Source organism: Alligator mississippiensis, chromosome 3 (genome assembly GCF_030867095.1).
Source record: "Alligator mississippiensis isolate rAllMis1 chromosome 3, rAllMis1, whole genome shotgun sequence".
In the NCBI taxonomy this organism is placed as follows: Eukaryota; Metazoa; Chordata; order Crocodylia; family Alligatoridae; genus Alligator; species Alligator mississippiensis.
In genome coordinates, this window is record NC_081826.1 from 38,850,787 (window position 1) to 38,956,746 (window position 105,960).

The 105,960-nt window shown below is 42.3% G+C and overlaps 1 protein-coding gene across 5 annotated transcripts; it reads left to right on the forward strand.

The window, feature by feature from the left end:
• Positions 1 to 5,846: 5,846 nt before the first annotated feature.
• Positions 5,847 to 102,979, forward strand: RGS22 (regulator of G protein signaling 22). 5 transcript variants are annotated; one of them, XM_019495803.2, is made up of 28 exons: positions 5,848 to 6,250; positions 6,845 to 6,873; positions 10,561 to 10,623; positions 24,950 to 25,171; positions 30,473 to 30,558; positions 36,750 to 36,915; positions 42,472 to 42,643; positions 45,013 to 45,096; positions 45,615 to 46,296; positions 46,840 to 47,001; positions 49,174 to 49,354; positions 55,650 to 55,810; positions 56,411 to 56,516; positions 59,336 to 59,461; positions 60,872 to 60,973; positions 70,904 to 71,098; positions 72,964 to 73,056; positions 76,771 to 76,937; positions 78,939 to 79,101; positions 79,868 to 80,026; positions 80,949 to 81,011; positions 83,915 to 84,076; positions 87,341 to 87,520; positions 89,283 to 89,444; positions 92,910 to 93,014; positions 94,860 to 94,962; positions 95,584 to 95,703; positions 97,654 to 102,979. In XM_019495803.2, the coding sequence occupies exons 1-28, from the start codon at positions 6,226 to 6,228 to the stop codon at positions 97,695 to 97,697; spliced, it is 4,083 nt and encodes a 1,360-aa protein (XP_019351348.1). In that variant the 5' UTR covers positions 5,848 to 6,225; the 3' UTR covers positions 97,698 to 102,979. The 5 variants fall into 5 exon arrangements, with proteins under 5 accessions (XP_019351352.1, XP_019351348.1, XP_019351350.1 ...); XM_019495805.2 differs by lacking the exon at positions 95,584 to 95,703 and having other exon boundaries at positions 5,849 to 6,250; XM_019495806.2 differs by lacking the exon at positions 46,840 to 47,001 and having other exon boundaries at positions 5,849 to 6,250.
• The last annotated feature ends 2,981 nt before the right edge of the window (positions 102,980 to 105,960 follow it).

Consider the following 105,960-nt stretch of genomic DNA (forward strand, 5'->3'; position numbering starts at 1 on the left):
GTCTGGCGAGCTGAGTCTGCCTGCCTTCGAGTTTGGGGCTTCTCTGTAGCCCCTTTATTCCCCAGCTCAGCTAGGGACTCCCTGCCCCTTATTCGCCCCAGCTCTTCTTCCCAGGGCCCTCTCTTAAGGGTAAGTACAGGCCTACCAGTGTTCTCTATCTCTTGCTCACTCCTCCCTGCTGGCTCTGTCCCCTCTTTATATTTCCTGGCTCATCATAGCTGTTTGACATCATCTGTGGGGTGCCTGCCTAGCTGGATGATGCAAGAGCTAATAAAATGCCATGGTGGTGGAGTTTGTTGCTCCCCATCAGTCTGCTGTGTCTCTGCAGGTAAGTGTATTTGGAGCCTGGTCTCAGCCAGGCTCCACTGTGCCAGAGCTTGGCCCCTGGCTTCTGACTTCACACAGCAGCACTGAGCAGACCCTTCTATCAGGACTGCTCTGTCATAGTAAGGCACTTTAAAAAGCAGGATCATGGGGAGCTCTGGGGTTTCCCACAACCAGGCAGGTTGAATATGCAAGGAGTTGCAGAACAAGACACTTTAGAATGCTTTTCACTTTAAAAGCAAGGCACTTTAGGCATCCTTGCACATGGAGACCGTGAGTTTGGGGAGCCTCTGCGCACAGTTTTTAAAGGTCCTGGTGCACCAGAACCCTAGAACTGAGGAGAAGACTCCTGATCTGGGGGTCCCAGTACCCCAGGACCTTTAAAAAGCAGGGCTGTAGCTCAGCTGTACACATAGATGCCAAGTACATGGGAGTATGGGCCCTCCCGGAAAGAGGGCTGTCACCTGAAATGTGTAAAACTTTCCACATGTCCATCATCTGAGCCCCCACCCCCCCAGCAAAGATAAAAGTCTGTGCCTATGGCTACACACATGTTTTTAGACATCCACTGAGACCTTAGGATTGGGAAAAGGATCTCTGATCCTGGGCCCCAGCAGGGAGCCCATAGATTCGTAGGTGCCAGGTAAAGGGGGTTATCGACTCTCCTCATCCAGCTCTTACAAACCAATGCCCCGGACTCCCTGCTGCAGAAGTATGACTGGGTCCTGGTCCTGCCATGCACATGTGATATGGCAGGAGGTGTGACTGTTGTGATCAGGAATTAGATCCCATTGCACCATTAAGTGAACCTTTGCCAGGAACCTTAGTTTTGTATGTAACAAAACTGCTGAACAACCCCTTATCACCACTCCGAAAGTCCACCTTAAAACCTAATTTTCTCCTCCTAAATATCTCCTTCTCAATAACCTCTCCATCACCTTCCAGGTTCTGAACTTGTTTTATATGATGCCTTGTGTTTATCCTGTCTAAGAGACTATATACTATTCAGGGCTAGAACCTATTTTTAATGTATGGCTTGACAGGGCTGTATCAATATTTAACAGCAACAACCACAACCATCAAAATGACAATAATCAAGGTGGAAATATGGAAAGAGAAAAGAGGAGGGAACAAGGGAAGGAACTACTTTTTATAGCTGTCACCTGATGTGTTTTCCCCAGGGAAAAGAAAGGATGGCACGTTATTGTTATATTAGCTGAAACCCGCAAAACACTTGCAATTAACTTTTTATTGCAATACAGGATTTTTAGTTATCCTTTGACCAAATACTTTTAACAGAATCAAAACTTCTCACCCTCGAAAAGGCTACATAAAGCTGTCTATATGTAAACACAGGCTTAGGAATATAAATACATATTCTCTCAAAAATCTGACCTTGAGACTTTATAGTCATAGAATAAGAGGGCCCCTGTACACATGAAGAAATTGCCCCTTTTAGTGGTTTAATTGCCCTTTTTAATGATTTAATTATACAGGCAGGCCTCAGACTTAAGACACAATTGGTTCCTGAAAACTGTGTCTTAAGTCAAAACGTTGTAACTTGGAACCAATTTTCTCATAAGAAACAATGTTATAAATGCAGGATTGTTCCTGAACCAAGGCCCAACACCCTATTTTTACTAAAAATACCTCAGAATTTTGTACTCGATCAATTATAGATGAGTAATATAGATACATCAATATATTTATATTGTAAATAGCAATCACATTGATTTGGAAGAACTTCATTGAGGTGACTTTGCTGGACTTTTTGAAAGGCTCTTGGTTGGACTTTTTGAAGGGTTCTTGGCTGGAGTCTTCTCAGAAGTCTTGGCTACAGGTTCTTCTGGAGACTTGTCTGCTTTCTTAAAGAAAGTGTCCAAGGAAGTTTGGACAGATGTTCTCCAGGGAGATGAGTGACGCAGCAAACTTGTTCGCTGGCGTGGCGTTGCGTTGGAGCAAGTGTAGTAAAGTCGAAACTGATGTCATAAAGTTGAAACGGTGTCAATTTATAAACACTGTAAGTGCAAAATGTTGTAACTTGAAATGTAAGTCGAGGACTGCCTGTATAACAATGTACATGTTCGGTGGCATGTTATGATCAAATTTTGTAAGTGTACATGTTTGGTGGCATATTTCGATTTAAATGCCTTTTTTACATAGCAAACTAAAACACATCCCATGTATTTTAGTTTGCTATGTAACAAATTACAGTGATATTCCTCACATGTACAAGGGCCCTATCAGGAGAAGGCAGTAGTGATGGTACACGGTCACTGGAAGCTCAGGTGTGCTCAGGGAAGCTCGGGTTTGGTGGGCTTCAGTCCCCTGTGCACCATCTCTGCCGCCTTCTCTGGCTGCCAGCCCATCCCAGGCAGTCCCAGGTGGTGGGAAGGTAGCAGGGATGGTTTATGTGGCGTTGGAAGCCTGCCATTACAATAAGAGAATGATCACATTATTTTCCATAAGGTAATAAACACCAATATCAGTGCAATAAAGTAATAAATACCAACTGACTAGCAGAGACCTTTTAAAGAGCGTTCCTGAATAAAAAGCAATTTATTTAAGACTTGACTGTTAAGGGTTGGAGGAGTAATTGGAAATTAAGCCACAGATACTGAAGATGAGATGAGTAATGAACAAACCAGGCAATTGATGCTAAGTTCCAGAATGAAAAATCTTCAGGAAAAGGATTAGGTTGCCTCATAGACATTTTTGACTAACACAACAAGGCATTGAAAGATTAGTAAAATTTAAAAATGTGTATTATTTCTAATAATCCACCCAAACTTCACTGAGTCCAACCCCATTTCCTAGTCCCATTGTGGGACTTGTGTGTTGGGAACTTTGAGAAACCTTTCTATAGCGGGGTAAATTTCATCCACGGAGCATTCTCTCCCCTTGACTGATTTCAACAGGCAGATCTGATCTGAATGGAATGATGAAAATGTAATCAGTACAGCTGCAGGTGTTAGAAGTACTTCACTCTCATCTGGTTACAGATTTGTAACCTTCAGTGTTGATTTTTAAAAGAGTGGATTAGTTCTCTGCTTGTCATTATTTATTAAAACTTACAAATAATTAGCTGTGGTTAAGGAGATATTAGAAATAAACTCGGATATCTATACTTACACTTGATAAAGGAAAGCCATGAGAACTCCAAAGACTGGGAAAGAGGGTTTGGAACACAATTCTAATTATTAGTTTACAATTCATTAAAAAAAATGCAGCAGCTTGCATTTATTCATTTTAGTAATGTATAAAAGGTAATTCTGCTGCCTGTTAAAAAAATTGCATTTAAATTTTACTAATTGTTGCACTTGTTTCTCTTTTTCCAATTAACTATATTTTTAGATACTGAGAACATTTAAAGAGTTCATTTTATAATTACAGTAAAGCATACGAAATTGCATAGTACTAGTAAATAATACATCTAGACATAAATTAGTAGTTTTAGCCCATTCTCGTTATACAGAAACTACTTACAGAAAACTTAATTTAGGAGTAATTAATTTTCCACTGTCTAAAACACTGAGAATATTTATATAATTATTAATAAAGCACTGTATTTGGGAGGATAAGTATGGTTGTATTGCATAATACACTTTTCAAATGTATCAGAAATACCTGGCTTTAACTGTCTGCACCCCCCCCCCCCGCACTTCTCAGCTGTGTATGATCCTCTAATGCAGGGGTTTTCAACCTTTTTTAGCAAGTGTACCCTTTCTGGTGGTGGCAGCCGGGGGTGTTGCTCACACATGGCAGCCACTGCCACCACCCATGGCCCCGCGCTGCCACGCCCTGCTTTCCCACGGCTAGTTGCAGGTATGGCTCTATGGGCTGCTGATGAGCCTCATGACTGGCCAATTGTGCACTGCTCAGCAGCAGCCTGCTGAGCCGCATGTGCAACCAGCTGTGGGAAGGCAGGGTGGTGGTGGCCGCTGCGTGCGACTCCTCCCCAGTTGGGCTGGGCAGCACCTGTATGGCCTGCAGAGTGGCGCTGCTTCCCCCCCCCCCAGCCCTGCTCCTGGGTGTGGGCAGAGAAACACACTTGCCCTCCCTGCTATTGACACCCTTGCGGCAGCCTGGTGGCCAATCTGGAAAGCAAGCTGGGGTGGGGGGCAGGGAGGCGCTGGGTGGGGCCAGCTGTGCCCGGTATGCCCCTCCCCCGGGTAAGAGGCAAAAGCGCCTAGGGAGATGCCGCTGCCATGCCCCAAGGTGTGCTCCGTCCCTGTCTGCCCACCCATAAGTACCCCTGAAGACCTCTCTAAGTGGCCCTAGGGGTATGCGTACCCCCAGTTGATAACCCCTGCTCTAATATGCTAAGCAGGATGTCTTGGGGTCCTTTCAAGGGTGCCATAGGGTACCACTGTTAAGTGTGCAAATGTGATTCACAAGATAAACCAAGAAATTTAAAAAAAGAATCCATAGGGTTGAAAAGCTTTTGCCCTGTTGTTGTCTTTCTATGTTCTTTACAACGAAATAATTGTTCTATTATTCTTCTGTAGTCAAAAAATGGTTGAGGGGTATTGCTCCAAGGTCTAGGCTTTAAGGAAAAGATAGTGCTTTCATATCAACCCCACTTACAGCTAACAATTTCTCATTTAGACAATTAGATGCATTAGACTGTTGATTCCTGGCTCTAATTTCCTGCTTAACTTGGAAAGTTGTAACATTTTCCTTCCAGTGCTAAGCACGTCTAATTTATAATCCCTTATCGCAGTTCAGATTCCAGCAATATCCTCACTTCGGAGTAAAGACAAGTCCCTCTGCTCTAATCTGGCTAGTTCTCAGCACATTACTTACTCTGGGAAGGAACTTCATTTTAACAAATAGGGATATTTGATTAAGCACAATTTATACTTGGGGAGAAAAACCATTCTGACGAACAAATCTCAGAAAATGAACGTTACACAAAAGTCAAGACTGATTTATTACCACAAACGGAATAAAATGTATCTATGAAAAGGTACATTTTATGAATTGAAGAAGCGTTAAGACTGGGATTATCCAAGTAGCCTAGTACAGCGGTTCTCACTCAGCCTTTCACACCTTACATCCTGTCCCACCAACCATTTTGTCAAAAAAACCTGGTCCCACCGTGATAAAAACAAAACCCCACAAAACTGCACTGTTCCACATTTATCTCTTTGAAGTGCAAACTTTGATTTTTTTTCAATCGGGCAAGGAGTTGAAGTCCCACCTACAGGACCTTCACTCCCACCGCATGGGACGCCTGGGTTGACGCCTTCGTGTCCCGCCAGGCCCGTCCCACTGGTTGAGAAACACTGGCCTAGCGGAGCGAGGTGCCCAAACCCCGCTGAGTTACTGCGGGAGGTGGCTGGCTAACATTTGAACATCCCAGTCGAAGAAGATACTCCTTCGCAAACATCGTTTTAAATATAAGGATGGATGAAAAGTCGCTTTGGTGAATACAAGGCGCAGCCCGGCCCAGGCCACTGCGGGCAGGGGGGTCCGGCACGAGGACAAGGCCTTTCGCACCGCCCTGGCTCGCGTTCCCGAGGCCCCCGGGCCGGCGGAGCAGCAGCGGGAGGGAGCCACAAGGCCAGCGGTGCAAAACGCATCACAATGGAGGCGCTGCACCAGGCCGCGGAAAGCCCCTGGCGCCACCAGCCTGCTCCTGCCCCTGCCCTTCGCCGCCGGGCTTTGCTGGGCAAGGGGCTGCCCCTGTGCTGCCACATGGCAGCCCGGCAGCGCCGCGAGGCCCCGCTCCCTCCGCCCGGCCGCTGTGGGGAGGGAGGAAACGTGTTTGCTCGTGGCTCGGAGAAACGCAGCCAGCCCCGCGCATTGTCTGCGGCTCCATAGCAACCCCAGCCCGGCCCGGCCCCGCACCTGTCCCCGGGCTGCCGGGAAGGCCTCCGCCGGGCCGCGCTCCGAGCCATGCGCCAGAAGCGGCTGACCACCGGTACGTGCGCCCCGCCGGCGGGCTCCCCTCGGGCTGTGCCCGGGGGAGGGACCCGGGAAACTCGCCCGGCGCCGCCTTCGGCCCGAAAAGCGCGGGACTTCCCGCGGGCCAGGCCTGGGGCAAGGCGGCTTCGCTTCCACTTCTCATCATTTTATCATCGGCCCCTCAGGCGTTGATGTTCATTCTTAAAACCTAATACCCGGCAGCCCTGGGATCATGCTACAATCTGGGATTTCATTTAAAAAGCACATTCCTAATCCTCAGGATTGCAAGGGAAAGTGGGGAACGTGAGCCAAGAGTAGCCTAAACACCAGCCGCTCAGAAATCAGTCTCATGATTTTGGTGGGGTGGAGCAGGGGAACCTCACCATCTTTACCTGCCTGGGATTAGCCGCCCCGTGTTTCTTTAGACTTTATTCGCTTTCCTCAGATCAGGTTAATTTGGAAACCTCTGGAAGCGTATAGAGGCTCATTGCTCGCTGCTCTTCTGCGCGACACTTGTCGATCTTGTGTGTCCCGTCGAAGAGATTCCAGCAAACTTGCACTGAAAATGTATCAGATGAATAACGTTCAGTATTTTGTATTTATGTTGCAGAACCTCCAGATATAACGGAAGATGTTTTTGTAAGTATCTTTAATGAGCAAGTCATTTTTATTGTCGTGATACTATAGAAAAAATAACGAGTGGTGCTAAACTAGTGTGTGTTTTTTTTTATTATTATTATTATTTCTCCAGTGCAAAAGTGGGCTTTGGCGTGTTACTCCCAGTAGGAGCATTGCTCCTTCTGATATTATTTCTTTAAAAAAAGAAAGAAACATGTATTTTTTGGTTTATTGGTGGTAGGTTTTTTGTTTTTGCTTGCATGTTTTGCTTGGACAAGAAGAAAATGCTGTGGAATTAGAAAAGGTGAAACCGTCAGTGACTGGTGCCTCCTGAATCTCGGGGGGGACATCTGCAGAAGCCGCTGACCCTGTCAGGGGAATACCAGCCCTACTGACAGCATCAGTATCAGTCATCAGGAGGGACACGTGCACCCCTGTGCACCCCCTACCAGCCACCTATGGGTGAAACAAAACATTGATGAGAGTAAGAAAGCAAGTTAAAGGTGCACAATGGCCTGGAGGAAGAAAGGAAATATGTCATAGATTTCATTGACATTAGGGCTGGAAGGGACCTTGGAAGATCATCGAGTCCAGCCCCCTGCCCCTGGGGCAGAAGTCATCTGGGGTCAAAGGATCCCAGAAAGATAACGTCCAAACATTTCTTAAAAGAATCCAGAGTAGGTGCCTGCACCACCTCTGGAGGGAGTCTATTCCAGGCCTCGGGGGCTCGGACAGTAAGGAAATTTTTCCTTATGTCCAACCTAAAACAGTCTTGGAGGAGTTTGTGACTGTTGGACCTTGTCATCCCTTGGGGTGCTCTGGTGAACTTAACTGGAAGCTATGATTTGTTGGGGATGGGTTCTGCAGAGCTTACTTCTGCTTCACCTTTACTGTCCTCTGCTACCAACTCCAGTATAATAGGAAGATTGGGCTGGAAAGGGCAGTCAGGTGTACAGGACTACGTTCACAAGTGCCTGTGAATATAGAGGACTGTTCGCAGGCAGTCGTGAACCCAAGGAATCTCCAAAATCACCATTTCAAACTCTCAACCCCTGCTATGGGACATGATCTCTGAAACACCAGGAACACTCATGCCAAAGGAAAAGAGAGAGGAGAGGAATGTATTGCCAATGCCCTGTCATTGCAAGGGCAGAAAAGTAATTAGTTAATAAGATTTCCTCCACATTTCTCCCCCCAGTTTATGGGCTTGTGTGTCTGCTTTTTTGTCTCTTACCATGTTATAATTTAAACATTTCAACATAGGTTTTGTTTTCCCTTTATGGCCCCCCATGCAACATGTATATTTTTAAACATATTTACCTCTATCTCTTATTGGGACCTTTAGGTATTAATCTAGTATCAATAAATGATGAGTTGAAGTCAATCTCTCTTAAAAGTAAACTAAAAGTATCTTAATCAGGACATATTTATAACATCTTAACCTAAACCACTCCATGTGGATAGTTCCTTTTGATAACAGGGGAGCTTCATTTGGGTGCATGGGTGGTTCACAGGGCTAGGGTTTATTTATCCACTTTAAGGCTTCCACATTTAAACTGAGCACTTGACTTTTTTTTTGTTTGTGAGTGTCTTTCATTTTCAATAGAAGCTGCATTTGATCTGCTGTTCCCTAAAGCCTTACCAATTCTATCTGTGTTCAGACCCTTCTTGGGTATCTTATAACATCTCTGTATATCTGTACTAGCACTCTGACTGCAGTGACATGGAAAGGCTATTATATATAATAGATAGAGTGTCATCAGATATGTTTCCATACAAAATCTAAACAGGGATTTTACAGTGTACCACTGACAAAATGATTTCAATATCTTCTTCACTGCTCTAAGAATGACAGAAATAGGACCCTTGATACCTGTACTATATGCAGGCCAACCTCCCCATTACTTCAGTGAGAGTTTTGGTTGCATAAATATTGTATATTAAGGCCCACTGGTATTGTATCCCGACTACCTATTGAAATCATGAGACTCCTTTCAATAGTAATAACATGGAATGCTCACCAGAGAGCATACCAGGAGAAGGATTCAAAATTGCTATTGCCACAAAAAAATCTAAACTGTTATGTAAATACAACTTCATAAATTATAATGGGTAAGTATTAAATGTGGAAATTTAAAAAAAAATGCAAGTAAGATTGATGGCTAAACTTTCATGGAAAATTTGTATTGTGTTTTCATATTATTTAAAAATCACCCAAATACATTCAGTAAGTGGCAAAAGCCAGTGTTAATAGTGTAGTAAAATTTTTATTAATGAATGAGTTTGTTTGTATTTCTTGCTGTTATATGGGACTATAGAGAACATGTACTTGGCAAACAAAAAACACATGTACCTGCATATTTATAGGGTTTCTAATTTAGCTAGTAATTAATAATTTGTTTCAAATAGTTCACTTGGAGTAGTGAAGTGTTAATATTACTGTTAATAGTGTCATATTTATCCAGCCACCATCAAATCTATTCAACTGCACACATTTGAAATGTGGCACCAGCCTGTTTCTAACAAAAGTTTTCACATCAAGCATGTGTACTAATGCATTGCTGAACTGGGAGCCTCAGGGCCTGATAACAAGTGAAGTCAACTACTAATTTCACTCTAAAGTGCTTGGGCTTAAGATTTCTGATCCCAATTCTTCCATTTGGGATTACCCTAAATTTTTTGGGTTGCACCCACTCATGCTCTTTCTAGCCTTGATTGAGAGTGCACAAGAAGCCAGTGTGGAGCTGAGTGTGACCTGGTGCCTTAGTTCAGGGGATGTTCTTATTCTGTATACCTTGCACCAAATGCCACTCCCCACTTGCACAGATTTCATTGTCATGGAATAGCAGGCAGAATTTTCCCTTGTAAGAACCATAGCAATGCCAAGTAGTCCATTTTTTACTTCAGCCCATGTTAACAGGCAGCTTTTAAGGGCAGAAATAACAATATGTTTAAGAAACTGATCTTCTTATAAATTGGATGGGATTCTTTCTGATAAAGTTCATAGTACTGAAAAAGCCAACGGAATATAGCAAGACTGGGCTCTGTACTTAGTGATCTGGCAAGCATGAGAAGAAAATAACTAAATCTGAAATGTATTTCACTGGTGCCCTTTGTATTAGAAATAATAAAGTAAACATACTAACCGCAAACACAGGGCTCAGTGCTACTCCCAATGAAGTCAGTGGAAAAACTCCTAATCTGGGCAGTCACAAAATCTTGCAGACTATTATTTGATATTGTGGGACAAATTGTGAATTGGCCAACTCCCTTTTATTCCTCCGTGTCAGCTACCCCACCATTGATCATGGTGTGGGAGTGAAGCAGGCTCCACAGAGCTGGAACATTCCTTCTCTCCCTGGTACAGATGGTGGGGACCATGTAGACCAAGTTGAAAAATATGGAGAATACTTGCAGATGTTTTTTCCCCAGGAAAAATATGAATATTTTAAGCATTTATAGATCTTTAGTTTTTCTAGTTTTTTATCTGCAAGTTCCTTGACAGAGGACTTATTTTGATATGCATTTTGTGCAGTGCTGAGCACATCACTGATGTACAATGAATTAAAAAAATGTAGATAAAATGCTATTTTTTCCCCAAAAGTTTTCATTACATAGTCTGACACAATTTATTGTCTAGGACAATAACAAATAGATGTTAACATAGGTTACTGTTAACATTGCCTTGTGTTTTTTATGTTCCTGCAGGAAGATTATTTAACAACAGATGATATGCTTGTGGACTACTTTAATGAATTCTTGAGTCTTCCAGTAAGTACATTGTAACAATCTCTTATGAAACTCAAGAAAAATCCTTATTGTGACTACTAAGAAGTCAGACTATCTAACAAAACCTTATATTCTGTTATGTTTTTGGTATTAGATTTTTTTTGTTTTTACGTTTTTTAAAAGCTTCTCAGTTTTAATGGTATTCTCTCATTTCTTTCTATGTTATTCTCAGCAAAGCTCTGCTCATGTCTAGATTTATATCTTGACTTCTTGGGATGCATTTCTCTTGTCTGAAGTAGATTTATACATGTAACTTGGAGGGCATCAAAATAATAAAAATTAGATTTGAAAAAGACACATCAATAATAATGCAAAACACCTAAAGTTAGACCACTCCTATTTAGTGGATGAGGTTGACTTATTTTAGTCATTCATACTTGCAGATATTGGTCTGAATACATCTCTCTTTTTGTGATTATGGAGTACATTCCACCATGAATCAGCTCCACTGGTTTAATTTAGAGTTAGTTTTGCCGTTGTTCTCACACACCAGTGAATTTGTCCACAAGTAAATTGCTATGAGAGTAGCTGTTTTTATGAGGCTAATTATCCCTGCCTCTCAGGCCCCTGAAACACATTATGGTTATGATGTGACTAACAGGTTAATCTCTCCATAAATAGTAACCTGGCCACATGTTCAAGTCAGTTGAAGATATGATAATACAGTAAATGAGCCACAAAGTTATTCCACATGTAACAACTTTGTGGCTTGCTTGTATTGTGCCCTAAATTAAACGTGTGGCTGGTTAGGGCAGACCCATGACAGATCCCAAAACTTAGCTGATGGTTGGGATCTGGCATGGGACGGCCCCAAGGTCCAAGACACAGCTGTTCTGGTACTTTCCAAACCCAGTGTGTTGCCCAGTTGAGCAGCACATGGTATTTTAATTTAATCCCCGTGTACTGGGACCTGTAAAAACTGTGCTATCCAACTGGGTAGCACACACGTCTTTATGTCTCTGTGCATGAAAACTCTGGGATTAGGCTGTGGCAGGCTGATCCTAGGATCCCCATGTGCTGGGACCTTTAAAACCCCGTATGGGGTCCAATTTAGCAGTCAGTGCTCTTAGCCCCGTGTGTCAGGACCTGTAAAAACCCCAGCTTGGGTTTTGACAACCAGCTGATTGTTGGCTGGGGCTGGGGACCTGACTGTTACTAGCTTCAGATCCTTGTTGATCAGCTAATTGTTGGCCCCTGGATTTCAACTTGCTGGTGCACGGGGAGCCTGGGATCATGATAGTATTCCAGGCTCCCCCTGCACCAGTAAGTACGGTACAACAGAGATCTAAATCCTGGTCTCAAAATTGTGTGTCCTGCCATGCACTTGTGGCATGACAGAAGGCACAATTGTTGGGACTGTGGCTTAGATCCCATTGTTCCTTAAACTGAATGTCTGTCAGAGGACTTGGCAATGGTTCCTCTGCTTTTGATTAGAGGAGTTGTACACACAGAGCAGAACAGTCCAAGAAAGATCTGGTGCAGACATGCCCTCTGAGGAGCAGAGCCAATTAGTCTGGGTGCAATACCACATGAACACAACTCTACTGCAGTTTGGGTACTAGTGGGTGTGTCTGCAGTGTACTTTAATGTGCATTAGCCTATTTTATTGCACATTAAAGCATCCCTAAAACCGTGCTTTTTAGTTAATGTATCTTAAAATAGGCTAATAGGCATTACGCATCACTTAAAAACCATGGGCATATACACGTGCTCCGGGGGTGTTTATGTGTGCCGGGGGAGGGGGGCGCTTTAATAGAGTGGCTCTGAGAGCGTCTCTTGTACCAGTGTCCCCGTGCTTCAAAATGGCAGCAGGGGTGCTTTATCTAAAGCTCATTTGACAAGCTTTAGATAAAGTGCTCCTCCACCATTTTGAAGTGTAGGAATGCTAATACATGAGTTGTGGAGTCTGGCTGGAGTATGGTAATTACCATGTTCCAGCAGATTTGATTAATTGAGTCTACTCCGATGTGCTGTAATTACAGCACATCGGAGCAGCCTCCATGTTTGTGTATAGGCACCGAATGCTCTTTAGTTAATGTACATTAAGTACGGGTGCACCAATAGAGATTTTTGGGGCCGATACCAATAGCCAATATTTAAGGAGGCATATTGGCCAATACCCATCCGATTTCCAATACAGCTGCCTCCAGCTGGTAAGTTCAGTGTGGTGGAAGGGGGAGCGAAGGGGCATGGGGGTGCAGATCAGTGCCCCCCAGTGGTGAAGGAAGGGCAGGGGCAGGTGCTGCACAGGCAGGGTTGCGGGGGTGGAGACGTGGCTTATGGAGGGGGAGGTGGCTGCTTGCACTCCAGGAGGGCATGGGGGGGAAGGCGTGCCCCCTGGATCTGCGTGGGGCAGGGTGGGCAGGCTGGGGCTGCACGGGGCTCTTCTCGGCAGGGGCTGGGCTCAGAGCAGGTGCCAACGGTGCTGGGAGGATGCTGCATCCACCCCAAATTTCGCTTCCACTCCGTTCCCAGCGCCGCTGCCATGAGCCACCCGGCACAGCCCTGTTTCAACACCCCACCCACCAGGAAGAGCCAGGGCTGTGCCAAGCAGCTGGTGGCACAGCGCTGGGAGTGCAGCGGTGGTGAAATTTGGGGTGGATACAGCATCCTCCCAGCACCGCTAGCTCCCGCTTTGAGCCCAGCCCTGGCTGCAGCCTGCCCCACCCTGCACAGATCCGGGGGCACATGCCCTCCCGGGGTGTGAGCAACAGCAAGAGCCGCCTCCCCCTCCCCCCTACGAGCAGCGGCTCCGCCTCCCCGCCCCACCTGGCCAGTGCTTGCCCCCTCCCTCACCATGGGGGTCATCAATCTGCTTCCCCCCCATGCCCCTTCCCTCCCCCTTCTCCTTCCACTACACTGGACTTACCAGCTGGAGGCAGCTCTCCATGTTGCTGGCTTTGCTCCTTGCTGCCTGAGTGCTGCACTGCAGTTGCGTGCAGCACAGGCATTTATCAACCAAATTATTGGCCCCTTTGGGCTGATATCCAAGAGAGCCAGTTTTCTTTATATCTGTACTGATCCAATATCAGACGGATGTAACAGTACACATCTAGCATTAAGACAGGCTAATGTGCATTTTCCTGGTACCTCACAATATAGGGTGCCTGTACACAAGTGCAGAGCCTACTCCAATGAGCTGTAATTACAGTGTGTTGGAGTAGACTTGATTAATTAAGTCTGTTGGAGTGTGGTAATTACTGCACTCCAGCAGCCTCCTGCGTTTTGTGTATCAGCGTCTGTGTGCTTCAAAATGGTGGTGGGAGTGTGCTTTAAGTAAAGCTTGTCAAACAAGCTTTAGTTCAAGCACCCCTACCACCAGTTTGAAGTGCAGAGATGCTGATACACTAGATGCTGTGGTGCTTTAATTAGAGCAGCTCTTGGTCAACCCTGGAGCACATGTAAAAGCTCCCAGAGGTACTAGATTTAATGCTCATTAACAAAAGCACATTAATGCACATGTAGTGTGTGCAGAGCCAGCTTCAGTACCTTTATAGAATCATAGAGAAGTAGGGCTGGAAGGGACCTCCAGAGTTCACTTAGTCCAACCCCCTGTCAGAGGCAGGATCATCCCTATCTAAACCATCTTATACAAATCTGCTGTCTAACCTCCTAGTAAAACTACACAGTCAACCCAAGCACAACACAAGACATAACACCTTAATCTGTCACAGATAAAGCAGAGAGGCCCCAACAGCTAACATCCTGCTGCTGCAAAGTTTGTTAAAATACCCTTGAGAGATCTCTGAAAGAGGGCCTGTAGAAGAAAGCAAAACCCCCCACAGTCTGTACCAATCTGACCATGGACTAAAAATCCTTCCTGACCTCAAAATACGGTGATCAGTCTGACCTTGAGCAAATCTTTGCCATTATGAGCTGTGCCATGTTTGCACACCTCTGTCTTGCCTTGTGTAGATATACCCTAAGTTTCCATTGAGTTTCCTCCAGATTGTTCTGTCATAAGGAAAGGAGTCTGTCCCCCTAAACTTTGTATGACCTTGGCTGTTCATGAATGTAAGAAACCCAGTGGAGGCCAGGCCTATCTATGAGAAGATGCTGTGGTCTCACTAGGCTTCCCACCTCCTGTCTTGTCACAGTGTCTGCACCAATGCTGAGTCATTATGGGACTGACAGTGCCATAGAGTCTATGTTCCACATTTATTCTAAGTAGATTTTAATGGAAACAGAGTATTTATTAAATGTTTTTATTAATAATGGTCTCATTGCTTTTATTTTCTCTCTTGATTTTCTGCAAAGGATTTTCGTTTTTCAAAATTAAGTTCCATTAATACCTGGAATACTGTGGCCTGAATGGTTTATATTCCCAACTTTCCTCTTCCTCTCAGAACACTTTCATTAAAACTTTGCACTGAAAATTCCATCTTTTTATCCTTGTTGTGATTATATAGCCGTTGCCTAGAAACATTATTACCCAGGTGTGTTAGTTGTTAGGCAACAAGTTAAACTGAAGAATATTGTGTGACTTAATGCAACAAATCAGAGGTAGCATATGCTTAGTTTAGGAGGCTGCCTCTTTTGATTTATAATCCACCACCAGTGTATGCTAAAATTACAGCACTGGGGACTCTGTGTGGAAACTGAATTATATTCTGCTGTAATTTACAGTGCATCCTTTAAACAATCACGTTATTGTAATACTATTCAGATTTTTTTCTGACATGAAATGATATATACTTTAATGAAAGGTAGGTCATAAGGAAAAGCTCTCTGAAAGATAAAATCATAGAAGAAGCAAAAGGACACTTGTTTGACTGAAATGTGGTGACTTGAGAAGGCTAAAAAGTGGTTACATGGCATGCAAACAGTTTACATCTGCTTCAGTGACTAATTTAAGATCAGTGTTACTTTATGAAGATTTAAGATGTATATTGTTATAGGCTTATTTCCTTTTCCAGCTGGGCAGATGGCGATAACCTTTTCTAGACCTAACCACTGTGACCCATGTATTCATAAACTAGGGGAAAGTGGTTTATTGGGAGATGAAAGTTAAGGCCATTAGTTAGCTCCCTCTGGTTCAACATTTGGACTAGCAGTGTGGGAACAGGACCACACTTCTTTTGCAGTTTGTGAACTATGCTCTTTGTAAACTTCTCCATTGCAATCCAAGTTCATATTAGTTTCCAACATTCAGTTTCAAAACATCTAGGGAATGCTGGCTGTATAAAGGACTGTTCTCTCTTTGTGTCCTACCACAAGAACTACATCAGAGGTGTCAAACCCATCCCAGACCTCAGGCTAGATCCAAACTGGAGGGGCTCCTTGTTTGGTGGCAGCATGAGTCTGAGGGCATGTGGCTGCATGGAGCTGCATTTCTGCAGTACAGAGCTGAGGACATGCCTGTGAAGAGCCAGGGGCATGCAGCGGTATGAAGTTCTGGCTAGCCAGCAGCACAAAGCTGGGGGCATGCATCAGCATGCAGCCATGTTTGACCAGAGCTTTGCACAACTGCATGCTCCTGAAAGTGGTCAAATTTGCAAATGACGAAATTATACAAAACGGTAAAGATCAAGGTGAATTGTGAGAAATTACAGAAGAATCTTGCACTATTGAGTGAATGGGCAACTAAATGGCAGATGAAATTGAATGTATAAAGTGATTCATAGATTCATAGATTGTAAGGCCAGAAGGGATCTCGGAAGATCATCAGGTCCAACCCCCTGCACCAAGCAGGAAAGATAACTGGGGGTCAAGTGACCCCAGCAAAGTGACTGTCTAGTCTCCTCTTGATGATTTCAAGGGTAGGTGATTGTACCACCTCTAGAGGGAACTTATTCCACAGTCTGGACACCCTGACTGTGAAGAAGTTTTTCCTAATGTTGAGCCTGAATCGATCTGCCAGGAGTTTGTGGCCATTACTCGTGGTTTTCCCCTCGGGTGCCCTGGTGAACAGTTGCTCACTGAGCCCTTGATGTACTCCCCTAGTATAGCGGTAAGCTGCTACCATGTCCCCTCTCAGCCTTCTTGTCTTCAGGCTGAAGAATCCCAGATCCCTCAGCCTTTCCTCATATAGTTTGCCATGTAAGACTCTGATCAGCCTCTCCAAGAGAAGGTTGAGAGGGGACCTTGTGGCGGTGTACAAATTCATAAGGGGAGAGCAACACAAAATGGGCAATGATCTGTTTACCAGGGCACACCCTGGAACAAAGAACAATGGTTATAAGCTATTGGAGAGTAGGTTTAGACAGGACATTAGAAAAAAGTTCATCATGGTTAGGGTTGCCAGGATCTGGAATGGGCTTCCAAGGGAGGTGGTGTTTGGGTCTTCAAGAGGAGACTGGACAGGCATCTGGCTGGGATCACATGATCCCAGGTTCGGTGACCCTTTTCTTGCTTGCCAGAGGCAGAGGGTCGAACTAAATGGCCCACTGAGGTCCCTTCCGACCCTAGAATCTATGAATCATACAGGTGGCTCTTTGGACTCTTTCAAGCTTGTCCATGCCCTTGTTAAAGTGTGGTGCCCAGAACTAGATGCAGTACTCCAGCTGTGGTCTCACCAGTACTGAGTAGAGCGGAAGAATCACCTTCTTGGTTTTGCTGGAGATTCATTGATTGACACATGCCAGAGTATTATTTGCCCTACTGGTTACAGCATTGTGCTGCCAGCTCATATTCATACTGTGGTTTATTATTATTGACAGTTCCCTTTCATTCGTGGTGCTAGTCAGATGGTGCTGCCACTCCTATAGGTGTGTTGGGGTTTGCTTGTCCTGTGGTGGAGTACTTTACATTTCTTGACATTGAACTTAATCAGATTCTGATTTGCCCAACTTGCTAGCCTGTCTAGGTCTGCTTGTAACTGTAGCCTATCTTCAAGCGTGACCACACTCCCCCATAATTTGGTGTTGTCTACGAACTTGGCCAGTGAGCTCTTCACCCCCACATCCAAATCATTAATAAAGATGTTGAAAAGTACTGAATTGAGCACTGACCCCTGCGGGACACCGCTGCCCACTTCTTGCCAGGATGACACAGATCCATTCACTATGACTCTCTGGGTTCTATCCTGCAGCCAGTTTCTCACCCACCTGACTGTCCTGGAGTTAAGCCTACAGTCCTCCAATTTTCTCATGGCGACATTGTGGGATATCAGATCAAAGGCCTTTTGGAGGGCAAGGTATACAGTGTCAGCCTGCTCTCTTGTGTCCAGGTAGCCAGTTACCTGGTCATAGAAGGAGATGAGGTTGGTAAGGCAAGACCTGCCCACAACGAGGCCATGGTGGCTGTCATTCAGAATCACCTTCTGCAAGCTCATCGCAGATAGACTTCTTGATTAACTTTTCTAGGACTTTCCTTAGGATGGAAGTTAGGGTAATATGGCCTATAGTTACCTGGGTCCTCCCTCCTGCCCTTCTTGTGGATAGGCACAACTTTGGCCCTCTTCCAGTCCTCAGGCACTTCTAAGTGCCACAAGTTGTAGAAGAGTTTTGCCAGGGGTTCCGCTGTGACTTTGGCCAACTCCTTCAGCACTCTTGGATGAAGATCATCTGGTCCCTCTGACTTGTATATGTCTAATTTTTTTAATTGGTCATACACCAATTGTACGGCAATAGTAGGAAAGCGATTATTCGTACCATGCTCATCTTCTACTCTACCTGGCGTGGTTTTTGCCTTGGTCCAGTGAAAGACTGAGGCGAAGTAGTCATTCAGGAGTTCAGCTTTCTCCTGGGTACTGGTAACCAGGTCTCTTGAGTTGTTGAGCAATGGCCCCACATTTGTTTTCCTCCTGTTCCCTGTGTACCTAAAGAAGGACTTGTCCTTGATTCCCATTTCATAGATTGTTAGGGGCTGGAAGGGACCTTGCAGATCATCGGGTCCAGCCCCCACCCCCTCAACTCTAGGCAGGAAGACAACTGGGGTTAGGTGACCCCAGCAAGGTGACTGTCTAGTCTCATTTTGAAAACCTCCAGGGTAGGTGAATGCACCACTTCTGGATGCAGTTTATTTCACAGTCTGGACAACCCTGACTCTGAAGGATTTTTTCCTGGTATTAAGCCTGAAGTAGCCTTCCAGGAGTTTGTATCCATTGGTCCTGGTCTTCCCCGGGGTTCACCATTGCTAATCTAAGTTCAGTCACTACTTTACCCTGTCTTATCTGTTCCCTGCAAATGCAAGCCATCGTGGAATAGTCCTCCTTGGGGCCTGCCCTGAGCTTCCATTGTTTATAAGCCTCTGTCTTAAGAGGACTGTGATTTCCCTGTTTAGCCAAGAGGGCTTCTCAGCCCATCTGTTATCATTCTCTGCATGGGAATGGATTTCCTTTGTGCTTCAAGGATCGTGTCCTTAAGGAACAACCACTTTTCATGCATACCTTTTGCCTTCGGTCCCTGGTCCCATGTGCCATGATGCACATGGGCAAAAATAACTCAAACTATACCTACACTCTGGGCTCTGCATTAGCTGTTACCACACAGGAAGCATCTGAGAGTCATAGTGGACAGTTTCCTAAAAACATCAACTCAGTGCTCAGCAGCCATTAAAAAAGACAAACAAAATGTTAGGAATTATTAAAAAGGGAATTGAAAATGAAACAAAATAGCATTATGCCCCTTTAAAAATCAATGGTGTGCCCACTTCTTGAATACTGTGCCCAGTTTTGGCCTTGCACACCTCAGAAAGGATATAGAAGAACTAGAGAAGGTACAGAGAAGGGTAACAAGGATAATTAGTGGTATGGAGGGGCTTACGTATAAGAAGAAAATAAAGAGGCTAGGCCTATTCAGTTTAGAAAAGAGGCACTTGAAGGGGGATATGATAAAGAGTTTACAAAATACTAAATGGTGAAGAGAAAGTAAATTGTGTGTGTACGTGTGTATATGTGTGTGTGTATGTGTGTGTGTGCGCATACATGTGTACATATATGTGTGAACAACTTCTCCCAGGTCCCCCCTTATACTTACAGGCTGCCACCAATTCACCCCTGAGCCTTCTCCTCTCCAGGCTGAAGAGTCCTATGTCCCGTGCGTGCGTGTGTGTGTGTGTGTGTATTAGGGGTGCACCAATAGAGATTTTTGGGGTCAATATGGATAGCCACTATTTAAGGAAGCAAATTGGCTAATACCGATTCAATTTCCAACATCTGCCTTCAGCTGGTAAGTCCATGAGGGGGAGGGGGAGGGAAGGGGCATTGGGGGCAGGACAGATCAATGCCCACCACAGAGAGGGAGGGGACAGGGGCAGGTGCTGCCCAGACAGGGCAGGGGGGCCGTAGCCATAGCTCATGGGGCTGGGCAGCTCCTGCTGCTGCTTGCACCCTGGGAGGGTGTGGGGGGGAGCATGTGCCCCCCAGATCTGTGCGGGGCAGGGCAAGCTGCAGCCAGGGCTGCATGGGGCTCTTCTCTGTGGGGGCTGGACTCAGAGCAGGCACCGGTGGCACTGGGAGGATGCTGCATCCACCCCAAATTTCGCAGCTGCTCCACTCCCAGTGCCACCACCACCAGCCGCAGCCCCGGGACTTCCCAGCACATGGATGGAGGTGGGCCATGGCGCATACATATATATGTGTGTGTGTGTGTGTGTGTGTGTATTAGGCCTGTGCGAATAAGGAAGTATTCAATTCGGATTAGGCCAATTCGGAGGACAGTGATTTGATTTGTAGATTTGGATCATTGTCCTGAATCAATTTGGCCGAATTGGCTTAGGAAGATTCGGCGCTGATTCGGAGAGATTCGGTGATTCAGATTGGCTGGGAGGCAGGCACAGCCCATCAGCTGCAGGTTTTCCCACAGCTCCTCCAGCTGTGCCTGCCTCTTCCCAGGCGGGGTTAGCCACGGGAGAAGCCTCCGTGGCAGCTGTCGCATCGCATTGGTGCTGCATGGCTTGGCAGGGTGCTGCCTGCTGTTTGGGACCTGGGGCCACTGGGGCTGAGCGGTGCCTGTCTCCGGCTGACACATGGAGCCGCTCCAGCTCCTAGACAGCATGTGTCACCCTGTCGAGCTGCACTGCACTCGTGCCATGGGGCAGCTGCCGCGCGGGTGCCAGGTGGGGGGTGATCCCCACTGCCCCGTGCTGCGTGGGGGGGCTCTGCCATGAGCCCTCAGAGGCCCTGATCACCACTGCCAGAGCCAGTGAGTGCTTTTTTTTGTTTTAAGTGCTGGGAGGCTAGGCTGGGCGAGGGATGGGGCCAGGGAGGGCAACCATGCGGGCTTCTCTTACAGTTCCTTTGGCTGTGCCTACTTCTGCCCCGGTGGGGGGAGCCACGGGGGTTATGCCCTGCTGCCGCTTGCCCATCCAGCACAGTGGGGAGGTGCAATGCAGGTGCAACTTGCTCCGGGCAGCAGGAAAGCATAGTCCCTGCTCCCAGTGCTTCACGTTTGCGTCAGGACTGGGAGTGGGGGCTCTGCTCTGCTGCTGCTTGCCAGCTGGTATGGAAAGCACAGGATGTGCGTGCAACAGCGCTGGGAGTGGGGGCTATGACCTGCTGCCGCTTGTTCCCTTCCGCCTGGAGTGAGCCAAGCCTGCATCCCCCCTCCCCGTGTGTGTGTGTGTGTGTGTGTGTGTGTCCTACTCTCCCAGGAGCAACCAAAGTATACAGATATTCAGGCTATTCCTCCTAGGGTAAAAATGGCTGCTCCAGGAATAAAAAAAATTGGCAACAACCAGGGTTAAATCGCAGCCAGGAGAGTTTCTCCCGGGAAAATGAATGACTGTACATGCTGTGGTTTCTCTCAGAAGAGAACATAGCCCTCCAGCATTCCCTCCTTTTTCCACCCAGGGAGACAGCGTGTTGCTTGCTGGACTTTGATGCTTCAGCAGGGAGCGAAGTACACCCCTTCACAATCCGCATGTTGTGCTGTAGGGGAACACAGGCTGACCATGGGCAGTCTGGGTCAGCCAATCAGGGGTGCCTGCTGCCATCTGTTCCTGGGTTAAACTAAAGGAGCCTGATGAGCAAGCTGAGATGTGTGCACAGGGCAGTGCCTTTGACAGCACAGCATTAGCTCTGCAAACTCTCTGCTCATCAGGGCCTCAGCAATCAAATATCTGTACATATGGCTCTGGGTAATTTTCTCTACCAGGTGGACAAACCTGAAAGAATTTTCCCAGATTATTTGAATGTGTGTACAAATATACTGAGAGTAGACTGACTGACAGACAAAGAAGGAGCATTTCTTCTATGTTATTGAGATCTGAGATGTTTGCTTGTAACTTAGTCCTTATTTATGGTTGGGGTGAAATCTTGGCACTGTTGAAATCAAAGAGAGTTTTGCCATTGACTTACATATAGACAGAATTTCTCACTAGATTCTCAAAGCTGTTTAACTTCCTCTACTCCACTTATTTTCTGCCTGGTCAGGGCCTTCTGACAGTTGCAGTGTCCTCATTCAGTTTTTGGGGGCCAGGCTGAATGACTCTCCATGGGGTGTGGTGAATATAGGAGAATTCTTGAATGAATTTAAGTAAATTTGACAGCTATAAAGCCATGACCCATAGAGAGAAATGCGCAATATCCTAGGAACACGGAGAGAGATGCTGTTTTGTATTCTGTTTTGGGAGGAAATAGGAACATTGGCCACCACTACAATTAATTTGATCGCTCATAGGTTTCTGAACACTATATTTGATTTGTTCTTCGTCCAAAAACATATTCAGCTGTTTGCATTTAACATCTGAGAAGTTATTTTGCTGTCAGCCATTTATGTCTGAATGTTTACTTATTAAGATATCTCCCATACAGCAGTGTGAAAACAGCATTTGCTTGTCTGTACTTTGCTTAGTGACTTTTCTAAAGCTGAATGAAAGTCCTGCATACTGGAATATATTGGTCACATCTAGTGTATTTTAGTTCTCAGCAAAATTTATGGCTTGCCAAAGCAGGAGAGTGTTCTGCAAGAGTGGCTAAACCAGGCCAAAATTTACATTTCAAATTTTACCTTTTCTTTTTTCTTGGAAGGGTTTTGAGTAAAGAATAGGTCTGGATTTACTGCATATTTTGTCATATCTGTAAAATTATTATAGTACACACTTTCACAAAGGAATCTGTTGTAATTTTATTCAACTAAGGAGTAAAAGCTTCCTTCCCCTTTATTCTGAGATGTTTCTCTTTGAGGCTCTGATGAAATGATCTGTTTAGTAGAGTTTTCTGGCTGAGTGTGTGTGTGTGTGTGTGTGTGTGTGTGTGTGTACATGTTAAATCTGGTGTCAGAAAAATGCATCTTAGATTAATGTATCTGTTTTTGGTCTAATATGCATTATTTGAAGTCTTACTTCTTTCATTCCATTAGTAGATGTGTCTTGTAAATGATTTGTGGTGGGACATCCAAAATGACAGTACAATTCATATTTAAAAGTTGTCATTGGCATCTGTTTCACTACATTAAAGTTGCCAGATGTTTTTTGTTTGGTTAATTAGAAAGCATATTGAAAAATCTAGACCTAGAACTGAGTTACTAGAGATTGAGTAAAAGTAGATATGAGTGATAAATTAATGTTGTCTTTGGTTAGCTTTCAATTTAAATACCATAGAACTAAAATAATCTAGTAATGTCTAGTCAAATAGTTCCAGATTATGGAATTTACATGCCTTGTTTGCTTTTTTCTGCAAACAAGTCCTGCTTTTTATTTTTTTTCTCTCCCTTTCCCCTTTTCATAAAGCGTAGGAAATTAAATAATACATTTATTTAATGTAAGCATTATGAAGGCTTAATCACTCAAAGTCAGGAATTTATAAAAATTAAGCATGAAAGTAAAAGAAATTTGCAGTTATTAAGTTGGGAGGCATTCTGAACATAGGAGAGTAAATACATAATACTGAAAAAACCCAAACCAAACCCAGTCTTAAAATTGCACCTTAGTACTTCTAGAGAAAAAAGCATGAAGTCCACAAAAACCTGGAAAGTATTAATGCTAAAAAGACACAGGGGTGACAGCATACAGAAAATTAGATATGACTATGGTAAAATCAGGCAGCCAACCTGGCCAATAAAGTTCTGGGGTGTTTAGTTCTGATCAAATAAATCCTGAAAGGCATAGGAGCTATTTATGCTTAATTTAATCACATGCTAAAGTACTTTGGTGGTTCAGGGCCTCTACATAAAGATATTGCAGGATATGAAAGAACTATCATAGAGCCTTTCCATTAGTCTAGTGTAACCAGACTTGTATAGTGTGTTAAGTTTTGGGCATCTCATTATTGCTAAATTGTGGGCAGTTTGGAGAAGAGCAACAAAAGTGCTTGATTTCAGTGTAGTTACTTTGGATTTATACTGGTGTGAAATGAAACAGGATCTCACAAAAAGAGACTAAATTCAATTAATATTATTGTGTGGGAAAAAAGGCCACTTCAAGTTTTTATCTTCTCATTTTTATGATTTTTTTATGATTTTTTTTCTTAAAGCAGAATGCCTCCAACTTCATAGTGAACTGTTTGAATGTTTTATACAACCTTCATAATCATCATTTCTTGAAGTTTGAATGCAAAATTATTAGTTTTGGTTTACAGTAAAAAAAAAAAAAAGACAGAAAAAACTAATGATTGCTTTTGGGTATGCACATGCTTCTACTCTGCTTTTAGGTATGCACGTGTATGTGAAGTTGACAGAAGTTGCATGTACATAGCTGAAGATGGGATTGGAACTGTTGTACATAGGTCATACAGTCCCTAATTGAATTGGCAATATATGGTAATACTTGATATGGGAATATTGGTCTTGACTCTTGCTAAGTTTTTGATTTAATATGAGGCCATAGGCCTTTAAAATAAATAAATAAATAAATAAAATTCGTTATATGCGAGGTAAATTCACTCTTATGCGATCGGTGTGGTGGAAGTCCGCAGCCAGCTGCTTTGTGCTGTTCACTGTGGGAGTGACACACACCAAACTATAGTCTCCTGTGTGAATCTGTGCTCCTTGCTCGTTTTCTGCAACACGTGTTTTTGTGGTTGCCATCCCCATTATGATAGTGCCCTGTGCTTGTGTGTACTGTCTACTGTTGGTGAGTACCAAAATTGTCTTGTAAAAGTGATAGAAACGGGTCTGGGGGTCAGTACAGTGGAGGTCTTGGAAGGTAACCCTATTTGTTACATTGTAAAGTGGGTTCCCTTTATGCGAATTCGACTTATGCGCTGTTTTCTTTATGCCTGTACAGCATAAAGCGAGGGAAACCTGTATTGGAAAACCTTACAATGAAAAGAGAGGGGCAAGTATGCTGTGAGCAAAAGTCCTGAAATGAAGGAGAAGGAAACCTATTTATACCCGATTCTGTTCTGTAGGGTGCTTTTATACTGCAGAAACAGGACTTCTCAAATGAAAGTTTCCTTATTATAACTTTTCAAAAATTTCTTTTGCAGACCTTTGCACAGCCGGTTAAATTTAATCCTGATTTTGGGATTTTTGAAGTAATTAATGACACCCCTCTGCTCCTGGAAAGCCAGCTTAAAAAAATACTGCATGCTCAAAAACCTCCAAATCCCATTTACAATGTTACAAGGAAGGCAAAGAATGTTGGGCAGTTCTCCAAAAAGAGCAGTGCTTCTTCAGCCCCAAATATTAACCCAAATTACAGGATTATGGTAAGCATGTTCTGTCCACTGCCTTTTATTTAAATGTTTTTGTAGACATTTTGACAGCAGTTACTGTTGTGTTTGACTTGCTAGCTTGGGGAAAAATGTTCATTTGTACAGTATTAGGAAAATACTACAATGAGCCAAATTATGCCCTCAGATCACCATGTGTCTCATACAAGTTAATTTAACTGCATTTGTACATCTTTTAGACCAGAATTTAGTTGTGTGGCCTGAAGCTTTTTAATATTAAGGAAAAAATGTTGCTCACCAATATTACGACAACAATTAGTTTACTGGTGATACTTGGAATATACAAATTGATTGAAACTAATGCATCTCAGTCTTCTGCCTTAACTTGTGCCTAGCAGTTGTGTGGCTGTGAGCTCATTCATGGTCTGGCAATATGTATGGGTCTCTTCTATTAGTTCTCAGAAGACTTGCATATTTAACTCCCGTTAGCACTGATGGGTAAAACTAGCATAAGTCACTAATTCTGGCAAGCAAGAACTGACTTAGCTAAGTGGATGTTTTGGAAGATAGAATAGATTTCAGGGAAACCTTCTTCTCCTGATGTTGTGTAGCCACTACCAGCTGTAATATTTTACTCTGCTTGCTTTAGTGGCTCTGTCTTTTGTTTTAGAATAGAAATGAAGTCAATATTAACTGTAAACATCTTAGAGAATACAAGAGAGTACAGATGGCTTTATAAGGAGTCCTTGGAGTTTTCCTTTAAATTGTACTTTTGCAGAAGAAAAGTACATTTCAGCAGGCTGTGGTACTTGATTTATTCACTTATGCTAGTGTGATATAATCAAGGAAGTTATGTGACTCCAGTAGACACCATTCAAAACTGTTCTAATGTCTTAGGGCAGTGGAGGGCAACCTTTTTTTGGCAGGCATGCCACAACTTATCCCTCACCTTCCCTGAGTGTCATTCTGATCCTTTCCCCCTGCCTGATCTGGTGGGCATCAGGTGGGCATCTTCTTTATGTTCTATGAGCATCCTGGGCATCTCCATTCCTGGTGGGCATCTTCTTTATGTTCCGTGCCCTGTGCTCCCCACCGGATCTGATGCTCTGCTTTCTGGTCCCTCTACCACTGTGCTGCCTGGCCCCTCTCTGAGTTGCTGAGTGCCACATGCAGAAACTGCATGTGCTGTAGGTTGGTCATGCTTGTTTACTGTGTTTTGAAACTAATCAGCCATCAACCTATGCCATGGCCAGGGAGGAGGAAAATCAAGGAGCTGTAGTTGATTGCATCTCTGCTTTGTTAAACATAATCATTGTGAAGCAGGTATGCTTGCCCATGATGGAAGGTGAACTATAACAGGATACTGTAATACTTTGCTAGTAACTATACAGGAAAAATACTTTGGTTAAAGAGGAGAAAGAGTAAAACCACATCTAAGGGATTCCATAGAATCTAGAAAAATACAGATCTTAACTAGAGAGACCCACATAGTTGAGTCAATGCCAATACAAATCTCAAGTATCAGATTGTAAGAATATTAATGGGGCTATATTACTGGCTTCCAGATCAAAAAGAAAAGTGAATGTCCAATGCTGAGAGAGGGCAAAAAGGAAGCAAAATTTACCACAATGCTAAAAATAGGGGACTTTCACTGCTTACTGAAAAACTGGTCAAAGGGCACAATGGAAGAAAGTTTTTCAGCATTCTAAGTGATTGCTTCTTGGAATGGCTTATCTGAGATCACACAGAAAGGGAAGCTAGTTTTAGTCTAACTAAAATTAGATGTGCTAATTTCACAAGTGCCAATAGCTGAATCAGTAAGTAATGGTGGCCACAATGTAATGAGGTTTGACATAGAAAGGTCAGGTTGACTACCAAAAAGTGATTAAGAATCACTGCCTTGAAATAACTAGCTGCATTGATCTCAGTGGAATTGAAGAGCTGAATATATCTTTCTCTGTCACGTCTTAGGGTTTGTGGGGTTTTGGCTGAGCTTCCCTGTGCATTCTTGGGCTCCATATCCCTAACCTTCCCCACCTAGTATTTCCTGTCACGTGAGTTGGGAGGGGACAGTACTGCCCTATTTTGTGTTATGTAAGGGCCCAAGTTATTTAATGACAGACATGATGTTTATTATAGGCTATATGCAAGTTTACCAAGACAAACTGTAACATGCCAGATGTTAAAAAATTGCCACAAAAATAGCAGATTCATGACAAAGAAGGTGCTGCTTCAGACAACATCTTTATCTTGCCAGAACAAATTTAACATCTGATCAGGTCTCCGATCCTTCACTATTCCATCATACCCTGCTCCTCCTTCCCCACTCCAAGAGGGAGGCAGGAAGGAGAGAGAGCAGCTCATTCTCTGACAACCCGCCAAACAGCAAGTTGTCAGGGAGCTTGCAATTTGCCTCACCATTGTTGCAGTGGTGGCAAAGGCTGCCTTGGGGTGGAATGGAGGAGAATGCCAGCTCTCAGGAAGCTCAAACATCGAAAACTTTATAGGACTCCTGAACTGCCTGACCTCCATTAAATTGAAAGCGTTCTTGAGATTCCTGAGGGTGGGGAATGCCCGGGCAGTGGCACTCTCCACTCTCGGGCAGCAAGAGAGCCACGAACTTTAAAGGGCTCTTGGGCTGCCCATAGACTCTTTAAAATTCCAGACAGGTTGGGAGTCTAAGACCTAGAAATGCCTAGTTGGAAAGTACTCAGGTCTCAGGCTGCCCACCAGTTGCCCACTCCTCTTCTCCCACCTCCAAGAGAGAGGGAGAATGGCTGGCTTTGGGTGCCTCCCAGACCTGTAAATGTGTAGGTGGCAAGCAGTTGGAGGCTACAGGGCTCTGGCCATCTGCCAGCCAGATATTGTGGTCATGGTGGCAAGAGTTCATGGTGAAGCCCGTCAGCTGACAGACTTCACTGAAGGCTGGGTGAGCCAAAGACCAACTCCCAAGGCTGGACAGCATGCCTTTTGTGGCAATTTTGTTGTCTTTCGGCGAGTGGTCTTTGAATATATGGTAGCCCATACTGCTTTAGTTTTTGTGGTACTACAGCCTTTGTAAAACTACAAAAAAAACCCATCTCTCAGAGCCTTAGGAGTGTTTCTTCTTTCCATGAGGTTTTCCACAGAAGGGAAGCACCATGACCTTTGTGGTATGCATCATTGCATTTTTAGCACTTTTGGCATTTTATACCTTGTTTCAGCTTTCTAGTTTACTGGATGGGTGATTTGGATGCCCCATCAACTTCTGCTTAACATCTGTGGCACCAGACATTAAAGCCATGCCTATCATATTAGCATGCCAAAAGTCAGTACCATATCTGTACAAAGTACCAGAAGTCAGCCACATCGATTTTGTCATGCCAGCAGTCACGGTCACATCTCACTCATAGTGATCCCTTACCACTTGCATCCATTAGTTCAGTTCAGGTCAGAGTGGAATTTGATTTTTCACTCTTTGTTCCTTCTGGCTCAGCTGACTGCTTATAACCTTGTTCAAGAGGCAAGAAAGAGAATTGTTTGTTTGTAAAAAGCATCTTATATGACTTTGGCTTTACTGTGAGTCTTAACATCCATCCTGTTTGCAATGAGAACCAGTCTGAATTTAGGCAGATGTAATCTGAGGAATACCTCTTATGTTCTTTTTCTCTATCCTCACCATCCTCCCAGCCTGTGAAGATCGACAAGCAAGCAAGGGGGGAGGGAGGCATGCTTGCAAGTTGCAGATGTGGGAATATGTGTATGTTAAACTATGGTCAGTTAAGAATCAACCAGAGGGTGAATTATATAATGACAGGCATATGCTGAAGGGGAGAGAATCAGTCACAGGTGGAAAAGGAAATCAGATCAGGTTTTGAACCTCTTACTTTCCAGTCCAGCAAAGCACTTAACTTCAGTCACATGAGCAGACTGTGAGACTATCCACAAGCTTAAAGCTAAACACGTGCTAAAAGCTTTGCTGGATTGGGTCCCAGCAAGGCCCACGGCTAACCCTGGTAACAAAGGTAACAAAATCTATTGGATTACATTTAGATCTCTTTTTCTGGGTGTTCTTTTCCTCCAGATAATATATAATTAATTTTGCATAACATTTACTCAGACATAAACATATTATGAATAACTGATAAAAAAACTGGGACATGTTTCCATTGGTACATACAAATTGCAAATATTTTTCTTACCTCTAGAGAAATTGGCCAAAATAAAGAGACAACTTCTATATTTCCAAAAACTTATCAGTTACCAAAAGAGGCACATACTATAGCATGGAGAATAATTAGTCTTCATCTCCACAAATTACACTATCTGACCCACAGCCAACATAAGCTTTCCATATTTTGATATATTTTCTTCTACTTAAATGAAACCACCTACTTTGCAAAGTAGTTTAGATTTTTTAATCCTCTAGAGATGCATATGAAGCAGAAATAACCCTTGCCCTTTATGAAATACTAGATCATAGAAAGAAAATGTAAGTTCAAGCCCATATGTACTGATTGCCTGGGGTAGCAAAGAGCTACAATATCAATACTGCCTGTCCTTTACTCCTTTTTGTGGACAAGTAGAAGATTTTATTCTCTCAGGAATTCAATTTCCCTAGCAACCAGGTCACTAAAAGGAAAAATACACCTCAAATAAATGAAAGCTTAGTTCTTAAGAATGTATAAATTTGTTGGTGGTGCTCTGTCTCAGATTCATTTCTTACAGAGCCGGTAGTGAGTTTCTGTGGACCTCAGATTTCTCTCACTTAGGCTGGCATAAATCAGGAATAATTTCACTAAGTCAACAGAACTAACTCAGCCTACAACTGATTTAAGAGAAAGCTGTAGTTTGTTAATAGGTTTATTTTTATGCTTTTTAAATTTTTGTTGTTGTTCTTTTTAATAGCTACAGTTTTTCTGCTGTTGGGGAATAGATTAAGACCATTTAATTGCTTCTTCACTCCTCAAGAATATCAAGAAAAATGCTGACTATTGTTAATATTTTACTGCTGATAGTGTCTGCCACGTTCTCTATTTCACATTACAGATAACTTATGGGCAGCTGATATTCTAATTGGCACGTTAAATTGTACATTACAGGCCTAATTCATTCTTTCATTTGCTTTCTTGTCTTAAGTTGAAATGGTTCTATTTATGCAGGTTCAAGTGAGATCAAAACCAGGCTTTCTCAACTATTTATAAGAAGATAAACTAATTTACTCAGCTGGGTGACCTGTGTGTGTGGGGGGAAAGGGATTGTCTTACTACAAAGTATCCTATCAGTTAAGTATGTGACAAGTAAAACCAGAGGAAGTTAAGATTAACATGGATGCTTCGTCTTTCTTTCTTTTAATAGTGCCTTGATCGAGAGCAGGGAATTCAGTGGATTAAGAAAGAAAGACTTCCAGCATTTCTAGAAAGTGATTGTTACTTTGAATACAGGTATTGCAGTCTCTAATGTAAATTCAAATGTTAAATTTGTTTATTTTTCCCCTGTGTGTAATTCATCTTGACACTTCACTTAAGGCATTTTCTGGAGCATTTTGTTTTCATAGATTCATAGATTCATAGATGCTAGGGTCGGAAGGGACCTTAGATCATCGAGTCCAACCCCCTGCATAAGCAGGAAAGAGTGCTGGGTCTAGATGACCCCAGCTAGATACTCATCTAACCTCCTCTTGAAGACCCCCAGGGTAGGGGAGAGCACCACCTCCCTTGGGAGCCCGTTCCAGACCTTGGCCACTCGAACTGTGAAGAAGTTCTTCCTAATGTCCAATCTAAATCTGCTCTCTGCTAGCTTGTGGCCATTATTTCTTGTAACCCCTGGGGGCGCCTTGATGAATAAATACTCACCTATTCCCTTCTGTGCCCCTGTGTTGAACTTTTGTTTAACCCATTTCATTTTAATGACTTAGTTTGGTTAAAATGAAATAAATAGTATTTTTATTCTGTTCCTTTTTCACTCAGTAATTTTTCTTGTCCAGAAATGACATACCATATTAGCCTGCTAGAGAATACTACTGGTATTTATCTATGTGTAACTATCTATATTCCACAGAGGTTGCAAGTCTCTTGCTCTTGCACGCACACCAGTGTCTAGTTATTGTAAATGAATGATTTGAAGTAGAGGAACTTGTCTAGAAAGGACAGACTATTCTGTCTTTCCATTCTGTTCATAGCACTTGATGAAGTAGGCTATCTCCTACAAAAGCTCACAGCTCTCTGAACCAGTTAATGTCTAAGATGCCACCCTAACTTCCTCCTTACTGCAGAGTAAATGTACTATGAATTAGTATCTGTGGTAAAATAATATAAAATAATTATATTATTTTACATTTTATATTATTTTAATTATCTTTATATTCAGTTTGCATTTTTAAATGTTTGTAGGAACTGCAACCATATGCAAGATACTGAAGATGATTTGTACATCGGAGGGGAAAATTTACAAAGGATAGTAAATCAAAGGAAAGCTGTACCTTTCTTACAGTAATGTGCATGTATAAGCTTCCTAGAACGTTAGTAGATTTGGTCTTCTGATGTGGCAAGCGATTTTTGTGTTCAAACAAAATATAATTACAGCAAAAGCTTTGTTATCCAGCACCCATGGAGAATGGGGGGGGTGCCAGATAACCAAATATGCCAGTTACCTGAGAGGCCCAAACAGGCATCTTTGCCTGTTTGGGCCTCTGCCCCTCCTGCTGCGCCCGGTGCACCGCTGCCCCTCCTGCCACATCAAGGTGCCGGGGGACAGGCAGGGGGGCCCCAGGCACACTGGGGACAAGCTGCTTTGCCCTGGGTCATGGGGGCTCGGTGAAACTGGACGTACCACAGTGGGCAGTTGCGGTTTCACTTTTGCCACGTTGACTGGCATGCCAGTTAATGGAGCTTGCCAGTTTGTAAGGTACTGGATAACGCGGCTTTTGCTGTACATGGAATTAAATTTTAAGCACATGCTTAATTCCTATTGTAGTCAATGTTCAAAGCTGAGCTAAACAAAATGAACAGAGGTAAGAGAGGAGAGGAGAAAAGAGTTGAACCTGACACAGCACATCAGGTCTGAACTCTGCCATGATCAAAAATTGGGGAAGTTTAGATTTGGCGTTGGACTCAGAGACGGACTCCATGGCTCAAACCTAATATATACTGAGCCTCACTTTTGGGAGAATTCTTCCATCTATAGCTATAGTCCACATTAGAAATGTTTACTGGTAAAATTTATGCCAGCTTAGATCTGTTTCAGTAAGATGGTGATCACAATTGGGTGTCTTAGCTGGCAAAGTCCATTCTCACAGCAGGTTGTATTGGCAAAAAGTATACAGTCCTATGAAGAGGCTTCCTAGAGCTTACTATACTGCCATCTACCAGGCTCCATTGCATTGTGAGCTACTAGCTCTCTTCTCAGTCTTGCAGGACTGGAGAGTCAAATTCCAAGAAAACCTGTGCTTCCCTCCTATAATTTAGTCTATTTTTATGCTGTTTTTTAAAAGTTTCATGGTTCTTTTTGTCACATCCCATAATTTGATCTTCCTTACATAGTTTTCAGTCTCTCTGACATTTTGCTGTCAGAAGAATGAATGTTGGACATATCAGTAGAGTTCCCATGGCTGGTTTTAGATGCAGAGTGACTGATACTTCTGAGCTTGTGGAACTTCAACAATTATCTCAGTGGCTCGCAAACAGCTGCAGCAATAATTAAGTCCAGAAGAAGATAGTGCAGGCAATTAATGAAAGTCACTAGGTACCAAAAGCCCTTACTGATCAGGTGCATGTGGTGAACCAGCACTTCTCGGCTTGTGAAGCAAACACTGTGTGGCAGAACTTGATGGTGCTGCTAGCCTGGGACAGGCACCAGTGACTGCCAAATTTTTGATTATGGAAGATCTTCCTGTTGCTGTGTCCCAAGCCCATCCCAGCCTATCAGAGACATGTAAACGAGAGCTTCCAACCACTGTGTTATCAGTTCATTGTTGAAAAGTAAATGTTAGTTATCCAGGTGTAGAGAGCTGTTAAGCATGTCTTCCTGCTCAGAATTGTGACTGAGCAATGATAAGAAATAATAGATGGGTTTGACTCAATGGGCTTCCCTAACTATGGTGGGGCAATAGACAGGATGCATCCCAGTTCTGATTCCTTTCCTCCTGCATCTGAATACATGAACAAGAAGGACTTATGAAAGCACTAGTGGATCACTGGAGCAATTTCACTAACATTAGCATTCATGGGCAGGGAAAGCTCATGATGCATCTTTATGAATACACAACTTTATGAGAAGTTTCACACTTTTTTTCCTTGACCAGCAGATTCACTTTGGTAGGGTTTCACAGACAGCTGTGATTCTCCAAGGTCCTGCCTTGCTCATGAAGCCATGCGCTGGGCAGCTGGACAAGAGCAAGAAACATTTTAACTATTGTCTGAATAGGTGCTGGATACGTGCATTTGGCAGATTAAAGGGTTGCTAGGATGTCTTATGACTAGAGTGGATCTCAGTTAGCCAAATATTCCTATTGTTGTTGTTGCTGCACATGGTGTTTTATGTAATATTTGCAAACCAAATGGGATAATCATTACCAGCAGGGTGGAGAGAGGAAATGAAAAGACTGTCTGCTGAATTTGAACAGCCTGACACAAAGGCAGGTCCTCTAATAGAGCCCATCCAGGCAGTGTGCAGTTGGAGGCCTTAAGAGAAAAACTGACTGTGTGTCCTAGCCAAACTGGGTGCATGCTGCCTTACATTACTTCATAATTAAACTGTACATGGCCAAGTGATGATTTGTTATAAATTTCTATGAATCTGATGAGGGGTTATTGAGTGGGGGACTACATCTTGGTACTGTAAGGCAAAGAAAATAAATTATGGTTTGCACAGCATTATTATGAAGTATTAAATAACAGACTGTTCAAGCAGAAGGCCCACATGGTGGCTGGTCTACATGGATTACATATCAGTGTGTGTGGGCTCTTCTGAGTTCCCCTTTATTTCCTGTGGAGTTGAGTGCATGGGGTAGTGTTGCAGGGCATAATGGCACGTTGGCCTCAGGAAGGACTTTGTAATCCGTGTAATGCTGCTGGGATATAGGCCTCTTTCAAGCTTTTTGGGAGCAACTTAATGTCTTGGCCCATTTCCTGATGCAGCTCTTAGGAAGTCCTCCTGATTTTCTTTAAGCATACCCACCTTTCACTCTCTGATCTTCTTTGCTGTGGACTTGGAACTCTTGAGCAGGTTTGTCTTACCTTGTCCATTCTTTTTTCTTACTTTTGAAGGTCAGGCTTTCAGCACAGGTGGAGGCAGAATCTCAGTTGATGTCACTGATTTAAAAAAATCAGACAGACATTGCTAATGGGCTAGCAGACATCAGAAAGTAATTACCAACACCCAGAAAGTTTTACCACATAGGGCCCTGCTTCAGAGCAGTATGACAGCTAAGCCTGTGAGCATATTGTAGTACTGTTCAAGCTCATGAGGTGTGGAGGTCTGGATATAAAGGGTCCTAGATAAATGTAGTGAACATTGTTAAATAATAAAAGGCATCTGTCACTTCGAAGGGCACCAAAGACTCCACAAAGGCAAGTTGAGGTTCCCAGAGCCTCTGTGCTGCCTGCTTCTTCAGAATGATGGAACACCTTAGCTAATTGCTGTTGGCATTTGGGAGGTGGAGGCAGAAGATTCAGTGTACACAAGGGGTGATGATAGGCACAGGGACAAAAGTGTAAAGTAAGTAGGGGAACTGAGTAATAAGGAATGGGACAGAATTGAGGCAGCCACTGATAAGTGGAAGATAAAGTTAAAAATTCAGAAGTGAAAACAAATGATACAGTTACTTAGTAAATATGAATAAATTTGGGCATGTGTAAATATACTAATGAATTAATAATAAATATAACACACAAAATAGCATTGTAAATTTGATCCAGGAAACTGATTCCCTGGCATTTGGTGCTGATCGCACAGTGGGAATTAGTTGAGGCATTGATAAAGCTTACTCTTCTGCATGTCAAGATTTTGCTGTGGGTGATTCCTCCATGGAAGTGACTTTCAGTTAGAAGGAAATGAGAAATCTGATCTCTGTAGAACAAGGTTTGTTCAAAGGAAGCCATAATGCAGGAAGACCTAACAATTGAGTAGTGGCATGGGGAAGTATCTTACTGCAGTGGGAGAAAAAAGGCTGCTCTTTTGAGGAACATGCAGGGAAACCTCAACTAGTGCTTGCATGAAAATGTTACTGAAATTGTGCTAGAAAGCAAGAGAGGAGCTCTATAAGTGAAGAAGAGTTGTGCTCACTGACCAGCTTTGTGAGCCTGTTGAAAGAGTGAGCCAACAAGCCAGCAGCATTCAATTTCTACTTCTTTCATGAATCCAAGCCTTGTATTCTGCAAGTAATTTGTTTGGGACTTGGACTTTCCCCCTGAAAAACAAAAATAATTGTTTTTTTTTTCTACTGAAAAACCAAAATATTTACAGCTGAAAAACCTGCATCCAGTAAGTTTACTGAGTTGTTTCTACAGTCATGTAGTCCCCATTACTGTACTGATTTACTTGCAAACTTTCTTTTGTCTCTTTGAGGTATTTAAATTGAATGCCCAGGTGTTAGTTTGTACTTGTTTTTGTATTTGGAATGTGTGAAATTGTAGTTGCTTTGTTTTTACTTTACTAGATTTGTTTCTCTGCCTGCACAAAATATGTATTTTTTTCTTTAAAGTTTTCAGTTATTTTTTGTTTTGCATTGTCAATGTCTGTTCTTAAAATAAACAACTTCTTTAAGAGAACATCTGTTGTTCCATTGAGAGACAAGGACTCTGCTGATCGCAGAGTGGGAATGGGGGTGAAGTTTTAGGGGCTGTGAAGAAAGCTAAGAGAAAAGGAGCACATGAATGGGGGAGTAAATTGTACCTAACCAAGTTTCTTTTCTTCTTCCTCATGGTTTACATCCTTGGGTTGAGCTGGGTTGGTTCTGGGAAAGCTCCTGGTTTTCTGTGGGCTATGCATCTTCTGTGATTCCTTTACGGACCCATCTGCTGTTGTGCTGTTTCCACGTGCCTTTCTCTGGACACTGAAAGATGTCCATGGTCACTTGCAGGCTGAAGGTGAGATCTCTGCTCCCTGTTGCAATGACCTCTGTGTAGCAACAGCAGCTCTGAGCTTCATGTAAAAACAGCAGCTCTTGGGTCTTCCACTGTGTGGCTCAACCCCCTTTTGTCTTCTGGTATCATTTAATACATATTGCCTGGTGTTGTTTTGTATTGTAGCCCCCTAGCTTTTGCATTTCTTTCAAAATATTTTGATAAACATTTTTACTCCCGTAATAGTTCTGCAGATGAGCTTGTAGGGTTCCTTCTCCACATAAGCTGAGGAAAGCCAGAGTTTCTTTCAAAGACCAGGCAGGAGAGGAAAGGGTTTTCCTTAACAGCTGTTAGCTACAGCTTTACCTGGAGCCATACTTGTAGCTAGAAAAACTGAGTTAAAACTTCCAAACTTGAAGTAGGGGGGGAATAAAATATAAAGCAGAGCATGAAGTTACCTTTAAGAACTTGTTTTTAGAGTGTACTGTCAATTGTAAAGCTAAATCAAATGAATTTGTGAATGAATACTTAAAATGAACTACTTCTTTTGTCTCCTAACATCTTAACTGTAGGTTAGCTAAACTGATATCGCAAGTAGAATGGAGCAGTACTGGTATTAACTTCATTATAGATACAGCATATTATCCCTGGATTGTGAAAAGAGAACCAACTCCTCCTCTCCCTGAGGAAGATGAAGACGAATTAATTATGAGAAAGTTCTATGTCTCACTTGGCCAGGTAAAATAAACACAGCATCTAGGTAATGGGAACAGTGTTGTGCTAGACTGAGCATACAGAACTAAGGATTCACAAGTGTACTCCTGGTATGATTGGATAAATAGATCAGAAAAAGAATACAGATTACACAGGTAGCTTGCAGAGCCTCAAACACAGAAGATATTTTAGAACATTCTGCACTCTGCATACACATGTGATTATTTCCTGCTATGAAAAAATCATAGAATTAAATGGGAAAAGGGACTTCAAAGGTCATCTAGTCCAACCCCCTGTACGAAGGCAGGATGTGCTGTTTAGATAAGTGGAACTGGGTTTCCCATTTAATCTTTACCATTTTTATGACTCAGGAAAATTCAGATGAACTGTTTAGAACCACTCTTGTAAAAATGTATGGCTGTAATTTTCAAACATAGTTGCTGTTGTCATGTTCAACAGCTAATTGTATGTATAAATAGTTATTTAGTAGGTTATTTGCATATGTTTGCTCTGAAGAAATATTGTGCAAGCTATATTTGAAGATTTAGATGAACTGTTTGAAAGTCAGATGCATAAATCACTTTGGAAAGAGGAGTAAAATGAATTATAAGGCCTCTCTCCCAATATACTGAGCCTATTAGTGAGCAAAAAATAAATAAATAAATAAATAAATATATATTTATATATGTAATCTCTACCTTAAGAAGTGTACAATCTAAGTTTAAAGATGAGGTAGTAGAGAACACTGAAAGTCTGTGGGAAAAGCAATTGACCAGCAGTAAAAAAACCTGTTGATTTGTTCTGGTGTTCTTGCACATTGCATGTATGCACTCTGCTACCTCGTGGCATGGCACTGCTACCATACAACCAGAGTGGTCTCCTTGGCTCTCCCAGTAACTCAAGTAAAGAATAATTCAATAGTATCCTCCCCTTGAAGTACAGTTTACAAGTTTGATAAAACATGTGGTTGATTTGACCCTTTCAGGTTCAAGCCATTTCTGTCTGGGCCATTCCCAGTTTCTCTTCAAGCCCTGGCTCCAGGTTCTGTGCAAGTGCAGGAGAGCTCTGTCATTTTCATACTCGGCCCTTAATTCTGTAGGGAGTTATTTCTCCAAAGTCTCTTCCAAGCCCAGGTCATGTGCTTCAAGCTTCTTCAACTTGGAAACAAGGTATGCACCCCTTCCATGATGCCAGGCTTCACTTCTGGCAGGTGTTTCAGCTTCCAGGTTCTTATCACTGTGTATTTTGGGCCTCTCTAGAGAGACTTTACACCAGATAGAATCATGGAAAATTCAGGTTGGAAGGGACCTCAGGAGGTCATCTAGTCTAACCCCCTGCTCAAAGCAGAACCAGTGCCAACTAGATCATTCCAGCCAGGGCTTTGTCAAGCCAGGCCTTTAAACGTCATTCTCCCCTTGTACTCGGCCTTGGTGAGGCCGCAGCTGGAGTACTGTGTCCAGTTTTGGGCTCCACAATTCAAAAAGGATGTGGAGAAGCTTGAGAGAGCCCAGAGAAGAGCCACGCGCATGATCGGAGGTCAGGGAAGCAGATCCTACGATGACAGGCTGAGAGGCCTGGGGCTCTTTAGCCTGAAAAAGCGCAGGCTCAGGAGTGATCTGATGGCCACCTACAAGTTTATCAGGGGTGACCACCAGTATCTGGGGGGAACGTTTGTTCACCAGAGCGCCCCAAGGGATGACGAGGTCGAATGGTCACAAACTACTTCAAGATCGTTGCAGGCTGGACATAAGGAAGAATTTCTTTACTGTCCGAGCCCCCAAGGTCTGGAACAGCCTGCCACCGGAGGCGGTTCAAGCGCCTACATTGAACACCTTCAAGAGCAAACTGGATGCTTATCTTGCTGGGATCCTATGACCCCAGCTGACTTCCTGCCCTTTGGGCAGGGGGCTGGACTCGATGATCTTCCGAGGTCCCTTCCAGCCCTAATGTCTATGAAGTCTGTGAAATATATGAAAAGTCTCCAAGGATGAAGACTTCACCACTTGTTCCAGTGCTTTACCGCACTTCTAGGGAGGGAGTTTTTTCCTAATATCCAACCTAAACCTCCCTTGCTGCAACTTGGGACCGTTGCTTCGTGTTCTGTCATCTGTCAGCACTGAAACAGTCCCACTCCATCCTCCTTGGAACTACCCTTCAAGTAGTTGAAGACTGCTATCATATCCCCTCTCAGTTTTCTCTTCTACAAACTAAGTAAAACCAGTTCCCTCAGTTTTTCCTCAGAAGTCATGTGCCCCAGCCCCCTAACCATTTTCATTGCTTGCTACTGGACTCTATCCACCTTGTCCACATACTTTCTATAGTGGGGGGCCCAAAACTGGACACACTACTCCAGATGTGGCCTCACCAGTGCAGAACAGAGTGAATAATTACTTCCCTCAGTCTGCAGGCAACGCTCCTACTAATGCAGTCCAGTATGCTGTTTGCTTTCTTGGCAACAAAGGCACACTACTGATTCATATCCATCTTATTGTCCACTGTAACCCCCAGGTCTTTTTCTGCAGAGCTACTGCTTAGCCAGCCAGTCCCCAGGTTATAGTGGTACATGGGATTCTTCTGTCCTAAGTGCATGAGATTTCTTTTGGCCCAATCCTCTAATTCATCTAGGTCACTCTGAACCAAGGTTCCTTCTAAGCTGTGTGTATGCACAGCTGTGCACAATAAAAAGTCTTGATGCGCACAAACTTTTTAATGCTGCGCACCTGCCCGGAGAGGAGCTGGGCTGCAGCTTCCTGTAAACTTTGGGCACGGAGCGCAGCGGAGGCACCGGAGCCGGCACGAGACACCTTACCAGTGGTAAGTTATCCCTCAGCTGCACAGGGGCCGCTCCGCTCCTCACTGTGCTGGCATCCCCATGGGGAGGGAGAACAGTGCAGAGCAGGTGGTGGCTCCTCTCTGGGGCGAGGCAGAGCTGATTCAACCTGAGGTAGGCTGAAAGCAATTGCCTGCTTTGGCATTCATCCAGAGGTAGAGTTCATTTGCAAATGATGGGGGGTAAAATATATATATATCGGAATGGGATCTTTGACCCCCAAGCATTCAAGAGGCTTTGACCTGCGCAGCTCAGCCAAGAACACGCTCCCTTGACTTGTCCTCTGATGTGGGGGAATCGCTCTGAACCACTTGCGTGTTTTTGAGTTATGGCAAGAGTGACCTCAGCGTATATACACCTTCCAAAGGAGCTTTCCTCCCAGCCTGGGAGAAGGGTGGGGACCTGGCCCCTGCTGGGAAAGCTGGTGCCTGGGGGCAGGGTGCATTCCCAGGTTGGCCCCAACAGTCTGTACACCCTTTGGAAATCCAGGTCAGGGATTTTCCTGCTGCTTGGCCTTCCTGTTTAAATTTGGAGTCAGCCTTCAGAATAGCACTGGCCCTTTGTTCAAGGCCATCTCAGAGAAAAGCTAACTCTAAGTTAAGCCTATGTGGCAGGCTCCTTTTTCAGTTTGAACTTCACAACAAGCGGCGTGCTCACGGATCACTACACCTTAGAGGGAACATTGAACCCTAGCCCTAACTGCCAGTATATCTACTACACCCCTCAGCTTGCTGTCATCCACATGCAATCCATCTCATTTTCCAGATTGTTAATGAAGATATTGAACAAAACTAGCCAAAGGACCAACCCCTGGCTTGATACCAGCTGCCAGCTAGACATTGAGTCATTGATTACTACCTGTTGAACCTGCCACTCCAGACTTTCTATCCACCTTACAGTCTATTCATCCAGCCCGTACTTCCTGAGCTTGCTTACAAGAATGCTGTGGGAGATTGTATCAAAAGCCTTGCTAAAATCAAGGTATATCACATCCACTACTTTCCCTGCATCCACAGAGCCAGTTATCTCATCATAGAAGGTAATCATGTTGGTCAGGCATGACTTGCCCCTGGTGAATCCATGCTGCCTGTTCCTGATCACTTTCTCCTCAAGTGCTTAGAATTGGATCCCTTGAGGACCTCCTCCATGATTTTTCTGGGGACTGAGGTGAAGCTGACTGGTCTGTAGTTCCTTGGCTCTCCATCCCTTTCTTAAAGATGGGCACTATATTTGCCCTTTTCCAATCATCTGGGACCTCCCCCAATCACCATGAGTTTTCAAAGATAATGGCCAGTGGCTCTGCAATCTGCAGTCACATCAACCAACATCCTCAGCACTGATCTTCCTCTTGTTGCTAACATACTTGCAGAATCCCTTTTTGTTACCCTTTGTGTCCCTTGCTAGCTGCAACTCCAGTTGCACTTTGGCCTTCCTGACTTCATCCCTGCCTGCCCAAGGTCCCATCCACATGGCATAGCTGCTATGGGAGCTGAGCTGGAGCCATGACCAGTACCCCAGGCTAGAATGGGGACAGAGCCTGCCAGCATGGAGTGAGGATAAGGCAGGGTGGGAAGCAGAGACCAGAGGCTGGAAGGGAGGCAGGCACAATTGGAGGGTAAGCTTCTTGACCTTCCCACACTGCCTTCCTCCTCCCCCCACAGCACTGGGGGTGTAGGGGATGAATATTTGAATTTGTGTAAATATGTTACATTCATCAACTTCCAAGGATAAACAGATAATCTTTAAGTTTTAGATTAGTCATATCACTTCTAGCTAGTATGCAGATTCAACGATGACCCTGAATTTAAGATGACCTGCTAATAATTAGATTCTGTAGATGAACAATGAATAGGTTTGTTATAATTTTCCATGCATAGAATCTAATTATTGGAGGGTCATTTTTAATTCATCCCCCACTGCTGCTAGCGGGGAAGGTGATGTGGAAAGGTCAAGCAGTTTACTCTCTGTTTATGCCTGCCCCCCTGCCAGCCTCTGGTCCCTGCTTCCCACCCTGCCTTAGTCTTGATCTGGGCTCACAGGCTCCATCCCCATTCTAGCCTGGGACACTGAACCTGGATCTGGACCAGCCCCCATAGCAGCCATGCCATGTGGATACTTGTCTTTCGTTCAGACTGCTCTATGTGTAGTTTCTGATTAACCCTGCCAGGTTTCTCTCAGGGTTTGAGCTGCCTTGTGCAGGTCCCTCTTGACTTTAGGTTCCATCTTTCCAGAAGGAAGAACAGTCTTATATAATACTCAGGGGGTAGTCATGTAGCTCAGTGTTTCCCAACCAGTGCGCCGCAATGCAAGAGTGTGCTGTCAGAAATGAACAGGTGTGCTGCAGAATTTTGCCATGGCAATGAGCTACAATAGGTATGAGGATGGGGAATGCCTTAACAGATGTGCCATGGAAAATGTTTATTCATGTAAGTGTGCCTTGGGCTGGAAAAGGTTGGGAAACATTAACTTAACTCCAGCTCTCAACTTGACCAGCTGATTCTCCAGTATATCCAGCTCCAAAGAGGCCAAGCCTTAGCATCCCTGTACCCATTCACCCTGAAGGGCACAAACCCCAGCATGACAGGTACAATCAAATTTTGTAATGCAGTCTTGCTGCTTACATTGCAAAGCATTGTTAAAACAGTCAGCTTGGTGAGAGTGTACAGAATGAGTGCAGAAAATGAATCCTCTGCTTGAAGAAGTCTTGCAATAAATATAGTTGAATTCTTATGTGACATTTCTTTTCATAGGCTACAGTTACTCAGACGAAGGACTGGTTTGCACTAGCAAAACAAAGCCAGCATGTAACACCTACAGATTCAGTTACTTGCCCTTTAGTTTCTTCTCAAATTCAAGGTGCAGACCACTGGTCTACAAACGACCAGAGAACTGTTTCATTCACTGAGAACGTTGGCCACCAAGGTAAGCGACGGGGGCATAACTATTGTTATTTATAGCATATGCTTTCTGCAATTGAAATTGTGGCCATTCTTGAATTAGAGAAGTGCTATGCTGGCTTGTTTTTGTTTTTTTGGCTGATACTACCGTACCCAAAAGGGCTTGTAGGAGAAAAGAGCAAGCACATGTACTCCCCACTCCCACAGTGGTAAACAAAACCAGCGCTTAATAAAAACAGGCTACAATCTTCTCTGTAGAGGAAACAAACATGGCACAGAAAAGACGCAACACATGGGAAAATATTAGGACCATGTCTCTCCCTAGGCCCTTAAAGGACACAGAAGCCATTCTATTTGAGAACTGCATCATTGTGGTTTTGTATCCAAAGCATGGACATAGAGATGTAGCTTTACATGGCATTATTCCTCTGGAAACCAAAGGGGATTATCCACGTAAAATACTACTAACTTAATTATTAATGAATAAGTTATGTAAGTTTCACTAGTTTATGAGTCAGGACTCGATATTAAATTTTGCAAAGCTGCAACCAACCAGGTGGAGTTTACACAGTGCAATCTTGCATGTCCATATTATACTAGGCTGGACTAGGCATAGGACTGCACCCTAAGCCATGACGCCTCTTGAGTCTTTTTGTTCAGCATGTAGAGTCTTCAAATGTCAGGGAGCTTTGATGTGTTTTGACATAGCTAATTTTGGAAAAACTTTTCCAGAAGTTAGCGGATCTCTGGGCTGCTCAACTCTTTTCTGACGCATTCAGTTCATTGCTGGTAGCCAAGTAGAAAGTCTTGTGCTCCATCCCCACATTAATTTATTTTGGTAATGAGTGGATTTTTGCTCCAATCCATATGTTATCTCTTCTGCTTGACAGCTTTATCTTTCAGTGTGGAGCTCTGTTTTCCATTTATATATGCTTACTACAGTACTCCATCATGGGAAATCTGTAAGCTTTTCAAGCAGAAGGCATTATATATGCACAGTATTTCTTGGAATTAACCATCAGGGACTGTAGGCAGAGAAAAAGAGAGAGAGATGGAGACAGCATAAATGTATCATTGCAACATGTCCAAGTATAGGAGTTTAACACTGTGGGCACTAATGCATGGTGAGGTAGCACAACCTTGGCTGGAATTCATGCCACTGAAAGGTAGCCTCAGGACTTATCACTACATTTTTTTCCGCTGTTCATGACCTTGTTATGAAAAATGGGAAGGTTTGGGGATTGTTTTCATTTCAATGATGAGAGAAGGAAAAAGTGACAGAGAAATCCATTATTCCTAGCATAGCCAGTAGTCTGAGAGTGAGGGCACTGGCTTGGGAAACAGAATGTGAGACCCAGGTTTGAGTCCATGCACCAATTAGGATAATTCTTGGTATCTCAAATGAATGCCCTAGCCATAAGACAGCCTGTCTTTCTGGGTGCATTCACACTGTACAGTAGAGTATAACATAGACAACTGAGCTTGCTCTAAACCATCTGCCTCAGGCCCTGGAAACAGCCTAACTGTGGTATCATGGGTCTCCATGCAAGTTAATTTACCCTCCTGTATCTGAAAGTATCCCTCAAGAAAAATGCCTTCCTATCTTGGGCATCTCAACAGTGATGAATTAGAGAAGTGTGCTATCTAGTCATACCCTCAGTCTCTCCAGTTGGAGGTTTTAACTTTTTGTAAATCATTAAATATTCATTGGCCCACAAGCAAAAAGCTGACTCTATATCCTGGTAGTCAGAGCACTGACATGGGGCATGGGATATTCAGGTTCAGCTGTCTGCTGTGCCTGATTTTCTGAACTACAGTCATAACAGAATTTTTCATATGTTGTTTTTATGATGTAACAGATGAAAGATTGGATCTCCTTAAAAGTTTTACCAGCACAATCAACACATGCCAATCTTGATAGCATTTCCATTGGAAAGGCTTCTCAGGTCTAGAATGGAATTAGAGAAGGACCTTTCATCTCAAACAGTCACGTGCTGAGACTAGGTTCAGGTTCCTGCTCTGCCTGATTTGGATCAGGGGCTTGGACCTGGGTCTCCTAAACAAATGCCACAACCAGTGGGATCTTGACTCCTCTAGGAATGGTGGGGTCATCTCTAATTCTACTGTGGACCTAAGAAACATCCTCAGTGGAAAGTTTGTTAAAAACAGCATGTTTTGGTTTCATAGAAAAGGTTTATACCAGTATGATATTTGAAATATCCCATCATGATTATAGACCTTAAAAAGGGTAGTTTAAATTCTGTATTATTCTTTATTGTTCTGAAGCATGACAGTTTATAGCCTGTGTATTGTTGAATGGCAATGGGAATTAAATACAACAGATACTGTATAGCAGTGTTAAATTACAACTGTTTTTTCTTGCTTTTTGCTTAGATTCCGTTTCTGGTCATGGTGCACACAGCCTTTTTGCTCAGCTGAACAGAACCGACTTACACAGTGATAGTAGTAGCAGTCTAGGTAAGCAGTACTTACAGAGAAGTATGCCATTTGTGTCACCTCCCATTGGGGAAAAAACCTATTGCCCAGCTGTTTGGGAAAAGCAGAAAGAGGTATCTGAGCAAGTTAAAGACAAGACTCGGGTTTCCTGTTCACCAGACAAGAATTAACACAGGAAGGTGGAAGCCAGCTTAATAGTATCAGGTACAGATGCACTTAACTGCCAGTTATAGGGAGGTGGCCAAAGGGAATGAATGAAAATGGAGCAAAAAGAGCTACAACTGCATCACCCTCCCTCTGCTTGTTCTTGAATGTAAGACGAGGGCCTTTTCCTCCTATGCTGAAAAGTAAATATGGTAGTTTTAACATGAGCATCTATGCTGATTCCAACTGTGGCAGTATGGTGTTTTCCAACTGCTCTGCAATAATACAATTCAAGTACATTCCACATCTCTTAGCTTAAAGACTTTTTTATGTCAGCCTGGAGAAGAGTCCTGAATCTGAAGGAGTTTGCAGCATTTTTTTCTGATTTAATGCAGGAGCAGATTCCCTGGGTGATGAATATGTACAAAGGAGTCTCCCCCTCCCTCGGAGGATGACAGCTGTAAAAGTTAGCAATGTGAGAGGGAGATCCACAAATAAAAAGGAGGAATCTTCTGTGTCCATTGCTGAAACGCCTTCTTGTACTCAGTTAAGAGTGTATCTAGACCAGAAATGGGAGAGTGAAACAGAGAAAGAAAGTAGTCAGGAAACAGCAATTTTTCAAACACTGGAAGAGTTTACATCAGCTTATATTCAATATATAGTGAGGGAATCGGTCTCCAAGCTGACTGGACAACCAGCTGCTAAGAGCAAGAGCGATGTGAACTTCAGTAAATTGTCTAAAGTCTTTATAGATGAGATAGCAAATAAAAAACTTTCTGTTGCTGCCGGAAAACAACTGTCTTCCCAAATTATCACTCCATTCAAAGAGTTGGACCCCAGTGGAGATGAAATAGAACAGCGGAGTGAAGAAGTTAGTTTAAGTTCAAGTTCTGAAACTGATGGCACAGACATTAGGGCTGCCTGGTGTATTAGTCACCAAACTTACGATATTGGCAACAGAAATGAATTTGAAAGATTCAAGAAGTTCATTAAAGGAACTTTGGGGGAGAAGTACTGGTGGCTCTGGATGGACATTGAAAGACTGAAGGTCCTTAAGGACACCAGAAGGCAGCAAAGGTATTTTCCATTGTTCTTACTACTTATCTAAAAGGCTAGATAAATGTTGGTTTTGCTTATTTAGAATTAATCATCAATTATAGATACAAGTGGTTATCGCAAACAAAGGATCTAATTCCAATAATTCCACTTTAATTGGGAGAATTCAGGAGCTATCTTGGTGAAGCAGACAAAGTTATATGTATGGCAGACTTACTTGAAGTTAGAATTGCTCTCAATATTAAAATTTTGTTTAAGAAGTTGGTTTAAAGACATAAGATTCTAAAGTCACAAGCGGGGCATATAGTATGTGCTTCCTAAATAGATTTTATTAGGTTTGTATACTATCTTGTATTCTAAGATAGTATAAAGTTTAACTCTGTACAAAGCCAAGCTTTGTGCATAAGTGTGAGAATCTGAAAGAAATGTTTTGGCTTCTACTAGTTATATATTTTTAAAAATGTATTTCCAAAATGACAGCTGTTTGATCTATGGGATGACTGAGTTGTGCCTAACTGTGTACAGTATATAACATGTATATGCATTTGTTTTCTTTCACCCAAGACAGCTTGATAAAATGAAAAAAATCTATCTAGTAGGCAGTGGAGATTATTTCCTTAATTCACAAGTCTTATTCAGACTGGATCTACTCCATGGAGATCAGTGGAATATAAGGCATTTAAGAGGGATTCAGCCAGAAGTAGTGAAACCTTTACTTCTTTACTGGTAGGAATAATTGAAGATGAACTATAAAGTCACTTGATTTTTTTTGTGTGTATATCCTCTTTTTAATTTGACCCTAATTTGCTAGAGCTCAGGGGCAAATTCTCATCTCATTTATACCAGTTCAACCCTGAAGTTCATGGTAGTGATGTAGTGGTATTAGTCCCCTAAATTTTTGTTTCAGAGACCTGAGGGTATAGCTACACTGAAAACTTCCCAAATTGAGCTCCATGCTACCGTAGCTAGACTGTTTCTGTCACCTGAGCTGGCTTGTTTACAGCTACATTAGGCATCTCTACACTTTACTACACTTTAGTCGAGAGTTGCATGTGTTCTAAATTTATGCAAGGCTTAAACCTAACAGTTTACTTGTTGATCTCTGTTATACAGAGGGGTCATATCAGTCTTGTAAATATGCACCCTTTCTTGTGTGTCTCTGTGGTAAAACACTGAGATTTTAGGACTGAAAATGCTGTATAACAGTGCTTCTCAAACTATCTGATGCAGTGGACCGGCAGTTTTTTTTCCAGTGGGCCAGGGACCGGTGCCCTATTTTTCCAGTGGGCCAGGGACTGGTGCCCTATTTATGGCTATGACATATCAATGTTATGCTTCTGAAAATATATTTCTTTCTTTTCTGGCAACTTGCTGCGGACTGGTGACTCGTGGACCGGCACCGGTCCGTGGACCACCACTTTGAGAAGCACTGCTGTACAAGACCTTGTTGGTTTTTTGGGGTTTTTTTAGCTTCAACTAACAAAGACTGTTGGCTCAGGATTCAGGTGAAATTGAGCTTCATGTTAATTGTCATATGCCAGGGCTTGTCAACCAGGGGTACAAGTACCACTGGGGATAATTGGGAAGTCCTCAGGGGGTACATGCGAGTGGGCAGAGATGGAGTGCTGCCACCCACTGCCCTGCTCTGCTGCCTCCCAGAAGCAGGGCCAGGGTGGGTGAGGGCAGCAGCGCCCCTCTACGGGCTGCAGGCACCACTCAGCTGGCCAGACACTGGGAGGAGATGGAGCTCGTACATATTGGCCACCAGCATCACCAATCACCCCATGCTGCTGCTGCTCTGCATGCGGCCGCTGCCACCCCTACACCCCACTCTGCATCTGGCCCTGTGCCAACCCTTCCTCCCCTGCTCTGTGTCTGGCTGCCAGGGGTACACTTATTAAAAAGGTTGAAACCCCCTGTCATATGCTATAAGAGATAACACCTTTTCTAATTTACTACCAAAGCAAAAGCACCTAAGGTCTTTTCTAACACCCTCCTGGCTCCCAATAGATTCCTGAAAACATGAATTGAGCCCTCCAGATTAGTTCATGCTGCCAAAAATCCCTTAGGGGAGTTGCATTTTGGATACCTCATACATCCAGCCTTCTCTATCAGGCTTGAATGCTGAAACCCAAACTTTAATAATAAACTGTTTTTTTTTTAAATTGGAGGAGAGTGTAAGATTATCTTAATATTTCTCCTCTTAAGTCTGTGTCTGCCTTTGACTATTAACAGCATAAGATCATGATGTGGTAAACGTCACGAAAAGTCACCGTATATCAGTCAATTATTTTGTGTTTTAAGTGTGTGTGTGTGTGTGTGTGTGTGTACACGTGCGTGCATGCATACACACACATGGGCTGTCAAATGATAAATGTAATTAATCGCGAGATAAAAAAAACAGTTGTGATTAATTGCAATTTAATCGTGCAGTTAAACAATAATTGAAGCCCAATTTATTATAAATATTTTTGGATGTACACACACTTACACAAACCCTAGACAGTTCCAAAGACCTGGCTCTCCAACTCCTGTCCCCCCCATACAATTACCTGCATCCAGCTGCTGAGTCTGCTCCCAGGACCCTGTCTGGCGTGCATGTGTGTGTGCGCGTGCATGTGTGCGTGTGCCTGGCATGTGTTTGTGTCTGTGTGTGGCTGGGCAGCAGTGAGAGGGGTGGGGACGTTTTTCCCACAGCACACAGGCAAGCACGCAGCAGCAAGGGGAGAGGGGCTACTTTTCCCCCATTACCAACAACAATTAATGTGTGTTAAAAAAATTAACACAAAATCAAATTAACGTGTTAATCGCAGGCATTAATCGCGATTAATTGACAGACTTAACTTATACACATATACCTATATATAAATATTTATTGACATTATTTTTTTGTTTCAGGGGCCCTAGATTTTGTGTCACTCATTCATCTGAAATACAAAGTGCTAGTGCAAAGCTGAAGCTGTGGCACATGTGTCAAGAGAGACCAAGGATGGATATTGATCCTTTCCCACAAATGGTGACATTGTTGCCACTAAGAGCCAAATCTTGCATGCCAAGAATAGCATCTTCCCATCCTCAGGTAGGCATGGAAAGGGCCTGCTTCTAGAAGCAAATCCTGCCCTAGGAATAATACTTACCTTCTTACTTATCTCCTGGGAAATAATGTCAAGAGTTCAGTTGAATTCAATGAGAGAAGGATTTGGTCTTTAGTATTTGGGTTAGTTTACAGAGTCAGAACTGGTAAATCCAGCGTATCTCATTCAGACAGTTACATATATGTTGCAGTAGAAGCCAACTCTGCCTTGTGCCATAGCTCCATTTAAACAGCTATTAGTTTAAAATTCACAAGACAGTCACAGAATCCCATAAAGAAACTCGAAAGCTACTTGTTTTCTGGGATTTACTCTGGGTTTAACCTTATAACCTTATGTCAGATGTTAAGCAGAGTAGAATCTGTCTCACTGTCTCTTCAGTAATACTTGTTTTATTCCTAAAAGCCACAATGATTGTTATCTAGAGGTGGTCACAATTTGCAAAATTCAAATATAGACTGGATTTTTCAAATTGGAAATTCAAATCTGGATTTTTAACATCTTACAGTTTTCAGGTGACTGTATCAAGGCTTTTGATTTATTTCTTCACTTCAGTGGAAGGTGCAGGTCCTCAGGAACAGGCCGCAAGATAGAAGCTATTTGCAAAATGTGAATCTAGATTTTAATTCAGATTTCAAACGCATCCAAAAAGATGTTCTGATCTGGGGATTTAGTTCAAGCTCATCTTTAAAAACCTGAATAATTTTAAATTGTAATTTTATTATCTCCTTTTTTTTTTTTAAACCCCATGATTAGTGGAGACACTATTATATTACAAATACATCTTGGACTCCTGATGTTGGAGTCCTCCTGTAAGCTGCTTGTGTTGTTCTAAGTAAAGATGCATGTTGGTTTCATGTTAAAAGGATTCATACATTTTCCTTTTAAAATCAATTAAACTTAGATCCTTTGAGATATTCAGTGATTTGGGATTTTGAGTAAATGAATCTGTAGTCTGAGGCTGTAAATAGATGTCACCTTTGTCCCTGGAGAAGGCATTTTGTCCTGTGACCCTACAAATACTAGACCATTGTCCTGCTTCACACCCCACCAAAGTGTTGCCCTGTGGGGTCAGGCCAACTCTCAGGATCTCAATATTGCATTGTTAGACAGGAGGGTGTGACACAATTGCACATATACAAACACACAAATCAATTGGATGCATACACACACACTACCAACTCAGGCATATACACATCCAAACTAGCCTAGGCACATGCATACCTATCACCAATTCTAGCACATACACTATATACCCCAAAAGTTAGACAAAAATCAATTGTCCATACCTGCACACTTAGTATACATATACAGATCACTAATTTGTATATTATGCACACAATGACATATCTATATATGCATGCACACACACACACTTACCAGTTCACACACATACAACCCACCTACACATACACACAGGTAAGTTCCTAATTTGGATGGTACAGTGTGTGTGTGTGTGCGGTTGGGGTACCTGGGATACTTGGGGGAAGGTTAAAGTGAGAGAGAGAGAGAGTTAAAGTGTAGGGAGTGAAAGTTGCCAGAACCAGGATTAGAACTGGTGGACTAGAGAGAAGCTGGCTGAGGAACTGAGGCTTAGGTTTACTTAAGATCAAGTGGCCCCAGGGTTACTTGAGGTCACTGGTGCAAGGAAAATTAAAAAAAAAAAGCCTGGTGGCAAGGAGGAGACAGCCAGGAAAGAGAGAGAGACAGAAACCTGGGAGCTTGGGGCTGAAAACTGAGGCAGGCAGCTGAGATATTGGGGTGGGGGGCAGATAAGTGGTGGCAAGGAGGAGACAGCCAGGAAAGAAACTGAGGCAGAAACCTGGTTGCTCAGGGGAAAAGGAAAAAGCAGTGGGGATAAGACAGTGGCAAAGAAACAGGGGGTTTGGAGGCAGAGAGGAGCTCAGGACAGGTGTTGGAGGTGGCAGAGAGCCAGAAGCAGGAGAGGGAGAAATGAGACAGAAGTTAGAGGGGCGAGGAGCAGAAATTGGAGCAGGGCCAAACCATAGTAAAGCAAAACCCAATTTAGGGGTCCAAATAACAGTTTTATTAAACAGACAACATACTACACAGCCCCATGAAGTTATTGGTTCACACACACAGACAAGCACTCTCAATGGCAGCAGGAGAAAGAGACTCAGTGGAAGGGTTGGAGCCCAGGTAGGGAAGAGAAGCAGAGTCCAAGTCCTTGGTTGAAGAGGGGGTGGGGGGTGATAGCTACCTAAGGCTGAAAAGGGGTCCTTGTCCAGTAGGTGTTGTCCAGAGCGGGGTCGCCGGCAGGGCCTCTGGGTGGATGGGTGGTGTGGTATGGTGCTGGTCCAGATGGAGAGGGCGTCCCAAGGAGTCAGTCTTCACTACCTCTTTTTATGGGGCAGACTACCTCTGATCTCCTATGGGGAGGGCCTGTCCAGGCAATGTCAGTCCTGTTCCAGAGGGTTCCAGGTGTTCTTACTGAGCATGTGCAGCCTTGGCACAATGGTGGGTTGCCTCATCTTTTCTTTCTTGAATGCTGAGGGTGGTTCCAATGGCTGGGTCATTGGTCCAGGTATTGGTGTTGATGGTTTGGTCATTCAGAGGGAACTATTTTTAGACCTACTGCCATTGTCTCTGAAGCACCCCCATTCATCCCCATTCATTCAGGAACCAAGTTACATAGGAGGGGTAGGTGTGAGTCGTGGGTTACACAACCAGGCATGGGGACAGGATGTAGACTTGACAAACAAAATGGAAACTTGACATGACTTATGCAAACTTACATATGTAGGCCTAAATCATATAGTACCAGTAAAACAGTAATATAGAACAGTAAAAATCAATATAAACATAATAATTATACAATATAAAGAAGGAGAAAAAACAAAACAAATACAACTGCTACCAAAATAAAATTCTGAAGTTTATCCTATGTCTTAGCTCACTTATACTTATCTATAGGGAATTGAGAGGGAGAGACAAAGTCAGAAATGGTTGGGAAAGGGAAGGGAATGCATTTAAAAAGCAAAAGAAAAACTGGGGGTTTTGCTACAAAAGTATGCAAGGTAAGATGTGCTATCACTTTTTCCTCAGAGATCACAGAGTGCATCTCTAAGGGTGGAAACAGTTGGCTCCTTTTGTCAACTTTGTGCTACCATAAACATTTTTGCAGTGGCACAAAAGCCAAGCAAAGAGACATCTATGTTCCTTGCCATACCACAAATGTGACCGCAACAAAGGTGGTATCAATTTGTGCTGCTGTTTTGAGGGGAAAGCCAGACAGCCCCTCCAGTGTTTGAGGGGTTCAAACCTGTGCAGGAATATGTAGAATACGTAGGACCAGGCCCCTAGAGCTTCAGGAGAACATGTTGCCCTTTGTCCATTGTCCCACAGCATCAATGGGTGGGACAATGGGCAGTGTGTTTTGCCTGTTGAAGTAGATCAGCTGTGCCAGTACACAACTGATCCACTTAATTTGGCAGCATCTGTTACTACCCTAAGGGCGTGTCTACACATTGCCCTAAGGTGATGTTACTCTGCCATGTTTTAGTACTTCCTTTTTGGAAGTACTAAAGCACAGCGCAGTAACCCCTGCACTGTGCCATGCACATGGCCCATGGTTAGTTTTAGCCACTCTGGGCACATCCACACATGCAAGTATGTGCGCTTACAGCAGCTGAAATAGAAGGAGTGAAAATTTGAGCCGGGGCTTTTTGCCTCAACGCACATGCTTGGACATGCACTTTGTTGTGGAGCAAATTGTGCCACTTGGGGCAAAATAACGCTGCTTGGCTCTTCCCGGATCTGCAGCCAGGGGGAGCTAGAGCCCGGGGCCAACACCTGTGCTGTCCCCAGCAGTATAAAAAACTGCCCTGTCCTGGCCCCATTTGTACAAAAAGCTGTCCTGGCAAGTAGCTCAGAGCTACTGGGGCTTCTGGGGCCCAATTGGTTTTAGCCAATTGGTACCTGGGGACAGTACCCCTTGTGCCGCCTGGACTGCTAAAGCTGTCCTGAGAGTTCCCTGCACCCTTTACCCACTGTAGCAGTCTGGCAGTGGGGGCTGCTGCCTGGCTGTGACCTGCTGCACACCTGCCAGACCCGGATGAGGTATCTGCCCCTCTGGGCCAGCTACCAGTGGGCTGTGGCTACAGAGTTGGCCTTTGTGGAGCACTACTGCCATGTGTGCCCCTGCCTGGCCATCTGGGCAGCTATTGCCCAGAAGATGTTCTGGGTGTCCTGGCCCCAGTTGGCCAGGAGGTGAGTCACAGCCAGCTGAGTCCAAGGTGCCAGCTCTGAACAGGCAGGGTCCTGCCACTGGCCTCCCTAGCAGGAATTCTGGCATTCCCTATTTGAAAACTAGCAGGGAAAGGATCGTGGGGGGCTCAGGGGACAGGAGAGGGGTGGGGCTGGGCGGGGCAGGGATCGGAGGGCTGAGGAAGCAGGTGGGGCCTGCGGGAGTCGTGTGTTGTCCCCCCCCCAATGTTCCCCTCCTCCAGCCCCTGACCCCTTACTTACCAGCAGTGGAGCCTGGGTCCAGCTCCCTGCTGCTGGCATGCTGCCTGCCCTGCATGGGCAGGCAGTGTGCTTCACCACCAGGGCAAGGGCCAGCCATAGAGACACTGTGGCAGCCAGAGTGTCTCTGTGGAGGACCCAGCCTCCGGTTGCCTCAGGTCATAGTCTGGAACCATGCCCTGCCCCATGTTTTTTTTTCTGCAGGGTTTTTTGACCCCTGGATATCCAGGAGTTTAATTTTGCCCCGTGCTGCAAATTTGCAATGCGGGGAACGTTTTCTCGTTCCTGCACGTCCATCTTGCAGCATCTCCAAGGGGTTTGAGATGCTGCAAGAGGCACATGCAAGTTCGTCTGGATACATCCTATCAGTGCGCTGCTACAGCGATAGCTGCCAGTTACATATAGATTCATGTGATTGCTACTTTGCCATAGTGTGTCAATGCGCCCTAAGATTACTGCAGGTCATTCCTTAACAAGCTGGCCTGGCCATGTGCTCTTGTCAGTCACGTGCTGGTGGAAGAGCAATAATTCAGCTTGGAAGGGCTATGTGTGTAAATGACTGTGCCATTTCTGTTTTGATTCAGGTCAAAACCTGAGTCAGAGCTAGGTCAAATGCAGTGTCAATTACAGCCTTGGCCGAGACCAGTCAATTTGACTTGTTTTCATCTTAAACCTACATAAACCCTCAAACTTTGCACATTTTCATTAAAAAGCCCTAAATTCATTCAGATTTGCTTGAATATTTTTGCATTTTATTAAAATGTTCTGAAAACTTGCCTAGAGGTAACTAAATCTATAAGAAGCCAGAAACTAAATGAGTTTTGTAATGGCTTGGGTTTAGTCATATGCAATTTGAACAGCTCTAGTTCTAAGATATTTTCAGAACATTTGACTCATTTATAAACTAGAGGGTATTCATTTATAGCCATTTATTTTTGCCATTGCCCTTAGAGTTCTTTTGTAAACAAATCCTAATATTGTGAGCAAATATTGAGTATAATATGCAGTAGTTGGGAGCACTGCTCTATTAATCTGCTACAACTGCGGAAAGCAGGCATGTCAAACTCATCAGGCTGTGGGCCAGATGAGTAGCATCGGACCAGTTTTTGGGCCTGGGCCTGGACTGAACTAGACTGATCCGCACACTAGATTGGGCCTGCAAACCAGCCAAGCATGTTGGATCCAGTGCATGGAGCCAGTTCAATGTGGGTGTTGCATGAAGTGTATGCCAGAGTGGTCTCACGCACTGTGTACTGTGCACCGTGTGCACTGCGCAAACTGACTGTCAGCCCTGTGCTTTGCATGCAGTGTGTGTACCAGACTTAGGACAGTGTACCACGTGTAGCATGTGGATCTAGCCTGAGACCCATGGGCAGCACCATGGGCCAAATGATAGGGCTCAACAAGCCAGATCTGGCCCATGGGCTGTATCTTTGACACCCCTGAAATTGGAATTGAAGCGCCGTGATTATTTCAGTGGTGACTGCTTTGTTTAATACTGGTCACATCAAATGAGATATTCTCTGTTTCCTTCATTCCATTTGCAGAAATCCCACAGATTTCCCACAGTTAGAATTTTGGACAAAGACAGAGGACAAAATATCATTCCCTGTGTTAGAAATTGAATTTTTAACAAGTTGTCATTATTAAAGAGTAATGAGAAAGCTTCAAAAGCACTTATAGAACCTAGTTTACTTACTGCAATTGCAAAAAAACCCAGTCTGATGGAACAATAAATCTCAGATAGAGGCAGGATAATTTATTTTTGAGTTGTCCTTTTTTTTGCTGTTTCTTTAGAGAAGTAAAACCAGCTCACCAACCCCATTATTAAAACCTATGATGGATTTATCTTCCAAGAGACCTATAAGGTTATTGTCAGCTACTTTGCCACTGAGCCATAGCACTGCAAGTGATGATTCCAATACCTCCACTGCTAAATATGATATTGATGGAAAGCGGTAGGTACATACATCTTTTGTATATCTGATTCATTCTAAACATCTCAACTATTTTGCATAGCTTTATGCATGTCTTTTAAGATTCTTATGATTTTTGTGGCTCACAACTTTTCAGTTGCCCATTAATTGAATACAATAATCTGCCCATGGGAGCCCATTACAGGATAATGTGTTACTAGTGGAAATTTCTTCCTAGCCTCACTAGTTTGTATTTTCCTTATGTGATGCAGAAGAAATTATTTCTCCTATATATATCATTAGCCTTTCCAATGCAACTGTCGATGCTCTCTTTCTCCACATTAATTCTGTTTTTTAAATCTTTTGAAGTACTCCGCTATCCTGTGATGTTGAGTTCCACAGAAATTCTATGTTGTATAAAAAAGTATTTCCTTGAATTATTTTGAAATTTGTTTCATTAACTGTTCAGTTGCTCTTGCATTATGAGACAAGCTAAAGTGTAACGTTCAGTTTACCTTCTCTATATCATTCATTACTTTTTTAACCTCTCCATCATGACTTCTCTTTGTTTCCTCTCTCAGCTAAACAGTCTAAATCTTTTGTTAAATGATAATGAAACGTCTTCTTTCTTTATGGGTCCAGGCCAAAATCGGTTGCTGACATGATTCATGGATCTGATTTTACCTATAATAGTGAAGCTGTCAAGCTTCCAGGAGATAGAAAATATACATATGCTGAGGTGCTTCCAGTAAGTAGCTCCTGAAGAACTTCCTCCTCTTAAATCTTTGGTTTAAGACATTTCATTTAATAAAATTAAACAAAGAAGAGGTACTCAGTGATTATGGAAAACATGTATAGCTAGTACCATTCAGTGATTTAATTAGAAAACTGATCATTACCACACTCTTTTCCTGTAGTAATCACATGGTAGTATCTGAAATAACTAGTAATCTGGATACAGTGCTGGGGTAGTTACAAGTAAAAGTTGACCCTTTAATGGCAATAATGTGCCTAGTAGAATAGTAAAGAGTGAATTATTACATTTGAGAAAGTGTATAAAAGTTTGAAGCATAACTCAGAAATGACTACTACCCTAAAACATGCAGTGATGAAACAGGAATATGTTTCGGATCTAAAATTCTTCTTCACTGCATGTACTTTTTGTTTATAAAATTACTGCCTCTAAAGCAACCCCCTGCCTCCAGTAACCCTCCAGAAAGCCAGACTGCACAGAAGAGCTTTTGTTCTCAATATTTGCTAAGTTGACAAGAAATAAGGATGAAGGATGCCTGGCTTTGGCAGCTTGCTGCTTCCGAAAGTCACACGAACAATGTGGTATGTCCCAGATTCTTTGTGCTGGTTGAACATTTCAAGGGTGGCCTATGCTGCTTTTTCACAGTACTGGGATCACAATTCAAGAAATAAACTGTAGAGCTTATGATCAGCTGAGTGGAAAATTACTTGATTTTTTTTTCCTATTAGAATTGTACTTTTGCTTATTCATTTACTTAAACATTTTTGTTTTCTGCACAGAAGGGAAAGGAGAGCAGGCTGATAATGAGAGTCAAGTTATATCTATATTTGGGCATCTAATATTTAGAAATTATTCACAACACAGCCACAAATATCAGCCTATTTGTATTCCCCCTATCACCTTTCCAGACTTTTCTTTCTCTCTTGCTGAGAGGGAGAGGACCCACCATGGCTCTCAAGCTGGGTATTCAAGAGGCTACAGTGATCTCAACCTATTTCAAAGTCACAAGCTTCCCAAAGAAACTTGGCCCCCCACAAGACTCTTTCCTTCAGCAAGTCCTGCCTATTCCTTCCTCCTCTTTTTCTTGAGCTTTCTGTTGGGGAGAAGCCTGTTTTCTTTACTCATTGACTTGCAATTTCCCTTGTTTTCTTCACGTCATAATAGACCTAGTATCCCTCAACTCTTTCTACAGTTACCCTCAAAGAAGCAAGAGGGTTTCTTACCCTCCACTGAACACATGGTTTTATTGCTGCCCCCAGAAGGTTAACTGAGGAAAACTGAGGAATACTGTATTTACCTGAAACCTAGGTGTCTGAATTTAAAATGATCCCCCAATAATTAGATTCTAGACATGGAACATTCATAAATTAGTTATAATTTTCCATGTACAGAATCTAATATTGGAGCGCTATCTTAAATTCACCCCCCACCACCACTTCAGTGGGGCAAGCAGTGGCAGGGGGACAGGCATGTAGTAGGGGGAGGAGGTGGTAGGGGAATCAAATGGTTTTACCCCTGCCCCTTGGCCCCTGCTGTCTAACTTCACTAACTTGCCTCCTGTTGTCTACCCACCATGCCTGTGTGCCCTAGTGCTTGCCCTCACCCACCTTGGTCCCTGCCTCCCCATGACTGCATCCCTGGCCACCTGCACCCCTGTTCCTGTGCCCCCCCTCTACCTGTCCCCCTGCCTGACTCCCCTGCTGCTAGTCCCTCGCTGCCACCTCTATAATCCCACTGCCTGCTTCCCTGCTGCCCCACCACTTATCTTCCAGCTCTGATCCTGCTTCAGCCTGGGGCACAGAGCACATGGTTGCTCCAGCCCCAGCCTGGCCACGTAGCAGCTGTTGCAGTGGTAGCAGCTTAGGCTGGGCTTTGGAGCTGAAGCTGGAGCTGAACTGTACAGCTGGATTGGAGTCAGAGCAACCATGTTCTCTGTGCCCTGGGCTGCAGTAGGGCTGAAGCCATGCGAGAGATGGAGGTGGAGCCAGAGCCATAGTCAGAGCTGGATAGTAAGAGGTGGAAGCAAACAAAGCGGGGAATGGGCCAGACAAGGGGGCAGGCAGTAGCTGTGGGCTGGGTCCAGAGTTGGAGCTGCAGCAGCTGCCTGCCCCCTACTCGTACTAGAATCCAAGATGAGGGGCTTCACCCCATGTTAAACGAGGGAAAAACACCTGTCTTGGATTTGAATAAATAAAGTAATTAGGCCGAACTATATGTTATATAAAGAGGTAGTTAGCCATCTTAGTCTGAAGTCAGGCAGAAAGCAGAATCTATTTGCACCTAACTAAGACTACGTCAAAGATGTATAGCATGAGCTTTTATAAACGGAGGACTTACTTTATCAGATCCTGTGAAAGGACTAGTAAACTTTCCTTGGTTCAAAACACTGTAGCCTCTCTACTAACTTGAGGCAGCTATTTTGAGTAGGTAACAACAATGCATAGTGATATAGACTCTTGTACTTTATGTTCCCCAGTCTCAAGAGCTGACAGCAAAAGTGAGGACACTAAGTATTTTCACATTCCCATTCCAAAGGACCACCTGAAAGATGTCTTGATTGCTTGGAGTTACTTCACTATCCTGCATACCATTTGTTCTCAGTTTGTTCTTACTGTACTGAGTCTTGATACTTATATAGAACAATGGGGATGGAACATTATGCACCATTTGCATATGTGGTACAAAATAAATGCTAGTTGTCTGGAATAAACATATCCATTGAATGAGTGACATAGCCCTCTTCCTTCACCTCAACTTACTGACTTCTAAGAAAAATGTAAACTGTATTATTTTTGTTGTACGTTGTTTTCTAGGGTAAAAGACCCACAGATAGCATGGTCTTAGGGGGATTTAAAATGGAAAGCATGCTGCAGTCACTTTATGTGGAGAACAAAGCAGGCTACTTCTTCACACGCTTCTGTGAGAAGTCAGGGAATAAGGTATGGAGCATTGTACTATCTTCTGATGTTTTGGTCCACTATTGGCTGAATACCAAACTATTAAGGGTGGCCGGGAAAAAAAGACTGATGATGACTGGATGGATTCACTGTGAGGTTGCAATCCCTCACCCCAAAATGCGCTGCATATTCTGAAACCAAAGATGGGTTTTAACCAAACTGACAGATCCTAAATATCATAATTCTGTTTGAGATCACTGCCTTTCAGTTTGTCAGAAAGAAATAAGCCCAAATCCACAGAAATATTGAAATAATGGAATATCTACTGTGTTGTTTCTCATGACAACCTGTCTCCTTTTTGCTGGCTCTGCTAGTAATATCCAGAAGGGTGTAAATGGAAGGTGGTTGAAATGAGTCATCAACCTGAGTCAGTGCTTGCAGGTTTGGAAAAAGCAGTAAGTCTCTAAGGGAGGTTGGAGTAAAATAAGGCTGAGGACTTGTCTCAGTAGAAGGTAGTTTTATTCTGGGGCTCCTTAAAGATGTCCCGCTAGAAATACCTTTGACTGGTCCGAAAACAATAGCCAACATTTTCACAGCTGGATGTTTTACGCTAGCTTCCTAAACTCATATTTATATTTAAATAAAAGTGGCTTGAGTTTTCCAAGGGGATTTTTATCCACATACCCTGTACTAGCAGGTATATTCGTCCTTTGAAAATCAGTGAATTTTTATGTAGATCCTTTCCAAGCTGTGAAACTTGTTGCAGTCAGAGGTCAGGCTGTGCATAATTCTTACAACCTACAGATTATGGTGCATCTCTCTATTGTCATATTTTGATGCAGCCCCAGCTATGGGCTCTTGGGGTAATTGCCAGATCTAAACCCCACAAGTACTTGATTAAAACAGAGGTGGGGGGAAGATCTAGCCCCTTCTTCTGAAGTATTTTTTTATGTTTGTTTGAATTTATGACTAGGAGCTGAGATATGGTGCCTCAAAAATGCATAAAGTAAAAATGGAATGATAGTCACAATAACATGTGTCAAGTATAAAACATTTAATTGTCTCAGTTATTGCTGCAAAATGCTGTTCCACCATGGCAAATGTTCGTTCCACCATGGCAAAAGTTCGGCATGTCCATTATCAACATTTCTTCTTACATGCTGGCTTTATGCCACTAAAATGTGGTTACTTTTCAAATGTTAACTATAATGTTAACAATTTTAATGGACAATTATGCACAAGGATATAATAAAAGATACAATATCATAGTGATGATGCCACGAAATATGTTGTCTTGCTGCCAGTATGCAACAGAAGATTAAATCCATCTTAAATTGAACTTGATTTATGATGACCCCAAGGAGCTAAACAATTACTTGCATTGGAAACCTCAGCTTTTATAAAGTCCTGATAATTGGGTAGCAATAACTTACATTCTTTTTCCATCTGTAGCTGTGGAAGAACAGTACGTTCTTTTGGTTTGACCTACAGACTTATCATCAACATTTCTACCAAGAAACCCTTCATCCCTTTAAAATATGCAAGCAAGCTCAAGTAAGTTGTACATAATGTGTTTTCTCTTCATGAATATATTTGTTCGATTTAAATCTGTATAAAGAAGGCAGAGGAAGTTAAAGCATTCCAAAATCTCTTCAACCCACAGCAAAGGAAGTTTGAGGTTGTGGACAGTGAAGGCAGCTTTAAATCGTTACCATGGAATTGCTTGATTTAAATGCTAGCCAGGCACGGTTTGGTTCCTAGGATCTGTTTCCAGTTTTATCTATTTATTTGGTTTGCTTAATCTCCTTTTGCTACTCATTGTCAATGTTGTCTCTTCTTGGAGAGTAGTCATTTCCCAGTTTTAATGCTGATAACATTTTTTTTTTTTTGTAAATAAGCTGATAGAATTGTACCTTTTGTTCCTGTCTCCCATGAGGGTTAGAATTTCAAATTCTATGGGCTAGGCCTTGGTATTGAAGTTAGCCAGGAAACGACTAGTTTTCAGTCCTGTTTGTCTTTTCTTAAAATCAGCCACTTGTTACTGTCCTTATACAATTACCTACTCCCTGCTGTTCATACCCTCATAGGCTGTAGGGTGCATATAGATACAAGTGCTTCACTGGCTATTTGCTGTAAACTAAGGAGTAATGAAAAGGACTTTTTTTTAAGGTGTAAACCATCAGTGCTGATAACTTAGTAATTGGCTGTAGAAAATTGATCAATAGTGATGCGGGGAAAGGATATAGGAGTGTGCTGTTTTAAGTATGCCAGTCAACATTCTTGCCACTTTGATAAGCCTCCATCTCTCTCTCCCCCTCCCCCTTTTCTTTTTTTTTTAAATCTTGTGCCTGGCCATATTGTATAGAATCATAGAAAATTAGGGCTGGAAGGGACCTCAGGAGGTCATCTAGTCCAACCCTCTGCTCAAAGCAGGACCAGCCCTGACTAGATCATTCCAGCTAGGGCTTTGTTAAACTGGGCCCTATAAACCTAGGAGGATGGAAATTCAACCACCTCTCTATATAACTTGTGTAGGTAGGAGAAGAGGGGGCAGGAGAAGACACTGCCCTTTTCCTTGGATTTCACAAGTGCTTTTTCACAACTCTTGCAGTGGTGGGACACTGATAACTAGAGGTGCACCAATTCATTGGTCTGATATCGGTTTGGCACTGATATAAAGAAAATTTATTATATCGGAAATCGGCCATATCAGGCTGATAATTTGGCTGATAAATGGCCTGTGCATGTGTGCAGCCACAGCACAGCACAGGCAGCGAGGAGCACAGCTTGGCAGCTTGGAGAGCTGCCTCCAGCTGGTAAGTCTGGTGTGGTGGAAGGGAAGGGCGTATAGTGAGGGGCCTGCAGCCACAAATTTGCTGTAGCCCCTTCCCAGCGCAGCCCTACCCCACTGGAAAGAGCTTGGTGGAGCAGGGGGCACACGCACCCCCCCCCCCCCCCCCCCCCGGGTGCTGTCCCAGACGAGTGGTGGGAGCAGCAGCAGGAGCCACCAGGTGAGCAGGTGAGCACTGGATGAGCTGCTGAACCAGCAGCTCCCGGCCAAGCAGCGCACAGTGGCAGGAGCTGTTCCCCTCCCTCCACGTGCCCCCTGGATGAACTGCAGCACCACCCCATGCCTGCTCTGCCCTGGCTGGGCAGTGCCTGCCCCAGCCCCAGCCCCCCTCACTGTGGGGGCCTTGATCTGTCCCCGCCACCCCTCCCCTTCCCTTCGTTTTCCTTCCTCCTCCCCTTCCACCATACCAGACTTACCAGCTGGAGGCAGCTCTCCGCGCAGCCTGCATATGGAAATCAGATCGGTATAGGCCAGTATGCATCTTAAAAATTGGCTATTGGTATTGGCCACAAAAATCTCTATTGGTGCACCCCTACTGATAACCCTCATAACTCTTCTTTACCTGTGGCAGGTTAGGGTGTTTAAATGTCTTTCTGCAGTATGCCTTGTAGTTGTGCGACAAGGCTGACTGTCTATGTAACCCTTCTGTCAAGAACAGGATGGCATCAACAAGGGCTGAATTCCATTTAGAGGTTATATGCAAATCTTCTATCTTGGCTCAAGTCCCCACCCAGAAACCTGGGAAAATAAAAGCTGCTTAGGGTGTTCCAATGTGAACAAACCTCCCCACTCACAAGCAATATTAGCTAAACTAAAACAGGGTTTATTAAAAGTGAAGGAAATGGGACAACAAACAGCCTTAGGAAAAAACTCTTAATAGTCAGTAGCCCACCTCAACCAACTAGTAACAGTTTATCACAGTTAATGTGTTCACAGTTCTCTCTTAGTCCCATACAAGATGAATTTGGCAGCTAATGAAGCTAGTGTAGTACTAGTCCAACCTTTCCTCTTGCTTTACTGCTATTGGGGGGTACTGCACTGCCAGTGCTGCTGCTCCTCACCATTCCTACAAAGCCCTGTTTCTAGCTGCTGATGCAGCCCAGCTTTCTATTACCTTGAGCAAGCTCAAGGATTTCAGCTTTTTTAGGATCTTTTAGATATTAGTCTCAACCTGATCTACTATGTGTGCTCCAAGCATTTCAACTGTTTTAGAAACAAGTGGGTAACAAGCCTCAACCTGAACCTGTTACAGAGGTTTGTATATCACGAGTACTCTTCCCTATAATGTTTGATGACAAAGTGCAATATCATCCCACAGGATAGCTCCTGGAGAGAGTTTCCCCCAAGCCTCCTTTGTCACCCCTGAGCTGAGGGTCCCCTCACCTTAGACCTCCACACAAGTCACAGTACATACTTCCCTTGGCAACCTTTGCCCCACATTGGTACCCGTATAAACTTTACAGTTTTAGAAAGGAAGGTCAGAACACACAAAGCTAACTCACCTAGCCCCTTACATTCAGACCGTTTCAGTGCAGTCTAAGTGAGTTACACAGTTAATACAAGCACAAAGAGTTCCTGCTCCATTAATCATTCCTATCAATATGGATATTCAGGTAAGGGACACAGTTCCCAACTGTCTGACCAAACACACCAATAGGGATAAACAGATAGGCATCACAAAGAAGCATAGAACAACAAGATTTCTTAATAGGGTTACATGTAGTTTTAGGAATAGGTTAGACAGGGACTTGTATGGCATGATTTATATAGAGATGATCTTGCCTTGAGCAGATGTTTGGACTAGATGACCTCTGGAGGTCCCTCCCAGTCCTACTTTTCTATGATTCTATGATAATAAGAATTAGTAAGAACTAATACATTAAGTAATTATTATTGCCACTTTTGGACGATGTCCAGAAAACATAAAAAGGTTTAGGGATCAGCTTCTGATGTTAACACGAACATGGGACTCAAAGGCAGCTGTGATGGACCAAAACAACCTGAGGGAGCTACCAGTAAAGCAAACTAGGTGCCCTTTTGTCCGTAATTTCACCTTCCTTTATGCATGGTTTATAGGGAGATTAAGTAGTTGGGTTCCATTAGGAAGAATTGAGTCAGAACTGTCCAACTGTTGGCTGGTGAGGGGAGGGTATATGACCCAAGGGCCCTGGCAGCTGCCTTTCCTGTTGCCATGCAGTGGGGGAAGCCTGGGAGGTCATGTGCTGTCAGTGCTGGCTGCACAGTGCTGCCTGCAGGGGAGGCTGTGTGCCACAGGCATAGCCCATGTTGCAAGGGAGATTTGGGGGGAGGGGGCGGGGTGGGGAGTGCCCTTGTAGCATGTGGCCAGCATGGTGTGCAACCCAGGGGCCGCATACTGGCCCTGCCTGTGGCCCCCAGCCATGCTGAAGTTAGACAGCCCTGAATTAGGCTAAAGGGGCTGACTCTCATTCATTGTAGGATTACTGGTTCAGTCCCGTTAATCTCACACTAGACCTATATAAAGCCTGGTAATCTGGAAGAGCGAGGGTAGGGTAGGGTAGGGTCGGGGCACAATGTGCCTATGACTTACTGCTTTATGCCGGATCCAGATGCATTTCTCCGTTCTTCTGTGTGTCCTCATTCAAATGTTCTCGTCTCTGCGTTAGAAGGAAGTGTTATAGTAACTCACAGGTAACAAACACTGAACTAGTCTAAGTGGCAATGATTTTGAGCTTTCATTCTATTCCTAAAATTCAGGAATGTGATGTTTGAGAATCTGTAAAAATTTTGTGTCAGTGTCAGGCTTAGATCAAAATTTTCATACCTAGATGCCTACATTTTTTACTTTTAGCTCCATATTTAGGCACCTAGCTATTAGAAACCTGTTTTAACCTGTTTTCCAGAGGAGCTGAGTGGCCACAAATAGCATCAAAGCTGATGAGAGCTGCTGGTACTCAGCACATTTGAGAAATCAGATCATTTTACAGGGCCAAACTTAGGGACCAAACTTTAGATTTGAAATTTTCAGTCTAAACTCATTCTTTGTTGCCCTGAATCGTGGAGTCATCATTTACATCAGTGTAAAGTGAATGTAAAACACCGCTGTTGTGATATGGTTGCATTTTATACCTACTTTGTACTCACTTTCTCCTGGAGTCAGCGGTTCCTTAGTCAGTTTTCTTTTTCTTATTTCCAGCCCTGGCCTGGTGGTGACAGCAGAACATCATAAAATCAGTATTACTAGGGAATTGCAGAAAGCTACATACACATAAGCATTAAAGTAAATACATCAAAACGAAATATGTGAAACTGTTCCATTAGCATAACTAACAGCTGAAATGTAACATAACAAATCAACACATGTGCTGCGACATTTGGTATCATTCTTGAGTTTGCCTTTTAAGGCTGCACAAAAATTATTCTTGTTTTCGTTGGAACACAGATGAGAGTCAAGCTGAATCCAGTTTAAAGGGCCTGCTTATGGAAAACATGCCTTCCCAAATTTTGTGCTCACCTTTGGCACAATGAGACAATTATTCCAATTACTCCTAAGAGGATGCCAATGAGATTCTCATAGCACATTGTCATATTTGTTTTGCTATTTACTACTAAAAGAAGAGACCTAGAATGTTTCATAATTATTCTGCACATGATTATTAAAAGCAAGAATAAACTTTTATCACTGTATATACTTGTTCAGGGTTTCTTAGGTATCTTAATCTTAGTTTTATGATAGATTAATATGCTTTCCAGGGTGCACGACAGTATGTTCAGTGCAAGAAAATAAAGTGAGGGTTTAGTGTAATGCACTTGAAAAAAAAAAGAAGGGGTACCAGTAATCACCCAGAAATGTGTGGCTAGTAATTATTCAGAAATGTATGCAGTTATTTCACTGTAAACACACATGTTGGAGTGTAAAATGAGTTGGAAAAGAAAACCAGGAAAGAAACGTACATTGCAGTCTGCTATGAAAAATAGTTATTTAGGGTTAGAAAAATGTTAGACCATTATGGGAAATACTGTATTTTAATAGCAGAGTCAGTTTAGATAAAGAGAGTTATCATTATCATGAACGTGTTGGGGAACAATACAAGGAATTCAAATTTTATTTCTTTTGTGTTTTATGCATAACCCTAATTGTTCTGAGATTATATACCAGCTCGGGACAAGTTCAAACTAAAGCCCAAGACTTTGCACACTCTTGAATTCATAATCCAGATGTAGATCCTAATCTGAATTCCCAAAAAATTTGGTATCGTCAGATTTGCTCTGTTATAAATAATTTCAAGATGCAAACTATGATCAGGATTCCAGATCTGGGGTTTGGTTTGGTCCCATCACTAACTTTTATACATTCATAGAAAATACGTAGCTGGAAGGTAGGAAAATTCTTTCTATGTTTCACTGAAGGAACAAAACCCTGAATAAATGAAGTTTGGTGTGCATGAAATTTTACATGAACAAAGATTTTTTTTAACTTTATATTAATTTGATTTAAAATGTTTTTCTTTCTTTGTAATGTGCAATATAATAGTCTATTGATTATTTAGGACACTGGCCAATATAGGAATTACACTCTTCTGGTGAGAGTCTTGAAGCTAGAATACTTTCCAGTGTTGCTCTTCCTAGGCATGGAGAACAAACAAGGCTACTGATAGATCCATCCTTTAAGAGGATACAATATGCTCTTCCCTCTGCTTCTGGCTGACTCCACTGAGCAGTGCAGAAGGTAGAAGGGTCATAATTATCAGCTCTTTTCTCTCCTTGGAGGTGACTAGCAGCATTAAAAGTGAAACCTCACAGTCCTTACATTCAGGTTAGTGTATGTCTGTAGTTGGGACTAACTGCTGCACAGGAATACTAAGGTTACTGTAGTCTTCTTTCCCCCCTATCCCCTATGTATCTACACAGGCACTTCAGTACATTATGGTCCTATATTTTGCATGGGGGCTGTCACATCATGGTGGTGGGCATAATATAAAAAAGCAAAAGAATGTCAAAGATATAAATACTTCAGTGGCATAAATCTCTGTAGTTTCTTTGAAATCAATGAAACCATGTCTATTTATACCACCTGGCGATCTGGCCCTTTAGTAAGGGAAAACTGAAAGAACTCTTTTGTACCTAATTTACACATGAAAACTATGTTGTCTGGTAAGCAGTGATGGTACAAAGTGTGCCTTTACTTATGCCCTGATTCGACAGCAATTCTGCATGTGAAACAGAACTGAATTGGGTGGAAGTTCTACATGAAGAGTAACTGCAGAACAAGGCTGCTGTTGCAAAAGTAGTGAGTTCAGGTCCTGTAAATAACTTATGGTAAGCCTGATTACCTACGCAAACATAGATTTGGTTTTGCCCATTTCTAACCCAAAAAGAAATCTAAGCAGCTACATTTCACACACATAATATCATGTCAGAGAAAGAATAGTTCCATGCAACGAATGTGATTTTTCTTTAAAGCCGCGTTAGAATACTGCTAGCCTTTTAAAGGAGAAGCTTTAATGTATGAAATACATTAAGACATAATTTGGGTCCCCTTTGCCATTTCACAACTCCCATATGTAGTTTTATGTATTATAACAAGTGGACAAATGTAACCCTAACACTTTCTAATTTCACTTGAATAAAATGGCTAACTCAATTTTAAGATGGCTATTTTATAGATACCACATCTTTATATGGTTGGACTGTTTCTTTTTAACTTGGCTTTTTTACATGAGAAATGTTTTGGATTAGATAAAATATGATGTAATTATAACTTTATTAGTTTTAGGGTTCTTCATAATAACTTCCAAGGTTTGTCATCACTCTGTCTAGTTGGTGCTGTATCTGTTAAATTTCAATTTATTTTGGAATTATCTGAGGGTGGCCTAATTTATGACAGAACTTGGTGGGTTTCTTCAGCTAGTGCTCTACCTATGGGTTTGTTCATTCCCCAGCCTTGCCCTTGCACATGGAAACCTTTATTTGTGCTAACAAGTATATGGAACATACTAAAAAACAAGTGCATCTAGGTCTTCTATGTTGCAGCCATGTAGAATAGGGGTGGAATTCTACCTGGGGATTACAGACTATGGTCATTAAAAAATCTAAATGTAGGATTCGAGTCATGAAGGCTCCTTGAGTGTTAGTGTGGAATCAGGAGATTTTAAAGAACCCCTGATAAATTTATCAAGTTATTTGGGCCCAAAATAAAATGGAATTTTTTTGTCCTTTGTTTTTTCAAATGGAAAGGCTGACTAACCCCAATATGGTAATCTTTAAAAAATGTAAACTATTCAAATACTCCCTTTCTGTGATAGTCCCAAACACGCAAATATTTTTGCTAATGCTTGAAAAGCAGAAGGTAAAAACTGATCTGTCAAACTGAGTGATAGTAAAGAAGAGGCCTGTATTGTCAACTGATGTAAATTGTGGTAGCCTTGTTGAAATTGGTGAGCTATGCCAATTTATAGCTACTGAGAATATGGTTCCAAAGGTTTTATTGGTTCTTAAAATTTTTTTTTTAGCTTTGATAATACAAAGTCTTGGTGATAACAAAAGTAAACTGTGCTCTAAAATTATATGAATTTTACCAAAACAATGACCCTTTTTATTCAATTTTATAGTCAGTCCAGTCAGAGTTATATCGGCCAGAAGAAATTTCTCTACTACAGGGGTGGCCAAAATATGGCCTGTTGAGGGATTCTATCCAGCCTGTGGCAGGTCTCTTGGCCCCACCTGCCCCAGGCACGGGGAACAGCCTGGGCCATGGTGCAAGGGGCCAGCTTGCCACTACCAGGCGTGAGGCAGGGTGGGGACAGCATAGCAGTTGGACCTGGCTCTCTGGCAGCTCCCATGGCAGTGGCTCACTCTGCTTGGCTGCTGCTGCTAGTGTCTCTATCCTAGCTGCTGGACCTGGCCCCACTGCCTCAGCACCCTGGCCCATTTGCCCCACACCCACTGCCAAAGGCACTGGATAGAGCAGGCAGGCAAGTAGGACCTCCATGAAGACCGTCCCAGGACCCTGCATGCAGGAGACACTTGACTGGGTGGATGGTATGGGCTGTGGGGAGTGGAGTCCGGGAGTGGGGCAGGCAGGACCCCGGCCAGGATTGTGGAGTGGTGACAGCGTGAGGCTAGGGCAGAGCTGTGATCTGCTCCCCACATGTCCCTCCCCATGGAACTGGCACCCCCACACCTCACCATGCTGGGCCAGGTCAGGACTCTACAACAGCTCCCCAAAACTCCTTATGTGGCCCTCCATCCCAAATAATTGCCCACCTGTGCTGTACTAACTGATGTTTCTGGTTTTTCTGGTTTTTTCAGTGCTTGTATTTGAGGTAAATTATGGATCATTTTAAAAAGGAAATACAGATGTATGTCACTGTTTAAACACATCATTATAAATAAATAAAAGTTTGCCTTCTCTGAAGACTTATCCTACAAAAATGAAATGCTCTTAAGATAGAAATATCTTTGGTGCTCATCTCCTGACTTCTATATTGTCAAGTGGTAATCTCAAGAGCTTTTCTGTGATTGTTTTATAAAAAGGCCATTAAAATATTTTTCTTGGGAAGGCCTTAGGGCTCAATTCTACCCTCTTATTACCTGACATGGACCTCTGTACCATGGCAAGGTCCTACTGAAATTGGTGGGGCTCAGCACAGCAGAGGATTCTGTGTTAGATTACAAAGCAAAAATGGAATTATTTTAAATTTGATGTTTATGAATTTAAACTTAATATTGAAAGTGATAATCTTGCATTTTACAGACCAAGAAGTAACTATCTTTTCCAAAATGTCCCAATTCATACATTTCCCCAATTCATACATTTCCCCAAATTGTATATTGTGTGATAGATTAACACATTCTGTTATTATTAAATGTTGTAGTAATAACAAACTGGAAGTCATGCACAAAAATCCATATTTGTTGCTGCTGTTGTGATTTCCTGAACATAACTCAGGATCAACAGGTGTGTTTGTGTAGGCATTATGTTATATATGATTTTGACACCAAGGCAACTTTTAATAAGTGGAAACAAGGAAGCCATGGAGTTGTGACAGACGCTATGAAGTTTGTCTACACCTGCATTTTCATATGCCTACACTTGATGCATCTTCACTTAAGGCAGTTTAGGCATGCGACTACATGTGGATGCACTAATATGCATTAAGACATACAATTTAGGTGTGAATAGCTAAGTTGCATTAGCACACGTGCAGATGCGCATTAACATGGTGTCTGTCCATTGACGCACACCGTGTTAATGCACATTAGCAGTTTGCTATGGATTAGCAGTAAGCTAATGCAATTTATCTATTTGCATAAATTTGATATCTGCTTTATGCTCAGGTATCAAATTTATGCTCGAATAGTCTAAACTTGCCATTTTTAAGGGGCATTGAGAGCATGCACGTGTAGATGTGTGCCCTTAATGCACCTTAAATTGGGATAATATGCATTAAATGCACATGTGTAGACACACCCTATATTTTGGAAAAATTAGTAGCATGGAAGGAATAGAGAAACAGAGCCAATGTTGCCAAGTGTGCAATTAGGATAGAAAAGCTCCAATAAGTTACCACCCTCTTCTTCAGCTGACTTATTTGCTGTGGCCATTAGAATGGATGGTAATTAAGTAACTGCCTTCTTCTATTTTACTGCAGTTTCTTTATGCTACTTACATTGCTCCTTCTGCCAGTATGGACATTGGACTACAGCAAAATAAGAAATATGAGATCTATCAGAAAATGGAACCACCTTTTGAGGATCTTTTTGACTCAGCAGAAGAATATGTCCTCACTCTTCTGCTGGAACCATGGATGAAGATGGTGGAAGTAGATAAATGCATTTATGAAGAGGTAATCTAAACAGTGCTAGACTGTGCATGTATGTGGGGCAGGGGGTGGCTTAAAGAGGGGAGCAAGATTATTGCAAAGCTGTTCCACCTATCCCTTGGTCAGTCCCAGTCCAGGGCCCGTCACATTTTCAGTTATTGGGTTTGAGGGATTACAAGGGATTCCTTGGTATGCCCCAGTAAGGGAAAGATGATGTTATAATTCCCTCCTATATATATGCTCTCTTGATGTAGTGCACTGGAAAATCAGTAGGCATCCTTTTCTCTCTTCCAGCAGTAGATAAAGGTTTTCTTGTGCAGGAAGCAGAGATTCCCTGTACCTTCATTGCTTGTTTCCCATTTGCTTGCCAACACAAAACAGCATTTGTTTAGCTCCTAGAAAATGAGATATTTCCAACAATAAAGATGAGTCTAAAATCACCTGTTTGAGGTATGGCCAAAATATTTGTTTAAAAAAACCCCAAAACACTAAATTCACAATTTATTTTTTATTACTCATTCTCATCTCACTTCTGTTTTGAGGAAAACGAGGAGTAATGGTCACAGACTCCTGCAAAACCGTTTCAGGCTCAACATTAGGAAAAACTACTTCACAACTAGGGTGTCCAGACTGTGGAATAAGCTCCCTCCAGAGGTGGTACAATCACCTACCTGGGAAATCCTCAAGAGGAGACTAGATAGTCACCTTGCTGGGATCACCTGACCCCAGTTGTCTTTCCTGCTTTGTGCAGGGGGCTGGACCCGATGATATTCGGTGGTCCCTTCCAGTCTTACAATCTGTGCATCTATGAATCTGTCTATGGTCTAATTTATTGTTTGTGCAAAATGGACTAATATGATTTTCCAAGTTGTCCCACTGTTTCTTGAAAAGCAAAGAAGCCAAAAAGGGTTCTGTAACCTTAGAATACACAGTGGTCCAAAAACATTCAGCTACTATGATGCTGAATACAGTATTCTTTATCTAGATAGAAGCCTGATGCATATTAACCTGGAAATTGTCCTTCCTCTTTTATATAAACTCTTGTATAATTAAATCCACAGTTGCAGAAGACTGTTTTCCATGGGTTATTACATCAATACAGTCTTTGGGCCCACTTGTAGTTAATATCGTAAACCAACATTTGAATTTTCAAGTTAGCATATAGATGAGGCAAGCTGTTATTTATCTAACTGCTGATTTGCACATGCAAATGCAGGACTTTTTTGTTACTATGGAACATATGTATGATGCTCCAAATTATGTTAAAAATGCCAGTCAAGAAAGAGTCCTTGCCCTGAACAATTTACTGTCTAAAAGGAATAGCTGGCACAAAACAGACCAAGGGAAGAGTCTGTTATGCGAAAGTTGTCATTTTACAACTTTAATCTTGACCGATTAGATTTTCTCTTGAGGTGCATATGTGCATATGTCTGATATGAGTGGCACGTTGTCCATGTGAGTATCATTTCCTGATAAAAGCTGCAGGTCTAAGAATTGGATTACTACTACTCATGGCAGGCATGCTGATGCATGTAATCCTTTGGCAGGTGTGGTCAGGTGATCTTGAAAAGTTCATGACAAGGTAATTTAATCTTTTCTGTTATGAAGTCTATGCCTTAAAGGTATAACTATGTCATACATGTTATTGCATAGAATGCTATTAAGATTCTGTACAGATCTGAAGTCAAATTTTATTTCACCACATCTTTTAATTGAATCGTCTGCCATAGGGATGCTACTTAACATGATATTTTATCTTCTAAACATGTGTCTCATTATTGGCAAATGTGTTTCTTTTCTACCCACTGTCACTGGCATGTTGCCTGTCCAGCGCTCCATCTTTCTATAATGTGTACTGTGGGGATGACATAAGATATTATTTTTATTAGGTGGAGCTGGTGGAAGAAACTCGACAGCTGGATTCAGTGTACTTTAGAAAGTTGCAGGCTTTGCATCAAGAGAGTGTTTCCAAGAAGGATGAGGTAAGAGGAGCACCTACTAGTAAAAACAAACTCATTTTCTATCAAAGAGGGTTAACGCTTTATGTATCAGGAATGAAAAGACTCACTGCAACCGATGTGGGGGACATTCATTCATCCATTTTAAAGGCCATCATTTTTTTAAAATAATGAGTCTAGTTCTGCTCTCATTTATAGCTGTAGCAGATCCAACCCTCACTTAAGTAATCTCTAGAACTTCTACTGAAGTTAGTTGGAAGTGTGTTGGGCCCTAAATCTTGAATAACCACCCCCTTATGCTGCTTCAGGCTTACACAGGTTTAGCTGATGATGGAATTTGGGCCAATATATTTGAAGTAAACAGAAAATAAAGATGATGATGTTCCTTAAGGTATGGACATACATTCTTTTGATATGCTACAAATCCCATTTTAGTATGAAACTTCTTATTTCAGAGTCATGCTTCAGTATCATGTAGATGTATAGGCCCTTCCCAGCTGAATTGCTTCAAAATGGCTCTAGGTCCATGCTGTAGTAAAGCTGTGCAGCTAGGAGGCTAGAGAGCAGAGATCCCAGCTTGCCCAAGTCTTAGGAAACTCCTGTGGACTGCTAACTATAGAGGAGAGGGCCTATTGACTATTTCCTCCTCCTCCCTTCTCACCTTGTGCTAGGTGCTCTCTGCTACTTCAGGCCTGGTCAGTTTCCCCTTAGGAGTGCTCATCAGTTACAGGAACAACACTATCAACCACCATGCCCCCCTCCCCCAGCCCCGGGGAACCTAGCTGGAATGTTTACCATTGCCAAGACCCCGGAAAGATGCGTCCTTTAGATGTGCTACCTACTCATCACCACTGACAATGTGCATGAGGATGATGCTCCCCAGGATGCCATGGAGTATGGCCACCCTTTGGACCACTTGCAAATAGCATACTAGATCTCCTGGGCCAGAGAGATAGGCAGTGGCTGGTGGAAATATAGAGTCCTGGGGATGTGTGATGAAGAACAGTAGTGGTAGAACTTTTGCTTGAGACATACCACCCTCATAAAAATGGTTTCATGGAGAAGCACTGTGCTAGTTCTCTCACAGAAGCAGCAAGCCATGCATGAGGGCACCCTTCATTAGGGAGCAGCTTGTGTCCATCAGTATCTGAAATATGGCTACTCTTGTCAGCCTCTATTATATAGCTAACCACTTCAGCATGGGCAGATTCACAGCAGGATCAGCTGTGGCAGGAGGCATGCTATGCCATTCAGAGGGTGCTGGCACTGGCATTCCTCTGCCTCATGAACTCGCAGGAGGTCATCCCCAGATTTTCCCTCATGGGCTTTCTGACCTGTGCCCAGCCTATTACAGCTCAGTTTATACAGACTACAAGGGCTTCTTTTCTATGATGCTGCAAAGCATTATGGACCACCAGAGTCAGTTTACACACATGATCACTGCCTGGCTGGGCAAGGTCCACAATGCCAAAGTCTTTAGAAACTCCAGATGAGTGTTCCTGATGATGTGGGGGGAGTTTTTCCACAAGACTACCAGCATCAAAGTGGAAGGAGTAACTATGCCTTCTGCTACTTGGGTACTCAAGATGCTCACTTTTTCCTGCCTTGTGGCGCCTTACATGGGGCATGTGGATGCCAGGAAGGAACTGTTCAACCACATGCCAAGCAGTTACTACATGACCATTGAGTCCACCTTTGGCTACCTCATGGCCAAGTGGAGAGCAGTGGGAATGTGCTTGGGTAACATGGCTTGCTAGCACCCCTTCTCACAAATTCATGACATGGCCCTTCCACTGTCCATAAAGACATCCCTCAGCCAACACTGATCCCCCTCCAGTGGTTTGCCCTGGAGTAGAGGTCCACAACCTACAGCCCATGAAGAGCTATGAACTGGCCCATAAGGGTCCAATTCAGGGGGCAGGAGGGGTTCTGCTTTAAAGGAGCCACTTTAAAACTACCTGTTCTGTGCCCTCACTGCCAAATTTGCTGTTCTTTGTTGGCATTCACCATGGCTTCTAGCAGCACCTGGTATGCAGAGTGAGGCACAGAGCAGAGAGGGAGTTGGAGCAACAGGGATCAGAAGCAGGGACAGGATTAGCAGCTGCCAGCAGGAGCTGGTTGCAAGTACCCAGCCCACCAGTCTAAAAGGCTGCTGTCCTCTGCCTTGAAATGATTCAAAACTGTATGCCCCCACCTGCCAGCTCAATGCACCCCAAAACCTTATCTCCCTGGGAGTGTATGTTGAGGATCACCTGTGTCCTTATTCATAGACAGTACAGGACCTCTAGGCAGCCTTACAATGCCAGGCGTCATTTTGCAGGAGTGGGATGTAAAAAATGTGCTGGAATTCTGAAATTTACTGGGTGATCGGATGGCTGTCTGCTCTATCTGTGTCTTCACTCAGTGTTGTCCTGGGTGCTGGGAGGAAGAGGGCTGGCTTCTTGCAGGTGGCTGTTGAGGTCTGCTTATTGATAGTGGTGGGAGAACAGTGAGCAGGAATGGAGAAGGGACAGTTGGTAAGAGGGTGGTGGGAATAGTCAAGTCTGCAGGTGAGGTATTGGTGGGATGTAATGTTGAAGAGCTAGTCTAGTGTGAGGTTGAAGGAGTCAGTGTCAGTGGCATCAGAGCTCTCATGTCCAGGTACTAGTATCCTCTTGATCAGTGCTCTCAAAGAGAAGGAGGGACTTCCCAATGTCCTCCTAACCTTCCTGTGCCTTCTCCTTGGCCATGGTGGGAGCAGGAACCAATGAGTCCTCCTTTTTTTTTTCTGGTCAGAGCCTTCTGAGTCCTTGGTGGCCTGAGGGCTGACCCCAGAGTTGCCAACAAATTGGAGCTCTGTCAAGTCATCCCCTGCTAGAATCTGTGACAGTTCCTCATAGCGGGTGCAAGTCACTGTCTGAGTGCCCAAGAGGTGGTGGTGTCTCACGCCTTCTTATATTGCACTTTTATCACTTTGACCTTGGCATGGCAATGATGCCAAATGTGGTTGTGCCCTTGAGTAGTCATTTTAGAAGTGATACTCTCATAGATGGGCTAGTTGTGGTGGCCTGTCCAGAGTAAGCATTGGGTGTTTTCAGTATCCCAAATGGAAAGGAGGTCTATTACCTTTGACCATCTCCGGCTAGTAGACTGCCTCGTGTACATGGCAGAACATAGTGGCACTGATGTTCTGGGTGCAGGCTGCTGTTGATGGTCTTCAAAGGGGCCTCAAAATTGTTTCATTACGGGGGATTCTGAATCTTTAGGGTGGTAATCCAGCAAAAAGAGGATGCAGTATGCCTTTGTACCTAGCAATAGAATCACAGAAAAGAAGGGCTGGAAGAGACCTCTAGTGTTTATATGGTCCAGTCCTCTGACATGTCAGGCAAGTCCGGTGACCCCTGAGCAATGGAGCCCAGTGTGAATCACTTTAAATATGATTTCTTTCCGTACCGTAAATTATATGTGCACTTCATTTCCCTAGGGCTCAAGTAGTTAGAACAGATTCTTTTCCTCCATACAGTGGTATCATTTCTGTGTAATAGCAACATTCCTTCTATGCTGGGTCATGACACAGCATTGATTCCCAGTTACAGAAAAAATATAACTGCATGGAGGCAATCAGCAACAATGAAAAAGCAAGAAGAAGAAAATCAATAAAGATGGATTAAAGAAGTTATCTAACAAAAGACTATTAGACTGATCTAGATATAGGCACAAAAGCCTTAGTTGTGTAACTGAAGTAATTTCTTCCATGAGGGTGCTGTTCCTGAAGCCAGTCTTTTACCGGGTCCTGACATTCTCAAAGAAGCGCAGCTTTTGAGCCAAGTCCCTGATGAACGCACGGGTTCTACCCTTCATGACCTGCTCCGCAATAAACTGAAGTTGGAACAGTTCCGCCTCTTCCTTGAAGAACACTTTGCAACGTACGTTTTCAGTTTCTGTGCTCAAAATGTCTGCTGTCTTTTATGGGAGCTTTGTTTTATAAGTGCCACAGGATTGGAACCTATCTCTCTTTCTTTCTTTTCCTGCTTCGCTGTTTCTTTTTGAATTATATAAGGAATGCACTAAAAACAGAACTTTGTTCAGACAACTGAATTATTGCTTTAGGTGTTATTCAGGACTCGGTATCCAGTGATAAAATAGTTTTGATCAAATTCTGCTTTCAGAAGTCCCAGGGCTTCTATTAAAGGCATCTACCTGAAGAGATAAATTGTCATACAGCAGATAAACATTTCTCCTGGTATTGCAGTTCAGAAGCTTTTATATTTTTAAAATTAAGACTCAAAATTATAAATACAGAATTTGGCCACATAATAATCAGAGGTGTGTATAAGCAATTGCAGTTTTTGTACATGCAGTTAACATAGTTAAGTGTGCAGTCACAGTAACTGTATGCACAACTTAACACACAAAGATTTTGAAAATCTTGGAAAGCCAAGATAAAAAGAAATTTGCATAGGAGTTGCAACAGGAGTGAATGGTTTGTTTGAAATTAACATTTCCTTATCGTCTCCACATCTTTAATATTCCAGCAAATTCTGTATCACTGCTTTCAGTAGGTAATGTGTTTTCCTGCTTCAACCTTTCAATCCCATTTTATTCTCAACTGTTTTCTTTAAATTGCTTTCCTCTGTGATTAAGCTTTGGGTGCTACCTACTGCTTCTGGGTAAACAAAGATATAGTTGTAGACTCAGCATGGTACAAAATATTTTAAAGTGTCTAAGAGTCTTAGTAGAACTGGGCAGAGAAATGTACCGGTAATACAATTTTATGGAAGATTTTAATACTTCGAAATCAGGCTTTGTTCCAATTTGTAACTAAAACCAAAACTTTCACCATCCCCTATGGAAGGGAATGGAGCTACAGCTCTGGCCCTTGGAAGCCCCAGGGTCTACTGGGTGGGCTGCCCCAAAGCCTCATGATTCTAGGAGCCTTGATGTTCCAAGCTTGAAGGAAGACTGCAAGACAGGCTACCCAGCACCCACCACAAGCAAGCTTGCAAGAACCAACCAGGGTTCCATCAGAACCTCATCCAAATTGATCTATCTATGCTAAACATTTAGGTTTTAACTAACTGGCAAATTCCAATGAAGCATTATTTTGTTGGATTGTTTGCTGGTCACCCTAGGAATATAAGTATCAATAGGATTTAAGTTCCTAAGAATTCAAAAGATTTTGAAATTGGAACTTTGCTCCCTAAGTCACTTAAGTGCTTTTCAAAATTTTCCCCTAGACTAACACCTTTGACAAAAATCAGCAAATATTTATTAGAACAAACAAATCAGCATTGCCTGGGGCTATCTTCATGTTTCATTTTCTGCAAATTTTCTAGTGAACAAATTAACTGTCAGGAATTTTCACACAAAACATCCAGTTTTAAGACCCTTAGAGATTAGTCTAAAAAATTGATTTTGGAAGCATGAGCTTTTATCATATTTATCTTTTCCAGTTAAGGAACAAAACTAATATCAAGTGATGTGTGTGCCAAATCAAAATTAACACATTAAAGATCTGAAATTTTTAATATAAAAGGAATTCAACTGATTGTGAAAAGTTTATATATCTAGAATTTTGTGTTGGAATGATTCATCAATTAATTAGAATAATAAAACTTGAGAAAATAGGACTATATGAAGCAAGGTCATAAACATCACCAGAAATAAAATTCACCAAAATAATTTATTTGATTTGTAAAGACTTTCTTTAAAGGCTTTACTTTTTTTGGTCTGAATGTTAACAAGCACCATAAGTCATACTGATTGTAACTTCTCATTTATCAGGGAATTGAGACAAATTATAGCCAGGATCTGGTCATTTTATTCTGCTTCATTGAATTGTGATCAAATTGGTAATTCAATAGACTTCTAATGATAATTAGATTGACAGTGAATAACAAAGAATGTTATCTTTGATTTGTTCATAGTATGGATCTTTTGTGCTGGATAGATATTGAACAGTTCAGAAGGATGCTCCACAAGGAAAAAGAAAAGCGAGAGGAAAAATCTAAAGACATTAAAAATAAGTACTTAAATAAAAAATACTTCTTTGGACCCAATAGTCCAGCTACGAGAGAACAACAAGAGCAGGTATCAATATATAAAAATGTATATAAAGAGCAATTTTGCAGATAAATGTATTTACTCCTGTAGAAATTTGACAATTGATCATAACCTTGTTCTGAGAGATGCCTAGGTCAGCTAGCTGCCATTCAATGCATACCAAATCTATTTTTCTAGTAGCTTTTTCTTTGCATTTCCCTCTGTGTTACTGGTGTCCCTAACATCTACCTCAGTACTCTTCCAAACTTTGCCCATTTTTCCTTCAGTTCTCTGTTAAAAATCTTCCCAAACCTTCTGTTTTCTGTGCCAGCAATCTGGTTTAATTTCTCTGTTCATAATACATTTACATTATGTAGTCCAGAGCCTAGGCTGCAGCCCTGAGTGCACAGTGCAGCTAAAAAAGAGGAGTGCAAAACTGACTTCAAGCCAAAATGGTTTATTCCTATTCTCATCTTTAGTATGAAAGTAAATCCACCTGTAAGTGATACCATGTCTAAGCTGTGGTGATCTAAAGTAACTTAATACTTGTAACATTTACTCATTCCAAGATTGGGCATTATTGTACCAGAACCTGTACATGGACTGTACCTCCTGCATCATAGGTAGGACCAATGCAATCTGCCCCATGAAATGAATATCTGCTTATGATCCTTGGTTGAGCATATGATTAAATGCTTTGATTAAAATTTAAGGTCATGCTTCAATGGTTTGCTGAGACAAGGCTTATGAGGAATAAATGTTTTGCCCATACGTAAGAATTTCTCTCATCTGGTATCGTATTTGAATTATTTAGCTAATGCAGTTAGGTGGAGGCTGGGGACAGATTCTTCATGATCAAGTTTCCTCATCGGTTCTCCTTGAAATTCAGAAATATGTCCAGATGAGGCTAGAAAAAAAATGGCTACCATTGTTCCTGTCAAATGAACAAACTGGGACCTACAAAAAAACAAAGGTAATGTTTCAGTACTTAACAGTACATTCCAGTACTGTTTTCTTGCTGGGTCCATAATTTACTTGTGGGATAAGACAGGGGGCAGATGGGGTAGAAAATGACAATCATTTGTAGCTTACTTTCAGTTTAAATTGCATGGAAGTGAGTTACATATGCAAACAGGTTGCAGTGTGAAACTGTTGACTGTGAAAGCAGTTTAATGGCACAGTCTGACTGATGGCTTTGCTAGCCATGGAAAATGAAGATGATAATGGATGCTGTCTCTACAGTGTTCCAGACTGTATGGGGGGCAGTTTAGATATCTGTTGCAGTATTCTACCCTTACCACCACTCACCAGACTTGCACACAGCAAAAATCCTATTCTGTAGTATTTTGCAGAATTATTCAGAAAGACAAAAATGCAAGAGTGCAAATGTGGAGACTGGATGGCTATAGCTTAGCTGACTGATCACATTAACAAATTATTGTAAATTAATTTACACATAAGAGTTGGGAGTAAGGAAACCATTACTCCAGCTGGTCAGGCGGAGATAGTTATGGACACTTATTTGATTTAATTCTTTTTTCAACAAAGAGAGGATTCAGAGAGCCATCAAAATCATAGGTAGATTGGATTCTCTGTTAGTACACACATGTATATTTCACTTAATATCTATGGTTTTGGTTAGCATTTGGTTGAAGGTTCATCCCAAGCTTAGCCAACAACACACAAGGGGAGTAATGAAGCTACTGTCATATCTAGCAGCCTTCGACTGATTGGGTACCCATTTACAGATGGGAAAGGAGTGAAACTAACTCACATCTCTGTATCCATAACAAAATGCCTTAACTAATTGGCCTCCAATCTTCACCTATTATGGTAGTATACATAGGAATTTAATAGAAAGCATATAAATGTACTGATCATCTTATCACCCACAGATAAGGGACATAGTTGAAGATCTCCTAATCCAGAGAAATGAGAAGAGGAATGGGGCCTGGAAGGCAAGTAACGTCTATTATTTTCCTCTTCTCTCAGTTTCCTTAGCCTTTCCTTTTCAGACCTTCAGGATTTTTCATTAGTCCACATTTTTACAAACAAGTCCCAAACTCAAGACTGTCAAAAGTTGTTGCAAATGCATTGACTTCAGGGGAGTTGTGCTCACTTAGACTAGTGGCAAATTTAGCCCCAGCTGGATGAGACTCTCCATGTCTGGAGAGGTCCATCTTATACGGTGCATATATCTCACCAATGACTGTGCAGTGCCCATAGCCTCTCTAAGGCTTAGAACTAGTTTCATACCTTCAGTGCATATTTATCTGGATTTCATGCTGTGGACTTATTGGGACAAGCTGTTCATTCGAGCATCTGGTAGTTTGTTTATTGTTGCAAGTGGATTACATGCAGACACAAAAGAGAATGTGAAGTATGCAGAAGAGTGGGCAGGTTTAATACTATCTCACAGTATCTGTTTCATTTAGTATTGTATTTTATTTGTACAGCACCAAGATAATATCAGTTTTAGAAATCTTAAACCTCTGTAGTATGACAGTTTAGGAGATGTTTGCCAGTATTTTTCCCTGTAAAGAGCAAAGAACTCTTTGTGGTTGCCAGCATACAAGTTGTATACATTTATTCAGTCTAACTTTTATTGTCTGTTGAAAACAATTGGAGACCAGGTCACCAATCACTCATGCAAACCACTGGGTATAGAGGAATCCCTAGTGCCATGTGGATTCCGTTTATTGAATTTTCACCTGGTATCTGTGTTTAGGATAGCAGCTTTTTACAGCTTGTCACTTATGGTGGTTGTTTCACTGTGTGTCATAAGCAGGGTTTAAGTAGATCAGGACTGGTATAGGAGCAGCACCTTGCCCATTGCATAGTGGAGCAGGCCTGACTAATAACATTTTGCTCTCATGTTCTAACATGCAGTCAGCTTCTGGTCATAGTGACTCTATGGACTATGAATGGAACAATCTTGGGGCTTTTGAGGAGGATCAGGAAGACAGTTCTTTTGGAACTGTCCTAACTGAACTTATTTCATTTTAAGGTGATGAGATTGTTGGGCTGTCACCATATTCCTTTACTGCAAGAAAAGTGAAGCCCTGCTGCCTGGGCTGTGAACTAGTTCCTGGACTGATTAGTCCCAACTTGATCAAGTCATGGATAGTGGCCAGAAGTCCTCATTCTTCAAATGAGATAGTTACATCCTTCTGGCCAGCTAAAGATGAGAACAAGCCAGCATGCCTATTGCTGCCCATGGATATTTTAGCAGCAGCTGCGGGATTAACCAGAGACTCAAACAGTGAATCCAGCAAAAGGCGCCTGTCCTCATGTTGAAGGACTGATTTTTCTGCCATATTTTCCAGTTCATTCCTGCAGCCAACATCTTGTGGCCAGCATTTGCAGAAGCTTAAATTCAATCATTACAATGGTCCCTTCTGGCCTTCAAATCTATGACTCCCCTCAATCTTACTTGGATTAAGGCTCAGCCAGCTTGCTCTGACCTCCCAAACACGATGTAATACATGTAACAGCTTTGGCTAAATGAGAAAGGATGGAAAAACATAGCTATGTATCATAAGACCACGCAAAGTTATACAGACCCTGGTTTCCTCCTAACCCTCCTAGCAACCTCATTAAATACATTCAGCTAGAGGGGTGACAAGCTAGAATCTTGCAGAATTTCAGGAATGAGAAGCAGCCGCCCAACCCCACCTCTAAGAATGCTGAGCTGTGTAAGAATGGAGACAGACAAGAGCAGCCCTTTCCACCCCAGTCATGCTTTACCATTGTATAAACAAAACCTCACAATTCGTGGTGTCAAAAGAATGGAAACTGCTTCTGATCTTGATCCATTTTAAGTTACTTTCCTAGGGTGTTTCTTTCAGTTATTTAATGATAGAATCAGGCGCAGCTTGTAATATTAATATCAGCCGTAGAAAGACAGGGAAACTTAGCTAGGGAACTAGACGGAGGCCAGAGTGTGTCTACTTGGTATCAGAAAAATATGCAAGAATCCTTCAATCTCTGCAAGAACAACACATTCCTCTGCTTCTGGGTAACTGCTGGACTATACTCCGCCCCGCCACACACACACATCCACCCACTCTTGATCCAGGTGAATTTCATACCAGTATTATAGGCTAATTTGCAATCATTGATCTAATAAGAATGGGGAATTGTTTGACGTAAGTTCAGTGACTACTGGTAATAATAAAGCATAAGACATACTGTTTGTTCAGTAAAAAAGGATGGAGGACTGATTTCCATTCCTTACTTCATTTCCAGCAAACTTCTGCCTGAATCATCCTTCTCTCCTCTCACTTTTCTGCCTGATTATTACTTTCTGTCCATTTTGTTGCCTGAAGATACCCAAAATATCGTGAGGACTTTAAATCATATTTTACTATCGGTAGACTTTCTTCCAGAGAGAGCAAACTCTCCAGCTTCCGTTGGTAATCACGACAACACATTTCAAAGCTGATTTTGTTAGCGAGGTCCCTGTCAGAAGCACTTTAGAATTTTTAGCTGTGTGGTTTGTCTGTTCCTTTTTCTGTGTTGTTTGTTTGTAAAAAACAAAAAAGAACTCAAACTGTTCCCTAAAAAGTAACAATGGCTGTTTCCATACTTCATAGTATGTAGTCATATGTTCTAAATCATTGTCAGTCATTTCCTCTCCCATCACATCTTCCAAAAAATGTTGCCCAAACCAAACCAAAGGGGAAAAAAGAAAGAAAGAAAGTAAAGAAAGATTGCCAAGTTCTATTGTATCCATGTCATAAACTACTGAAAGTTAGGGTCAGTGCAAAGATAAATATCAGACAGTTTACCCTAACTAATGCCTTTGTTATTGCTTTTTGAAACAGAGTTTATTCGGTGCATTTATTTTTTCTTTTGACAGCATGTGGACAATAAGTGGGTTTCTTCATCTCGGGAAATAATTACTTTTCGTAAAGCGCTGTTGAATCCAGTAACAGCATTTCAGTTTCAGCGCTTTGTGTCTTTGAAAGGAGACTTACTGGGGAATGGAGTGCTCTTCTGGCAAGAGGTTCAGAAATACAAGGTAAAATGGAAGTAGTTTTAAGTGCATGTATCCATTAATGTGTTTTTAGAGACTTTCAACTAGAATACCTTTAATCAGTTTACTATCAACATCAGTGCAGCTTGCTTCACTACTTTATTGTTTTCTTCCATGCAGAGCCTCCATTCTTTTAGATGAATCTTTTAAACGAATTGAGCATTTCATACTCATTCCTTTATGCTTATACATATTATAGAATCATAATACAAATTTAAAGAGATCCAGTCTATGTCCAAAATGTTGTTGCTTAGCATTGATGTGCACTGTGCTGTACAAATGCAGTGAGAGCACTGAAGTACTCATCCAGGTTTGGGGGCATTACAGTTCTAACAGTAGTCCACATTTAAAGTAGAGAGAATATCACTGAATGAGTCATACCTCTGAAATTGGGTGTATACAAATAGCCCAAAGAGCTTACACTTAAAAGACAGACACCTGGTGTAATGCTTATTCACTGCTGCTGAGGATCTGGCCTAGCTGCACTAAAGTTGGAAGAACCAAAGGATAGGTCAACCTAGACTGTTTCTCTCATAAATACTTGCCCCTTGTGAAATTGTGATAGCCTGACAGAAAATGCAAACAGGAAAAAACTGAGCGCCAGATTGTGCCTTTAGATCACATTGCTGCCAAATACTGCTGTGGGGAGCATTACTGAATCCAAGGCCCAATGACTCCTGTACTTGTTCTGCATTTCTCCCTTCAGTTCAAAGCTACGTAAGGGTCAGATGGTCCTGGCAGGGAATAAGAAGTTCATGATGAGGTCAGGAGAGTACTGAGACTGTGACTATGACTATGCTAGGCTCCTGCTCTCAGAATGCTGGGAATTGCTGCAATCAGGCAATATAGTCAAATATGATGATGATTTAGCGTTTGTACCATGCTGGACTAGTACTGGTTTTGCTCAATGTCTTCGTCAATGACCTGGAAGACGGCATACAGTGCATCCTCAGCAAGTTTGCAGACGACACCAAGCTGTGGAGAGCAGTAGATATGCTAGAGGGTAGGACTAGGATTCAGAGTGACCTAGAGAAATTGGAGAATTGGGCCAAAAGGAATCTCATAAGGTTCAACAAGGAGAAGTGCAAAGTCCTGGATGTAGAATGGAACAATCCCATGCACCAGTACAGGCTGGGGGCTGACTGACTGGGCAGCAGCTCTGCAGAAAAGGACCTGGGGCAATCAGCTGAATATGAGCCAGCAGTGTGCCCTTGTTGCCAAGAATGCGAGCAGCATACTGGGCTGCATTGGTAGGTGTGTTGCCAGCAGGTAAAGAGAAGTGATTATTCCCTTCTATTCAGCATTGGTGAAGCCACATCTGGAGTTTTGTGTTCAGGTTTGGGCTCCCACTACAGAAAGGATGTGGACAAATAGAAGAGAGTTCAGTGGACAGTGACAAAAATGGGAGGGGGCTGGGGGACATGACTTCTGAGGAAAGACTGAGGGAACTGGGCTTATTTAGTCTAGAGAAGAGGAGACTGAGAGGGGACTTAATAGCAGCCTTCAACTACATGAAGAGGGGTTCCAAAGAGGATGGAGCTAGACTGTTCTCAGTGGTGGCAGATGACAGAACAAGGAGCAACAGTCTCAAGTTGCAGCAAGGGGAAATTCAGGTTTGATATTAGGAAGAATTTTCTTACTGGGAGGGCAGTAAAACACTGGAGCAGGTAACCCAGAGAGGTTGTGGAAGTTGCATCCCTGGAGGTTTTCAGAACCCGGCTAGACAAAGCTTTGGCTGGGATGATCTAATTGGGGCTGGTCCTGCTTTGAGCAGGGGGTTGGACTAAATGACCTCCTGAGGTCCCTTTCAACCCTAACTTTCTATGATTCTATGGAGAGCCCCGTCAGGACTAGGCCTGGTTGTGCTAGACAGTTTGTGAACGTATATTAAAGACAGTCCCAGTCAGGGGGGAAAAGGGCCAAGAATATGTTTGTTCTGGTAAGCTGTGACCTCAGTTTGCAATTTTCAAGCATTTCTTAAAGTAAATGACAGTCATACATTAATGAGGTACTCATCAAAACAGTAACTACTTGCTTTGCCATCCTTAATTCATTGAGCAAATGACCATCAGAACCACAGGAAATCAGAGCTAACTCATTATGTTTGAAATTGCCAGAACAGGCTTCTTCAAGGCAAGTCAGTTCAGAAAGCATAAAAGAAACCAAGACTCTTTAGCTAAGGCTATGAGATGGGGATTCATTTTTTACTTCAAAACTGAGACTAGCTTTGGGGCTAATACCTACACTCAAAATGTCTGAGACACATCCAGATTAGTGGTTCTTCATGATGGTACTGTGGAGAAAAGTGGTTTGCCGGTTCAGGCATTTTCTTTGTGGAACTCTTCTAGGAAGAAAGCTATTATTGTTTGACCCTCCATTTATGTTAATTTTATTTGTTTTCCTATCAAACAAAGAAAAGTACAGTCTGACCACAATAATACACCCATGGTATTTTGGCAGGGCTGGCAGTCACTGCTCTTTATAAGATTCAAAAGACTGAACTAGCAGGAGTGTGGCAGGTCAGGCTGTACTGGAGGAATACTGCCAAAACTGTGGGTAGAGTTTTGAATTGTGCCTGCCTCTATTGTCTGAATCATACCGTGCCATTAATGTTCAAGCAGAACTCCCTCTGGGTGCTGAGGCCTGCATTGTTCTTTACAGCCTGTCAGATTGGCGGCATGTCTCTGGGCAACTGAAAAAGAAAAAAGAAATGATTCCTAAAATAAGTATGAAAAAAATGTAACACTCTGTGGGATTGTGTCTGTCTGCTCCCCTTTGTCCTGCTCTCATCTTTCCTTTATATCTTATATGACTTATTTTTCTTTTCTCTTTGCTTTCATTCTTTGAAATGTATTACATCTGAAATTAGTAGGCAAAGCATAAAATAATATTATTGCTGAATACAACACTTGTGGTGTTCTTCTCAGAGCTGTTTCCTATTTGTCAATTACCTGCTCAGATTGAATCAGGGATATCAAATACACGGTTTCATCAGAATCGTATAAACAGGAACTATTATCTCCACTCCATAACTGTGTGTGCAACCTAGTAACCCCACTGGCTTTTTTGGTGTCATGATAATATGTATTTGCTGTTAATGCAAGAACTCAGTACCTTAACTTAATTAGTTGTGTGGAGCTGATGTTCTCTGGATTTCTTTGTCCTTGTTAAGAACTGGGGGAAAGGGAGGTAGATAGCTTCTAATATGTAGTGCCATATTCACTGCATACTGCATTTTCCCCCATTTAGGACATGTGCCATTCTCACTGTGATGATGTTACCATCCAGAATAAGATCACAGCTATCATCAACTGCTTTATTAATTCTGCCATCCCTCCAGCTCTACAAATTGACATTCCAGTTGAGCAAGCTCAAAAGATTATAGAGCACAGGAGAGAACTTGGGCCTTATGTGTTCAGAGAGGCACAGGTAAGAGGTCAGGGATAAATCAGTAACAGATTAGACTAGAGGCATTGTGCCTGATTTGTAGAGGTAGGTTTTGCCTTTTGAGGTCACAGTTTCCTGCCCATAAATAAGTGTGGATATCAAGTTGTTCTTAGGGGTGTATTAGCAGGTTATAAGGTATCTTGCTACAGATCCAGAGGTGTGAGTGACCCAACTGCAAAGGGTGTCTGATCTCTCAGGCTGGGCAGTCAAAGGTGGTTGGTGCCCTCCACATTGCTCCCTTGTGTGATGTTGGCTATTGAAACTGGTATGCCTTAACCAGGGCCCTTTATGCCCAGAAGGATCTTTGCCTTCATTGTAACTAACTGTTTTTATTGAGATTAAGGGTAAATGTAAAGAAGAGACTTCACAATATTAATCACTCAGTAGATTGGGTAAATGCTGTTATACCCTGGAATGGGGCACTCCTTTAGACATGCTACTTTTGTTTCTTGGATTGCTTGATTTCCATCTCTTGATTAACAAAAGGAACCATTTTTGGTGGTCTGATGATCCACACTTCTAAATCTAAAAAATATCAGATGTCAAGAAAGCACAACAGGCATCTTAACTTTCTGACTCTCTGGCCCTTTTTTGTTCCAGGAGATTTAAGGAGCTGGCTTGGGAGGAGTGTTCGCTCAGCTAATTCTGTTCCACTGACCAAACAGGGTTATTTGTAAATTCATACTATTAACCTTGTATGGTTATTACCTTTTATGCTTTTATTTCTAAAAAAAAATGTAGCCGATTCCTCCCCTTTTCGCCAAACTGATGCCAGCCCCTTTTCAAATCTACAAGCATACTTAGTTCCATTAAAGTCACAAGAGGCAAATGATTTGTAAGACAGGAGGATTTATATAGATCGTCAGATAAATGAGAAGGCTAATTTAAGACTAAGCCCCACTAGTGTTAAATGTACCAAACTCTAGAAGTACAGAGTGGAACTAATAGAAAAATTTTGGAAAACAACAGGATGGACACTAGTAAGCATTTTGGGCCTAAATCTCTGAGGCCAACTATTTTTTAAATCAGAGAAAAGCATAGGATCCTCAGCAGGTTAAAAATCTGAGCCTAGTGTATTAAAGGTATTTGGGTGCTGAACTCCCATTGATTCTGATGGTAGTTCAGTGCTTAAATTTTTTGAAATATATGAGCCTTGATATGTGAGGCAGTAGAATGCACTGAATCTCTCTTTTTTTTATTGTTTTCCTTATTCCAGTTCAACAAAGACCCTGTGAGAGATTATATCATTTAAAAATTATCCAAGATTTGCTCATGGATCTGTAATGTGGTTTAAGAGCTTTTCCAGAGGCAAAAAAGTATTTCCTTTCTCTTAAAGAGGGAGAGAAAAAAAGTCCTCTCCCTGATGAACAGAATATTTTAAATAGTTGAGCAGAATAGTGGTGTAAAAAGTAATTCAACTGATGCATATTTTAGTAAGAATACTTGTAAAAAAAAGTGATGGATGTTTTCATTAATGCACATGATTGTTTAGGGAAATATAGAAAAAGAAAGTGCCTTTTAACTGTGTTTTAGGAAGATTTCTCACCAGTAATAAACATGCTGATGAAAAGCATGTGCAAGGCAAAGCTGGACTGAATTGTCAGGAGACCGTACGTGGGAGGAAACATGCTGTGTATTTAAAAAAAGAAATAGTTATTTCATTTTTATGGTAAACTACATTTTTTTACAGTAAACTCTGTTTTCTTAACATCGGCAAGTTCAACTTCCTTTTCTTTCTGCTCAGATGACTATTTTTGCTCTTCTCTTTAAATTTTGGCCAAAATTCTGTGAGTTTCGAAGCAGTTTGGCTGATGAAAAAATTTTGCCTGTGTTGGAGAGGAAAAAGGAAAAGAAAGTGGAAAATGGGAAAAGAAAATCAGCAGAAGAACGACTCACCAAGACTCAGGTGAGAGGCTGAAAGACCAAAAACACACTTTCTGGTGAATAAACATTAACAATACAAATATCCCCTCTATGGGCTTGACCCAAAATCCACTGAAGTCAATGGAAAGACTCTAATCTTTATTTTAAAATACAGATTTTAAATACTATATAGTACTGGGGCCTAATTTCCCAATACGGAATATGTTTATACACAGGCTTAATTTTAAGAAGGGAAGTCAATAGGAATACTGTTCTTAAAGAGAAGCACATTATATCTGTGTTTGCACAGCTGGGGACTCCCTCCTCCCTCTCATTTTTAATAGAGAGGAAAGTACATTTTTATTTACCTTGGGGGGGTTCAAAAATGTAAAAAAAAAAAAAAAAGCTGGGGGGAATATTTTCAAATCGCTTTCTCTATATATTGTGTGTGTAAATCTGATAAGTGTTTACCTGCATGCACACAGGATTTTTAAGCAGGGTTTGCTTAGCTGGTATCTATAAGGCTATCAATTACATTTTTAAAAATCCATTTTCTAAGATGTGTTACAAAAAGCACCTTGTAGAATTTAAACAACACATTTTAAAATTCTGTGTTGCTTACTCTTCTTCTGGATATTTTATTATATGTCCCTCAGCTTTGGTAGTGGGATCTTAGGCTACTCACTTACACTTTTGTTTAGAGGGAGTTTCCAATCAATACCAGGTTTTAGGGGCTCATGCGTTGGCAAAAAGGGTCTGTGTTTCAGATGTACCTCTCCAATGGCAGTGTTAGTTTGTAAAGCTGTTTCTCCTGGAGATTCTCTTGTTTTTAAAATGCCAGAAAGAATTGTGCTGGTCATAGCTTGGACTAAAAGTTCTTTTTCAAAACCTAATGTTAGGATGAGTTTGAGAGTGCCTTTTTAAGGGCAAAGGAACAACTGCATTGTAATCAGTTGATTAAAATTTATATAGTAGTTTACATCCTCAAAGTACCATATAAATATGCTGTTCAGATACTGATATGTGGTGTTCATGAGTACATGGATGGGCAGAGGCCTAAACTAATCTTCACAGCACTCTGTGAGAACATGCATCTACCAGTACTCCTAAGAGACAGGGGAAACTATGGGGAGATACTGTGACTAACACAAGCGACACAATAATCAGTGTCAAAACCCAGAACTCATGCTCTTTTCTCCAGAGCATGTTGCTTCCACAAACAAATGCCTGGGTGGACATTGCCATAGTCATGAGGAAAGGATTCAGTGACAATTACTGCATGTTTTTGCTTTCACCTCAGTTAAAGCAGACGCTTCCTTTCCTTTGGAGATTGCCTGATATGCAGGTCCTTCAGCTGCTGGGCTGAGGTAGCAGTTGTATGTGGAATGACTTAGGCTTGGGGAAATATGCTTTATACCCCCTCTTTGCCTATGTGCCTCTGGCCTAGTCCGGCTACTGGGATTGAGCTTTGAGCTATGGATTTGTTCTTCTTTAAGGTATTAGACTGCATGTGACACATGCTGGTTGCATCAGTTCCTTTCTGTAAATTGTTCTTATGCCAGTATTTTTAGTGAGTTAAATATGCAGTTGCACTTTGCTTCACTTCCAAAGTAATTCTGAAATTTTAGCCTGAGAGTTATCCAAAGCCTGAATGAGTTTTTGTTAACGTTTGTCTTAAATCTGCACTTGTTCTTCCTTTGCCCTCCTGTCAGAATAAGGAGACTCCCAGGTGCCTGGATTTGACTTTTCTTTGGCACAAATGGATGTTACCAAACAATTTAGACTAAATCCTGCAAAGTGCTGAGTATCTTCTGTCAATAAGAATGGAGGGTATTTGGCACCTTATAGGATCAGGATCTTTCTATCTGAAACCACAGGACTCTGATTTATTTTTTTTTAAATGATGTGATTCTTTGGAGGATAAGAAAATTATTTTACATTCATTCTGGGTTCAAAATTTGGCAGTTTATAGTATGCTATTACAATTGTGGGAGAAAAACAAATTGTTAGGAAAATTCCAGGAAATCTAGAAAACAGGAAATCCAATACTTGATGCAGGAAGTTCTGTTATATGGAAAGAATTGCTGATGTGTGATTGATTTCTTATTCAAGTGAACTTACATATATTGGCAAATGGCACTTTTTTATTGGTACGCTGTATCTTCACTCTTGAGTTATAGTGGTATGGTGCAGATTTTGAAAATGAGTCTTGAATTTCATTCCACACTTCCAAAAATTGGTAAGCCCTTGAGAGATTTGTGCCATTTCACAAGTGACTCTCCTGACTAAGTAATGTCTATTTTTGATAAATACCTACTTCATTTGGGAGACTCTTGACTTTTCTCGGAGTCCTTGTCTCTCCTTGATCAAGCTTCTTTAGCAACTTAGAGATTTTCTCGCATCGAAGGCAAGGTATAAAAGACCCATTTTTCCTGTTTCCTCCACTGGAATCAACCTCACCAGGTTTTGTTTTTGTTGATGGTGATGTCATGGTATGAAAAATGTTATGATGTCATGACCTCACCTGGCATACTATGAGAAAAAATCATTCACAATCTCACATATATCTCCACATTCCCTGCATATATATAAAAATTGTCTTCAGAATTTTTGTCTCAGTCCAAGTAACTGGGAATTCTACAGGAGTTAGAAGCCTTGCTTCAGATGGAAGATGAAATGCCTGCTGGAGGAGCAGGTCAGCACTCATTTGGACAGTATTTCATGACTACTAATCTGTAGGATACTGAGGGAGATACAGAGAAAGGATAGTGTGGTGGAACAAGTAACTGAGAGATCATGGTGCTTTTGCCAGCTCTTCCATAGACTCCCTTAGGACCTTGGGAAGCCTTTTAATCTTTTTTTTTTTTCCTCAGTTATCCCTTCTGCAGAATGGGTGACCCCTACTTGCGTCAGAGGGATGTAGTGAGGTTAATTAATCTGTTTATAAAGGTCTTTCAGATATCCCTTTGAAGCATTTTAAAAACAGTATTAGGAGTGTGGGTAGTTAACCACTGGAACAACTTAACAAGGGGTTCGACTGGTTTCTCCTTCACTGAAAATCTTTAAATCAAGATTGGATGTTTTTTCTCAAAGAGATACTCTAAGTCACAGGAAATAATTCAAGAATGTCCCATGGCCTGTGTTAGCCAAAAGATTAAAAGATATGCTCTAGCTCAACCACAGCCCTTGGATCTTGAGGCACAAATTAATTCAAGGAAGCCCTATAGCCTGAGTTAAGCAGGGGGTCAGAGTGTAAGATCACAGTGATCCTGCCTGGTCTTAAAATAGACAGAAGTATGCACCATTGCGAGCACATCCTACCATCCAACAAGTCTTATGATACCTCTTGTGAAGCAAGAAATGATCAACTGGGAATTGGAAATCTTTGTTCAAAATATGCTTGTAATGTACAAAGATATTGTCTTTGGCATTGTTACATCTCAATTGTCATCCCAGCTCAGCTGCCACTATGTGCATCTAATCAAAGACTTGTTTCTATTGACAACAGCAAGGGAAAAAGGTTGTCAGTATAGCAAGCAGTGTTTCTGGAGAAGAATGGGGTGTGGGCAGAAGAACACCTTCATCTGCATCTACATCAGCATCTGCACGGCAGGTGAGTAACAGTATAGCTTGCTCTGGATATCTTTACCTCAACCTGCATCGAGAGCTGAAACAGGTGCTAAAGAAAAAGGAAGGGGGAAGACTGGCTTTAAAATCAGCTTTTGCAGTCTTCTTAAAAATCTTTAACTCCTACCCATTAATTTTGCAGATCGGTAACCTGCCCTGCTCCTTCTGATGTTTCTCAGTTTTAGATTCTGAGGAACATTTCAGACCTTTCAAGCTGAGAAGTGAGAATAGCATAGGTTTAAACTAAAAGTAAGCCAAAGGCAATGAGGTCCAGATCCATATTAGACATTATCCATACCCTGGCACTATTGATGTGTTTTGGGGAATTTTAGTTTTGCCACAACTCTCATGGGAATTGGTTTTAAGGTTGAAAAACTTGGAAATGGGCACTATTTATGATATCTTGGTACTTGGATGTAGAATTGCCTGCTGCTTCATTGAGAACAGTCTTCATGATGTATCAAAGTCTGGCATATAATGAAAGGGAAATGGTAATTTTTGTTGGACAGAATGGGCACAGCAGCTTATGAATACTAAATGATGATTTGTGGTGTAAAGCTTGTGGATGTTGAGAATGCAGAAGGACCAGCCTCAGTTACCCCAAATTTCACCATAGTTTGGATAAGTGAATTGCCCTGCTTATGGTCCTCTACCTCAAACAAGTCTTCTACCTTTGTTCAAACCTGTCTCTAGAAAACAGTGAACTGGCTGGTTCCCAGGACATAATGCTGCATGACCAGGCCCTGATATCCTTGGGCCTCACAAATGTTGGGAAACTGGTAAAATCTACTGAAAAAGCTTCTGTCTTCAAACCGCATTCTGTTGTAGTAAGATACTAATAGTTCTTTAAACTGAGCCACCAAATATAAAGTTGGGCTGGATCCTATTCCATTTATTAGGCTTCTAAGTGGATTTAGGCACCTAAGTGTGACTCTCTTCTACCCTGCTCAAGACCCTGGAAAATATTTAATGCCAAAGTTGGGAGGGTATTCCTTTTTTCTTGCTGCCTTTTTTGTTACTCAAGTTTAAAGGTCAGGTGATTGTAGGTTACAAAAGTAGATACATTAATGGATTTTTATTAACTTGAACAGGGTGGACTAGAATTGTATCTAGGCACCTAAGTCTACTTAGATGCCTAATAAGTGGAATAGAATCAGGCTCTTAAAGTTTTAGGGAAAAGGGCTGATATAGAGAAGTCTTGGTTTAGCCTATACTTTGTGTTATAGTCCTTATAATAGTTTGGGTGAGTGATCTAGAATTTACACTGAAGTAGGTAAATTAAAATTAAAAGACCAACATTTGTTCTTTTAGAGGACAGAAGGTGCCATGTCTTAGACAAATCATTTTACCTTAGATAGCAGAATACTGCTAGGAAAGGCAGAAAGAACTGGGAGGTTTGGTAGGCCTGTTGGGATTTTGGGGGGGGGGGGGGGGGGGGTAGGCCATCAAGGAGAGTAGTAAGGTAAGGGGCTCAGGAGAACAAAAGAATGAATCTTGAAAGATCAAGAGGATACAGCCATTTGAAGATGTGGACAGGAAGGGGGCAGAAAAGGTAAACGGGGGACCCAAATAATTAGCTTAAGCATCCAGCCTGTCAGACTTCCCTGAACTGCACCTCATGATATTTTGGGATTTACTCATTGCTAGGCATGTTTTCTTCATTTCTTTCAGTTTCACCATTGTGAAGACAAAACTCTTCTTTCCAGTCCCTCTTTCAGCTGCAAGAACACTATCATTGTAGTAACATAAACAAGCCCTTTCTCTGCTGAAACAGACCATCAACTACCAGTTACATGGTGAAGAGACTGATTTTTTAAAATGGTTCTTGCAGGTTTCCTGGTCTTATTCCAAGTACATAGAAGCCCTCGAGCAGGAGCGAGTACTCCTTAAAATGCAAGAAGATCTGGAGAGAAAGACATCATCATTTTTCACAGGTTATTAATCAAATACTGTAGTTTAGGAGAACAGTTTGGTCCAACTATTTATACACTTCAAGGTGAAATTTGCTTAGCATGAGACCCTTATTTTTTGCTTGCTATGTTTTGGGACTATTTGGGTGGGCCTTTGCCTCCAATACTCCTACTGTCTGTTGTTGAGTGGCTCTTTCTACCCACCGCACATGGCTCAGTGTCATCACTGAGGTCACAGGGAAATGACCATGGGATCTGCATTTGTACAAGTAGGACACATGCTACTTCAGCCTGTACATTGAGACAGCAATCATGGGACCAGTGTACTGCAGCCCTATGTTCCAGCCCCTGGGCTAGAAGGTGCATTTTTCCTCCTCATTTCCTTGCATTTGAGCCAACTGAGCTTTATGCAGGCAAAAAAAAAAAACATTTTATAATTCTACTGACATTCTGTCACTGAATGTACTGGCATTTGCTGCAGTTTTTGTCAGTAAGGAATTGAATATCCTCATACTTCCCCAAAGAATTTATACTCAAACAGTTGTCTCCTATTCATTCCTTAAAGTGGGAAACCTGGCATTGTTCCATAACACTTTCCCAAGAGAAAGCAGTTTCCCTTAATTTAATTTTGCCTCCCTTTTGTAGCTGCCTCATCTATGTCATTTATGAAGCCAAACCGCCAAGCAAGCTCAGAAAAATCTTCCATTTCGCCATCCTCTAGTTTGATTTTGGAGAAACAGTCAAATATTTCCAAAGACACAGAAAGTGAGTCTGACACTTTGCATCAGCTTGACATTTGTGTTGAATGATGTCCTCACCTTCAGCTGCCTGGTGGTGATCTCTGACATGCAGGCACTCTAGACCCACTCTATTTTAACTAGTTTAGGGTAGCAGTTCTCAGCCATTCAAGGAACCCCTCAGTTTTTAAAATTTCATGGAACTGCATTTAAAAAATGAATGGAAATGTTATGAATATTGGATTATAAACATACCTATCTTGTTGATTGTTAATTAGTTATTACTTGATTAGATCCTTATGATTATATTATACTTACCCCACTGCCACCACCAGTTAAGCCAGGTGGATCTCCACTGTACATCTCCTGCAGAACCTGATTGAGAAGTGGCTGTGGCAGGAGCATGCACTTTTGCCACAGCCCTTCCCAGTCTGACCCTGCTTGGTGTCTCCCAGAAACAGAGGCAGACAGGGCAGATGGAATTGTCCCACATACCTCTGTTTTCAGGAAATACACCAAAGCCAGACTTGGAAATGGCTGCAGCAGAAAGGCACTCTGCCTGCATTACATTATGCAGGGCAGTTGTACCTGGTGGCAGTGGCATCAGTTTCCAGGCTGCCACCACTGTGGACTCAAATTGCCCCACAAGCTTTCATTTTCAGGAGGCACGTGGAACCCAACTGAGAAGGAATTGTAGCAGAGGTGGCAAACCTGACTTCATTATGTAGTACAGGCAGGCATGCCCCTTCTGCTTTAGCTTATTCTTGCTTTTCAGCATGAGCTGAACCCAGAAGAGCTGAAGCAGAAGCAGCGTGCCTGCCTGTACAATGTAATGCAGTCAGATGTGCTGCCCCAGCTGCAGCTCCCTCTCAGCTGGGCTCCACATCCGCCTAAAACGAATGTGTATGGGTAAATTTCATTCTGTAACCGTGCAGGCATCACAGCACCCCTGGCAGGTTCTCATGACACCTGGGGGTGCTGCGGCATTCCAGTTGAGAACCGCTGATTTAGGGTGTTGGAAGATGCTTGGTGGAATGAAAAGCTAAGTCCTCAAACAGATCTAGCTATAAGTTGACCCTGTCTCTGCAGCTGATAAAGAATAAAATGGGGAAGATAAGAGGGAAAGTAAGGAGATCTTCAAAGTAAAAAGCAGAATTTGCAACCCCAGTTAAGGAACCCCCTCAGTTTTTCAGATGAGGGGGAACTTAAGACACCTCTCTTGGAACTGTTTTTAAATTGATCATCTGGAATTATTTTAACATCAATAGAAACATGCTTTTGTTTTCCCTCCATCTTCCCTTCTTCTTTTGCTGCTTCATTTAAATATCTTTACTTTAAGACAAGGTGGCCCCAGCTCTTTAGTATGACCATGGTACTTCCAGTGCCTGAGGCAGCACCACCTATATGTGACCAGCAGAAGGAGTAATTTCCAACAGGCTAGGTTCTCTCCTTTCACTCTTTCCTGTGTTTTTCATTTCCTTTCCCATGCTATTGTCTTCCTCTTTTCATCCTCTCTACATGAGTCCTGTATCCTTTCCCCCTTGCTCTCTGTCTCCTTGTCTCTCCCCTTCCTTCTGTCCCACACTCAGGCTGGTTTCTGTAGCCCTCTCAACTTCCTTATTTTGCTATCTCTTTCCTTCCTTTTCCTCACAAAACAACCCGGTGTTTTGGCTACTTTTGGACGGCTCCTTGTAGTGAAGCCTTATGTTTCCATTTCTGATTCTCCTCACCTGCTCCTTCTGCAATGATTTGATTCCCAGCTCTTGTGATTCTGACTTTGTGGTGGAGACATTAGTCACACTCAGTCAGCCCAGATCCTGCAAGTGCTTGTTCCTCCTCTCCCTGGGTTACCAAAGGAACAGGACATCTTCTTAGTACCTGGATATTCACTAAAGCCTTTTCACACCTTTGTGATTACTTGTTTCATCCTTTGCACTTGGCTGCCACATTGTTAATGATATTTCCTTACCTTTTGCAGGAGGATTTAAAACCTATGTGAAGGATGGAACGCAGAGACAATGAATTATGGTGGCCTTAGGGCGAGTTAGCAGTTGAAGTAAATCATGTGCAGCTTGGTTTGCGGTCAGATTTTCAGAACATAGATAATCCACCTATAAGGGCCAACAGATGGTAGAGTCACCGGTCAAAAACACAGGCTCTGTGGCAATGTGATGCTGCTGTTGCTATGGTTTTTTTAAATTATGGTAGTGCATGGTACACACAGGCCCCAATCAGGGTTGAGCCAACTGTGGTAGGTGCTGTACAACCTGGGTCAACTTGATCCTTACCCCATAGCTGTTATAGTCGCATTCAGTTCTTCAGGGCTGAGCTAATAAGTGTTACACTATCTTAGGCCTAGTCTACAGGACAGTGAACTCCAGCTCTGCCTTCACAACTCTGAATGTGTCCACGCCTAAAGCTCGTCTGCAGCTGCCAACAGAGTTACTTCTCCTCGGCTAAATAGAATAAGGCTTCTGCCAGTTGCCCTGGTCCTTTCCCAGGGTACATTTTATGCTGTGGTAGCACAGCTGCTTGGTGTAGCTGGCAAAAACATCTGTGTGTGCATGCACTCTGGTACCTTGGCAGTAGTGACTGCTATCCACAGCCAGACATTTCTGAGGTATCAAAACACAAACCCCTAGTACTACTTTGGTCTTGAACTCAAGCCCATGCCTAAATCCAGTCTGGATTCTGATCTGAAGGACGTTCTGCCCCATACCAATTTTGTTTTGGCTGTGGTCTCAAGCAGTGTTTAAAAGGTCCCGAGTAGCAGGCCTGGGAAATAATATTTCTGAAAAGTGAGTGGAATCCCTGGGCAGAGAAAACTGCAGGAGAAGCCCCCATGACTGCCCTGCCTGGCCTCATCCCCCACCCAACCCCAGCCTAGTCCCGGCACTTAAACAAAAAAAACAACAACCCCAAAGTCCTACACTCACCGGCTATAGCAGGGGCTCTGGGGCCTCCAGGCAGAGCTGCCATGTGACAGCTGCTGCACAGGTGACAAGCAGAGGGGGCGGTCCCCATGCTGTGCCACAAGCCCTCAGAGTCCCTGATCATCACTGCCAGAGCTGGTGAGTGCAGGGCTTTTTTTTTTTTAAGTGCCAGGACTAGGCTGGGGCCGGGTGAGGGATGGTGCCAGGCAGGGTAACCATGGGGGCTTCTCCCTCAGCTCTCCCTGGCCAGACCAAATCTCTGAGTCAGCACCAGTTCTCCAATTCTGATTCGGCCAAATCAGATGGGGACAGCAATTCGAATCACCGAATTGAATCACTGTCCTCTGAATTGGCCAAATATGAATCAAATATTCCCTATTTGCACAGGCCTACTGGTCAGTATTACATCAGGAATAATAATTGGCTAGTAGTAATTCATGTACTCACGTCCCTGAACAAATGGTTCCCTGAGAACACAGGGGACTGGACTTTAGCCACCTTGCAGTTCTACCTTCCCCTGACCAGGGAGTGCAGTATGGAATGTCTGCCCTCATTTTTCCAACTCTTATTCTGATGGTTTTAGCCCCAGATTCCACAGAACTGACCTGTGCTATTCAGTACTTCAGAAGAGTGCACATTACACCATTTGGCAATTAGCACAGCATATGCACTGACACATGGTTTGCCAGTCATTCACAGTGTAAGGCAAAGAAGAGCTGTGACATGCCACTCAAACAGTGGAATATCTCAGTCTAGAGCCGGTGTGATATGCCTTCTGCTGTTTTGCTGCCTACTATGAAATGCTGTAGACTGTTACTCCATTTCTGTTGTGTTGTATTCTTGTCTACATGGTATTCTGAAACAGTTAAATAACATGAAAATGATGTTTATCTTACATTAGTAGTTTCTTACTTGAGTCATACTTGGATTACTTATTAAGTGAAGAATATTATCCAGTTCTGTGTCACAAATGATAAAACTCTACATGAATGTATTCCAGTCTTGCAAAATGGTTGCAAGAATTTACCAGCCCACACAAAACTACTTTCATACTCAATTACCACAAAGGTATTGGTGATAAAAAAGTAATGCCATACCTGGCCATCAGAAAGATAAATCTGTTAGCTTCAGGGAGTAAGTTGGGCTTTGCAAAGCTGCCATAACCTATTCATTAGTTATACAAATGTGTGATACTTCTCAGTCCATTTTGCAGTTGGTACACGTTACTGGTATGACCTTTTTGTATGTTACTTTTCAACAAAAATAGGCCATAAAGTAGGGAGTAGGATTTGCCGAGGGGAGGGAATTGAGGGGTATGGGCTCTTTCAGTTCTAAAATTAATGGTTCTAAGCTTATCCAGTAGTAATGGAAAGTTGCTAGCCAGTGTTGGGTTATGTATCTGACGGGTTTGTGTCTTCTAGCTGGCAAGTAATGATATTTCCCAGTCTCAATGGAGAGGCTGAGGACTAAATAATAACAATGAACCCAGTTCCTTTGTTGTAAGATGTGATAACGGTAGATCAGGGGTAAGCAGTGTTTCTTGGCAGGGGGCCAGAAAATACTCAGTTTAGGTTTGAGACCAGAGCCACTTGGTCCCAGCCACCTGCTGCATCTCCCGGTCACCCCTTATGGTGTGCTTCAGGGAGAGTTCCCCCTTTGCAAGAGCCCTGAACACCTGATTGCGCTGCAGAGTGGCACAGTCCCCTGTTGCCAAGTGCTGCTGAACCCACAGCTTCGCAGGACAGATCCAAAGGCTCCTTGGCCTGGATCTGGCCCATAGGCCATAGGTTACCACCCCCTGCTCTAGATCACTCTAGCAATTGTTAAGAAAGTTGTCCTGCCATTACCAATACCTGTTCTTTAGCTAAATCATCTGCAGGGCTGCTCTTTTACCACATCTCAGCACCAAAGGTGCCTGATAATTGTTAAAGGAATAAAATGTTACACAGGGTAGGTCCAAGACCTCACCCTTTTGCCAAACCACACTTCTTTTCCATTATCTTCAACCGTGGCCCTCTTATGTGATCCTGTAGAAGAATTTAGGGTTCTGTGCAGTTTGTGCAGAGTTTATTGGAACAGCTTAGGGAAAAAAGTCCTGTTAAAGAGCTGCAGCATTAGAAACTATTCTGGCCTGATTCCCAATTCATCTTTTTTACTGGTGGTCAAAACATGGAGTCCAGTTACACTCCATGAAACATCTACTTTTCTTGTTTAGCCTCATGGGATACAATGTATTGGAACTATTTTGAAATTTTCTTAGTTGATTTGTTTCAATCTGTAAGTATTTATCCTAGGTACCTTTTCTATATACTGCACGTTTCTCACATCATACTTGGCATTTTTAATTAAAATCTTTTGTGTCCTTTGCTTAACATAGATGGTTTGTGGTTAAGGGCCCAGTCTTGCAAGTTTCTCCTTGCCTTCAACAGGATTTTTCACTAAGGATTTCAGAAGTGTGTCCTGCACATACTTATGATAATTCAAATATGCCTGTGATGAAGAGCTGAAATTCTTAGGTTTGAATTATGAATTAAGGCACAGACCCATACTAGCTCCATGACATGCAAGTGGAGTAGACCATTATACCCTTAAAAGGCAGGAAAATGCTTTGCCCCATGTAGGCAGCAGTGACCATCACCCTGCCTTCATCCTAATTTCTTTAGGGTTGCTAGTCTTTGAGAAGCTACTAGGTAGGAGCAGCATTATAGTCCCTGTGCTGTGGGTTGGGTGGTTCAGCTGTAGAGAGCTTGTATTTTATAATCAAATTTTCAAATTAGGGTATGAACCCTAATGGAGCACTGAGAACATAGATCATATGAAGAACATAAATATTGATATATAGATCACATCCATCCATCTAGATCAGTACCCCATGGCAGACCTGCCACTGATTGTAATAACACTGTCTTCATCCAATCCTCTTTTGAACCTGGTTAAATTATTAACCTCTACAACATCTTTTGGCAATGAGTTCCACAAGGTCAGAGGTGTAGTAAGCTCATGGAGCACCCAGAGCAGGGTGGGGTTGGGGACAAGAGTATGTCAACCACTGTTAACTGGGTGGGGGGCCGGGGAGGCAGTGTGTAAAGGGAAAGGAAGGCTTGTGTACCCTAGGCTGCTGCTGCTGTTGTAGCAGCATCAGCTCCAATGGCAGCAGCACCATAGCCAGGCTTCCTGGGGATCCTGGTGCCCTATTCACTTCCCTCCGCAAGGTCCATACATATTGGGTATATGGCTGTACCCGCTTTGGGAAAGGCTTTTGGGAAGGAAGCACTATTCTGTTTGTCCCACTTGCTCCCCACACTTACAGAATGGACACACCAAATTTCCCTTGTGCCAAATATTTTTCTCAGATGCTGGAGAGGATCGGGTACATATCTACTGGGCTTGTCAGAACATGTCTGAATTTTCTAGGTATGAATAAGGGGTCCTGTTTGCATTTTAAAAGACTAATCATTCAAACTTTTTGCGTCTCTAATGCATAATTTTAAGTTAGATTTTATTCTATTTTTCTACTGCTGAATGAAAGGATACTGTATTTTTTAAAGTATCCCCATTAAAATATTGATAAAGCTGTTGCTTATTCCATATGCTAATTATGAATTTGGTCAGACCAGTGTTCTGATGAATTGTGTGTATTTTTCATTTTAATTTTTCATTTCATGTAAAAAAAAAAAAAATGTGGAAATGCACCAAATAGATTTGTGCTTTTAGTTTGGGGTGTTTCTTTTTCCTCTAAAACTGTTACGAACATAATCCTTTTGTGCCATATGTGTTTGGAGTTCTTTTGTTGGCAAGAGCTTTAAAAAAAGGAATTATCTTCTCTTGAACAAAGTACAGTGATCTTGTCATTAGGAGGAAAGTTAAATGAAACAAACGACAGCAAGAAAACAAATTGAAAAACACATTGTCATACTTTGGGAACACACTAGCACGCAATAGCTTTTATAGTATGCAGTGTCTGTCAGTAAGTACAGTTCATTAAACAATCGGCTCGCTGATACTTTTCACTGTTAGCCAAGTTATTTTTTCCAATGATTTGGTAACCAACCGCTAAGACATAAGTTTTGTAAACCAAAGATCTTTATATAGCATTCATGTTTGAACTAAGTAGATCATGAAATAAACCTGGCATATTTCTTGGGTAACTTAGAATTTTGTAGGTTGTGAAATACATGCAGTCTTAAAACAATTTATAAAATACATTTGAGTAACTTGTTCTGTGTCCTATTTCAGTGTCACTGTCAATTAGGCTTCAAGTTTGAGGTACATGATCTAATACCTTTTTACTTAATTTTCTTCCATGTGTTTGTTTGAAAATTAGCCTTTTAGTATCTAATTAAAGTATTGACATTTTGGAGGATGCAAGCATAGTACTTTGTCATGGAGTGCATGGTATTCCCCCTTTGCTGATATGTACTCTGCATCTTTCAGCAGCTGAAGAGAAAAAAATATACCATCTTTTGTTAAGTGAGTTTCTCTGTAAAATGGGTACAAGAAAAAAAATAACTCTCCCAAAGTATATGATTAATTAATAGCACATAACTACCTGCTAACTATAGACTCAGATGAATGCTTTTAAACTGACTGCTTTCAGGCTGATGAAATAATTACCCAAGTTTGATTTAAAAGTTAATTAAGTGGGTGTGGATATGTTGGGTGGGGGCAGAGGCCAGTAATGGCATTTATGTTTAGTACTTCCATTCACGTCACTCATATTTCAGGAGATACTTGGTTTCTGGCAGTAGTAGGCCCTAAGAAAGCTCTAACATATAAGGCCAACACAATGTAAACCGTCTGGTTCTTCCATTGCATATCCTGTGAGCCTAGTGCTGAAATATCAGATCCTATGCCTCTTTGTTGTCCCATGAAAAATACAAAAAGCAAAGCAAAATCACAAATACAAAGATCTGGTATTTGGGTTTGCTGAGATACTGGTATCTGCAGGTTTTTCTCTACCCATATACTCAAACTATGTTAAAAATGCTTTCCAGAGACATAACACTTGTTCACTCTGCACCCAAAACGCCCACTGAAGCCAATTATTCAATCTAATTTAACAAAGACCATGGCTTTGTTGGCTGTGCAATCACTGGTAACCATCAACAAACTGATTCATCTACATCTAGGCCAAAAGTTACAAAATCTGTTTCTGAGTTCTTGTTTGTACCCCTTGTCATAAGATTACACTAAAATTAAAGCACACAGTGCTTGAACTGACTTCAAAGGCTGAGCTTGCACTTCTATCTAGTTCAGCCTTTTTATTGGTTCATGTTTTCCATTTGGCTTTGACATCCTATTTTTTGCTGATGCCTTTCTAGAATTTCATTTACAAATATTACATCTCCGGTTGATGAGCCATGCTAATTAATACCGTGGTGGAGGCTATGGATTGTAGCAATCTCGTGCCTCCTGTTTGGAAAAAATGCTGCAGTTTTTCCACCCATACTCAGCTAGTACCATACTGAACGTGGCCAAATGTGTCTTAGGAAAATGCACTCTAAATTCATTTAATCAAAATACATTTAACCAGACTTGTTTATACTGTTATCTATTGCCAGTTCTGCTAATCACGAAGCTCAAATATTTCAATGCAGTAGAAACACGAGATGCACTATTTCCTAATTAGATTCTTTTCAAACAAAACAATAAAGTAAAAACAGGCCATTTTAAGATTATTTTTTAAGTTTATGCCAACAATAGTCTAGCTAAAAAAAACCCTGATTTTATGATTTTGAAAGTTTCACATAACTTTGCCTAAACTTTCAAACTCAGGGCTAGTCTGACACTGATTTTAGTTTTATTAGGAATTTTATTGATGCCAACTAGTATAGATCGCTGACTATGGGTGCTGCAAATCTTTTTATGTTATGATTATAAAGAAAAATAATTTTTATGTTGAGTAAAATTCTGAATATTTAATAGCATTACTGCAGGTGCATATAAAAATTCAGCAAAGCATATAACTCTAAGTTGATGGGTCTTCCACACATTGTATGTAAATCATTCATAGAAATTGGGGTTTTTTGTTATTATTTATATTGTGATAACTACAAAGGGTCCTGGATCAGAGCCTCATTGTAATATGTGCCATATCATGCGTGCATCATATATGGCCTATGCCCTGAGGAGCTCATATTCTAATAGTGCAAAGCAGTGCTGTGCAAGAGATACCCAAACAAAACTCAGAATTAGCTAGTGAAGGTACCAAAAGAAGTCTACTTGTATTAGTGCAGGTCTTTGTCCAAGCTAAATGGTTCTGCTGAGAAACAGGGTATGTTAGTCCAATCAGAGCACTGTGCTAATATGGTTATACTAATTCTGAAACCTGAGCTAACTTGTTTAGAGACAACTCAGTACACTATTGCATTGTTCTGTTCTCAGTACAACTATTGCATTGTTGATACACCCAAAATGACAAGCAACATACAGAGGCAAGGGAGGTGGATACAGTAAAATAAAAGCAACATCCCTGTACTACTTAATGTTTTAAAATAAAAAAAATAAAGACCTGTATTACACTACACTGTCCCTCAGCTTATACCTTTCAGTAGGTATGATGGAACATGTGTGTTCTTAGAAGTGATTTGAAGGGGAGACAGCAGTGCTTTCACTTCAGATCAAGAAGTGAGGGTGTATGTTTGTATTTATAACAGTTACAGTGCTGGGAAGCAAAGCAAGTTGTCCAAATGAAATTAGAAACTTTAAATGTGCTCGTATTGGTATACTATAACCATACCCCAGAGAGGATATTCTAATTGACTTGATATGTGGTGGATGGAGTAATCTATTGGAGAGAGCAGGGCTGAGAGACTGGAAACCTGGATTTTGTTTCTGACAGCAGGGTTGTCTTCTCAGAGTTAATCCTGGCCATATTTAGTATTGCTCCCAGAATCCCTTTGCAGCAAAAACTGCCAGACCTGAGCTTAGTTATTATTAACACGTGAGCTAGCTGACTAGTCTAGGTTTATAGGTTATAGCCTCAGTAAGATTTTTACTGTCTGGTGAAGTGCACACTTTTCAGTGAGGATAAAGGCTGAATCACTTGAATACAGATCTTGACTTCCCACAATCATCCCCCAGGCTTAGAAGCATAGAAACATTCTTCTACACTTCACTGAAAAGGACTCAGAGCAGCAGCAGCAGAAAAGACACCTAATGGAAAAGGGGTATAAATCTAAATAAATAAAAGCCTGTGGGAAATGCCTTCAGAAGTACTAGTGGTTCACACGAGCAAGGTCAGCAGTGGTAAAGCTCCCCACACCAGTGATTCCTTTGGTATGAGAGATCCATGGAGTGATGCTACTGGAAATACCAAAATCAGACTTCCAAAATACTTTGGAATCCTATGT

Excerpts from the sequence above, each read along its gene's own strand:
- RGS22 (XM_019495803.2), top strand. The coding sequence starts at position 6,226 with ATGCGCCAGAAGCGGCTGACCACCG. Across the intron at positions 47,002-49,173 it reads AAACCTTTACTTCTTTACTG|GGGCCCTAGATTTTGTGTCA; the intron begins GTAGGAATAATT and ends TTTTTGTTTCAG. Across the intron at positions 79,102-79,867 it reads CGAGAGAACAACAAGAGCAG|CTAATGCAGTTAGGTGGAGG; the intron begins GTATCAATATAT and ends TGAATTATTTAG.